Source organism: Myxine glutinosa, chromosome 12 (genome assembly GCF_964187855.1).
Source record: "Myxine glutinosa chromosome 12, kmMyxGlut1.1, whole genome shotgun sequence".
Classification (NCBI taxonomy): Eukaryota; Metazoa; Chordata; class Myxini; order Myxiniformes; family Myxinidae; genus Myxine; species Myxine glutinosa.
The window spans coordinates 79,642,779-79,786,957 of NC_136272.1; the positions used below are offsets into that span (position 1 = coordinate 79,642,779).

At 43.8% G+C, this 144,179-nt stretch overlaps 4 protein-coding genes across 5 annotated transcripts in view; 2 read left to right on the forward strand and 2 right to left on the reverse strand.

Annotated features, from left to right (window-relative positions):
- SHROOM2 (shroom family member 2) overlaps nucleotides 1–29,940 on the reverse strand; it is a 208,088-nt gene extending 178,148 nt beyond the window's left edge. Inside the window, exon 1 of the mRNA XM_068131947.2 lies at nucleotides 29,456–29,940. Within this exon, the coding sequence (XP_067988048.2) occupies nucleotides 29,456–29,545 (90 nt within the window). The 5' untranslated portion in view covers nucleotides 29,546–29,940. The remainder of the gene's footprint in view (nucleotides 1–29,455) is intronic.
- Nucleotides 29,941–43,440: 13,500 nt separating this feature from the next.
- LOC137437542 (E3 ubiquitin-protein ligase TRIM7-like) lies at nucleotides 43,441–60,691 on the reverse strand. 2 transcript variants are annotated; one of them, XM_068131952.2, is made up of 6 exons: nucleotides 59,928–60,691; nucleotides 56,962–57,057; nucleotides 53,553–53,786; nucleotides 51,784–51,806; nucleotides 47,353–47,510; nucleotides 43,441–44,625 (listed from the first exon to the last, which is right to left on the reverse strand). In XM_068131952.2, exons 1-6 carry the CDS (start codon nucleotides 60,360–60,362, stop codon nucleotides 44,093–44,095), a joined length of 1,479 nt encoding a protein of 492 aa, XP_067988053.2. In that variant the 5' UTR covers nucleotides 60,363–60,691; the 3' UTR covers nucleotides 43,441–44,092. The 2 variants fall into 2 exon arrangements, with proteins under 2 accessions (XP_067988053.2, XP_067988054.2); XM_068131953.2 differs by having other exon boundaries at nucleotides 47,353–47,507; nucleotides 59,928–60,690.
- An 18,009-nt stretch (nucleotides 60,692–78,700) lies between these two features.
- On the forward strand, nucleotides 78,701–100,772 carry SEC13 (SEC13 homolog, nuclear pore and COPII component). The gene is made up of 9 exons (XM_068131955.2): nucleotides 78,701–78,920; nucleotides 79,158–79,202; nucleotides 82,047–82,162; nucleotides 82,322–82,473; nucleotides 84,194–84,327; nucleotides 84,910–85,043; nucleotides 97,113–97,233; nucleotides 97,320–97,466; nucleotides 100,376–100,772. The coding sequence occupies exons 1-9, from the start codon at nucleotides 78,918–78,920 to the stop codon at nucleotides 100,481–100,483; spliced, it is 960 nt and encodes a 319-aa protein (XP_067988056.1). The 5' UTR covers nucleotides 78,701–78,917; the 3' UTR covers nucleotides 100,484–100,772.
- Nucleotides 100,773–125,014: 24,242 nt separating this feature from the next.
- LOC137437548 (patatin like domain 8, phospholipase A2) overlaps nucleotides 125,015–144,179 on the forward strand; it is a 90,943-nt gene continuing 71,778 nt past the window's right edge. Inside the window, exon 1 of the mRNA XM_068131965.2 lies at nucleotides 125,015–126,144. Within this exon, the coding sequence (XP_067988066.2) occupies nucleotides 125,701–126,144 (444 nt within the window). The 5' untranslated portion in view covers nucleotides 125,015–125,700. The remainder of the gene's footprint in view (nucleotides 126,145–144,179) is intronic.

Consider the following 144,179-nt stretch of genomic DNA (forward strand, 5'->3'; position numbering starts at 1 on the left):
CAAAAGCAATAGGCTTCAGTGACCCAATATGCAAACACTGCTCAAATTCCAAGTCAATCGAATGAAAATTGGTGACATTATGCAACCATGACCTTTTGACCTCAAAAACAATGGGTTTATTTTTATTATTTTTTGTATACAGGATCGAGGCTCGTGAAAGAGCTAACATTTATCACACAAAAAAAAAAATCAAACAGCTACACAAAGTATATAATAAGGGTAGCGGTAGACAAGATGGGGAGAGAAGGGGAAGCACACAAACACAACATTTGAGAGCAGGGACATCGGGAGATCTGTGGGAGGAAGAGGGCTTGAGGGGGAGGCGTGGGAAGGCGGTAGGGGGTGGGGGGGGAGTATAAAACACAAGGACACTGTAAGGACTTCCAGGAAGGAAGTTGGTATTTCAAAAAAGTGAATCTGGGGTGAAATTAGCAGGGGTAGAAAAGATCAAGGTTTTGGATGGGGGAAGATAAGAGATGGTGGTGAACAGCTGTTTTAAAGATCTGGAGGGAGGAGTAGGATTGAAGAGAGTGAGGGAGTTTGTATCAGAGGCGGGAGAAAAGAGGAATGAAAAAGTGAAGGTGAGCAGAGAGTCTTGATTTTGGCAGTTTAACCATAAGAGGGTTGCAGGCAGATCTTGTGCGACCTGTAGGAATATTTGGGGGACAGAGCCCAGAGAGAGCTGGGGGAGCAAGGCCGGAGAGGAGTCGGTAGAAAACAGAAAGACCACCAACCTGCCTGCGGTGAGTAAGGGAAAGGCCCTCAGGCCTCAGAGTTAGCTTCATCGCGTGAGATTCCAATGATTCTGAAAGCTTTGCTTTCAACAGCGTGAAGCCAAGCTAAGTGTGAAGCAGAAGCACCGGCCCAGAGGGGAGAACAGTATTCTATTGAGCTGCGGATCAAAGCCTTGTATGTGGTGAGGAGCTCAGGTGTGCCAAGGAAGGACTTCGCATGACAGAGGATGCCCAGGCGGTGACTGGCTTTGGAGGCCAGATTTGAAATGTGGTTTTCCCAGGAAAGATCATGGTAGATAGTGAGACCCAAAAGCTTGAGACAGAACTTCTTGGAGAGGATTGTTGAGAAAGTAGATGGGAGGGTTTTCCAGTCGGTCTTTTCGGAGAGACATAGTAAGAGTGTGAGATTTGTCAGGATTGAAAGACATGTTCCACTTGTTTGACCAGTCTGTGATTTTGTCCAGGTCTGCAGAGTGAGGAGGCTGCAGACTGCCGATCTGAGGGATGAGGAATGGAGCAGCAGAGTGGAGTCATTAGCAAAGAGATAGAGAGGATTTTCAAGAGAGTCAGAGAGATCATTGATGAAGACCAGAAAAAGCACAGGGCCCAGAACACTGCCTTGGGGAACTCCAGCCTGAACAGGAACGGGACATGAGAGAAACCCATTCAGGGCCACACGTTGACTACGATAAGAGAGGAAGTCCGCAAGCCATGCGTGGAGATTACCATGGATACCATCGGAGGAGAGTTTGGTGAGCAGAGCGGGGTGCCAGACTGTATCGAAGGCACGTGATATGTCAAGGGAGACAGCTCTAATTTCCTGTTTGGCATTGAGGACCTCCATCCATTGTTGAGACAGCAGAAGCAGCATGTCCAGAGTAGAGTTACCTGGTCTGAAACCAAATTGATGATCAGAGATCAAGCCATTTGAGAAGATGAAAGACTTGATATCCGAAGCAATGATGGATTCCATGACTTTGCTGATAATTAGGAGAAGGCCGATTGGTCTGTAGTTGCAAGGATCTGTTTTTGCACCTTTTTTGTGTAAAGCGGTGATGTTGGCCGATTTCCAAGCAGATGGCAGATGACCTTGAGCAAAAGAGAGGGTGAAGAGAACAGAGAGAGGGAGTGAAAGAGCGGCAGAGCAGGATTTTAGGACCCGTGGGCTGATGCAGTCAGGTCCAGTTGCAGAATCAGAGTCGAGGGTTGACATAAACTTTTCCACCTTGTCAGGAGGAAAGGACACAGGAGCAGCTGGGTACGACTGGGTACGGTGGGTACAGAGGGATGGGTTTGGGACACGAGATTGAGAGGCAAACACAGAATTGAGGCATTCAGCTTTTTCACGTGCGGAGTCAGCTGTGTAGCCGTTTGAGGTAAGGGAGGGGATGGAGGGGGAACAAACACCAGAAACAGATTTGACCAGACGCCACCAGGATTTGTTAGAGGGAGACAGGTTTGAGAGTTCGGTCTTGAGAGTGGAGAGATATTGTTTCCTGGCTCGCCTGAGGGTGGACACACACTTGTTTCGGGCTTTGTGAAAGGAAATGAGATTTCCTTCCGTTGGATTTGCTTTCCAGGAGGCGAAGGCAAGTTGTTTCTGGGCAACTGCCTCACCACAACATTCCATGTACCATGGACGGGAGGAAGGGTATGACAACTGTAGATGGCTTACAACTTTTGACTACCTCTATCAGTTGGTTAGGTTTTCTGAGGATCGGTTGAGAGTTACAACCTACAAGCAATTAACAAACAGACAGATAGCACACATACAGTTATGCCCAAAATTATTCATACCCTATGAAAAATCTGAGATTTTTGCATTTATCTCATACTTACAAGCTAAAGTGGTGGAACTTTCACTTCAGGCAAGGACATTTAGTTGGCATGAATAAATCCACATTATATTTTGGCTCAACATTATTGGCATAACAATTAATGTTGATAGTTTTTGTTTTTATGCCTGTCCAAAATTATTCATACCCCATACCAAGTCTCAGAATTGAGGCCAATGTTTGTGATAATGCACATGCTTTTGACATTCCTCAGATTCTTTATAATGTTATGCAATTATTCCAAGATGTGTGCATAAAATCTGAATACAATACAAATGTGGTCTATTGAATGTACAGCGAGGAATGTTGTAGAACAACACTCTGCTTTTAGACTATAAATTAAGAGGAACTGATGCAATCATTCTGAGTTCATAGTCAGCATGGCGAAGAAGAAAGAACTCAGTGAGGACCTTCGGTTGTGCATTGTGAATGCTCACAAGGATGGAAAAGGCTACAAAGCTATTTCGAAGCAATTCCGAGTGCCAGTTGCCACCATACAAAGCATAATTAGGAAGTACAAGGAGTTCCACACTGTAAAAAACATTGAAGGACGTGGTCGGAACCCAAAGGTGTCACCTCGTCTGGCAAGAAAAATATGGCGAGAGGCCAACAACAATCCACGGATCACCATCAAGGCTCTCCTGAACAACCTTGGCGAGTCTGGGACCAAGATATCAAGGCAGACACTCCAGCGGACGTTGCACAAGGGGGGATTCCATGGACGCCAACCAAGAAAGACTCCACTCCTGAAACAGAGGCATCGAGAAACTCGTCTGGCATTTGCAAGAGCGCACCTGGACAAAGATCCAAGCTTTTGGTCATCAGTTCTGTGGTCGGATGAGACAAAAATGGAGCTTTTCAGGCATTGAGATGTTGCTAAGTTCGTTTGGCGAAAAAAAGGTGAAGCATACAACCTGAAGAACATAGTCCCGACCGTCAAGTATGGAGGCGGGAGCATAATGCTTTGGGGATGTTTCTCAGCCAGTGGGCCCGGCAATCTCGTCAAAGTGGATGGCATCATGAAAAAGGAGCAGTACATCAAGATCCTTGAGTAAAACATCAAACAGTCCGCAGAGAAACTTCACCTCGGGCAGCATTGGACGTATCAGCAGGACAACGATCCAAAACATACCGCCAAGTCAGTCAAGAAATGGTTCCGGGATAATGATGTAGACGTTCTAGAGTGGCCAAGCCAAAGTCCGGACCTCAACCCAATTGAGAATCTGTGGAGGGAGCTCAAGACCCGAGTGATGGCAAGGAAGCCTTCCAACCTCAAAGACCTGGAGACCTTCGCGAAGGAGGAGTGGGCCAAAATCCCTGTAGAGACATGCAAAAACCTTGTGAGCAAGTATAAGAACCGTTTGGAGGCTGTAATCACAAACAGGCTTTTCCGTTGATTACTGAATGTGACTGAACTGATCTAAGCAAGGGTATGAATAATTCTGGACATGACATTTTTGGTAAATCTGTCAATAAAATACCGCCGAAACAATGTATTTCTTGAAATGTCTCTTGCAGTGATTATTTCAGCTGTTTGTCACATTCTTATGTAACGTAAGCCACAAGAAACTCATTACTCAAATAACACGATTCAAAATACTCCGAATTTGGTAAGGGTATGAATAATTTTGGGCTTAACTGTACATACTCAGGAAGTGAATATACTTGTGGAATTTTCGATTTCGCAAGTATATTCACTTCCTGAATTAGAGTACGATTCAGGAAATTCTGCAATTCAGGAGGGTCTGTTAAAATATAAATCCATAATGTAATAATAATATCTTTGGTACGACTCGGAAGGGCTTCAAACCAACAACCTCCCGGATTCAGAGTGGACGCACTAACCATTTACACCACTGATTCTGGATATTAAACTATACCAATTGTGCTGTCTATGCTTTATGCATGAAAGAGTGGAAATTCAATAAAGTGTAAATATATGATCCATAAGAACACCATTAATGACAAAAATAGCCTGTGCGCAAGGCGTCTCATACCAGTTTGTCAGCAACAGTTTTAAAAGGCAAAAAACTGCTTCAATAGCACAGATGACCACCGAGTTAAATGGCATTCAAACTACAAAACATTTGCAATTTCATACCGGGTGGATGGAGGAGGGGGGAGGGGGGTGGTGGGACGGGTTTCATGCAGCTTACTACTTTCACCTCTGTCACGGATTCGTCACTTCCGTCTGTGGTTTTCATCTGCTTCAAGCATTTTTAGTTTCAGGTACTATTATTGTTACGGTTTCGGTGTGAAATGGAGATAACTGTCTTCAAAGGTAAAAATTGTGTTTCAGAAGAAAAACGAAATGGGTGAAGAAGAAACCGGAAGAATAAGAAGAAGAGGCGGGCGATAGGATCGAGAGAGATCGGAGAAGAAAGGCTTATCTGCTTCGTGGTGGCGAGCGTACCTTGTGGACATTGGTCGCGAGCGAATGTTGGTTTCCCCGGGAAAGGGATTCCCATGACAGAGTCGTTATTGCTGTTGCAAAGAAACCTGCGTGATGGGTTTTGGTTCCGAGAGTGAATAATCATTGGAGAGCAAGCTGACGCCTCCATTATCGGCCAGTCCGCCATTTCACCTCGCACCAGTGTGTGTCGTGTTCGCCCGGTTCCACGTGTGTGTCGTGGGTTTTCCCGGAGAGACCTCAGCGTGGGAACCGCTGATTGTTCATGTCGGCTTCATTGTCGGGTGAACGGAAGGTGTGAGTTTCCATTCACCTTTTGGATGAACCATTACCGGACCGACTTCGGCCTGACCTCTCACCAAGCGGCTCTTCTGCAGCTTTGACTGTCGACCGACCTGGGTTCAGGTCTCAGTACGACCTTTTCGTGTGATCGCCAGAGTGGGGATTGACTTTGGCCTTGTGTCGTGACACCATGACTTTGGGGAATGTTACAGTTTGCTCACGTTGGAGTACTGCGAGTTATTGATAAAGGAAATATTGGTGGTACCATCATAGGAATTGTATGGTTTATGATGTGCAAGTGAGAGTTTCCTTGTACTTGCGTTAAGTGTTATTATTGTGCGAGTTTGAATACAATAATTGGTTTTGTATCAATTGCTTGGTGTGGTTCTACCATTGGTCATTGGGACACACATAATAGCACATCTTTCTGCCGTGACCCCTTTCGAGGCTCGGAGGGACACCGTGGCCAGGGTTTTGAGAGGAGCACGTAACACCTCCAAATCCATTTTGACCTCTTTCGGACTCACTCCTCTGGTGATCAGTCTCCCATCGATTACTCTCCTCCTCTCCCCTATAATCTCCAATGTAATCCCAACCTCGGAATTCCTCTCCCTCGGAATCCTCCTTTTACTGTACTAGACCTCTAAATTTAGAGGTCTTCACCAAATCTTCTCAGTTTACTGCACAACAATTCCAACTATTGTCTTTTTAATGTACTTGTCACAGCCAAATAGAATATTTGTCAAAGGATGTTCGACTCATTTTCCTCCCACCCTCGGCTGCTCTGCCCTGCATTTTGTTGAACCCATCTCTCATTGCGGTGATGCGCGATTACTATTCGATTTAAACTATTTCACAACCACAGATATCCTCCCTCCTGAGCTTCCTGACCTCATGCAGTATTTCTGGATCTACAGTCGTGGCCAAAAATATTGGCACCCTTTCACTTTATTTTCCAAATAATGCACCATTTCTTCCAGAAAATAATTGAAATTAAAAAATCTTGGTATCCACACATGTATTTCTTTGGTTTGCAGTGGAACAAACCAAAAAAGCTGAAAAAATTACGAAATCTTAGCTTATTCCACACAGAAATCCTAAAATGTCCCAGACAATAATATTGGCACCTTCTAGAAGTTGTTAGAAATAATTAGATTTCAAGCAAGTGATTCATTCCCCTTTACTTTGGAATTGAACTCACCTGTGGTGAGTTGAGGGTGCCTGCAATATAAAAATCACTCAATCAACCAGTTTGAATAGAGAAAAGGAGTCATTCTGCTGTTTTGTTTCACTGTGTGTACCACAATGAGCATTGAGAAAAGAAAGAAAACCAGAGAATTGTCTGAGGAGGTCAGACACAAGATTGTAGCAAAGCATGGCCAATCTCAAGGCTACAATTCCTGTGTACACTGTACACAATGTCAGGAAGTTTAAGACCCATGGCACTGTTGCCAACCTCCCTGGACGTGGCCACAGGAGAGAACTTGATTGAAGATTGCAGTGAAGGATTGTTCGAATGGTGGAGAAAGCACCTCGATCAACTGCCAAACAGATTCAAGCTGACCTTCAGACACAAGCTACGACAGTTTCAACCCACACCATCCATCCCCAACTCAATGAAAGGAGGTTCTATGGAGGACCCCACTGCTGAGAGAGAGACATAGAAAGAGAAACAAGCCAAAATCCTTCTGGGAGAATGTCCTGTGGACAGATGAGACCAAATTAGAGCTTTTTGGTAAAGCACATCATCTCTATGTTTACAGAAAACAGAATGAAGCCTTCAAAGAAAAGAACACCTTCCCTACAGTCAAACATGGAGGAGGTTCAGTGATGTTTCGGGGTTGCTGGGCTTCCGCTGGCACTGGGTGCCTTGAATATGTGCATGGAATCATGAAATCAGGAGATTACCAAGGCTTTTTGGAGCAGAATGTTCAACCCAGTGTCAGAAAGCTGTGTCTCCGTCGAAGGTCATCGGACTTGCAGCAGGACAATGACCCCAAACACACTTCAAAAAGCACCCAGGAATGGTTCAAGACAAAACACAATGGACTGTTCTGAAGTGGCCAGCAATGAGTCCAGATCTAAATCCCATTGAAAACTTGTGAGGAGATGTGAAAACAGCAGTTGGGAGAAGACACCCGCCAATCTGGGAGAACTGGAGCAGTGTGCACAAGAAGAGTGGGCCAAACTGGCAGTAGAGAGGTGAGGAAGCTCATCCATGGCTGTAGGAAGCGCTTGACTGCAGTTATTTTGTCCAAAGACTGTACTACCAAATATCAAGTCTAGGGTGTCAATAATTTTGTCAATGCCATTTCTTTTTATTTTCTGATTTAAAAGGATATATTAAGTTCTGAATCGAAAATAAAGGTTCTGTAATATTAACAGTGAAATAAAGAATTGTGAAGACCAAATACTTGTCAATTTCAACTTATTTTTGGAGAAAATTGTGAGTTATTTCAAAAAAGTGCAAGGGTGCCAATATTTTTGGCCACGGCTGTATGTCCCTAGACCCAGCAAGAACTGCTTGTTTGTGTGTGGACAAATATCCTCCAAGCAATGATGATTCTGTCGATGAAGCTCCTTCAGTAACATGGACACTTTGCTCTGCTTTTACCAGATCTCTCACGTTTAACTGCGTTTCGAGATAAACCCTATCTGGAGGTAAACCAATTCAGTGGTCAAAGAGTGAAATCATACCATTCCTGAAGAAAGGGGATCTAGGCATTGTAAAGAACTATCGCAGAATCAGCCTAACTTGTACCTCGGTGAAGATCTACAACAAATTGCTCTTATGCAGGATAAGATCACACATCGAGCAAACACTGTGCAACAATCAAAACTGGTTTCACCCAAACTGAACAACAGTACAAATCCTTTCAATCCGAAGAAGACAGTAAAACAGACTTCTTCCAGATACTGGCCGGAATCCTCTAAGGGGGCCGGGGTACTCTCACAACACCTTCCTTTTCATCATCACTCTCGACTTTGCCCTACGATCAGCAATCAACAGGTATGAGCAGGTAGGATTCACCCTAAATGAGAGGCTCAGCAGTCTTTACCCAGCTCCCACCATCACAGACAGACACCAATTTCATAGACGATATCAGCCTTCTCTCCGGCATGCTAATTGAGGCTCAACAACTTCTACAAAGGGTCGAGTGTGCAGCTGTGGAAGTTGGCCTCATCATCAATGAAGAAAATACTGAGTCCATGTCGTCTGGCAATGTTGGTGATATTATCTCTCTCAGTGGTACCAAATTGAAGTGTGTCTGAGATTTCCAATATCTGGGGTCAAACATTGACAACACTGAAGGACATGGAAGTCCAGATTACGAAAACCTGGGTAGAGTCAGCAAGATGAATGTTGTTTGGAAGAGCGACCTATGCAAAGAACTGAAGGAACACTTCTTCCATGCCACAGTTGGGTGTGTTCTGTACGGATCAGAAACTTGGATGACCAACACTCTGCCCAAATGGCTCCACGGTGTAATCACCAGACTCCTGAGGGCATCACTCAACATTTCATGGAGAGCACACTGGACTAACAAAGAGCTGTACAGGGAAAGATCCCTAGAGTATTGGAGTCATGACTCCAGAAACGTCTCAGGTTCAGTGCACACTGCTGGAGAAGCGATCGAGAGAAATGGCCAAGATGGTACTCTTTCTTCTGGGAACCTTCTCATGGTCACCGCTCAAGAGGATGTCTCGATACATCCTACGTCAATACACTGGAATGCGACACCAAAATCAACAGGCATGCCCTCCCTGAAGCAATGGCGAGAAGAGAGCAATGGAAGAATATTGTCTGTTGTGACCGATCAAGATCGACCCAATGATGATGATAATGATGCATTTAGAGAACCACCATTATGCTGCCTTGTTTGGCAGTTCAGGAAGACAGATTTATCTTGACTGAAATCTTCTATCTACCTCACAGACTAGTCCACCATCTTATCTATCTATAATTCCAGTAATCTCTGTACGTTTGTACGTTTGTCTGTGACCGCTGTTTCTCGACAACCACGGGTCCGATATACTTTTAACTTGCCAGGTATATTGCTGGGGACCCGAGGATGTGCCTTTTCAAGGTTTCATATTAATCGGACAATTACTTACCGAGCTATGTCCAAAAAACGATTCAACCAATCAGAGAGCAGCGAACTATCGCGTGTGCCGAACGTGGCGGACACACTCTGCCTCGGATGGCACATTTGAGAGCGTATTCATTTATTTCACGTTTGCAAACTATGTTGGCGTTAAACTATGTTTTAAAACTAATAAAAACGAATTTGCGATTCATTCGCTTTCCTGCGCGTTTGTGCACGCGATGGCGATTTCTTTACCAAACTCCGGAAGCCGTTCGCTTTGGACCAAACCATTGCATGTAAATAGAGGGGGGGGATTGTCACCGGACTCGCAAGCCGTTCGCTTTGGACCAAACCATTTCATGTAAATAGAGGGGGGGGATATAATTTTAGATATAGATATAGTACGGGCAATGCCCTAGTGTCCTCAACTTTAACAATACCTGCAACTCCTTCCTCAACAAACAACTTTCAATCTCACACCTCCAGTTGCCCTGTTCTGCACATCACCAAGAGTATACCGATATGTGTGGCAAGGCAATTGCTAGAAAGCAGCTTTCCTTCTCTACCTTAAAGGCAAAGCTAAGGGAGGGGAACCTACTCACTGCATATGATATAGCCGCACCCAATGCGCATCCGGCCTCAGACTTACCAGAACTCAACATCAGAGTCCCCCGAGGATAAACTTCTTAAGCCGCTCAGCATCCTCCAAGTTAAGTTGGCAACTGCTCAAGTTCATCAATAGACATACTCTTCTGCACCTTCAAGGCTGAAGCACATATAAGGTTTGATTTGATCGAGGAGAAAGTTGAGGAATAACACTGGCTTTCCAAAAATGCCAAGGTCTCAAAATTCCTCCTTCCTGTTCCCCAACCTAACCCTCATCACACATCCACAGAAGGTGCGCTTCTCTTCCACAAAGTAAAATATGTTCGAGATAATTTTGACACATCCTTCAGCAAATGTATCCAATGGTTAAATAAATTCCAATTATATAGTTTTTTTTTTTTTTAATCCAATGGTACAAATATGTACCGCACAATCTTCTTCAAATCCTTATCACATGATAACTTGCTTTTAAAATCATGGCCAGTTGCCAACATTACGGCAATTCAAAAGAAACTTATGACAAGAAGCAAAAACAATATGCAGAGGAGACCATTCTGCTGGAATTCCTATGAGAGAATTTTAAAAGTAAATTTACAAATGGTTGGAATCACAGGGAACAGAAGTGATGCAGGAGGAAATGTTGATTGCATTGCACTGGGATGCTCTTTGTGCGCTTGAATTTTGTCTGAAACACCATAATGCAGAGCCTCATCAAAAACCTTGCGAGTGAATATCATGTGCAAGTCATCTTCAACACTGCAATAATATATCTAGTAGTCATTCTCTTGAAACTTAAAAACAACTTGTTTAATTCTCACCCTTAAAGAAGCCAAGCAAAATCTGGAATCACGACTCCTGCTATGTACAAACCGGAAATTACATTGTGAGGTATACCAGGAATATGAATATGAATGAATGATCGTTTTAAGGCCATTTTTCCCCGTTAGAACGGGGGTGAGCCTTGCGTGCCCCATGACAATCATGGTTCCATGTTTGAGGCAATGTTTTTATGGCCGGATGCCCTTCCTGATGCCAACCCTTGGTTGGTATACCAGGAACCTTCATTATTGGTGAAAAATTGCAACCAGGCCAAGTATGATGTGTGACATATCATGAACAGATGATTTTGTGTCACTATCCAATATCACTGCAGATATGCAAAAAAAATTTTAATATGGCTAGAAATGTTGTGGCACAAATGCAGTACTTATAGAAAGTTACAATTTCAAGTTCAGAAGTCATAACTAGATTCATGTCCATTCGTATTAATCCATTTTGCAGTTGGGAGGTCCTTTTTGTAGCCCATTGATACGTGCTTCAGCAGAGGCATGCCTTTGAATGTGCAGTAGCAAAGAAATAGTCATATTAGTGGGGGGGCCAATGTTTTCCCGTTGAATTCAAATGTTAATTTGTGGACACTGGTTGGGTTGTCTTTAGGGATGATAGAAGTTGTAGAAAAAATATGTCTCCATTTTTTTCAAGTTCTTTATAGCTGCCATTTTGGATTATCAAAATGGCGTTTGTTGAAAACCGAAATTGTCATTATCTTGGCTTCTAAATGACCTAGAGTGTTCATTTTGGTGTCCAAATGTACATATTTGCGGATACTTAATCCAATAAACACACATTTATACACCTACATATGATCAAAAGGGTTCTTATGGCAGCCATCTTGGATTTTCACGCACTTATGCCAACACATATATATTTTTTTTTCCATCATTTTCACTTCTAAATCACATAAAGGCTGGACTTTAGTGTTCAAATGTACACTTATAATGTCTTTGTGCAATATTTTTAGTTGCCAGTGTTCATTGTTACATTGAAGGATCTCCATCCTCCTCATCATCAGTGTTATCGATTCCCATGGGGCGCTCCTGACCCGTGTTACCACACACCTCTTCATCTGCCCCACACATACACATCTCAGAACAGTTGAGATGCTGAGACCTGCATGAGCAGTGAGACATGCATTGGGTCTTCTTGCAGTTACATTTGATTAGATGTGTGATGGCAGCTGGGGCTGGAGGGTCCTTGGTTGTGATGGGCACCAGCTGATCTCCTTCTGCTCTCCATCCATGTTCTGTTGGTTGTGGAAGCTGGGGGTCCGGTACATCAGCCTGATGCCACACCATGGCCTGGAAATGTGCACGAGCAATGGCTTCATGTAAAGCTCCCCGTGTTGGTGGCAGCTTCTGTGCCTCTAGCTGTTTCTTGGTAAACAGTCTCCACCTCAGCTTGCCCACATCCACAACTGTAGTACGAGGCTCATACAGCTGGCATACAAATGCCTCAATGTCACTTTCTGTGTCAGCTCTCAGCTCCTCAGAGGCCCCAAGGTCATGAAACGCAGATACCACCTCAACAGAGCACCTATTGAGGGCTTGCCAACATGTGAGCTTTCCCTTGCCGGCAAACCGACCAGTCTGGTCTGCTCCCGTGAATGCATGGAATCCTGGTAGGGCTGCAGCCTTCCTGACACCAAGTTCATGTACTATTGGTTCCAGTGAGATTTGCCTCTTCTTGTTCCCCACACCCGTGATGAAGTATGTGTCTTTGCATAGTTCATGGTACCGGTGGAGTGCTAGGATGAATACATCAGTATCAGGTGACTGAATGTACAGCTGTGTTGCACCTCTTCGGACGGCATCTAGACTGTGAAGAAAGATCCTCGTATCAGCCTCCTCCTGGGAGCTACGGAGATGCTGTACATCCATGCAGTTGGAGAAGACATCCTGCCTTGAAGTGACGATGAAGACCTTGGTAGTCCCCTCAAAGTGACACAGAGCTTTCTTTGCCAGATAGACAGTTAGCTCATCTTTGGTGTTGGTGTGCGACAGGAACTGTTTTGCTGTCAGTTTCCCAATCGGGGTGCTGTCTTGAACGTGGTAAGCAGTGGGCGGCTTGCCACCTTGGCGCCTCTCCCGTGTGGCCTCTTTCAGTGAATTTGGCAGATCATATCGGTCAAACACGAGGTGGACTTCATCATACCCGTTGGTCTTGCAGTCCAGTGTTGCATTGAAATGGCCAGCCCACTGGGCACATGTTTTGACCCATTGTGGCTTACCCATTGCTTGCACTAATGCCATGCCGTCTATGACAGTCACCTTCTTGGGAGGGGGTGGAGTATGTTCAGGATTGTCGTCGTCTGGCTGCTGACCAGTGCCAGTTGACTTCTTGGGTAGATCTTCTAGGATGCCCATGAGCTTGCTTTTGTCTGTGCATGGTAGTAGTGTCCCAGCCATTGCAAAGAGGGTTCGTGGAAGCGCGGTGAATTCATATTGACCTATGGCATCCTTCAAGTTGATCTCTGGTCGTGAGCGGGCCACGATCAGCATGCGCGCAAACAGTGACCTGTCGTCTTTCAGCTCTACAACCTTGTCTGCCAGTTTGTGCTTCACAGCTTTCCTGGCACTCTTCCACATCTTCAGTTTGACCTTTCCCATTCTGGCCCAAAGGTTGATTTCATTTGTGTTGATGCGCTCTGCAACAAACGTGTTATACGCTTTCTGACCAATCTCATCTTGGTTGCAGACATCCTTCTGTACTTCAGCTGGCATCACCACCTTGGTGATGATAGTCGTCAGGTCTTCACCCTCATGCGTCATGGGATTCATGGACTCTCTGATCACATTCTTCAGTCGACGAATGCTGTCTTCCTGCCGAGCCCAGACTGTGGTTGATAGGTCGTGGTGCTCCTTGCGTGTAGCTGATTGTGAGCCAGCCATCTGACGGGCTTCTTCAGCAAGCCTACTCAGCTCTGGTGCTGTCAGAAAGAACCTTTCGCGGGCACTGGCATTCTGGGTAATGCCCACAATACCCCCTGTCACCTTCATGATCCTGTTGATGTGCTCCAGTGCATGGTCCACACCTACAGCACAGAAGGGTGTAGCTGTGCGTGAAAGTAGCCACACTGTGTCCGTCGCAGAGTACGGCTTGGTGACATCTGGGTTTGACCGTGTCTTGAAGCTATACGTGGTACCTGTGGCAGATTGTTTGTTTGGTGCTTGGCAAGGAACAAAGTCTGGAGCAGTCAGAACCTTGAGTGAGCGGTGTCTGGCCTTTCGGTCATGTAGTGTCAGTGTTCTATGTTCATCTGTGGAGGGTGCATGTTCCCGTCGTTGGTAGAGTGCCCAGGCTGTAGCATGGAGTGTCCGCTTCCCATCAGGTGTGTCTTCATTGAAGTCACTGTTGTCCACTGCAAAGAAGACAAACGTCCCTATGCGCATGGTTCTTGGAAAGTATACACCCTGTTCTGTCGTAGACTCTATGACTGAGTTGGCCAGCTGTGTCTCCAACCGCAAGATCCGACTATAATCAACAGACAGACCGAACCCATGCAGGAAATCCAGAAGCTTCTTGTTTCTGGTGGACTGATGGACTACAATGGCAACGGCAAGCTGCTGTGGCCATTCTAAGCGATGGCGGAATGGTGCATCTGGCTCTTTGGGCTTGTACGTGACTTGGCGTTTTGACTTGTAGCCGTACATGATGTTCTGACTGATGGTTATAACATCTCGATGAATAGTGGCTGAGCGCATAGTCTCTGGCTCAATGCTCGTGGCTGGTCCTTCCAGTAGCCAGCGGAGGAAAGCATAGAGTACTTTGGGTACATGCTTTTCAGCATCATCAGTGTTCATTTCTCCTTCAAATTGCCATGGGTGCTTGTTCTGACAAGCAATGGCACTGCGGAGAACAGAGGCACTCTCAAACAGTTGTTCGATGTTTTTTTCATTTGTCTTCGTCATTGCATCTTCGACAGCTGCATCACGCACGGCAGTGGAGAATACACAGTCTGACTCGTTTCGACGTTTTGGTTTCATGAAGTGAACGTCATCAATGTGAGAGTTGATTTTCTCCTTCATGCCTTGGGTAGTAGGTGATGGGACATTGTGCACACCATTATTGTCAAGAATCCTGGAGTAAACCGACTTCAGGTCAGACATGTTGAGAATTTCACCAGCTTGGAGTAGAGAGCGAACAAGGCTGACAAACTCAATGTCTGCGGCTATTTTGATAACATTAGTTTCTTGCAGTATGTGTTCTTTGTCATCACTTGATGTCCCACTCTTGGGAGCACGTTGGACATTCTGCACCCAGCATGGGAGATGATACTTGACGTCGATCGCATGAGCATCATGTGCACTGATGGCAGCACTCAGCTGAACTTTCCACTTGTGGTTGCTGCCTTCTTCAACAGCTTTCTTCAGCTGTTTACCTGCGTTGAACGTGCATACAACATGTACACTTTCCTTAGTGACCTCTTGACAGAAGAAACAAAGGTCTCTGTTGAATGGAGTTGATGATGAACGTGTGAAGCGAAGAGTCTCGTCTTGCGTAGAACCTGAGGTACTTGCAGCGGCAGGTGCAGAAGAAGGACGTCCACACCTCTTATGAAGATGCTGGGTGTCGCCATGTTCGCAGGCTTTCTGGTGGCGAACTCTAGCACGCTCCAGGTGAGCAGTGTTGCATGTAGATCCATAACATGCCCGGTGCCACTTTGCTTTATTGTTCCTCAAGTCAGTGGCAGTGAAACAGCTTAATCGTTCGCTGATCTGTTTGAAGTCGGCATCACCATATCGTGCCCTCTCCTGGATGAACTGGAGAAACTTTGCATATGAGCCCAGTGCTGGCTCAGTCACTAGTGCACCTTGGGGATCCTGGCACTGAATGCAAAGTGTGAAATCAGTTTCTTTCTTGGTTTTCTTGCTTTTTGGCTCCATCATAGCTCAGGGTCACGAATCTGGAACATACAAATAACAAATAACAATTAAGATAGATGTGCATTAAGTTAGATTTTGGACACTGGTTCGGCTGTGCCATAAAAACCTATTTTTATCCCTTGTAGGTTATTAAAGAAGGTTTCATTCAATTCTCTATCCCCAAAAATGTACAACTGGACACCAGAATCGAAACTCTAGGTCATTTAGAAGCCAAGATAATGGAATTTTACGTTTTCGACATCCGCCATTTTGAAAATCCAAAATGGCCGCCATAAAGAACTTGAAACAATTGGAGACATATTTTTTCTAGAACTTATATCATCCCTAAAGACAGCCCAACCAGTGTCCAAAAATTAACAAGCAATTTCACCGGGCATTTCAATCTGCTACATTGGCCCCCCCACTATATTGGAGGAGGCTTTTTGTTCAGATAAACACTGAAATAAACACTTTCTCACTTTTTTGAGATTATGAAACCCAAGGAATGACTTAGCTCTGCAAATAATTCCAAAGCAATGTCCAACCTTAAAAATATGACAAGGCCAAATCTGGAAATGGGGGGGGGGGGGAAATCTTCTTCTTCTTCTCTTCCCTTTATAATGGGTGGGGTCCAATGGTAGCAAGCCTCTGCCCTGCCTTGACCACAACACTTCTCCACTCCTCCCTGTCTACAGCCAACTCCCAACTCTCCAATCACCCCCACCTTACTGATATCCCTCTTCACACAATCTTCCGATCTCCACTGCAGGCTCCCTCTTTTCCTCCTACATTTTCTCCCTCAACTTATCCGCTCTCTTTGCCATTCTTTCTTCCCCCCATCTGCACCAAGTATTCAGCCCATTTCAACCAGGATTTCACCAACCTCCCCATAAAGCTAATCTGCACACCAACTTACCCCTCAGTTCATCCATTCTCCTTCTATCCACCCTCAATCCCACAATCCTCCTGACCCATTTGTTCTCAAAAACCTGCAGCCTCTGTTGTCGTCTCTCTGTCAGTGCCACAGTCTCCAGACCATAAGGGTAGGCCGGTGTTACACACAACATCGGAACCATCCCTTTCAATCCCCTTGATATCTTTCAGTCTGCCATTTATCCCTACAACCTGCTCCACACATTCATACCCACCTGAATCATCCTCCGCACCTCTGCCTTACCATCCCCGATCGCTGTTCCACTCAAACCTATTTCCTTGTCTGATCTCCTTCCCCTCTACCCCGATATTTATTTCTTTCCTCTGATTCCCGACCCATATCACCTCAGCCTTCTCCAAACTCATCTTCAACCAATGTTTTCCAAATGCCTCCTTCAACTCCCCTGGACTTCCTGCATCTCCCACCCACTCTCCACCACAACAGCCAGGTTGTTAGCAAAAAACATCCTCCCCAGAATACCCCTCATGTTTACTTCGTAAATAGAAACATGTTAGGCCAAAATAATTTAAAGTTTACATCTCTGAGAGATTGACCACAGTTGTGCATTGAAGGGCTTGAAAAGCAAGCAACGTGCATCGACGAGCGTCAAACGAAACGTTCCAGCAATGAATTTCATAATTGAGGTGGTTGACAAATATCTTATCCTCTCACAATCAGCAGCCAAAGAAGTAGATGAAGCATGCCTGAAATTGTGGTTATGATTTTTCTGATTCAGAGTCTAATAATCTAATCTTGGAAGCGATACAGTTTCCAAGGAGTCAGAAAGATCATTGACGTACAAGAGAAGAAGCACAGGATAGTGGGAAATGCCTTTATGGACCGCAACCGAGAAGGAAAAAGCAGAATTCCACCTTGAGGAACTTTATGATGGAGTGCAAGGAAGAAATCCACGAGCCAGTTATGGAGAGAAACATGGATGCGATCATTGGACAGCTTTGTGAACAGAGCCAGATACCAAATAGTGTTAGAAATAGGAAACGTTCTGAGACGTTACACTGACCTCTTGCTTGAAAACTATGGATTCCATCCATTACAAAGTTGTTAGGAAAGAAGCCAACCCAACAGTTCATAACTAACAAGTTTGAAAAATATACAACTTTTATGGTCTGTGCAATGCAATTTATATAAATAGTTTGCCGATTAGCAGAAAGCCCAAGTGGTCTAATCTTCTGAATAAAGGTGTTAGTGCTGCTCTTTTGAATAAGGGTATGCTGAAAGGCTTCAAAAGAGCAAAGGAAGAAAAGTTAGAAAAGATGTATAATGTTGATGGATGAGGGTACTGATGTCATCAGAGCCAGTTGCAGGGCTCTCATGTTTAAAAAGAAAACAAGTTCACCACTGCCATGACAACATGGAAAGACACAAGCTTCTACATATACACCTTAACATGGTGTTTCTCCAAAGTGGAAAAGGCAATAAAACATCGGAATTCCTCTTGATTTTTTGCAGTTGAGTCATAGGCACCATAGGCTAAGGAATTGTGAAAATAAGGGAAGGCCCTTTTATTGCGATACAATTAAGGCCTCTGAAACTTCACTCATAATACCTTCTCTCATCACCACTTGGAGCAGTGTTACAGGGTACACATGCTTTCTTCCTCCCTCCCGGCCCCCCCACTCTGATGTTTCCGAAGGTGGGGTGACACAAGTAGCTACAAACCTTTGCCTTATGACCCTTAGTCCTACTGGCAAGTTCGGTGGAGAGATTGGATAAGTAACAACGGAACGCATCGGCCACAGACAGATAGACAGTCACCAAATTGCGTATTTTAGTACGATTATGATGTCCATGTATGCTCACCCACAAGGGAAGTGTGTAGTCGTGGTGTGGCAGTATGTACATTGATATAAATACACCAGTGTTTTGTTTTTTGACATCTTTATCAATTATTTTTGGCAATGTCATCCATTCTAGTTATAAATGAGGTTGGAACTAGGACATTAAAAAGTAAAATCACCACCAGCCTCTCTGATCTTCCCAAACAACCCTCACCTCATCTACTCATATTCCCATCTCTTCCTAGTGTGTCAAGTATACCAAAATGTATTAATGTACTCAGCAAAAGATTTCCAAGATTACTTCCATTTACACTCATTAATCCATGAAACCTAGAGTCATCCCACATCAATCCAAACAGCCAGGGATGTTGTTTTTTTTAAGCAAATACAGTTCAAAGTTCATCTGAGATCAAGAAAGATGAAAGTATACAGTACACAAGCAGACAAGTTATTTTCCTCAAAACAATGGTATCTGCAAATCTATCGCCAAGCGTTGTATTTATAAATGGAACAGTACAACCCTGGCGCCTCACAGGACGTGTGCAGGAAGCTTGCATCCGCCGAGAAACAATAGCAGCACAGCTCAATCCCATAGATTTGACAAGTGCTAACACCCCTCTGCCAATGCAGAACAAAGATCTCATAAAGCTTTGGTTAATCAACACATTAGGACATGAGAAAAACTCAATTACAACACACTGCATCTACATGAAATGGTGCAATTGTCTCAGATGATATTGCTATGTAAAGGTCACTACTACAAGATGGAAACGAAAGAAACCTTTTCCTTGTTGTGTCACTGTTAATACAACATAGAATGAAAATGTGTTTTGGGAGGCGGAAGACGAGGTTCGGGAGAGGGGGGGGAGAGGGTTTGAGAGATAAATAAATAAAAAGCTGAAAATAAAAAAGGTTGCAGAGAAGTGGTTCGGGACTAGGGGGCTATATTAACTAAGGAGGATATAAAAAGTGAAAATTAATTATTGAAGTAGGTTCAAGAAACAGCAAGGAATGCAAGAAAAGAACTGCAAACCAACAATATAAACCAATGACTACTGAATTAATCAAGAGTAAAACAACAGTAGGGTTTGGGTAAATTGGGTAACTACCAATTGGTAATTTGGGTAACTACCAATTTTGGTAAAGCCAAGGTCCACCAGCCAAAAAAAAAGGCCAGCATATAATGGTCACTGATGTGCAAAGATTACAAACAAGTCTTGGACAATGCTTTGACTCAAAAAGAAAGTTCATACTCCAATCATTGTCTTGGACAGCAACTCGATTGTTCTCGTTTGATAGAGTTCGCAATACTGGCATCTTAATAGATTCAACATTGACTCTCAAGTCACACATGGAAACTGTAAAAGTATCTTCGAACGTTTTTACATGATAATGCAAAAAAAAAAAAAAATCTACTCGTATATTGACCAGAAAATAGCACAAACACTCATTCATGCTCTTGGTACACCTTGTTTGGATTACCGCAACTCCATCCTTCTCGGCTTGCCATAATCCTCGGTCCAATACTTGCAAATAGTACTGAATTCTGTGGTTAGAATGCACACTTGAATCAGAAGGACAACATTGGAACTATGTCAATGAGCATCGCACTGGCTTCCAATTCAGCAACGGATTAATTTAAACTACTGTACGTTTAATACATAAAGCATGAGCCCTTACATACATCATGTATCACTACATACATCATGTATCTTTGTCTATATTCCTCCTCCATGATCATCGAGCTCTCAAACTTGAACCATGTGACCATTCCTCCCAAGAAATTCAAAACTTCCGTTATTTCAAATGAAATGGAATGCAAAGGGATTGTAATTTCACAGCATATGCTTCCAAATTTTGGATCTGAATTATATTTTAATCGGAATCATCCATGTACATCTTTGGTGTTGAGGGGAGGACTACACTTAGTAGTCCTTAATTTATATCTTCTGTTTGTATTTCTTTCCTTGCACCTTCTTCAATAATTCATTTTCACTTTTTTATCGTCCACTTCTAGCAAATATATGCTCCCTAACCACTTCTCTGTAACCATGTTATATTTTTCGATTATTATTTAATTATTCCTCAACTCCTCCCATCAACACACATTTTCATACATCTAATTATGTTTTTAATTTAGGTTGCAAACCGAAACTAAAAACACAATTTCAATTAGTTTCTCTTCTCTTAATATTTTTTACTGATGCCGTACCTTATTATTGTGAGAAAAAAAGAAAAAAAACAACAACACAAGCTATGCAGAATAACTACATATTATTCTCCAGCCACTACCTTCTCCATCGCTGCTCCCACCCTCTGGAACTCACTACCTCACACCATCAGAGACTCCTCCTCACTCACCACATTCAAAACATCACTCAAGACCCACCTGTTCAACACTGCATTCAACATTTAACCCACAGCATTTAACCCCTGACTATCTCTTCTCCTTCTCCTTCCTTTTGCTTTGATTATTTACCGATTGATTTTTGTCTTTTTGCACTTGTTTTTTGTACTCTGTCAAAGCGCCTTTGGGCTTCTTGAAAAGCGCTATATAAAATAAATGTATTATTATTATTATAACCTCTGGACGGAGGTTGTGTTTTCACCTGTCTGTGAGCAGGATATCTCAAGAGGTTATGGATATATTCTGATGAAACTTGGTGGACAGGTTGGGTATGTGACCAGGATGAGGTGATTCGAATTTGGTGAAGATCTTGATTCTATAATTTTTAAGTGATTCTTCACCATTGAGAGACAGGACCAAAAAACGATATACGGTATAGCGTGATATCCCAAAAGGTCATGGACGGATTCGGACGAAACCTGGTGGACAGATTGCGTGTGCAACATGGATGAATGGATTCAGTTTTGGTGAAGATCAGGACCCGGATACAGCATTGAAAACAAATATTGAGAGATAGGGCCAAAAACTATATATAGCGGGAAGTTTCACGGATTCGGACGTACTTGGTGGATGATTTTGGGTAGGTGACAAGAGCAAGCAGATTAGATTTTGGTTAGGGTCCGGATGCAGATCCAGTCCATCAGTGGGATAAAAACGTAAAGTTTCCAGTCAGAATAATTTCTGGCTAAACTGCTCAAGACTTGCAACCTACCAGTGTACATTCCGACCGGTGATCACACAGGTAAGTAAAGAAGTAGAACTCTTCTAAAAGTACATAATACTGTGAAGAAAAAGTTTGAGAGATTCACTGGTCAGGTGAATTTAACGTTAAAAAGCGAGAGAGGGCTGAATATCAGAACTCAGTTGGCAGACATGGCCTTGGTTGTGTTACACAATGAGAGAGGAACAAGGCTAATATGCATGTGGCAAGAACAAGAAGGCCATTACAAACATGCTTTCAGCATCATTCAACACCAGTATACACATGGGAGAGCTGAGGATATGTCAATTTAAATCAAACTTACTACATATTGGCAAGTAAACATTTTGGAAACAGTGAATCAGACCATAATCCCTTAGTCATTGGTATCGAGATCATGAAAGTCAAAGAAAAACCAATAACAGCCCATTGATCTGGCATCATAAATAAACTAGTAAAAAGCCCGTCAAATATGACGGGTTGGAATAGTTTATTCGATGGTGCAGCCTCGTGAGCATGCCAAAGTCTAAAGCCTCGGTCTAGTGTCAGATGTGCTTATATCTTTATTTAGAAGAGACATAATTACTCTTTTACGGAAAATGTTTTTCGAGTTTGTTTTATCCTCAAAAATAGACCACAGTGAACACACATTTGTGTTAAACGATTGGCCTTTAAAACCAGCCCTTCTGAAGGGGAACAGACATCTATACAAACACACAAACTGGCATTGTACTTTACTAGGGCATGCCCGTACTATATCTATATCTAAAATTATATCCCCCCCCTCTATTTACATGAAATGGTTTGGTCCAAAGCGAACGGCTTGCGAGTACGGTGACAATCCCCCCCCTCTATTTACATGAAATGGTTTGGTCCAAAGCGAACGGCTTGCGGAGTTTGGTAAAGAAATCGCCATAGCGTGCACAAACGCGCAGGAAAGCGAAAGAATCGCAAATTAGTTTTAATTAGTTTTAAAACATAGTTTAACGCCAACATAGCGGCAACATAGTTTGCCAACGTGAAATAAATGAATACGCTCTCAAATGTGCCGTCCGAGGCAGAGTCTGTTCGGCACGTTCGGCACACGTGATAGCTCGCTGCTCTCTGATTGGTTGAATCGTTTTTTGGACATAGCTCGGTAACTACTTGTCCGATTAATATGAAACCTTGAAAAGGCACATCCTCGGGTCCCCAGCAATATACCTGGCAAGTTTAAAGTATATCGGACCCGTGGTTGTCGAGAAACAGCGGTCACAGACATACAGACATACATACATACACAGAGATTACTGGAATTATAGATAGATATAGCAGATAATTACTTTGATATTAATAAACCATGCAACCTTGATATCCAGCATAGACATTAGATTGAAGTAAACATTTGTAAGCACTACTAAATGCAACACAAAAACAAAAACAACACATTGATGATACATGGAACCAATTCAGATCTGTAATCAAGTTTAGTGAAAAGGTAATACCAACAAAGGAGAACGGATTGAGGAAATGATGGATGGAAGAGATTCTGGCACTAATGCAAGAAACGAAAAAAGCTTGAAGCTCAAGTTCATAAGAAGGTGCAAGACAGTATCACCACAACACAGCAAAAGAGTGGTGAAAATATATAAACAACAGATAGGCAGTACAAATAAAGACTCGTGCATTTAAAAGTGAAACAATTTGTTGGGGAAAAAAAAACAAACTATCCATCGACTAAAGAATAAAGAGGACCGATGGAATTTCTCCTGTTTATCCCCTCTCCACCCTCAAAAAAGCCCAATGTCACTTTCATCCTGTATTATGCGGATCATCCCCTCTTTTGCATTCTTTGCACACAAAATACATAGGGCCACAAGCCGTTATATATTGGGCACATAGGTTGTAAACATTGATGACTGTAACAAGAATTGTTACTTTGTCATAAAATGAAAATGCAGTTTTCTGAAAGGCTGTGTGAGCCCTATACATCTTGTCACTTGCTCCCCTTGACCACAATGCGAATAGCAGCTTTGTTTCTCAGTCAAACTCCATTTTCCCCTCCAGTGGGACGACATTTCCTATTTCCACAAGTCCATTCATTACCTCCCTGTGAACACCTACACTCCCAAGTTTTTAACTACATTGTGCAAGCTTCTTGTACGTTTTATTTTGCTTCTTGTTTGTTATTATAATGGCCGAATCATTACATCACTTCCTCATCATTTGTATTCTCACTCTTCCACGTGCCTCAATCTTGTTTTTTTGATGGTTTTTTTAAGACAAGCAAAACCAAATGACAGCATTTCTTACATTATTCTCAACCAATGAAAGAAGAAGAAGAAGAAAAGAACCACCTTTAGAGGCCATTTTTCCCCGCAGAGCAGGGGTTGGCCTTTTTCGGGCACCGTGGTCCCATTTTTTGAAGCAATGTTTTATGGCCGGATGCCCTTCCTGCCACCAACCCTGTTAGTCACCTCTTGCGTCACACACAGGGAATTACCAGTGAACTGGTACTCCTCTCGCCGCAATTGCCGTTTTTTCCCGTCTCGCAGTGGGTACTGGCAATTTGCCGACCTCAGAAGGATGACAGGCTGAGTCAACCCCCCCTGGCGTTAATTCAGCGATTGACCGGGATTCAAACCCAGGATCCTAGGATCCCAAGCCGGCACCCTAACCGATAAGCCAACACCAGATCTCAACCAATAGGAGAAAAAGGACGTTATTTTAATATGCTTTAATTGAATCTTTTAATTAAATAAATAAATACCATCGTTGTGGTGAACTAAATATTCATTCATATGCAGCACTTGTTCAAGGTGCCAGTGATAGCTAGCTCACCTACTCTTTAGGAAGGACACAGTGGGATGTTTAACCTCCACCAACGAATGCCAACAGATGGGACATCAGTGTAACATCCATCCAAGGTACAGCACAAACACAGATGAAACAACCTGACTGTGAAACACAAGAATGACAGTCGGGATTCGAACCTAGGCTAGACATGCTAGAGGAGCGTGTGCGTACTTCTCCGCCATCCTCTCAGCCCTGGTGAACTAAATAAATACCGTCGATAAAATGTACAAGTTTTTTCATTATTGGGTAAGGCAATGGCAAATCACCCAGTGCATTCCCTGCCATGAAACTTACTTTGACATCACAATACCTTCTTGGAATATGGTATTTAATGGTGAAGATGACATTACCACATAGTACTTATTGAGATTACATGATTTTGCTTTAAGCTGGCTGACACCTGCTTTATACAAATGTAATGTACAGCTTTAAAGGCGACTTAACTGTTATTTTCATCTTATAACATTTGATCTACATGTTGAATAATCAAGGTTTGGTAATGTGGTGGCCTTCAGCAATAATGGCACTGAAGTGGATTTCCAGAGGTTGTACGTTCAAATCTAAGTCTTGATAGATTTAAAGCCTAAAATCTTAAGCTTCTGGAAACCATACCAATAGCAAGCCGAGTAACTCTGGTATCCAAACTTTTGGGAGAATTTACATTTTGTTATCTGATTTAATTAGATTTATGTCGACAAACTCCTTGGCTCCTCAATAACCTTCACTCAGTGGTAAATCTGCCTGTGTCACCTCTGGTCAGCTCCAGATATGTTGCCAGTCCACATTTTGTGGTTGAATGTTAATGTCGCATGAGAACTTGGGATGCAGCACCAAAATTCTGCCAATCAAAAGGAGCACCCTTTAAAATAGTACTAAAAAAATTAATGAAACAGCAAGCTTTTTTGGTTTTTAAACCACTGAACTACTGTAGTAACGATTAAACCTAACTAGCTTAAGTACAAGCTCACTTTTCTCCAATCACGTGCGAGTTAAGATCCAAGCAGAACTCCACTCTTAGCTTACTGACCTCCACGTCTCTCGTAACAAATGTGTGGCACTCAACGGAATCCTTTCATCTCCTCTCCCTATCAAGGTTGGAGTGCCCCAAGGCAGTGTTCTGGGCCCAGTCATATTCCTGATCTTCATCATTGATCTCTCTGACTCTTTGGAAAATATTCTTCATCTCTTTGTTGACCACTCCAACCTTTGGCGTGGCATCCCTCATGTATACAATGAGAGAGATGTCTGTCTGCCTGTGTCACCATTTTCTCAGAGATGGCTAAACGGATCTTCATCAAACTTTTAGAGGTTAATCAGTGAGTACTGGGAAGTGTTTTAGACAAATGGAAATTTTGAAAAAAACAAAGGTTGGATCTATATATATATATATATATATATATATATATATATATATATATAATCGTTCTATAGTACCCAAGCCTTTGTAGGCATGTGAAAGGTAATATTAAATGATCCCTGATCCCATTCCTTAGTGGGTGTAGGGAAGCATTTAGGCCCACACAGAAAATAGAAAAAAAAAAAAAGATTTCTTCAAAAAGCCAACAGGATCAGAGCAGCACTGGGTACACCTGATAGTCCTTCATATAGGCAGGCACAGCCTTTCCCTCTCTTCAGACCTTGATAGAGTCACAACCTTGGCAAACACTTGGAATTTGTCTTTCAATCCTGACAAATCTCAAAAGACCGTCAGGCAATCACCCCCCACCCACACCCCGCCCCAACTACTTTCTTAACAATCCTCTTAAGTGCATTCATTCAAACTCCATGGTCTCACTATCAGCCATGATCTTTCTTCGGCAAACCACATTTCAAATTTGGCCTCCAAAGCCAGCCTCCGACTGGGAATCCTCCATCGTACAAAGTCCTTCTTTGGCACACCTGAACTCCTATCCACCTACAAGACCTTCATCCACAGCTTACTGGTGTACTGATCTCCCCACCGGGCCAGCGCCCTTCCCTCACACCTTGCTCAGGGTGATGCTGTGGAAACCAAGGCCTTCAAGATTATGGGAATCACTTGCATTGAAGTCGAGTCTTTGGGCCTACCCCTTTTACATCGCAGACAGGTCAGTCTTCTCTCTGTCTACTATCACCTCCCTTCTAGTCTTGCCCCCTCTGCTCGCTCTCTCCCTCTCTCTGTGCACTGTCCCCTCTGCCCTCCACACACCCGCTGCCACATATTTCCGTAGGGCTCACGCAGTCCACTAACAACCACTTTCCCGTGAATCGATGAAAATCCAGCATCAATGCTCGCCTACACTCATTCACACCTACACTCATTCAGGCACACATTCCTCTTCCACACTCCATTCCGCACCTGTGGAATCAACTTCCACATTCTCTTCAATCTCATTCTTCCATCCAGGTCTTAAACACAGCTGTTCAGCAACTGCTCAGATCATCCCCAATCCAAAACCATGATCTCTTCTACATCCGTTAATGCACCCCAAGCCCAACTCTTTCCAAGTTTTTAGTTTTTCCTTCTTGAGGATCTTGTGTATCCACCTTGTCCACCCCGTGTGTCTTCCCGTTGTCCTCATTCTTTCCCACATCCCTCATTTGTGAAAGTCTCCCTCTATTTTGTCCCTCAACCCTGTTGTTGGTGTGTTTCCACCCACTCTCTTTCGACTGTTCCATTGGTTCTGTTACATCCTGATCCATTCTCTGTTCCAGCTCATGCACGAGCCTAGACTTTGTACACAAAAATATATATATACTTCACTGGTGTTGGTCAATCATAGGGGTGCTGGATTACATCACAAGTAGCCAAACCGCTCTGGAATTCTTGCAGTATCATGGTCAATCATTCATTCATTTGTTAGAGAATAAATAAGTGTACAATACATTTCCAGGAGTCATGTGGTGGAAACTCTCCCCTGTGGTTATTATCAAGAAGGAAACGTTTTACGGTTCGGAACGATGTAAGTTGGACAAGCCTCATTCATCAATTATTTTTGTTTAAACCGCAACATTCATCATCACCATAATAAATAATCGCAGCCACAAATTTCCTGAACACCAACAGCTGCACTTCCTTCTACCATCAATAGCAACATCAGATAATTCAGCTTCATGTTTACATGCAGGATATGTGACGGCCAATGTGGAGTGCACGTTTATCAAAACAGGCTCAGAATTTTTTTTAAACATCGTCGGATATAGATCTTCACCAAAATCGAATTGACTTGTCATCACAAACTCAATATGTCCACAAAGTTTCGTCCGAATCTGTCCATAACCTTTTGAGATGTCATGTTATATATCGTTTTAGCCCCGTCACTCACTAATGCCTTAGTCACATATGATGCTGCCGCCGCACGGTTCTGCGGTCTGCGGTTTGTAGATGGGATTTTTACAAATCGTACGGCTTTGCGGGCTGCGGCAGCAGTGTTCACAAATGTTACGGGGTCCGCACGGCAATCTTAAAAGTCATGAAATCAAAATGCGTGAGGAGACCGCAAGGCGAACTGCGAGGCGCCCTCACGGCGACCGCAAGGCAATCGCAAGGCGCCCGCACGGTTGTTGCGGTTGCCGTTAGGCCATCGTACGGCAGCACTAAAGTCACTGCACGGCCGCCGTACGATACTTAGAACATCGTACGGCCATCTCACGGAGGCCGCAAGACCTTGCGATACTACATGCGGTGGGGTTGCGGCCTACGGCCTAGCGATTTCCGAAAAAAAGTTTAATGTCAAATTTTTAAAATCGTAAGCCACTGCGGCGAGCAAAAAACCTTGAGATCGCCTCACGGCTACCGTATCTACCGTGCGGCCACCGCACGGTTATAGCAATTTTGGGGACTTACGGCCGCCGCCAACACGCCGCAGGCCATTTGTGACCGAGGCATAATGAAGAATCACTTTCAAAAGTTAAAATTTTCTAGTGGATCCGCATCTAGATCTTCAGCAAAATCGAACAAATTCGTCCTCGTCAGACACCCAACCTGTCGACCAAGTTTCATCCAAATCCGTAAAAGACTTTGAGATATCCTGCTTAGAGCCAGACGAAGACAAACAGACAGGGATGAAAACACAACCTCCATCCACCTTAGGTGGCAGAGGTAAAAATTAACAATATTCCAAGTACAATGAAAAAAAGGCCACAAACCTATTATTGTCCAACGATGCTCCTGAAGCTAACCCAGTTTTCAATAAGTTCATGGAACACCGGCATGTAGTCCATGCACATATGTTTGTGGAACAAACAGGCTTAATAAAACAGAGGTGTGAACAGCTCTCGTCGAGTTCACATGAAGTTTGCGGAATTTTGGCCGCGCTAGCAATGGGGAAATGAATCAATTGACGATACAACAATACAAGCCTGGTGTTTGCTTAACGGTAAAGGTGGCCGACTTAAGATCCTAGGGTCTCGAGTTCAAGCCCCTAACGTGTCGTTGAATTAGCACCGGGTGGGTAGACTCAGCCCGTCGTCCTTCCGAGGTCGGCAAGACGAGTACCTGCTAGCTGGCAAGGGGGCACTGCATCAGTGGCACAGCCACTGCCACCAGAAAATGATGCAGCCAAGCAACCGCAGGCTGCATACGGACCACTATAAATAAACAACGATGCAGGTATCATACAGGTATCATCAATATGAAATCTATACATTTACAAAGAGCACCACTAGAAAAGCCCCACACACCATTTCATTGGAATTTTTCTTCCACTTTGCTTTTATGGTACTTTCAGCACCCAAACCCCCAGGTGATGTCCCTCAAAAAAGAGGAAGAAGAAGATGGGGGAGATAGGTAAGAGGGCTCATCCCATCCCTCGATCATAATGCGTAACACCACGAAATCACCAAACTCAATCCCTGTTCCTCCAACAAGACTGGAACAAAACAGTGACAAATGTACAACATCCCAGACACGTTATAAAAGTTTCTCCTCCAATGGTTTATACTTTATGCGGATACGAATTTGTTTTTGCCAATTTATTGAATCAATTGATGATGGGATGGAGCTGCCAAAGGACCTCAAGGAATCCTACAACAGTGCAGCTTGAAAGGAAACGAGGAGCGGAGTCAAAGAAGACATGGAAATAGATTAATAAGAGCTTTTGTTACCAACCGACGGTAAACCATTGAGCACAGCAAACTGTTACCTTGCACACGACGAGTGACTGTCCGCGCTCCAGTCCCCCGGACAGAGAGAAGCCCCAGGGCGCGCCCCCGAACAGCAGCACCTCGTCCATAAGGGATGCTCGCACGTCCGCTAGAGCCGCACAACGACGAGGCACAGCCGGCGGGAGGCGTGCGAATCAAACTTCGGAGACGACATCACCTCACGTTTCGTTTGGTGAGAGCGGAATCGTGCATATGCTGCTTCTTTCTTTCAGTTTCACTCACTCACACACTCTCTCTCTCTCTCTCTCGCTCGCTCGCTCACTTTCTCACTCGCTAACCGACTCCGTTCGCTTGTACTCTCCCTTTGGCCGATGGTGACGGCAGTTTTGCATCGGAGAAAGAAATTATCAAATCGAAGAGCATCATGAGAACGAAGGGAAAGTAGGTGGAGTTACGGCGCGATAAGTCTCGTTGCGATGGTCACGTGACGTATGTGTGAACACACCTTGGAGTAACGTGTAGTAGTTGTTGTTGTTGTTGTTTTATAGTCCCGTTCTTTTTGTTTGATGCATGTTTTAAAACACATACTTCCAAGTACAATAATTGGCAGCTGAACGCAAAAAGCAAAGGTTTATTTTACTGAGTAACTTGAAAAACAATCGATTCCACCACACATTAAGTTATTAACTATGAATGAAGAATGTCCTGTCACTCTCCGAACACTTTTACTTCAGTTCAGGCTCAGGTTGTGGCTCCTGATCTTCTCAATGTCCGAACTCTTTCTTTACCTCAGGTTGTGGCTCCTGATCTTCTCAATGTCCGAACTCTTTCTTTACCTCAGGTTGTGGCTCCTGATCTTCTCAATGTCCGAACTCTTTCTTTACCTCAGGTTGTGGCTCCTGATCTTCTCAATGTCCGAACTCTTTCTTTACCTCAGGTTGTTGCTCCTGATCTTCTCAATGTCCGAACTCTTTCTTTACCTCAGGTTGTGGCTCCTGATCTTCTCAATGTCCGAACTCTTTCTTTACCTCAGGTTGTTGCTCCTGATCTTCTCAATGTCCGAACTCTTTCTTTACCTCAGGTTGTGGCTCCTGATCTTCTCAATGTCCGAACTCTTTCTTTACCTCAGGTTGTGGCTCCTGATCTTCTCAATGTCCGAACTCTTTCTTTACCTCAGGTTGTGGCTCCTGATCTTCTCAATGTCCGAACTCTTTCTTGACCTCAGGTTGTGGCTTCTGGTCCTCTCTGTCCTTTCTGCTGGAAAACTCTGTTTGACTGTATTTATTTATTTTGTGCTTTATGTCCTTTGCAAATTTAGAAAGCCGACTATCTAATGGTTGATGGAAATTATATGAATACACTATACAGTACCAATAATCTTTAATGTGACGTGTGGATGTTACTGGCGCTTATGGTCTTCAACACAGCCCCCAACCACATCTTAACATGGGATGTGTACATTTTACATTGAAATAAAAGGAATATGTACGTTAGAATTCAAAGTGTATATAAATAATTCAAGGAGGGAGGTAGGCACAGCAGAATGGTAAAGTGTATATAAATAAATAATTTAAGGAAGGAGGTATGCACAGCAGAATGGTAAAGTGTATATAAATAAATAATTAAAGGAGGGAGGTAGGCACAGCAGAATGGTAAAGTGTATATAAATAAATAATTTAAGGAAGGAGGTATGCACAGCAGAATGGTAAAGTGTATATAAATAAATAATTCAAGGAAGGAGGTAGGCACAGCAGAATGGTAAAGTTATATAAATAAATAATTCAAGGAGGGAGGTAGCCACAGCAGATTGGTAGAGTGCATATAAATGAATAATTCAAGGAAGGGGGTAGGCACAGCAGAATGGTAAAGTTATATAAATAAATAATTCAAGGAGGGAGGTAGGCACAGCAGAATGGTAGAGTGCATATAAATGAATAACTCAAGGAAGGGGGTAGGCACAGCAGAATGGTAAAGTTATATAAATAAATAATTTAAGGAAGGGGGTAGGCACAGCAGAATGGTAAAGTGTATATAAATAAATAATTTAAGGAAGGAGGTATGCACAGCAGAATGGTAAAGTTATATAAATAAATAATTCAAGGAGGGAGGTAGGCACAGCAAAATGGTAAAGTGTATATAAATGAATAATTCAAGGAAGGAGGTATGCACAGCAGAATGGTAAAGTGTATATAAATAAATAATTCAAGGAAGGAGGTATGCACAGCAGAATGGTAAAGTGTATATAAATAAATAATTCAAGGAAGGAGGTATGCACAGCAGAATGGTAAAGTGTATATAAATAAATAATTCAAGGAAGGAGGTATGCACAGCAGAATGGTAAAATGTATAGAAATAAATAATTCAAGGAGGGAGGTAGGCACAGCAGAATGGTAGTGTATATAAATATATAATTCAAGGAGGGAGGTGGGCACAGCAGAATGGTAGTGTATATAAATAAATAATTCAAGGAGGGCGGTAGGCACAGCAAAATGGTAAAGTGTATATAAAAATTTAAGGATGGAGGTAGGCACAGCAGAATGGTAAAGTGTATATAAATAAATAATTCTTGGAGGGAGATAGGTACAGCAGATTGGTAAAGTGCATATAAATGAATAATTCAAGGAAGGGGGTAGGCACAGCAGAATGGTAAAGTTATATAAATAAATAATTCAAGGAGGGAAGTAGGCACAGCAGAATGGGAAAGTTATATAAATAAATAATTCAAGGAGGGAGGTAGGCACAGCAGAATGGTAAAGTTATATAAATAAATAATTCAAGGAAGGAGGTATGCACAGCAGAATGGTAAAGTGTATATAAATAAATAATTCAAGGAGGGAGGTAGGCACAGCAAAATGGTGAAGTGTATATAAATGAATAATTCAAGGAAGGAGGTTGACACAGCAGAATGGTAAAGTGTATATAAATAATTAATTCAAGGAGGGAGGTAGGCACAGCAGAATGTTAAAGTGTATATAAATAAATAATTCAAGGAGGGAGGTAGGCACAGCAAAATGGTGAAGTGTATATAAATGAATAATTCAAGGAGGGCGGTAGGCACAGCAAAATGGTGAAGTGTATATAAATGAATAATTCAAGGAGGGCGGTAGACACAGCAGAATGGTAAAGTTATATAAATAAATAATTCAAGGAGGGCGGTAGGCACAGCAAAATGGTAAAGTGTATATAAATAAATAATTCAAGGAGGGAGGTAGGCACAGCAAAATGGTAAAGTGTATATAAAAATTTAAGGATGGAGGTAGGCACAGCAGAATGGTAAAGTGTATATAAATAAATAATTCTAGGAGGGAGATAGGTACAGCAGATTGGTAAAGTGTATATAAATAAATAATTCAAGGAAGGAGGTAGGCACAGCAGAATGGTAAAGTGTATATAAATAAATAATTCAAGGAGGGAGGTGGGCACAGCAAAATGGTAAAGTGTATATAAATAAATCATTCAAGGAGGGAGGTGGGCACAGCAAAATGGTAAAGTGTATATAAATAAATAATTTAAGGAGGGAGGTAGGCACAGCAAAATGGTAAAGTGTATATAAATAAATAATTTAAGGAGGGAGGTAGGCACAGCAAAATGGTAAAGTGTATATAAATAAATAATTTAAGGAGGGAGGTAGGCACAGCAAAATAGTAAAGTGTATATAAATAAATAATTTAAGGAGGGAGGTAGACACAGCAGAATGGTAAAGTGTATATAAATGAATAATTCAAGGAGGGAGGTAGGCACAGCAGAATGGTAAAGTATATAAATAAATAATACAAGGAGGGAGGTGGGCACAGCAAAATGGTAGCGTGTATATAAATAAATAATTCAAGAAGGGAGGTAGGCACAGCAGAATGGTAAAGTGTATATAAATAAATAATTTAAGGAGGGAGGTAGGCACAGCAGAATGGTAAAGTGTATATAAATGAATAATTTAAGGAGGGAGGTAGGCGCAGCAGAATGGTAACGTGTATATAAATAAATAATTCAAGGAGGGAGTTAGGCACAGCAGAATGGTAAAGTGTATATAAATATATAATTAATGGTAGTGAAGATGAAGTGTGTAAATGAATAATTAATTTAAAGTTTGTTGTGAGAGGAGATGGTAACTCCTATAAATAATTCAAAGTTGTGTTGGTAGTGGTGATGGTAACCATTGGTAAGGTGTATATAAAGAAATTACAGAAGGAACTTCAACTCAGGAGACCATTACATCTCATGTTAAATTGCATCATCTGCCAATCTTTTGCCCAATCTATTAAAGTATATAGACTTTCAGGGTAATTTTCCCAAAGCATTATTATACAATCCTGTACTTTTGTCTTCTGTAAAAAAACATTTTTCAACCAAAATTTCCAAATTGGCTTCAATCTTAAAATCATTTGATGTGCCTCATGTCCTTATGGTGATTCCTCCACCAGGGTCAGTGACAGTAAAGACCTGACCAGCGATGGTGGTTGATTGTATTATTGGAGCAGGTTACAGCGCCCCCTTCTGGGTCTCAGGTATTGATGTACTTTGCCTTGAAAAGTATCGATGCTCTTAGCGTCCACATCCTCAACTGGTAAATTATTCCAGTGATCCACTACTCAATAAAAATACTACAGTATTATGTTTGTGGGGGTAAGGATGAAATACCTTAGGAAAGTTAGAATCGTGTAGGTTTAGCTTGGACAGTGTGTCGTGAAGAAGAATCTCGATGTAATAAGTAGACCGACTGTCCGGAAAAGGTCGTTTCCGTGTCTTCACAAGAGGGGTGAAGCTTGTGCTAGTTAAATAGGGCTTAAGAGTAATAATCCCCAGTTTGTAACGCCTCCTTAATTTTCCCTTTGTTTCTTACAAAACTCGGCCCCATTGCTAGAACCACACCGACAAGCCCGACAGAAACAGCATTTCCCAATCGGGCATGTAAACCCCGCCTCACGACCGCCAACGTCATCCAAACATTCTCGGTGGGAGACTAAAGTCCGCCCCCCACCCCCACGACAACTCGTGACAGGGAGGCCACGCCCCAAGCTTCGTCATTAGGCGTCAAGCAGGCCGTGAGGCCCCGCCCCGAAAGAGGATGATTGGTCGAGAGGATGGAACGATTCAATAAGTGCTCGGGTGATTGGTCGGGAGTGACGTCAGCGAGGGAGAAAGGAGGGTGCGTCCCTTTCTCTCGTGCTCTCTCTGGTGCTGGCTTTGTGGCGGACAGTCGCTCTCTCTCTCTGGTCCTGGGTTGGTCGCGGGCAGTCGCATTCGGTCTCTCTCTGTGCCTTTGATGGAGGCGGCTGCACTTTGTATGGTGCGCGCTTGTGAAACAAGTGTTCGGGCCTGGTGGATCATGACGATCGGAGGAGGAAGGTGTTCCTGAGCGGTGGTGCTCGCCAGATGCGCTGGGGCCGCATGGTGCGATCCAGCCAGGACACCAAAGGAAGGATTTTGGCCGCCGCTCCGCTGGTCAGTGGCTGCTATGGTGTGACTTCGCACCAATGTGTGTTTTCCCGCGCGGTGACTCGAGACCCGTTTGACGACCACCAGGCTTTCGGGGGGCATTTGAGGATGCCAGGCTGAGTACCAGTCAATGCACCACACAAACACATTTTATTTTATTTGCCTTCCCTTGTCGTGTCTCTGTGTCGCTATGGAGAGTCCCTCAATTAGAATTTAGTTTTACCTCACCATTTATTTCATTTTTATTGTCCTGAATTATTTATTTCCCCCATTCGATCAATTTCCCCCCATTAAATCCTTTATTTGTCAAATTTCAATTTATTGTCCTGTTCGTTTATTTGTTGAGGGTACGAGGAATCCATGCAGGAAAGGAACTCGGGACCTCCGTTCCCGCACACGCCATAACGGGGAACCGCCATCTATTTGGTTTGAACACCTCGGGAGTAACAACGTTTCAGTAATCGGTCACCCAGGGGTCTTAACCCCGGGAACGTGACATCTGGTGTCGGGTAGTGCGTCTCGGACCCGGCGGACACTCGGTGTCCGGGGTGTGAGTGCGACACTCGCTGAGTGCAAATTGCGCTCAGCTTTAGGAATACAAATTTGAACGATCGCCTCTCTCTCAGATTGAGGGTCAATTGCAGTACCATGGTGTCCAAATATTTTTTAGTGGATTGGAGTGGAAAACGCAACAGCCATGTTTTCGGAGATTTAAAAGTTTTTTTTTCTGAGGTAAATTAAGTGCGCGCGGGGAGAAAGCCGCTAAACAAACAAAATGGCGGAGTAGCTGGAGAGGACCGAGGTGTAAGGAAGCGGTTCGGGGGGTAAATTAGTTTGAGGGTAGGATTGGAACTTCCTCCGTCCCGTCCCGAGCATTTGAACCCCCTACCCTGTAATGTCGGAGCCTGGGACGCAGGGAACAGGTGCGATGCCCGACCAGGTCTGGATACAAATGTTAATGGAACAATTGAGGGGCCAAATGAATGAACAAAGGAATGCAATGAGGGAAATGAGTGAACGATTATGGGTTAAATTGGATGGCTGTAGTGAACTGACGAAGGGAATGACTGAAGAAACACCAGCCCGAAGAGAACAAACAAATGAAACCCATAAGGGCACAGGAAAGGAAATGTTTCTTTGAAGATGGCCTGAGTGAATAAATTAATGCTCAGAATGAGTGTGTGGAACGATTGGAAAATAAAAAAATTGATCGAATGGGGGGAAAAAAATTAATGAATGATCGTTTTAAGGCCATTTTCCCCGCTAGAGCGGGGGTTAGCCTTGCGGGCCCCATGACAATCATGGTTCCCTGTTTGAGGCAATGTTTTTATGGCCCGATGCCTTTCCTGACGCCAACCCTTGGTCACGCTCTTACGATGCGCAGGGATACAGTGTACCGATTCTAAATCGGGGTACACACCGTGATCATTCATCCCAGCAAGCTGGTACACAATTTGCCGACCTCGGAAGGATGACAGGCTGAGTCAACCCCCCTGGCGTTAATTCAGTGATCGACCGGGATTCGAACCGAGGATCCTAGGATCCCAAGCCGGCACCCTAACCACTTATGCAACCTTCACATACACGGATTATTCTTACGAGTCCTTACGGATCGCCAACTCGTAGTCAATCACAAGCATCCGTAAATAACTCGCTGGTATCCGTAGATAACTCGTCACAACTCGCAACAACTTTTGACATGTCAAAAATCATCTTCCGTTATTTACGGATGCTTGCGATTGACTACGAGTTGGCGATCCGTAAGGACTCGTAAGAATAATCCGTGTATGTGAAGGCACCCTAAGCCAACACCAGGCTGAATGGGGGAAAAGTTGGATGAAAAAATTGGGTCAACAAATAAAACAATTGGCGAAGTAAATGAGGACCTGGATAGCTATCGCACCTGTGTCGATGCCGGAATGCACCAGCAGTGAGAGGAATTGAGACTTTTGCAGCTCCAGGGTGGTGGTTTGGCTGAGGAGGTAAAGGAATTGGAGGCCTGTGTAAGGGGACCAGGCGTTAGTTGATGGAGGCCTGTGAGGGCACAATTGACTGGGGGAAGGATGGATGAAATGCTACAGGAGCGGCCAAACACTGGAAAATACTGTCAAGCGGGAGGTTGCTCGGGTCCAACAGAGTCGGCAAGACGAAGTGAGTCTGACCGTTAAGCATCTCCAGGATGAGATTAAGGTGACCCAGGGGACCCTCAACCAGAGCCACAATTGGGCACAGGAGGTTCCGAAATTAAGTACCTAGCAGGAGGGGTGTTTTGGCCCTGAGCTGGATTCGGACATGGGGAGTCGGGGTAAACAGCCTTGGAAAAAACAATCCCCATAGCAAATTTGGAAGAGCTGCAGGGAGGGGCAGAACAACCCGAAAAAGGGGTTGTAACCTGCAGCTGCGATTGGACACGTGAGGCCAGAATTTTTAAAATGAAATTCTAATTGAAATTTAAATGGGAATTTAATTTGGCACGGCCTTGGAGGGAATTGGTCCCCGGGCTGCGGAATTCCAACCGAGGGGGGGTCCAAGGGGTCGGCCTCGTGGGAAATTGCCCTACTTGGAAATTGGATTGCTGGCGAAATTTGGGCGTGGGCTCTGACCATGGGTGTTGTGGTACGGCCGGTGAGCACCTCAGTTAGCCCCATGGGGAGTCTGGTGGAGTGTGGCATCCCTGGTCCATCGGGGCGCCGCCCGAGCGAGTGTCTCGAGCTGGTGTGGTCGCCGGACCCTGGAGGGGGTTGAGACCTCCGGGGGTCCAAGGTGGTCTCTCACGGGCACCTACCATTGTGCACCATGAGGACCACGAGGGGGAGGTATTGTGGGCCGCTGTTTGGTGGCGGCACCACGGATGACCAATTAGGGCCTGATGTGGTGACCGCCTGGGCATACGGCCTGGCAGCCTCTCCCTGAGACTATGGGACAGCCAGCATGTGGTGACCTGCTATGCTGTGCTGGTCTATGGGAGCGAGTAGTGGGAGAATGGGGGTTCTGGCTCACATAAAATTTAACATTGAAGTCAATGGGAAAAATTAAGGAAACCTATTGACTCCTACCCGCTCTCTTGAAAAATTACACCCTTTTTCACCCTCTTTTAACTTATTAACTCTCCCCTTTTTTTATTATACTCATACAGAGACCCAACGAATATCTGATCATGTTTTATCTCTCTGATAAGATCCGTCCTTTTAGCACAGAAATCACTATCTAAAATATTGATAAATATTACATTATAATTTAACTTTCGGTTTAGGTATCGCTGTTGAGCCAATATGAAATGATAAACTTCCCTTAATTACCTCATTTGACCCCCTCGCGAACCACATATCATTTGGAGATTATAGAAAATTATTTTCCCATTAAGGACTCCAGTCCGCAGACCTTCAGTCTTTATTTCTTGACAACCATCAAAGTTCTCAGTCCATTCAAGGATATTGCCTCCTAGAGCCTCAAACTTACCCGTATTTAAATTTATTCGCTTATTTGTTTTATCTACTCTTACCCCTGTTATTTTTTCAACAAGACTTATTTGATATTTTTCACATTCATGATGTTTTCCATTTAAATACCAAGGTTGTTGTTTTCTCCAATCTTTGGTTTGGTTATTGCTTGGTTCTATCATTTATATATTAGTAAAAAAGGCGGCGGTAGCCCGTTAAAATCCCTAACCCCCCCTTTTCATCTCATCACTTATACTTATCACTTATGTTTATCTTAATTATTCTTAACACTTATGCTTATCACTTATATTTATCTTAACACTTATAACCATAAGGGAGACTATCAATTCCATTTTCTAAAATAAACCTCTTATCATCAAAAGCTCCAAGAGCTTTCTTATTTACCTCTTCTGAATATAATTCATGTTTATAACTTCTTATCGCATTCATTTTTCTAAACTCTTCTTTCTTTAAAGTCAAACAATTATAATAATTTTCAAAGTTTATTGTTTCTTTATTAACAATTTTCTTTATTCCTTTCAACTTTTTATCACTTCTTTCAATATTATTATCAATATATTGTTACGGATCTCCTCGTCGGCCTTTCCCCTTACCAAGGGGGGATTAGTCCCCTTGTCTTTAACTAGCCGACGGGATCGGGGCTATGACGTTCCTTCCGGATGGCGTTAAATAGGGTTGTAGGCCGAATTCCTAGTACCTAAGTACCAACGCCGCCTAGGAAGCAAAGAAATAAGCTCCGCCCGAATCACGGTTATAGGTGGAAACGCCGAGCGATAGCGAACCGTGACCCGAGCCGTTAACAATGGCTAAACCCGATCTGAGCGGTTCCTAATCGTGCCACGCTTACCCAATGGAGGAAATCACTGATACGGTCGAATCAGGAAGAAACAAGGAATAACAATTGGTTTATTACACTATGTACAAGGAGAAGAAGAAGAACACACAGTGCAGCCTTATTACAGTCTTAACTTATCCCAGGACACGGGCCCGTTTCACACTCAGACACACTCACACGGGGTTGTAGATGGTCAGGTTGATGGTCAGGGATGATGGCATCCAGGCAGTTCACTCCGGTCCCCGACTCGCACCATGAAGAAGATGGTCAGGGCGGCAGAATGTCTCCGCGTGTCATTGGCGCGGATTGGACAATTACGGGGCGAACGGTAAGGCTGGCTGGGCGGTTACTTGCGACAATGGTCGCGTACGTAATAGATGAACCGGCGCTATATGCGCTCCCAATACCAGCTCATAGGCGCTCCCAATGCAAGTTCAATAGCAAAGCGCCGCTCACGCAGAAGTCCTGTCGCATAGGTCCTCATACAAAGCGCAATCGTGCAAGTCCCTCTTACAGTGCGCTCTTCCAACAAGTCCTTTATCATGCGCAAATCGTGCAAGTCCTCTGACAGTCCTGTTGCAACGATTCTTCCGCACGAGTCCTCTTACAATGATTCTTTCGCACGAGTCCTCCTACAATGATTCTTTCGCACGAGTCCTCCTCGAGGGCTTTGTGCGTGCGCTTATATAGGCACGCCCATACTACGCCCCTCACGCCATGTCACCCGAGCCCTGATTGGCTGGTGGCCCTTACCGCTGCTGTCTCCCCCGCTTCAACCTCGACGCCGCGCTACTCCCTCTTTCAGGCCTACCTCGTGTCCCTTGACTAGTGAGCATCCTAATGCGAGGTGCAATAGCCAAAATGGGGCGCGGGATGGATTCTGCCCAACGAGGTAGATTTGGAGGGTGGAGGCAAAATGAACGGGGCCTATCTTATTTATTTTACACAATGCAGATGATACTAGGGAAATGGCCTTATCCTCGCACATACTATGACATAACTAATGTTCTAAGGGGCCTACGGTGTTGCTTGTGGACTAACTATGGGGGCAAACCTTTAACCTTTAATGATGCTATATTTACACTCTCAAAACCGCAACAATATTTATAAGCATAAGCCTTAGATCTCAATCCTACAAACTCACTCATTATCTTTCCCCCCAATTCATCCTTACAATTTCCAATAACCTTTTTATTCTTTGAAGAAAATAAACTTATCACCTGACTTATAATTACTTGTATCATATATATCAATATCATCAATCATATCTGAATAAACATCTTCTGTATTAATTTTTAAAATACAACTATCTGTATCCATATAAAGTAGATTAACAGCATCTTGATATTTCTTCCTTAAGTTATTGTAAAAGTAATCATACATTAATGACTTTGATAAATCAAGAATTGATGTTCCTATATAAAACGGTTTATCCATTTCAATACTCTCTTTAACCAAATGGATAGCACAAAAGTTCTCTGAAAACACCTCTGCTCTTTGAAAACTTGGTCTATTAATTAATTTTGATGCTTGTTTCCAAGATGCAGCAAGTCTTATGTTTTGTCTATTTCTAACATTTTCCATCGTCTTTCCAAATACGGCGTTATTCATTAATTTATAAAACTCCTTTTCAAAATCTGTTTTCGCTTCTATCCTCCTTTGTGTGTTAAAATCAATATATATTTTCAACCACTGACTTTGATTAAACTGTAAAACTCTATGAATCTTCTTCATTCTCAGCCCGGCTGATAAACATTGCCTCAAGTTCCTTTGGTGTAAAACATAATTTCCTTTATTATACAATACAAACAACAAAAGGGTTGTGAAGGCGGCAAAAAGGGTTGGCGTCAGGAAGGGCATCCGGCCGTAAAACATTGCTTCAAATAGGGGACCGAAAAACAACAACAACCACGGTTCCCGAAAAAGGCCAACCCCCGCCCTGTGGGGAAAAATGGCCTCTAAAGGTGGTTTTTTTTTTTTATACAATACAAACAACACAACATGCATTTTAAGGCCATTTTCCCTGCTAGAGCGGGGGTTAGCCTTGCGGTCCCCATGACAATCTTCTCCATTTTGCCCTATTTTCTGCATCTCTCCTTGCTAACCCCCTTGCCCATATTTCTTCCACCATCTTCAGCCAAGTCTTTCTCGGTCGTCCCCGTCCTCTACTTCCTTCTACATTCATTTCCATCACTCTTCTCAACCAGTCACTTTCATCCTTCCTCAACACATGACCAAACCATCTCAACCTGTTCCTCTTCACAGCATCAATCACAGGCTCTATTCCCATCATTTTTCACAATTCATCATTTATCTTCCTCTCTCTCAACGATACTCCGCACATCCACTGAACCATTCACATTTCCACCCTTTCCAGCCTTCGTTGCTGCTCCATGTTCATTACCCATGTCTCGCTCCCATAAATCATAACACTTCTCACACATGCAGCATACACCTTTCCCTTCAGCTTCAACGACACTCCCCTCCTCATCAGCACGCCACTCAGTTCCCGAAACTTCTTCCATGCACATCTCACTCTAATCCACCTTCTCCATTCAGCATGTCTCTGAGGTAGCAAAATGTTTTCACACCTTCCAGCTTCACGCCGTCTCCAAGATCCAACTCGACATTTCCTCCATCTGCAGCTCCCTCTGTGCACACCTTACATTTGAATGTAGCTGCCACACTGGTTAATGACCCTCTCAGACCACTACATTTTTAATGAACCCACTGAGCGCACATTGTACATTGAATGGAGTTCACTCCGACACCCTTCCTGCACACAGCACATGGTCACTTCCCAGTTCTTTCCACCTCACCACATGCTTTACCAATTGCCATCACCTTCGTCTTTCCGATATTGACCTTCAGACCTTTTGTCTCCATACATTCCTTCCACTTGTTCATCTTTTCCTTCAGTCCATCCATACTTTCTGTAATCAACACCAGATCATCTGCATACAACAACTCCCATGCTAAACCCTCCTTTACATTGTGAGCCAGCACCTCCATCACAGCTATAAATAGTAGTGGATTTAGTACCGACCCCTGATGCACTCCCACCTTCACCTCAAACTCACCACTGTTCCCGTCCTTCGTCCTTACAGCTGTGCGCGCTCTTTTGTATATTGCCATCACTACTCTGATCAACCATTCCTCCACTCCTAACTTCCTCAATGCCCATGTCAATACTTCGCGTGGAACCCTATCGAATGCTTTCTCCAGATCAACAAACCCAAGAAACAACTTCCTCCTCTTCTCCATGTACTTCTCCTGCAACTGCCTCACAATAAAGAGCACGTCTGTCATTCCTCTTCCTGGCATAAATCCAAACTGCATTTCGTCGATCTTCACCTTCTTCCTTATCCTCCTCTCCAACACCCTTTCCAATACCTTAATTCCATGCTCCAATAACTTTATCGCTCGGTACGAGCCACACTCCAGAGGGTCACCTTTCCCCTTGTATAGAGGGACGAGGCTACTCAGTTCCCAATCCACTGGACTGCGGCCTTCTTTCACCACCAGATTACATATCTCTGTCATTCTCTTCACACCCCAACTTCTTGCTGCCTTCAACATATCTCCCACAACGCCCGTCCTCCCTCCAGACAGATAAACCGAGAGTGAAACGAAAATGGCACTCGGTGGGGTGCATACCTCCACCAGGCTGAACATTTTACGTTTTGTATCCCACTAATAGGCCAGATCTGGATCTGGACCTGAATCAAAATCGAATCGCTCGTTTTTGTGACCTAACCAACTCATCCACCAAGTTTTGTCATAACTCGTTCACAACTTATTCAAATATCATGCTATATATCGTTTTGCCCCTATCACTCAATGAAGAATCACGTGAAAAATTATAGTGTCTGGATCCAGATCTTAACCAAAATCTAATAAATTCATCCTTGTCACCGACCCAGCCTGTCCACCAAATCTTGGCTGGTAACTTATGGCTGCTAACTTGTGGCTGTCTAGGCTTCTTGCTCACCTGGTGAAGGCTCAAACACTCTCGCTTTAACTGCAACTGCCACTCCCCGGTGTCATCCTCAATTTTTTTCTCCATCCCGAGCTCCACCCTTAGCTTTAGTTCAAAATAACCTCTCCAATGAGCAGGCTGGTGCAGTCAATTGACGGTTTGAATCGGCCTTTAGCTGCTGAATGAAAATACAGGTATAAGTGTCAAGCCAGCTTCCAGGGGAAGAGTGAGCAGGGTTAAAAAAGGTAAAATTTATGGCAAGATTATAAGAAAAAAAGCCGCTTGCTGGCTATCTAAACCATCCATACAGCCAATAATGAATAATTTACATCTTTATTTGGAATAATGACAAGATATTAAAGCCAATTAATCAAACTACACACAAAATTCCCATTTTCAGAATAATTGTATGGAAAATTATAGGCAATACAAGAGAACATCTCGTCTGGAATTTACACCGATTAGGAATTGGAGCACCATCTATCATTCCACCTAATTTAGCCTCATTATGAACCATCCCTTGCATAACATCACCAATTGCCAGCCTCTTGGGCAAGGGAGTCTGACAGTTGTCATCATGCCTCTGGAACCTTTATGTACAGTAATTGTTACACAAGAGGTTTAAATTTAGCTTTTACTTAGCATTATTCATAAAAGATATATGATATTGTAACAAAGAACACATTTGATTGAGATCACTTTGAAGTTCAATACAGCATATCACTTTCTTTTTGGAATTGTCCTGTCTCCATTTTTTTCTTCTCTGCATGTCCATGGTGTGAGATTGTACCGTAAAATAGCAAACGCAAATGCAAGCACTATACTGCTCAGCTCACTCTTGTGATTTTATCTTGGTCATTTGAAGCAGTCGTGCATCTGTCATTGAGAAAGTTGATTGTACCTCTAGGATCTTGCCAAAGCCCCAGCTTGAAAACATTAGTCATTACTGAAGAAGGTAAGGCACAGACTACCATTGGTAATTATCTTGAAGTTTTGAGAATCGCAAATAATCATCCACATGATACAAACCAAGAGCAGGGTAAAGTCGGTCATGAAATCTTGCTTTAAATGTGTGCAGAAGTGTCATGGTCTCAGCGATGTAACATTCTAGTCGGCCATCCTCATAATCCAGGTACAGCCCTACCCGCTGACACAATCCAGAAATACTCAACTGGGTAAATTCCTCGCCGTGCAATGCACTATACTGTGCATTTCGTATTTCTACACACCAGGAATCACAATTGTCTCCAATTTTGGATCTCCCATCAACAAATGAGTAGGCCACACCAACACGGCACCAAGATGAGATAATATCCACTTCCCAATAGTGGCGGCCAGAGGAAAAGTTATCTACGGCAAGAACTTGCTCTTGTGACGTGAACCTCCGAGAACTTTCTGGGATGTTTTGTCGTCTTCTGTGATATTGTACTGTTCTTTTGCTGGAGTTGAACACAAAATGTTCATAAGCCGTGTCTTCATCAATAGTAGGTACCCGTCCATCTGTCAACAGAGCACAGATCACTTTAGTTACAAACCAGATCTTTATTTAAAGCATAGAAGCAGCATCTCTTTCACATCGAGTTCAGATTTTAAAAGAAAATGAAAATCTGTGACCCACTGGAAGTTGATAAAGGTATGCGAATCCACTGTATGGAGCAAAATAAAGATGAAGGTTCAGACGTTATAACTTCGTCAGGGCAAGGGAAGATGAAGGTCATTTTTTGACACAAGATGAGGAACCTCGAAAAGACAAGTGACAGGTGGTAAAAATGCGAGTAACTGAGAGTGGGGCAATGGAGATACAATTGGAAACAACAAGCAAGGGCATGAACAAGCACAAAAATAGGAAAGAGAGAGGAGGAAGGAAACAGTAACCTCTAAGTACAAGGTTTAGTTTTGGTATGGTTATTGAGGTAGAACAGATTGTGGGTATGGATCAAGGATGGCATATATGGTAGTCCAACACCTGCTTGAATCCTTGAAGGATTGAGATTGAAAGCTTCAGGAAGGCCAAGTCAGGTATGGGTGCATCGCACTGGAGCAGTGCGCCACCACATCGACGTTCCTCCAGTACTCCATGGACTGCGACCTGGCCATCTCCCAGGCAAATGCCTGGCCCATTCCTATCTCTTTGAGATACTGATCAACCAGCTGCAACCACGAGGCCCGTTAGCCTCCTGTACTCACATGGCTCCCTCACTTAGAGAATTTGGGGGAAAAAGTGAAGGTGAGCAGTGATTCTTGATTTTGACAGTTTCACCTGAAGGGGGGTTGCTGGCAGACCTTGTGCATCCTGCAGAAATATTTGGAGGACAAAGCACAGACAGAAGGGGGTTTGCAATGCCAGAGAGGATTCGGTAGAGATATAAAGACCATTACCCTGCTTGCGATGAGAGAGTGAAAGACCCTCAGAATCAGCTTCCTCACAGTACCAATTATTTACCAATGATTCTAAAAGCCTTGGTTTCCACAGCGTGAAGCCAAGCGAGGTGTGAGGCAGGAGCACCAGCCCAGAGGGGAGAGCAGTACTCCATCAATCTGCGGATGAAAGTTTTGTATGTGGTGGTGAGCTCAGAAGTGCCAAGAAAAAGGACTTTACACAGCGCAGGATGCCCAGTCGGCGACTGGCTTTGGAGGCCAGCTTGGAAATGTGGTTTTCCCAGGAAAGATCATGGCAGATAGTGAAACCCAAAAGCTTGAGTGGAAGAACTTCTTTGAAAGGATTGTTGAGAATGTAGATGGGAGGATTTTCCAGATGGTCCTTTCAGAGAGACATAGTGAGAGTGTGAGATTTGTCAGGATTTAAAGACATGTGCCACTTTTTTGACCAGTTTGTGATTTTGTCCAGGTCTGCAGAGAGTGAAGAGGCTGCTGCCCACTGATCTGCGGGTTGAGATATGGAGCGGCAGAGAATCAACCACAGAGGCTGCACACAGACCACCCACCACCATACCGAGAAAGAAAGAGGGGACGTGGGTGTCCCTTGCACATTCCTGGATCAATGCCATATTTAAAACCACATAAAAATAGAAATAGCTTAAAACAGTCATTTTGAAAGATGGTCTGAAGGAGACAAAACAAAGGTGAATTTGGAGACAAAAGGTCTGAAGGTGAATATTGGAAAAACGAAGGTGATGGCAAGTGGTAAAGCATGTGGTGAGGTGGAAAGATCTGGGAAGTGGCCGTGTGCTGTGTGCAGGAAGGGTGTCGGAGTGAACTCCATTCAATGTACAATGTGCGCTGAGTGGGTTCATCAAAAATGTAGTGGTGTGAGAGGGTCATTAACCAGTGTGGCAGCTACATTCAAGTGTAAGGTGTGCACAGAGGGAGCTGCAGATGGAGGAAATGTTGAGTTGGATCGTGGAGACAGCGTGAAGCTGGAAGGTGTGAAAACATTTTGCTACCTAGGAGACATGCTGAATGGAGAAGGTGAATCAGAATCGGCAACGGTTGCTCGAGTGAGATGTGCATGGAAGAAGTTTCTGGAACTGAGTGGCATGCTGATGAGGAGGGGAGTGTCTTTGAAGCTGAAGGGAAAGGTGTATGCTGCTTGTGTGAGAAGTGTTATGATTTATGGGAGCGAGACATGGGTAATGAACGAAGAGCAGCAACGAAGGCTGGAAAGGGTGGAAATGCGAATGGTTCGGTGGATGTGCGGAGTAGCGTTGAGAGAGAGGAAGACAAATGATGAATTGCGAAAGATGATGGGAATAGAGCCTGTGATGGATGCTGTGAAGAGAAACAGGTTGAGATGGTTTGGTCATGTGTTGAGGAAGGATGAAAGTGACTGGTTGAGAAGAGTGATGGAAATGAATGCAGAAGGAAGTAGAGGACGGGGAAGACCGAGAAAGACTTGGCTAAAGGTGGTGGAAGAAGAAATGCGGGCAAAGTGGTTAACAAGGGGAGATGCAGAAAATAGGGCAAAATGGAGAAGATTGTCATGGGGCCCACAAGGCAAACCCCTGCTCTGGCAGGGAAAATGGCCTTAAAATGACTGTTGTTGTTGTCGTCATTTTGAAAGAAACAAGAAATATACCTTATTCCACCAATATTACATTACAGATTTGCAAACTGTCAAGCAATACGTATGTTAAACATTTTTCTCCATTAGGTTGGATGTTGTAAAACGTTTTCTCGACTGGAAGAGAAAAAATATATATTTTTGTAAAATTAATTTGCATAAGAATGTGCTGCCCTTTTGCCAAGTAACAAGGAGGTTTAACTCACATTGACTTAACCAGAATGTCTGTTTGACCTTGTCTCCCCAATAATTCTCGATCACGTTGTCAAAAAGATCCATGAGGTCTTTTCTACAAACTTCATTCTTCACCTCTGCAGGCAGTTTCACTTGTCGATCTTGTGCCTGCATTGCTGCTTCCAGCCTGCTGGAAGAATAGTTGTCTCAGACTCTCAGCAAGCAGTATCTGAGATCATCACTCTATTCCTTAATTCCTGGATTTTACCGAAATAAATCAGAAAAAAACCATCAAATTTTTTTTTTTTTTAATGTGGAGTGATGGAACTACCAAAAAACAACTAAACAAAGTAGAAAGGAATGACAACAAAGGAAAGACAAGGTATGATTGACACTATAATTCATTTATGGATTGACATTATTCCAAAACATGACGTTTTATTATGGCGTAGCCCGTAGGGCAAAGCCGTCTAGAACAGTGTTTGTCTGTCTGTATGTATGTATGTCCCCTTAAACATATACCAATCAGAGCTGAGGATCTGGTCACATGACAGGGTGATGTGATTACGTCTGATGTCATTACGGGAGTACGGCGGCTGACTCCACGCACCGCCATTTTGATTTATATGCTGTTCATGCTGAACATATTGTGGAACCTGTCATATATCACATTCGCCATGCTCTACCTTTACGTTTTTCATTCAGTGTGAAACAAACAAACCGATTGTTAAAATGGCCATCAAATATCGAAAGCATAGATGTTACGGCTCTTCCAACAATACTGTACGTATAGGCCTTGGGCTTCATGCCTCACCTTCGGACTGCTTCGGACAAATTAAGCCCAGGTTTCTTAATACAGTTGTGTATCGTTTCAGTAGTATCGTTTTCGTAAGAATAATATAGTAAATATAACCATAATACTTCAATCCCAATGTTGTGAAAGGAAAGTTAATGGATTTAAATTGTGTATGGTTCATGAATCGATGATGTAAGCGGTGTTCGGCACGATTATTAATAACCGCCGAAGTAAGGAATTCACCTCGGTTTTTTGATAGTAATATCATTTTCGACATAATGATAACGTAACACTAATATTCTAGTAAATTTAATCATAACACTAATCCCTTCGTAGTGACTGCAAATGTACTGTAAGTTAAAATACATCATCTTCTACATATTAAAGTAGCGGCACTTTTGTGCCCATTACGTCATTACGTCTATGATGTCATTACGACGGCTGACTCCACCGACCGACATTTTAATTTACGAGTACACCCGCTCACGACGGGAGCTGCAGGAAGGGTCATTCCTCTTTGGGGTATTTAGATTACAGTCGATCTGTGGTCGGGTCTCAAGAACATTGGTTGTGTTCATTTACCAAGTTTCTTGTGGAGAGATCGCCGTTTGGTTTAAGCATTCGAGCAAGCACTCCGTTCAAAACCCTTAAGGAACTGCTGGCTTGGCAAGCGCTAGCTAGCTGCTTGGTAAATAAGCACACCCCCAACCCTTGTGGGGTATATAGATTACAGTAGATCGTCGCCCAGTTCTGCAAGTAAAACTTACCTCATGGATGTCGTGATGACTCCAAATTTATTTGCTAATGTTACAAGCAGCATCAGCGACTGTTTGAAAAGCTAATCATATGTGTTTGTGGTTTATAATATTTTACAAGCCCAGCTACGCCGCTGTTAGACTTTTGGTCTTGTTTGATCCACACAGTTTGGTGGAAGGGTCCACACGCAGCCGACTTCCCAGCACAAGCACACTCCAATCTTTTTATTAGTTCCAGATATTTGTATTCATATTTTCTTGCTGCTTCAAAATATTTTTCTCACTCCTTCATCAACTCATTAACTGTTTTTGGTTGCATTGGTTTTACTTGCGCCTAACATTGGTTTGTATTTGGTTGCATTGGTTCCCCCCCCTCCCCCCCCCCCTTTCCCACGCCTCCTGCCCCCAAGCCCTCTCCCTCCCACACTTCTCCCTGCTCTCAAATGTTGTGGTTGTGTGCTTCCCCTTCTCTCCCCATCTTGTCTTCCACTCCCTCTTTTTGTATATTTTGTTTGTCTGGTTGATTTGTTTGTGAAATAAATGTTAGCTCTTTCACGAGCCTCGATTCAGTATACAAAAAAAAAAAAAAAAAAAAAAAAACACCATTTCACCAATAGAATGAAACCAGGAGTAAAAGAGAATATAAAATGATATCCTCTTCAACTAAAGTATCAAACAAGCGTTACGCCTATGTCCCCTGTCGGTGAAGTGATGCGAGTTGACAAAGTGGAAGATGCAAGGCGGCCATCTTGGATTTTGACGTGGCGACCCAATTTTCAATAGCGTTGTTCCTTATGCCTAGATACACCCACACACCAGATTAGAAGTTGGTACTTCGCTTATTTTTCAAGATATTCATCTCACAAGGTTCAGACATACATGGCGGTGGCCATCTTGGATTTTGACGTGGCGACCCAATTTCCAATAGCGTTCTTCCTTGTGCCTAGATACACCCAAACGCCAGATTAGAAGTTGGTACTTTGCTTATTTTTCAAGATATTCAGCTCACAAGGTTCAGACATACATGGCATCAGACATACATGGCATCAGACATACATGGCGGCGGCCATCTTGGATTTTGACGTGGGTTGCACCCACACACCAAATTCGAATGCGGTCCTTCGCTTACGCACACATGCCCGCACGCCCGCACGCACGCACGCACGGACACACGGACGGAGGGGAAAACCATAATCCCCCTTTCGCTCCGCGGTGCGACCGGGGACAACAAGCCCGGCTATGCTGTTGTTAGACTATCAGTCTTGTTTTTCTTACATTCACCTACACTATAAATCCTATATGTGTGACTGGCGATGAAAACTGACTGACAAACTGTTCTTCAGTTTGAGGCATTCATAGTGGAGGATCATGGCCTCACTTATCCACATAACATAAAATTCATCTTGGAACAATTTTTTCCATCATCCACAAACACTTTGTCATATCCAAATTCTCAGAAAGATGAGTCCTCTGCAACCTCAGCACACACAATTGACAACAACGGCTGGCTTAATCTCATCAGATACTCAAACTGTTCAACGTATATGCAGCTCAAATCACTCGGTTCTGGTGGAGGAGACGTGTTCGTCGTGGGACTACCAGTGGATGGGGAACACCTGATGAGGAAGAGCCATACACTGCAAACTTCCAACTTCACTAGTCTACTGACGATGGCCCCATCAGCTGGTTGAGAATGGCTACTCATCTGTTAACTGTTGATGAAACCTGGCTTCACTACTGGGATTATGAAACCCAATTGGAACCGATTCAACAAAAGAGCAAGGGATGTCTGCCACCCAGTAAATTTTATTTCCTGGGATTCCCAATAACCTTTGCCTCTTCTTAACAAAGGTTTTCGAGGAAGCTACACCTCAGTTGAGACCATGTTGTGCTCAAGTGTATCTTACTGAACTTGAAACATAAACACCCGCACTTTCAACAAAGTATCATTTTGTCGAAATATCACCACTGAAGGTGGCGGGAGAGCCGATGTCAGTTGAACGAATGCACATTGTAAAGTAAGATGGAATGCATGTGTCTTGTTCTGTTTGGTATTGCCATCTATACCAAAGGCTCATGATGCTTCATTGGTCTCAACTGAAAATGCCATTTAATAATGTGTTTATTTGTATGAATGCCCTTGATATTCATTCAAATGTATACAGCCTGGTGTTGGCTTAGCGGTTAGGGTACCGGCTTGGGATCCTAGGATCCTGGGTTCAAATCCTGGTCGATCGCTGAATTAACACCAGGGGGGGTTGACTCAGCCGGTCATCCTTCCGAGGTCGGCAAATTGAGTACCAGTTCACTGGTAATTCCCTGTGTGTTGCAAGAGGCGACTAACATGGCTGGCGGCAGAAAGGGCATCCGGCCATAAAACATTGCTTCAAAAAGGGGACCAAGGTGCCCAAAAAAAGGCCAACCCCCTGCTCTGTGGGGAAAAATGGCCTCTAAAGGTGGTTCTTATTCATTCGAATGTATACTGATGTCTCATTATTCCTTATTCTGCATTTGATTTGTATACAAGCTTCACCACAAGACATAAATAGTTCTAAAATAAATTGAAAGAAAAGGTAAATAATGAGGATCTATCGAGATAATAAAAGGAAACGGCAAATACTGGTTTGTCATAAGTTGATGTTCTATATCAAGGGTTTCCAAACCCAGAGTCATGACCCAAACTTGAAAACTCTCCCCAAAATCTCTGTTTTTGAGAAGGGTTTTTCACGTCGAAAAAGTTTTTCCTGACAAATTTTGTCATAAGTACCAATATCAAGTAGGTACCGGTACCATTTGGGTCGTGATGCGAATGTGATTTTAAATTTTTGGTCGTGAACAAAAAAGTTTGAGAACCACTTGTTTATGCTTGAAGGCATGACATTGATGATTTGTGAATTTTATTGCAATCCTACCTTGAGTGATGTTTCTTGTACTCCTGTAAATACAAATTTCATTATAATGGTGAAAAAGAATTTTCATTTTATGAAACAAGCTTACAGCATGCTCTGTCGAGGTTTCATGTTATTAAGTACATTTTATAAATAGATAAGCATAGTTTGAACGATGTGAATTCAGACCACAACATTAAGCATCAAGTTTGTTCATAAGATACAGTAACTCCATCAAGAAAGCAGTTCAACTGCTGAATCACGAATGAGTTGCCAGGGTGACATAATGCCAAATCATTTAATTGTGACGATTAAGTTGGATAAAATATATATATATATATATATATATATATATATATATATATATATATATATATATATATATATATATATTTATTTATTTATTTATATTTGTATATCTTTTAGGGGGGCTTTGCCAGGCCTCTCTCTTTTAGGCATTGGGAGAGGGGAAGGAGGACAAACAAATTTACCCATGCAAGGAGTGCTTTAACCTCAGCATTGCACAGGTAAAAAAGGAATTGTAATACCCTCTGCCCCCACCACTAGGTGGCACTACACTGCACACATTTACATAGTGAATTTATTGTCCCACCACACCCCTGCGCGAGGCTGCGGCCACATAGCCTATGTTACCCCACCGACAAAGTTGTATTTGTATCCTGGGTTTGGAGTTTGTAACTTAAAGGATGTGGTCATGCATGAGGAACAAAATCGCAGAGAGAACGAAAGCCACAGCCAGAGACAATGGTGTATATATGTATAGTACTCCTGGTGTTGGGCTAGTGGCTAGGGTGCCGGCTTAGGATCCTAGGATCCTGGGTTCGAATCCCGGTCGATCGCTGAATTAACGCCAGGGGGGTTGACTCAGCCTGTCATCCTTCCGAGGTCGGCAAATTGAGTACCAGTTCACTGGTAATTCCCTGCTTGTCGTAAAAGGCGACAAAAAGGGTTGGCGGCAGGAAGGGCATCCAGCCGTAAAACATTGCTTCAAAAAGGGGACCAAAAAACAACAACAACCACGGTCCCCGAAAAAGGCCAACCCCCGCTTTGCGGGGAAAAATGGCCTCTAAAGGTGGTTTTTATTTATTTATATACTCCTGTAAATATATATGTAAATGTATAGTACTCCAGCCGTGTCCTCATCCAATAATGCAACTCATAGCCATCTGCTGCAGGAGGTGCCGGAGGCATTATGTTTTCGGGTTGTCCGTCCATCCTTCCTTCCACGACGAGTTTTCATGACCGCGATAACTTAAGGGCGGCTGAAGGGAACCAAGTCAAACTTGGAACAGATATGTATAATGATGTAAAAATAAACAGATTTGATTATGGGGTCAAGAGGTCAAAGGTTAGAGGTCCTGTTAGGTTAAAAAAAAATATGTTACTGTACTAATTTTTGAACCAGAGTGATGTGATTTTGATCAAACTTGGTACAAGTATATATTATGATGCAAAGATGAACTGATTCGATTTTGACGTCGAAGGTCAGAGGTCATGTGATACTTGAGAACAGCTGAAGGGATTTAAATCAAATTTGTTAAAAGTATGTATAATGATGTAATAATGTGGGCAGAGGCCTATCGGGCGACATTGAAGAGTGCCGTTCTAGTTAGTTTGTGACATTTTATTTGCATCCCTTTAAAAGCTGCATTCTTTTTTCAGGCCATGACATCAAGTGCAGATATTCCAGCATTTCACACCAATGTCAGAAGCACTTCATTCGTGACATAACATGTGAGCACTATGATGAGATGTGAAAAAGTCTCTCTTACCTGTAGAAATGTCACTACATTTTGTTTATGTAGTGCCTTCTGCAAATCGGTCTCAATTTGAACAAAGTTTTGCTGCTGATCTTGCAGATCCTGTTTCTGTTTGTCCAGAATAACGTCCGATTCACTTTTCTGCCGCAATATATTCTCCAGAGATTGATTCACGAATTGTAAAATCACATTGTTCAACTTGTTTTGTTTGACCTTTATCTCTTCTATGAAATTTTCTGTCGCTTCCTGAAAAAAAAAAAAAACATTCTTAAAAATGCTAAGCAATTATTATTTAGTTATTATTATATAGCAATTATTATATAGTCTATGTAAATAGCTGGGAAGGACTTAAGAGGGAGAAAGGCTTGGGAATGTGAGGGGAGGAAGAAAGACATGAAGGGAAGGGTAATGAGGTGGTGGTGTTGGGGAGAGTGGAGGATGAGGAGAGTAGGAAGTGGTGGTGGGTTGATGAGGGATCTAACGGAATTACAATGGAACACCATCAAAAAGTGTCACAGAGCAATGATCACATGGATTCATAAGGAAATTACCTACACGACAATCCTATACAAGCACGGTTTATGTCCCAATGGCTTCCGGGTGATAGAAATACACAAATCTACATTGGCAAAGATAAATAAGCAAATATGGAAATGAAAAAGGTATCATGAGAAAGAAGAAGGAAAAAAGGAAAGAATAAAAAGAACGAAGCAGAAAGAAGAAAGATGGGTTGAGAAGTTGGTAGTGCAACATGGTGCGTCTGCTGCTGCTGCAATGCCTCTCTATACCAGTTATACCAGTACCAGTTATACCAGTTATACCAGTACCAGTTATCTGGTACTCATTTTGCCTACCTCAGAAGGATGACAGGCTGAGTCAACCCACCTGGTGTTGATTCAATGGAAAGAGACAGTGGCTTGAACTCAGGACACTAACATCTCATCATGCAGTAACTACGTAATAATTAACCCATACGGCATTTCTGTAAAACTATTTCCCTTTCTTGGAACTTCAACACAGGATGAGGCTACCGTACACTTGGGCCCATACAAGTTTGCTCTGAGGTTGCCAACATATGGTTGTTTTTTTCCATCCTTTTTTAAATGCTGACCCTCAAGCACCAAAGCAGCATGCACAATTTTAAAAGTCTCTGGTATTAAAGTTTCTGGCCTTCCGGACTCAGAATTGACGCTCTCTAACCATTACACCTCCGGGTCAGCTTCATATTTGACAAGGATGTTTTTTTGGTTTTGTTTTTTTAACAAAACTGCACTTACCCTGGGAATAGCAACCCTGCCAGAGATCAAACAACATTTGACACCCGAGAGGAGCATGCACTGTGTTCATTACTCCAAAACATAAAAATAACTGACAATAAAAGCAAAAACAAGTAGCAAGCCTTCGAGCTGGCAAAAGAGGTAAATATTCAAGGGAAACTGCTTGGTTTGCTTGACTATGATAGTACAGCAAAAAAAATGAAGTATTCCAAGTATTTTTTAGGTGTGACGTAATGCAAATGAAATAATGTGCCCTTCCCTCATTTCCCTGTGTCCACGTCATATATGGATCGATGATTTCCTTCCGAGAAACTCTGAAATAACATCTTCGTTATTGTAATTTTTTCATCTTTAACGTTCACCAACGACTACTAACAGGCGAGAACACCGAGTTTAATGCCCATCCGATGGAAGAGACCCACATTGATGTCTCACATTGCCTGCGAAACAGCAGAATAGCACTTTATAGCTGGGTCGAGATTCGATACCAGGTGAGACAGGTAGGGGTGTCGGAGAGGAGAGTGTACTGTGTATACCTACAGGCTATCCTGCCATTCCACATATTTTGCTGAGTAAGATTAATGATAGATGAAGAACCACCTTTAGAGGCCATTTTCCCCCACAGAGCAGGGCACCTTGGTCCCATTTTTTTGAACCAATGTTTTATGGCCGGATGCCCTTCCTGCCGCCAACCCTGTTGGTCACCTCTTGCGACACACAAGGAATTACCAGTTAACTGGTACTCAATTTGCCGACCTCGGAAGGATGACAGGTCTGAGTCAACCCCCCTGGTGTTAATTCAGCGATCGACCGGGATTCGAACCCAGGATCCTAGGATCCCAAACCGGCACCCGAACCACTTAGCCAACACCAGGCTTAAGATTAATGACAGATGAACGAGATTAAATTACAACATTATGCCAAACATTCCAATTTGCATTGTCTTGCATAACATTCCTCTTTTCCCCTAAAAATGTTAGGTATTTTGCATTGCATAATATTACAATCTCACATCTTGATAATTAATTGCTCGACATTCCTTTCAAGGTCTAGAGTCTTACGCATTTCGCTTAAGGTTGGTAATTAAAATACTAAACAGGATTTCTTTTTTCTTCTCTCCAAATGATTTTGCGATTTGTAATATACCTCTTTTAATAACAAAATTTATACTTTTATTATTCATTATCTCCTTTATTTGTTTATTTTTTCTTTCTTTCTTTTCAGTTTTATGGGTTTGATGCACAACTGTTTTCTTAAGTTTTAAGAAACTTTGTCTTCCTTTCTTTCAGCCAATACAGCAAAATAACTTGCGAGAACCTAATTGGATTTGCCAGTGACAGCTGCAATGTCATAGTGGGAGCAAACAATTCTGTTGTTTCCTACTGAAAGGAGAAAAGGCACATGGTGTTCAGCACTGGGTTCTCAGTCATCTTGCAAACATTTATGTGAAATCTGCCATGATGAAAATCTCAGTTCTTGTAGATGATTTGTTTGTGGATATTTTTATGGACAACATCACAAAGTTCACTCTAGTTTTTCTTTTCTTGCAGCACATGCTGCCTGTGTTGAACACTTTCAAAGTATTCTGATGGAACATTTAGCACTTTCAATCTGATGGTGTTGGGCTAGCGGCTAGGGTGCCGGCTTAGGATAGCGGCTAGGGTGCCGGCTTAGGATAGCGGCTAGGGTGCCGGCTTAGGATCCTAGGATCCTGGGTTCAAATCCCGGTCGATCGCTGAATTAACGCCAGGGGGGTTGACTCAGCCTGTCATCTTTCCGAGGTCGGCTAATTGAGTACCAGTTCACTGGTAATTCCCTGTTTGTCGTTAAAGGCGGCAAAAAAAAAAAGGGTTGGCGTCAGGAAGGGCATCCGGCCGTAAAACATTGCTTCAAAAAGGGGACCGAAAAACAACAACAACCACGGTTCCCGAAAAAGGCCAACCCCCGCTTGCGGGGAAAAATGGCCTCTAAAGGTGGTTTTTGCATAACATTCCTATCATGCCTGTATTCCTAAAAATAATTTTGTGAAGGCAAAACTAAACATACCACATTGACGTACTTGTTGCCATTTGATGAAAAATCCATATGTCCTCAGACTTGTCGAACAAGATATTCTGTTCCAAGCATGCGGCGATGGCTCTTACCTGCTGCTTTATGCTGGTATCTTCTATCTGTTGCAGACAAGAAACGATTTGCTTCGTCTTCGTCACCACATTCTGAACTTTGGAACCAAGAGAAGCCTGATAAAACCAGACAGAATTAGGGTACAACCAAGCTATGCTAATACATATATACAACAACAACAACAACAGGCATTTTAAGGCCATTTTCCCTGCTAGAGCGGGGGTTAGCCTTGCGGTCCCCATGACAATCTTCTCCATTTTGCCCTATTTTCTGCATCTCTCCTTGTTAACCCCCTTGCCCGTATTTCTTCCACCATCTTCAGCCAAGTCTTTCTCGGTCTTCCCCGTCCTCTACTTCCTTCCACATTCATTTCCATCACTCTTCTCAACCAGTCACTTTTATCCTTCCTCAACACATGACCAAACCATCTCAACCTGTTCCTCTTCACAGCATCAATCACAGGCTCTATTCCCATCATCTTTTGCAATTCATCATTTGTCTTCCTCTCTCTCAACGATACTCCGCACATCCACCGAACCATTCGCATTTCCACCCTTTCCAGCCTTCGTTGCTGCTCTACGTTCATTACCCATGTCTCGCTCCCATAAATCATAACACTTCTCACACATGCAGCATACACCTTTCATGGAAGCCTCTCCAGATGGAAGCCTCTCCTCAGTGAAAGACACATGAAAGCCCGCTTGGAGTTTGCCATAAAGCACCGAAAGAACTCTCAGACTGTGAGAAACAAGATTCTGTGGTCCGATGAAACCAAAATTGAACTGTTTGGCTTCTGTCTGGCCACTCTGCCATAAAGCCCAGATCGGTGGAGTGTTGCAGTGATGGATGTCCATCTGGAAGTTTCTCCCATCTCCACACAGGATCTCTGGAGCTCAGCCAGAGTGACCATCGGGTTCTTGGTCACCTCTATTATCAAGGCCCTTCTCCCCCGATTGCTCAGTTTGGCCGGGCGGCCAGCTCTAGGAAGAGTCCTGGTTGTTCCAAACTTCTTCCATTTAAGAATTATGGAGGCCACTGTGCTCTTGGGAACCTTCAATGGAGCAGAAATTTTTTTGTAGGCTTCCCCAGATCTGTGCCTCGACACAATCCTGTCTCTGAGCTCTGCAGGCAGTTCCTTCGACCTCATGGCTTGGTTTTTGCTCTGATATGCATTGTCAGCTGTGAGACCTTATATAGACAGGTGTGTGCCTTTCCAAATCATGTCCAATCAATTGAATTTACCACAGGTTGACTCCAATCAAGGTGTAGAAACATCTCTAAGATGATCAAGAGAAATGGGAGGCACCTGAGCTAAATTTCAAGTGTCATAGCAAAGGGTATGAATACACTATGTCAATGTGATATTTCAGTTTTTTATTTTTAATAAATTTTCAAAACTTTCTAAAATTCTGTTTTCTCATTGTCATTATGGGGTATTGAGTGTAGATTGATGAGGGAAAAAATGAATTTAAACGATTTCAGCATAACGCTGTAACATAACAAAATGTGAAAAAGTGGAAGGGGTCTGAATACTTTCTGAATGCACTTTGTGTGTGTGTGTGTGTGTGTGTGTGTGTGTGTGTGTGTGTGTGTGTGTGTGTGTGTGTGTGTGTGTGTATATAACCAATGAATGGCTCTTCCAACCTAATAATAGCAATGGCTTCGAGCCAAATATCAGCGTTCGAGCCAACCGAGAAGGTACGAAGCATTTACGTGAGTGAATGAGTCAGTGCTTCGAAAGAGTTTTATATATTTTACATGCATTGCACAACATTCCATGGCCATGGTCATTTATATACATATACATACAGTATATACATATACACACATATATACATATACATTGGAATATACTATCATTGGAATCTCCCGCGATGAAGCTAACTCTAAGGGCCTTTCACTCACTCACAGCAGGCAGGTTGGTGGTCTTTCTGTCTTCTACCGACTCCTCTCCGGCCTTGCCCCCCCAGCTCTCTCTGTGCTCTGTCCCCCAAATATTCCTACAGGTCGCACAAGATCTGCCAACAACCCTCTTAAGGTTAAACTGCCAAAATCAAGACTCTCTATTCACCTTCACTCCTTCATTCCTCTTTTCTCCTGTCTCTGGAACAAACTCCCACACTCTCTTCAATCCCACTCCTCCCTCCAGGTCTTTAAAACAGCTGTTCACCACCATCTCTTATCTTCCCCCATCTAAAACCTTGATCTTTTCTACCGCCGCTAATTCACCCCAGATCCACTTTTTTCAAATATCGACTTCTTTCCTGGAAGTCCTAGCAGTGTCCATGTGTCTTATACCTCTCCCACCCCCATTCCCTAGCCTCCTCCCCCCAAGCCCTCTCCCTCCCACAGTTCTCCCGATGTCCCTGCTCTCAAATGTTGTACTTGTATGTTTCCCTCTCTCTCCCCATCTTGTCTCCCGCTCCCTTTATTATATGTGTTATGTGTCCGTTTTTTTTTTTTTGTGATTAATGTTAGCTCTTAGATGAGCCTCGACCTTGTATACAAAAAAAAGAAAATACAAACACATATATACAGAAAACACACACACACACACATACAGTATATACATAAACACACACACACACACACACACATATATATATATATATATATATATATATATATATATATATATATATATATATATATATATATATATATCAGGGTGACAGAGATAACTCGCCTACAGTTCACGAAAGATAATGTTGAATCTTTTGTGTCCACCATCAACCAGTGCTGGCAGACAGGTCATCCAGCCTTACATCCTGCCCATGGACGGCGCACATTTTGATGCCTTGTCATTCATGCGAAATAGGAGTTTCTAGCTCGGTCAAGATTCGAACCCAGGGTTGTCTTCTCAGAGCCTATAGCGTGCAAATCGATCGTGCTGCCAGGCCATATTAATCTGCCAGGCTCTTAATACGTAGTGTCACAGTCCGCAAAAGGTCTTGCACCGATTATTGAGATCAAACTGTTAAAATACCTTGAGTTGAGCTTGAACTTCCTCCAGCGGCTGGACGTTGTGAGAGGCGTGAAATGCCAGTTTATTGCACACCATGCACATCATGCTCTCATCTTCCATGCAGTACAGCTCGATGGGCTTTCCATGCAAAAGGCAGCAATCGACTGTAGCTTCTGTGAGCAGGTGCCCCATCCCACTGTGCACCTTCAAATGTAACTCACAGTACAGGTTGTGGCAGGGCACGCAGCGCTTGGTCGCGGCACTCCTGCAAACTCCGCAACGATCGTGGTCTCCTTCGCCGAGCTGCAGACGACTCATCAACGCCATGACATGGAATTCTTCACCCTGCTGCTCAATTACGGTCGAATTCGCGTGACGAGGCGGGCACGTGCCATTTTTGCTGCATTTCACGTCACAGGTAGCCCTGCTACAACAGGTATGCGCGGGTGCCAACATCACGCGTGTTCTCACTTTGTCACTAATACCTTTTTATTGGCCTGATATTTATATTAACTGAACCTTTCTCTTAAAAACGGAGACGTGAAGCAAACAGGATAACGGCAGTCAATGGTGTATCTGGACTTTCTCGCTGCAAGTGGCTAAATCGGTGTTGGTAGTGACGGAACACAGTACCTGGCCAATTACAGAATAAAGCAGACACAAACGTGACGACACAGAGCACCTTTCCGAGAACTTGTTTTAGCAGTTCCTTGAGCATGTGGCTAAATCGGTGTTGGTAGTGACGGAACACAGTACCTGGCCAATTACAGAATAGAGCAGACACAAACGTGACGACACAGAGCACCTTTCCGAGAACTTGTTTTAGCAGTTCCTTGTGTGGAACGAAACCGGGTGGCACCCATCTCAAATGCCACACGTCACTGAAGAATTTCGCATAAATTACAGTGATGGTATATTCAGGATCTTCTGAGTCTCCTGCCGGCTACCACCTCTCACCTCACCTCACCACAACCCAAATGAACAAGCGTTACGCCTCGGTCCCCCGTCATTGAAGTGATGTGAGTTGACAAAGTGGAAGACGCAAGGCGGCCATCTTGGATTTTGACGTGGCGACACAATTTTCAATAGCGTTCTTCCTTATGCGTGGATACACCCACACGCCAGATTAGAAATTAGTAGTTCGTTTAATTTGCAAGATATTTCGCTCACAAGGTTCAGACAAATATATGGTGGCGGCCATCTTGGATTTTGACGTGGCGACCCAATTTACAATAGCGGTCTTCCTTATGCCTGGATACACCCACACACCACATTAGAAGTTGGTACTTCGCTTATTTTTCAAGATATTCCGCTCACAATGTTCAGACATACATGGCGGCGGCCATCTTGAATTTTGGCGTGGCGACCCAATTTTCAATAGCGTTCTTCCTTATGCGTGGATACACCCACACACCAGATTAGAAGTCAGTAGTTCGTTTATTTTTCAAGATATTTTGCTCACAAGGTTCAGACATGTATATGGTGGCGGCCATCTTGGATTTTGACGTGGCGAGCCAATTTTCAATACCGTTCTTCCTTATGCCTAGATACACCCACACACCAGATTAGAAGTTGGTACTTCGCTTATTTTTCAAGATATTCCGCTCACAAGGTTCAGACATACATGGCGTCAGACATACATGGCGGCGGCCATCTTGGATTTTGACGTGGGTTGCACCCACACACCAAATTAGAATTCGGTCCTTCGCTTACGCATGCATGCACGGACGCATGCGCGCACGTTCACACGCACGCACGGATGCACGCACGGACGCACGCACACACGGACGGAGGGGAAAACCATAGTCCCCCTTTCGCTCCGCGGTGCGACGGGGGACAATAAAACCAGCATTTCTTTGTAGTCCTGACCCAACGTCTGCTCGACTAGGGACTTATATTTTGGTTACTGTAATTCTGTCCTGTCCATCCTTGCGTATGTATGTCCAGAGGCTCTACTCGAATATGACAGTACACATTTCTTTCATATACCCAGCACACACACACACACACACACACACACACACACACACACACACACACACACACACACACACATTGTTGCGGTTTTAGAACCCTCACTTGTAAATAATTCTTGTAAATATTCTATTTGTTAAAAGGTCAAAGGTCGCACCCATAGTTAGGCCATATGCAACACGTAGGTCATCATAGGACTTTAGTTATCTCCATAGTATGTGTTTAAATAAGGCCATGTTCCCAATAGTCGAATCTGCGGTGCATTAATCAAATAAGGTAGGCCCCATTCATCACATTCGAACCTCTCTCTCTCTCTCCAAGCTACTCCATCATGCCCACCTACAGTCGGGGCTTGTCCCTCCCAATTCTATAACGCGCCTTCGCTTGCCAGCAGCGTTCGCTGCATTGAGCCGTCATCGCTGCCTTAAGCGCTCGCGCGGCCATTACGCACGTGGTCAAGCTGGAGAAGAAGGGGGCGGAGCGCCAAGAACGAGGCGTGGCCCTGTCAATGTTCCGTCAAGGGCGGAGCCGGTGAGCCCTCGCTACCCAATCAGGGCTGAGGTGAGCTCACTGATAGGCGTGGCTCGATGAAGCGCGCATTGATTTCTAAGCGCGTTATATAAGCGCAAGCGCGAGGACTGCTTAAAAAGGACTGCGCAGGGGACCGTTGCTGTTGAGAGAACACCAAGAAGAGAGGAGGGAGAGAAGCTGAGTAAGGAGTTCACGAGCAGTGTGAGTGGGAGAGCCACGCTAACAGAGAGGGCACGGACAGAGCTGCGTTGGAACGAGCTGCGCTGGGAACTCCTAATTCATATGAATTCATAGGAACTGCGCATACGGACTTGCGAAGGCCTTCCCCCCCGCCATATGTAAGGTCCGCTCGTGCGCCACCGATACACGCTAGCTGCCTGCCCGGGTTTTCGCCACGGTACGAGTCGACACCTGGAGCCGGACCTCAACGCTTGAACCATCTGCTTGGACCTTCTCCTCCTACCACTACCATCCCGTGTGAGTCTGTTTGTTTGTCCGGGGTTTGTTAAGCTAAGACTGTGTAGTTAAGCCTGCCCTGTGTCCTGCTTCTTCTTCTTCTCCCTGTACATTCTTCCTTTCGTTTCCTCTTCTTTTGGTTTTTGTACATAATTAATAAACCCACTCTTTGTTCTTCCCTTACTCTGGTTTCCTCTTATTCGATCGCCTCCGTCTTTTCTCAATTGAGTACCTGTGGCACGATCAGAATCGCTATAATCGGGTTAGTCCTTGTTAATAGCTCGAATCGCAGGTTGCTAAACCGCTCGGCAATTTCCATCTTATCCGTGGTTCGAGCGGGAGTTATTTCCCTGCTCGCGGTCGGGGTTAGTACGTAGGTATTTGGGACATCATTGACCAATCACCCTAGCTGATTCCGACCGGGAGGAGCGTCATAATTTCCAGGATTGGGGACAGCCAGCTTAAAAGACAAGGGGATTAACCCCCCCTTGATAAGGGGAGCGCCGACCCCTGAATCCGCAACAATATATTGTACCCTATGTGGTGAACACCGCAGGGTGACACAGATGACCAAACGAGCTTAACACCCCGAGGCGTTCAGTCAAAATATAGCGGAGAATACGCGTGGGGGGAAGAGACCGAAGAGAGCTTACCTTCACGGATCCCACCGGCAGTCCTCAAACCTGCCATAATTAATCGAACCGACATAGGTTTAAAATGTACAAGGAAATGTCGGCTACATTAAGAAATTTCCGGTCACAAAGAAAATGCACGATCAATAAACTATATTCATAAATGGAGCGCTCCCAAACAGAACCGAAGACAGACAAAGGGAAATATAACTGAAAAATAAATAGGTGTGATTTAGTGGGAACTTAGCTCAAATCGGCTGGTGTATCTCGTCAAGAATTGTCAAAGATCGTCTGAGGCCTTGGCGACTTCGCGCGTGAAACACCCTCCCTGGCACGAAGTAGGCCTCCAGCGCGAAGCGAACGAGCAGGCGTGCAGCTCGCTCGTGTAGCTGTGCTCGTCCTCACGATCTCTGCACTGAAACCGCAGCTCTCCGTCCGCAGTTCCCCTCCTCACGACCACCAGCAAGATGTCGGAACACGACCGCTCGTGATGAAGCCTCCCCGTGCAAGAGCAATAGCGACCGTTCACCGACAAAGTCTGGACCCAAGAGATAAGAGAAAAATGTCGGCACACGACCATTCACAAACGGCTCCAAAACGAGAAGGGCGAGAGGACGTCGATGCTGATTTTAGCCAAAATGCAACCGTTTGCTAACAAAGTTCAGAATGAGAAGAAAATTGTCCGCCATTCCAAGTGTTTTGTACGCGCAGCTCTGACGTCATCCGTGCCTGCTTCACCAATCCCATAGTCTCATATTACCAGTTTCTGTGCCCATCAAATCCCTGACCAATCACCGCTCTTCTAGGCGTGGCCTCACAAACTTGCCTGTCCTCTGCGCTCACCAAGTCGGTGTTATCCACGGTAGTGATTCATGCCTGGTTTCCGGTTGGTTTTTAAGTCGTGTGTTTAATGGCCGATTTCTTACTAGGTGTCTAGTGCGGTGTCATAAGGAACATAGGAAAAGCTCACAGAGGCAATTACATGCAGGGGATTAATTACCCATAATCCCTCGCTAATTAACAAGGACGAAGATACACCCCTCTGATGTGGATGAAGATACAAGCTTACCCGACATTCGGTCCACACAAATTCCGCACTTACAGTCACATGAAAAAGTAAGTACACCCTATGTAAAGTTTTGACTTTTTCAACATATTTCTACATACAGCTATTTGATCTTCCTTTCAACAATATTGATAGATAAAGGTGATATAATATAACAAATATCATGAAACATTTACATTTTGTAGTCCATTGTATAATTTAAATAAACATCAATGCAAATTTCGCATGTGGAAAAAGTAAGTACATCCCTACATTTATCACTACTTCAAACACCTAAAATTAGAATCAGGTGCACCAGCTCAGGTGCAAATGATTACAAGATCATTGGAGAGGATCTTGGAGGAACCTGTCTTATTTAAACCTCAGACATTTAGTTTGGTTTGCTCTTTGTTGTTGAAGTGTGCGGCGTCACCATGCCCAGATCAAAAGAGCTCTCTGAGGCCTTCAGAAAGAAGGTTATATATGCATACGAGTCTGGGAAGGGATTTAAAAAGATGTCCAAACAATTTGAAATCAATCATTCGACTGTCCGGAAGATCATCTACAAGTGGAGAAGATTCCAAACAACTGCCAACTTGTTCAGGCCAGGCCGCCCCAGCAAGTTCAGCCTTAGAGCAGACCGCAAGATGCTGAAATAAGTCTCTAAGAACCCCAGAATGTCATCACGGGACCTACAGGTAGCTCTTACCACTGTTGATGTCAAAAAGCACGAGTCTACCATTAGAAAGAGGCTACACAAATTTGATCTACATGGGAGGTTTGCCAGGAGGAAACCTTTGCTGTCCAGAAAGAACATCAGGGCAAGACTAAAGTTTGCCAATGAACACCTAGGCAAAGACCTGCACTTCTGGAACAATGTGCTCTGGACAGATGAGTCAAAGGTAGAGCTATTTGGCCACAGTACCAGAAGACATGTTTGGCGAAAACCAAAGACAGCAATTGACCACAAGAACCTGATACCAACTGTAAAGCATGGTGGTGGAAATATTATGGTTTGGGGCAGCTTTGCTGCATCAGGGCCTGAGCAGCTCACCATCATATAATCCACTATGAATTCTTCATTGTACCAGAGGGTGCTTGAGGATAATGTGAGGCCATCTGTCAGAAAGTTGAAGCTCAACCGAAGGTGGACCTTGCAACATGACAATGACCCTAAACATACCAGTAAATTACCAGTAAACATACAGTAAATTACTAATTACCAACTTATTTCCTGGAAGTCCTTGGTGTCCTTGTGTTTATACTTCTCCCACACCACCCCCCCCCTTCCCACGCTGCCTCCCCCCAAGCCCTCTCCCTCCCACACATTCCCGATGTCCCTCACAAATGTTGTGTTTATGTGCTTCCCCTTCTCTCCCCATCTTGTCTACCGCTCCCCTTTTTATATACTTTGGTTCTTTGTCTGTTTGATTTGTTTGTGTGATAAATGTTAGCTCTTTCACGAGCCTCGATTATGGATACAAAAAAAAAAAAATCCACCAAGGAATGGCTGAAAAGAAAGAAATTGAGGGTTCTGGAATGGCCAAGTCAAAGCCCGGATCTAAATCCCATCGAGATGTTGTGGGGGGATTTGAAATGAGCTGTGCATGCAAGAAACCCCTCAAACATCGCACAGCTGAAAGAATTCTGCATGGAGGAGTGGGCAAAAATTTCTCCCAGTCGATGTCAGAGACTGGTAGACAGTTATAAGAAACGTCGACTTGAGGTTGTTTCTGCCAAAGGGGGCAATACCACCTATTAGAGCCAAGGGTGTACTTACTTTTTCCACATGCGAAATTTGCATTTATGTTTATTTAAATTATACAATGGACGACAAAATGTAAATGTTTCATGATATTTGTTATACTAGGGCATTGCCCGTACTATATCTATATCTAAAATTATATCCCCCCCCCCTCTATTTACATGAAATGGTTTGGTCCAAAGCGAACGGCTTCCGGAGTTTGGTAAAGAAATCGCCATCGCGTGCACAAACGCGCAGGAAAGCGAATGAATCGCAAATTCGTTTTTATTAGTTTTAAAACATCGTTTAACGCCAACATAGCGCCAACATAGTTTGCAAACGTGAAATAAATGAATACGCTCTCAAATGTGCCATCCGAGGCAGAGTGTGTCCGCCACGTTCGGCACACGCGATAGTTCGCTGCTCTCTGATTGGTTGAATCGTTTTTTGGACATAGCTCGGTAAGTAATTGTCCGATTAATATGAAACCTTGAAAAGGCACATCCTCGGGTCCCCAGCAATATACCTGGCAAGTTAAAAGTATATCGGACCCGTGGTTGTCGAGAAACAGCGGTCACAGACAAACGTACAAACAGAGATTACTGGAATTATAGATAGATTATATCACCTTTATCAATCAATATTGTTGAAATGAAGATCAAATAGCTGTATGTTGAAATATGTTGAAAAAGTCAAAACTTTACATGGGGTGTACTTACTTTTTCACATGACTGTATGATACATCGAGGTTTCTTCTTCTTCACGACAGTCGGAGCACACCAATCTATACACTCTACCTGGACTGAGGTATACCTACCCCCACAAACGTAACAATATACACTCACAGGGCATTTCAAAAAAGTGGACAATTTGAGCAGCCTCATATTATTTCGAGTCACAAAGACATTCTCGAAATGTCTTTAGTCACTACCAAGACACAATTTTCAATTACTTATTTATTTATATACCCTTCACCACTTCCACTATCGATATGCCACCTTAAATTTCTTATTTCTTGACATGCACTTCACCGTAGTCACTACATACATATTTATTACTTGCAAAATCGAAGATTTTTCAAGTATATTGGTCGGTTGTGTTTGTGGTTCTGTCTGTCTGTCTGTCTGTCTGTTTGTCTGTTTGTCACCGGCCGCCAGGTCACAATTTTCAACCGATCTTCATGAAACTTCACCAAATGGTAGAGTTGGTCAAAAGCAAGAAGCCTATTGTTTTTGGGGTCAATAGGTCAAAAGGTCAACATATGCCAAAGGTCACCAACCTTGCTAAATTTCTAAAATCCTCAATTTTAATTTGATTGACTTGAAATTTGAAGAGGACTTGCATATCTGGTCACTAAATTCAACCACCAAGTATTTTTGAGGTCAACATCGGCCAAATGGTCAACATAGGCCAAATTTCTAAAATCCTCAATTTTCATCCAATTGACTTGAAATTTGAAGAGGACTTGCATTTCTGGTCACTGAATTCAACCACCAAGTATTTTTGAGGTCAACATCGGCCAAATGGTCAACATAGGCAAAAAATTTCTAATATCCTCAATTTTCATCCAATTGACTTGAAATTTGAAGAGGACTTGCATATCTGGTCACTGAATTCAACCACCAAGTAATCTTGAGGTCAACATAGGCCAAAAGGCCAACACAGGCCAAAAGGCCAACACAGGCCAAATTTCTAAAATCCTCAATTTTCATCCAATTGACTTGAAATTTGAAGAGGCCTTGCATATCTGGTCACTGAATTCAACCACCAAGTATCTTTGAGGTCAACATGGGACAAAAGGTCAACATAGGCCACATTTCTAAAATCCTAAATTTTCATCTAATTGATTTGAAATTTGAAGAGGACTTGCATATCTGGTCACTGAATTCAACCACCATGTACATTTGAGGTCAACATAGGCCAAAAGGTCAACATGGGCCACATTTCTAAAATCCTCAATTTTCATCTGATTGACTTGAAATTTGAAGAGGACTTGCATATCTGGTCACTGAATTCAACCACCAAGTATACTTGAGGTCAACATAGGCCAAAAGGTCAACATAGGCCAAATTTCTAAAATCCTCAATTTTCATCCAATTGATTGAAATTTGAAGAGGACTTGCATATCTGGTCACTGAAATCAACCACCTATTATATTTTAGGTAAACACAGGCCAAAAGGTCAACATTGGCCAAATTTCTAAAATCACCAATTTTTATTTGATTGACTTGAACTTCTAAGAGGATTTATATATATGGTCACTGAATTCAACCACCATCTATTTTTGAGGTCAACATAGGCCAAATTTTTAATATCCTCAATTTTCATCCAATTGACTTGAAAATTGAACAGCATTTGCACATTGAGTCACGAAATAGGGAAACTAACTATTTTTGAGGTCAAAAGGTCAAAGGTCAACTCAAGGTCAACCTTCCAAAATCATCATTTTTCATCTGAAAAATCGTCACTTTTCATCCTGTTGACCCGAGCTTTGATGAAGATTGTAAATTTTAATCTTCGTGAAATGGACAATTTGCTGTATCAATGGAAAACTTTGGGGGGGGGGGGGCGGATTTTGCATGACGTCTTCTTGTTTATTTATTTCTCAGTTAAATGTAAAATCTGCACGTTCCATTTGAAAGGTGTGATTGGGTCTTGGGGTAGACATTCGAAAAACAACTTTTTAAGTCACAGATACATTATGCCATTGTGTTTTGCAAATAAAGTAGATTTTAATATCTTTAAAGATGTGAACAGGTTCAAAGTTTCGTTTGCTCACTGCCTTGTTTCACTACAGCTACAGAGTAATAAACAATGACTCAGTCTCTTCTGCCTTTCTCTTTTTGTCCCCCGTCACACCGCGGAGCGAAAGGGGGAGTATGGTTTTCCCATCCGTGCGTGCGTGCATGCGTGCATAAGTGAAGGACCGAATTCTAATTTGGTGTGTGGGTGCAACCCACGTCAAAATCCAAGATGGCCGCCGCCATGTATGTCTGACGCCATGTATGTCTGAACCTTGTGAGCGGAATATCTTGAAAAATAAGCGAAGTACCAACTTCTAATCTGGTGTGTGGGTGTATCTAGGCATAAGGAAGAACGCTATTGAAAATTGGGTCGCCACGTCAAAATCCAAGATGGCCGCCTTGCGTCTTCCACTTTGTCAACTCACATCACTTCACCGACGGGGGACCTCGGCGTAACGCTTGTTCTCTCTTTGTCTCTTTTCATGGTCTTCTTCCGAGACATGCTGTGAACCATCTTGCAATGTCAATTTGTTTATAGATGATCGTGTCGGAGCTGCAAGGTGCCCAGGCAATGACACTGAGACAGCAGGCAGTGTATGACAAGGAATACCCAAAAAGACCAGAAAGTTTGCTACCTGCAGATTACGCTTTAATTTGATCAAGGTGTCAGGAGATAATTCGTTTGCACTTCCAGAAAGATAACGTGGGATCTTTAATGTTCACTAACAACTAGTGCTGGCATCTTGTCTTTGTGATCCATATTGCAACACATTGTTGCCTTGCCCTGGTAAAGGTCGGTCAAGATTCGAACCCAGGTTAGACAGCATCCCAAAATGCAAAAGCCCGTCCGCATCCACTTTGGACTCAAACTAAATTTAATAAAAACAACAGCCAAACTAGAACGGCACTCAGCAGAGAGTACCAGGTGAACCATCCACCAGGTGAACAGTTTACGTTTTGTATCCTAGAGCAGACCAGAAAATTACAATACAGAATCACATTTAATCAAAATCATCGGTCCACAACTTTTTGACATATCCAGCTTTGTGTCGTTTTTGGCCCTATCTCCCAATGGTGAAGAATCACTTAAAGGTCCACAGAAATGCAGAACATTTTTGACTTATTTTCTATGAGTATCAGTTTTTTAAAAATAGAAATCAATTTCTTGTAATAAGTAAGAGCTAAAAAAAAATTATATAATTTTTTTTCCTTTCCTTTTTAACGCTCTTGCACCCTGCTAAGCCCCGCCCTAAAAAAAACCCCGAATTTCACTGCTACCAGATCACATGACGTATGACGTCACCTCCAGAACGAAGTCCATGCCATCTCGATTCGCTATGCTTCGGCCCGCGATCCGTTCCGTGTAATTTGTACGTACTCTACTTTTGATTTGCTTGATCTTGATCTGAGGTATGCTGAGACACATGTGTGTCGCGCCTCGCCTCGTTGATAAGCCCGCAAGGTCGCTCCGTGGAGCGGCCTGCACGTATTCAACTATGTGTGAATTATATAAACTAGGGCGTGCCCGCACGTACGTGCTTGCCCGTACGTGCGTGCAAAAAAACATGCGTGCAAACAACAACAACAAAAAAAAACTTTGAAACCACGTGGCAGTAACGACCACAGAACCCCCCCCCCCTCTATTTACATGAAATGGTTTGGTCCATTCGCAAACCCCCCCCTCTATTTACATGAAATGGTTTGGTTCATTCGCAAAGCCAAAGTGAACGGCTTGCGAGTACGGTGACCATACCTTGGGAACCACTTGTCCGATTAATTTCAAACCTTGAAAAGGCACATCCTCGGGTCCCCAGCAATATACCTGGCAAGTTTCAAGTATATCGGACCGGTAGTTGTCGAGAAACAGCGGTCGCATACAGACACACACACACACACACACACACACAGAGATTGCTGGAATTATAGATAGACTAGGGCGTGCCCGTACTATATATATATCTAAAATTATATCCCCCCCCCCCTCTATTTACATGAAATGGTTTGGTCCATTCGCAAAGCCAAAGCGAACGGCTTGCGAGTACGGTAGAACCCCCCCCCTCTATTTACATGAAATGGTTTGGTCCATTCGCAAAGCCAAAGCGAACGGCTTGCGAGTACGGTGACCATACCTTGGGAACCACTTGTCCGATTAATTTCAAACCTTGAAAAGGCACATCCTCGGGTCCCCAGCAATATACCTGGCAAGTTTCAATTAGATCGGACCCGTGGTTGTCGAGAAACAGCGGTCACAGACAAACACACACACACACACACACACACACACAGACACACACACATACACACAGAGATTACTGGAATTATAGATAGACTAGGGCGTGCCCGCACGTACGTGCTTGCCCGTACGTGCGTGCAAAAAAACATGCGTGCAAACAACAACAACAAAAAAAAACTTTGAAACCACGTGGCAGTAACGACCACAGAACCCCCCCTCTATTTACATGAAATGGTTTGGTCCATTCGCAAAGCCAAAGCGAACGGCTTGCACGTGGCAGTAACGACCACAGAACCCCCCCCCTCTATTTACATGAAATGGTTTGGTCCATTCGCAAAGCCAAAGCGAACGGCTTGCGAGTACGGTGACCATACCTTGGGAACCACTTGTCCGATTAATTTCAAACCTTGAAAAGGCACATCCTCGGGTCCCCAGCAATATACCTGGCAAGTTTCAAGTATATCGGACCGGTAGTTGTCGAGAAACAGCGGTCGCAGACAAACACACACACACACACACACACACACAGACACACACACATACACACAGAGATTAGTGGAATTATAGATAGATAAACAACTCACGGTCTGAGGTAACTCGGCTAAAAATTATCCGATTTGCACCAAATAAAGTTTATGAATGGTTGCACAGACCCCTACCTCTCACTAAAAGTGGAAACAGAATGTAAATTGGAGTTAAAACAAGTGTTTGATTTGTATCAAGCAAATGCACGTGGAGCGTGCTTGCGAGCGAGCTGCGTTCTGGAGGTGACGTCACATGGATTACGTCATCGGCTTTGGGGTATGGGGCAGAATTTTTATGGGCTTTCCCAAGTGGTTCGGTTTTCTTTCATTTTTAATGTTTCAGAGTGAATATAATTAAAAATCAATGCCATATTTGAATTCACCATAAAAAGACATTTGGATGACATCAAATGCATTTTGAGTGAGATTCCGTGGCTGTGGACCTTTAAAAATCCTACTAGCCGGATCCGGATCTGAATCTTCACCAAAATTGAATCGATTCTTCCTTCTCACACACACAACCTGTCCACCAAGTTTCGTCCAAATCCGTCCATAACTTTTTGAGATATCCTGCTATATGTTGGTTTTAGTCCTGTCACTCAGTGACCCACCTGACATGTATGTAACAAGCTTATTATCCTCTTTCTGGAACTGAGTATTAGAAATCAACAAATCAGCTCCATCAGCAAACTCCAAAATCCTTTCACCTTCTCCATTTCTCACACCATATCCGTAACCCCCATGAACTCCCTCAAAACCATCCATACTCCTTCCCACATGTCCATTCAGGTCTCCTCCCACCACAACAACTTCCTCATCTTTCACGTTTTCCATCAGCTTCTCTATCGCACACCAGAACTTGTCCTTCTCTTCATCGCTCCGACCAACCTGCGGAGCTTATCCCGAGATGACGTTCACCAAAAGCTTTTCAATCATTATTTTCACCATCATCAACCTATCACTCACTCTAGTCACACTCACCACACTGTCTACAAACTCCTCAGAAAACAGGACACCAACACCATTCACGCCCTCCAGGCACCCTTGCCACATAAACCTGTATTTCTGTCCCTGCCTACCCTTCACCATTCTCACACCACTTCCCTTCCATCTCGTCTCCTGCACACAACATATGTCCACTCTTCTTCTGACCAATACTTCCACCACTTCTCCTGATCTCCATGTCATTGTCCCTACATTCCATGTCCCAAACCTCAGAAACCGATCTCCACTTCGGGCTGTACCCTGCCCATTGGTAGTTGTAATTGTCATGGTTCTCTTTTTGAGGCAATGTTTTTTTTTTATGGCCGGATGCCCTTCCTGACGCCAACCCTCTTAGTCGCCTCTTACGACACGCAGGGATACGGTGTACCTATTCTGACCAGGGTACACATGAGGAAACGTTTAAAACATGGAAACATGAATCGTTCTTGTCAGACACCCAACCTCTCCACGAAGTTTCGTCCAAATCCGTCCACAACTTTTTGAGATATCCTGCTATGTATCGTTTTTGGCTCTATCTCCCAATGGTGAAGATTCACTTTAAAAATTCTAGTAACCGGATCCGAATCCGGATCTTCACCAAAATCTAATAATTTAGTCCTTGTCACATATGCTACATCTCTGCCAAATTTCATCTGAATCCGTCCACAACCTTTTGAGATATCTTGTTCAAAAACAAACAGACAGAGATGAAAACATAACCTCCATCCACCTTTGGTGGCGGAGGTAAAAACTAAAGTGCCACTTGGTAGAGTGCATACCTCCGCCAAGCTGAACAGTTTACGTTTTGTAAACTGATAGATTGGAACTGGATCCAGACATGAACCAAAATCGAATCGGCTTGTTCTTATCACGTACCCAACTCATCCACCAAGTTTTGTAATAACCGTCCACATCTTTTTGAAATATCGTGCTATATATCGTTTTTGGCCCGATATCTCAATTGTGAAGAATCACTTTGAAGATTTTAATATACAAATCTCGATCCAGATCCTCACCCAAATCTCATAAATTTGTCCTTGTCACACACCCAACCAGTCCACTAAGTTTTGTCCAAACCCATCTACATCTTGAGATATCTTTCTCACAAACAAACAGACAAACAAACAAGAAAGGATGCCAGGAGGTAGCCTGACAGGTCTGATGAACATCGAGAAAACCAATAACTGATTGATTGAGTAATTAAAATAAATAAATAATAATCGTAAAATAATTAATTTCTTAATCAATTGGCTAATAGCATAGCTAAACCACCACTGTTTCATCCGAATCTGCAACTTTTAGAAAATTAAGTAATTAATTCAAAGAAATAATCGATTAATTGATTAATCAATAAATCAGAAGTACCCTTAACAGTCAAATCACTTGGTCACTGCCATGTCCAAATATCAGCTAACTCACTCAAAAGGTGCCTGAGATATTGACCAGATGAGAGAGAAAATGAACAAGTACTTAATAAATCGATAATAATTAAGAAATTAATCATTTAATTGATTAATCAAAAATATTGAATACACTTTTTGCCAAGGCACTTGTTCATGATTGTGCACAAATATCAGCTTCCTAGTTCAAAGGATGGCTGATATTGCCCAGACAAACAAGTAAGAAAACAAGAAAGAAAACAAACAAACAAAGAAGAAAGATGTCGTGCAAAGCATGATACTTGCAAAATCAACCCCCCAAAAAGGTTGCCATGGATACATCAAATTGTCCATTTAATTATGATAAAAATTGACGATCTTGATCAAAGCTCGGGTCAATCGGATTAAAATTAATGATTTTTCTGATGAAAATTGATCTTGGAAGTTTGACCTTGAGTTGACCTTTGACCATTTGACCTCTAAAATTGTTGCTTTGGCAATTCAGTGAAGGATTATGCAATTGCTCTTTCATATCCAGGTTAATCGGATGGACATTGACGATTTTTCAGATGAAAATTGATGATTTTAGAAGTTTGACCTTGATTTGACCTTTGACCCAAAAATGGTTGCTTTCCCAATTCAGTAACGCAATATGCAATTATTATTTAATTTGAAGTCATTCGGATGGAAAATGATGAGTTTTCAGACGAAAATTGATGATTTTATAATCTTGACCTTGAATTTACCTTTGACCTCAATAATAGTGTTCCCAATTTAAGTGAAGCACTATGCAATTGCTGTTTAATTTTCAAGTAAATCGGATGATAATAATGGATGATTTTTCAAATGAAAAATGATGATTTTTGAATTTTGACCTTGAGTTGATTTTTGACCTCAAATGGTTGGTTTCCCAATTCAATAACCCAATTTGTACACTCTGTTCAACTTTCAAGTAAATCTGAAGAAAAATGGCAATTTTTGAAATTTGACCTCAATATGACCTTTGACAATTGGCTTCAAAATCAATAGGCTTCTCAGTTGTGACTACGTGTACAACTTGATAAAGGTAAATGACGATTAGTTTGGAATTGTGACTTGTAGGTGAGTGACAGATGGAGAATCAAATAGACAGAATAACAAGAATACATCATGCAGAGCATGATACTTGCAAATTCTTCCCCTTTCCCAAAATAAAAGGTTGCCATGGATACATCAAATTTTCCATTTAATTTAGATTATAATTGACGAGCTTAATCAAAGCAAGGGTCAATCAGATTAAAATTGATGACTTTTCAGATGAAAATTGATATTAGTAGTTTGACCTTGACTTGGCCTTTGACCTCAACAATAGTTGGTTTCCCAATTCAGTGATGCACTATGTAATTGCTGTTTAACTTTCAAGTCAATCGGATGAAAATTGCTGATTTTTCAGATGAAAATGGATTATTTTGAAAGTTTGACCTTGAGTTGACCTTTGACATTTTGACCTCAAAAACAGTTGGTGTCCCAATTTAGTGACTCAGTATGCAAATGTTCAATTTTCAAGTCAATCGGATGAAACATTGCAATTTTAGAAATTTGACCTCAACATGACCTTTGACCTCAAAATCAATCGGCTTCTTTCTTACGACCAAATCTACCATCTGGTGAAGTTAAAAAAGATCGGTTTATAATTGCGACCTGTCGGTGATTAACAGACAGAACTAGGACGCCACTCAGTAGAGCGCATACTCCCGCCGTGGGTCAACTTGGAATAATACGTTTTGTTTAACATCCCCTCTCCCCAAAATAATAAATGAAAAAGAAAGTAGGCCCTGTCAGAGAATTTATTTTGATATATCTCGGAATTAGAGGAGAAAAACATCATTTTTTAAGAATAAGAATAAAAGCTTTAATGCAGTAAAACAGAAAAAAAATCCCGAAAAAATTCCTGGATCCGGAATAATATCCTGAGCTTCACCAAAAACTAATCAATTCTTCCTTATCGCAAGGGCAATTATCCCACCAACTTTCATCCAAATCCGTTCAAAAATTTTCAAGATATCTTGTTCACAAACACACAAACACACGAACACACACACAGACGGACATGATCGAATGCATTACTCCCTGGCGGGAGTAATAACGCACATGACCAACCAATATACTTAAACAATCTTCGATTTTTCAAGTAACAAACAAGAAAGAGCAATCAGAGATTGCAAACCCTCGCCAGGATGTATTTTCAGTTTTTTGTTTTTTTTTGTATGCAAGTTCACGTCTTGTGTCAGCGCTAACATCAATCACAAAAAAAAGAAAAACGGACACACAAAACATACAAAAAAGGGAGCGGGAGACAAGATGGGGTGAGAGAGGGAAGTACACAAGTACAACAGCAGAGAACAGGGACATCGGAAGATCTGTGGGAGGGAGAGGGCGTGGGGGAGGAGGCATGGGAAGGCGGTAGGGGGTGGGGGGAAAGTATAAAACATATGGACACTGCTGGAACTTCGAGGAAAGAAAAAAGTCGGTATTTTAAAAAAAAGTGGATTTGGGGTGAATTAACGGGGGTAGAAAAGATCAAGGTTTTGGATGAGGGGAAGACAAGAGATGGTGGTGAACAGCTGTTTTAAAGACCTGGAGGAAGGATTGGGATTAAAGAGAGTGAGGGAGTTTGTTCCAGAGGTGGGAGTAAAGAGGAATGAAGGTGGGCAGAGAGTCTTGATTTTGGCAGTTTCACCAGAAGAGGGTTGCTGGCAGATCTTGTGCGACCTGTTGGATTATTTGGGGGACAGAGCACAGATAAAGCTGAGGGAATTGGGCCGGAGAGGAGTCAGTAGAAGACAAACACCACCAACCTGCCTGCAGTGAGAGAGAGAAAGGCCCTCAGAATCAGCTTAATCGCGGGAGATTCCAATGATTCTGAACGCTTTGGTTTCAAAAGCGTGAAGCCGAGCTAGGTGTGAGGCAGGAGCACCGGCCCAGAGGGGAGAGCAGTATTCCATTGAGCTGCGGATGAAAGCTTTGTATGTGGTGAGGAGCTCAGGTGTGCCAAGGAAGGACTTCGCACGACGGAGGATGCCCAGTCGGCGACTGGCTTTGGAGGCCAGCTTGGAAATGTGGTTTTCCCAGGAAAGATCATGGCAGATAGTGAGACCCAAAAGCTTGAGGGACAGAACTTCTTGGAGAGGATTGTTCAGAAAGTAGATGGGAGGGTTGTCCAGTCGGTCTTTTCGGAGAGACACATTTGTTTTTAAAGTGGTTTTAAAGTTTTTTGTGTTAAAACAAATATGGCGGCCGAAACACGTGACCGATGACGTCATCACTATTTTTTTCCACTCATTTATTCCTAGATTATGCTCAAGAAATTTCACCTTGATCGAATGACGTTTTGTACTTGTCAAATTATGACTTCATAATGGAGGCACCTGTGACATCATCATTAACATATTTTATTCCCCATGGAGAGTTCTTTACAATGAGCCATGTCTCAATTTTTTCCATTCAGCACTTTCCGAGATCTAGAGGTGCAAAGTTTTTTGTTTTTTCCAAGATGGCGGCGGAACCACGTGACATATGACATCATAATTATCATTAAAAATTATACAGGTGGAGTTTAACCTATGGTGAAAATTTCCTGTCAATCGGACCAACGGTTGCAGCGAAAATCATATTTATTCTGTGCGGACAAACAGACAAACGGACTCAAATGCAATACCCTCTCTTCAGGCGAGGGTAACAAGTGGGTGGGTGGTTCATGTGCAGCCACCTGGCTGCTGGTTGCATCATTTTTCTGTGGCCGCGTCTGCTGCTGATGCAACGCTTTCTATAACCAGTTATCTGATCCTCATTTTTCCGACCAAGGAAGAATGAGCAGGCTGAGTCAACCCCACCTGGCGTTCGTTCAACGGGATGCGAACTCCAAAATCCAAAAGCCCGCTAAAGTTCGATCCAAAGCCCGCCGCCCTAACCATTAGGCCAACACCAGGTGACGACGATCAGGTGAATGACGGCGATGACGTTGTGCTGGGGAGGGAATCGGAAGGGGCGGAGTATGGTAAATTAAATGCATATATATACGTTGTGAGTGTGTATAAAGTCGGGGAGACATTCCGATGCGTACCTTGTATGGAGGATGGAGGATGGAGGATGGAGGATGGAGGATGGAGGATGGAGGATGGAGGATGGAGGATGGAGGATGGAGGATGGAGGATGGAGGATGGAGGATGGAGGATGGAGGATGGAGGGTGGTTCGAATTCGAACCAGTGCGCAGTACATGGTACCGAGTACGGACATGTATTATGCAAACAGGGACAATATTTCCGTACGTAATATATAGATGGCCTTAATGCATACACAACGACCTTTTTGTTGTCGGCTAAAGGAAGTCGCGAAATAATATTTTCTCCTTGAAACTTGTAGGCGGTGTATTAACAAAGCAAATTCATCGTCTTTTGTTTTTAACTTTCCGACAAATGTGCGAGATTGTTCTGTCAGTTATTTTTAAACCAATACAAAAATCGGGTTTAAATAAGTTTAATTTGGCGATTTTTTTTTTTAACTGTCCAACAATCGGGATGACGATAAAGAAAAATATCATGTGGAGAAGAGGAAGAAGATCATTCGTAATTCATTGGGATCGGTATCCACTTCCGGGCTAAAGTGTAGTTTTGCCACGTCTAGTCTCCAGCCAAGACCAGTTGTATTTGTGGCCCGGTGCTGTGTGTTGGAGTCCAGTGGGCCTTTACCGTGACGACCATTGTGTGCGGGACCCAAGTCATCAGCATGGTACGAAGAGATCGCAGGCTTATGAGCCCGTCGGCCCATTTGAATGGCGTTGCCACGTTCATGGCGCCTTTGCTTTGCCAAGTTTAAAGATCCCGAGTTTTATTTATTTATTTAAAGTTTAACCTTTTTTACCTTTTTAACATTTCCCTCTTTTTCGATCAAATTGCAGTTCTGACACCGTGCGATGAAATAAAGGGCTATGATTGGTCCAGTCTGAATGGTTTGTGTTCCCTTTAGGTTTCTGTTGTGAACACGGTTGACACTTCCCATGAAGACATGATTGTGAGTATAAGTTAATAAAGTTGGAACGAGTTTTGGAGGTGAACAGGTGCACAAGGAAGGCCACACTTAAATGTTAAGAGAATAGATTTAAATTTGCCCCAATGGATGTTTGAAATAATTGTTTGCAAAACTCTGCCTCTGATACACTGGTTCACTCAGTGACTGAAAAGGTCTTTCAATGGATGTAAATAAATAAATAAATAAATCAAGAATTGTCCATTGGGACCGTCGTGCATGAGCTGCATCACCGTCCAATTAATTAATTAATTAATACCTACGCCACCGAAGATCTGTCTGTCTGTGAGCAGGATATCTCAAAAGGTTGTGGGCGGATTCGGGCGAAAGTTAGTGGACACGTTGGTTGTGTGACGAGGAAGAATCGATGAGATTTTGGTGAAGATCCGGATCCGAGAATTTGTTAAGTCATTCTTCGCCATTGAGAGATGGGGCCAAAAACGATTATGTATAGACAGTGTTTTACACTTTATATACATATGTCCAGTATTTGGGTATATTCACTGTATATACATACCAAAAACTACATACAGTGTTTCAAAAAGTTGTGGATGAGTTAATTATGCGACAAGAATAAGCATATTCGATGTTTATTCAGGTCCGAATTCAAATCCTACCTACCAGTGGGATACAAAACCCAAACTGTTCAGCCTGGTGGAAGTTTGCCCTCTACTGAGTGCCGTCCTAGTTATCTCACCTGGAACGAAATTCAGGGGAGCTTATGCGATGGTGCGTCGTCCGTCAGACAGTCAGTCAGTCAGTCCGTCCATGAACACTTGAAACTTCTTCTCCGAAACCGCGGATGGGATTGCGGCCAAATTTGGCACAAATTATGTTTGTTGTGTTGTGACTAAAGTTTGTTCACGGCATTCAAAAAATCTGCCCCTTTGGTTGATCTAAGGGGGGCTTGCCCCCCAAAATAGGTATTTGCTTTTTTCTCAGAACTTACACACTATTTTAATGAAATGTCAGGGTGGGAGGAGGGTTTGGCGGGGAGGGTTGGGGGGGAGGAAGTGGTTAGGGGGGGGGGGGGGGGGAGGGGGTGGTGTTCCCAAAATAGGTATTTTTTTGTTTGTTTGTTTAAAGTCTTATGATTATGTTTATATGATTCTAAATGCTGCCCTGTCTTCTAGCAACCATTGAAATTGGTTTAAAATACCTTTAGTTTGTGTAGTATACTGTTTATTCTACTAGGTGAGCGCCATGGGGTATTGCCCCTATGTTTTATATATGTAAAGCAGTTGATGACATCACAAAAGATCGGATGATATGTTTTCAAAGTTCAGTTGTTTTAAAGCTAGTCTTATTCTTCTTCATATGTAGCACAAGGCTGCTGTGCTACATCGTTGGCTGGGGGTGCAGCTTTGTCGCTGATGTAGCGCCCCCTGTAGGTTAGAGCATGAAATTGTAACTTGTTAAGGGAACTCGCCCTACTCTTCGCGAAGAACACCATGGGATCTTTAACATCCACTAATTAATATCGGCATATGGAACACCCAGTTTAATGTCCATCCGAGGGACGGCACACACATTGATGAATCACCCTGCCTGTGAAACACTGGGATGACATCAGAGCTAGTACCCCTCTGCTTCCTTGATAAATAAAATAATAAAATAATAAATAAAATAATAAATGAATAAATAAAATAATAAAATAAGGGGAATATTCCCATCCATAATTCTGGGGGAATAATCCCGTCCGTAATTCTGGGGGAAAAATCCCGTCCGTAATTCTGGAGGGGATCATCCCGTCTGTAAAGATGGACCAGGTTCTTCTCTAGTTGTACTAACATGACAATTTACCCTTGTAGATATGATGAGCGATTTATTCGCACTTTTCTGTAATGGACCCTTATACACGTTTCTTGCAAGATTGTCTTAATTGACATCTTTGTGGTTGACCGACATACTTTTGTAGGCTTTTTGGAGCAGGCCTGAGACTATCTTGAATGGCTCAGAAAAAAATTGTGTAACTTCTGATTATTAATTCGGCTCGGATTGAACATTCGGTACAACATTTGAGAAAGATTGACAACCAAATGGATCCGAGTACGTAGTATAGAGAAGGTTGTAATCGCTGGACTTTGTTATTTTCTTGTTGATTGCTAAAATGTTACAATCACTCTGCTGCTGAGGGTAAATTGACCCTTGGTGTTTTCATGATGGTTCATTGAAAATTGATGATGATTTTTATGAACCAATCATACTCTTTACAGAGCATCGGTGCTGCCCAAGCAGTTCCTGCGTAAAGGTCATGCTGGGTGGTTTGCCATTGCCTTCCCAGCAGGCAGTCAGGGCAGGATTTAAAAAAAAATTGTTCAGAGTGCCCGGTGGTGACTTTCCTACTCTTCGTGCAAGATGCCGAGGTATCTAACATCCACCACTGGTAGATCTGTTCACCGCTGGTAGATCTCCGACCCAACGCCCCCTCGATGTACGGCGCACATATCGACGCATTGCCCTGCGTGTGAAACGCTAGGGTGACACTTTGTAACTGGGTCGAGAATCAAGCTCGGATTAAACAGCTCAGTTGTGAGTGTGTGTACACCTCTTGGTGTGTGTACCTCCTGGCTATCCTGCCACCCCATGTGGGAACACCAAGCAGGAACACCAAAATCAAATAGATGTTTTTGACATGCAATTAGAGGCAAAGCGTTCATTTTCTTTGATAATGTCTAATCAATAAGCAGTGCTAAGAAATTTGTTGCAGCAAGGAGTTTATTTGGCTCACTGAAAGTCTATTTTACTCGACCAATTTAACTCAAGCCGATTTTGGTTCAACTGAAGTCAATTTTTACTGATGATGACATTTTCCACCTTTGCATGTAGCATGACGCGCAGATGGATTATTACGGTACACGCCTCGCCACGTGCTCCTCCGATCGCTCGGTCAAAATCTTTGACATAAAAAACGGCAGCCAGATCCTTGCTGCAGATCTGCGAGGGTGGGTACATGAATCTTAATCATCTAACTTGTAAGTTAGTGTTTCTACCTGTATGCATTACTGCAATTCTTAATCAACTTCCGTTTTTATAATTCTTTTGGCGTGGAGGTGTATTGAAGTTATTTTAACTTTGGTATCACCTGCATTCCATCCATGAAGGCACGAAGGGCCGGTGTGGCAGGTGGCTTGGGCACACCCTATGTTTGGAAATGTTCTGGCATCGTGTTCATACGACCGTAAAGTGATCATCTGGAAAGAAGAAGGAGGCACATGGGACCGACTGTATGAATACGATGGCCATGACTCCTCAGGTGTGTGTACGTGTGTGTATGTGTGTTTCAGGTCCACCTTCCATGAGTAACAGTGATGTCTTGAATATGTGTCCACTGCTGTTTTTTATGGCTAGTGACGAGACAATTTTATTGTGGCTGACCACCACCTTGACTTGCCTTTGCTCCTGAGTTCATCCCACCATGTTGTTGCCATTCCTCTTTCTTTCTCCTCACCACTTTTACCACCTCTTGTTTCCCTTTCCCCTCTCTCTACCTTCACTATTTTATCATTCCTGCTTCTCACCTGTCTCCTCGCCCTTGTGCTTCCATTCCCCCAGTAGCTATTTATCCTGCACCTTTACAAATGTGTGCTTCCAACATCAGATTGCTCTCGTGTGACGTTACAGATAATGTCTCCTTATAGGTTTCTGTTAATGTTCCAGATTTGTCAACTTTATGGAGACGTTCCATTAGCAGTACATTCACGATTATTATGTATCGACGCCTGACTAGGCCCTCCTCTTGCATGGTGGTGGCATTGCTGTTTTTGTCAGAAAATGGATTAACCGCAGGCAGCACTCTCCTAACCCCTCCTCGCCATCTTGAGTAATATGTTTCTATACCTGCTTACATTACCACTTGCTGTTCCTCTGTGTCGTGTACCACTCTCCTTATGATGATGACAATATAATACTCCTCGCTTTTATCAAACATTGACCCATTGGTAAATGCCCACAACAATGATTTTTTTCATATGTGGTAACTTCAATTGCCACCGCATTGGAAATGCTACATCATCTCATGGCACAGCTGCCAAGGCCTTCTGTGAAGCATCAGACCTGACTAAAGTAAATTTTCCAACTTGGATCTTCACTGACGTGTGTGACGGATCCCCAGCGCTTTGCTCCTCTTCAGCCCCACTTGGCTTCTCTGATCATGTCTTCATTATGTCCGTCACCGAAGGTGGGCGGAGGTTATGTTTTCACCCCTTTCTGTTTGTCTGTCTGTGTAAGAGCAGGATATCTCAAAAAGTTATGGACGGATTCAGACGAAACTTGGTGGTTGAGTTGGTTAGGTGGCAAGAACAAGCCGATTAGATTTTGGTTAAGGACCTAATCCAGATCCCGAGATCCGGCCTATTGGTGGGATACAAAAAGTAAACTGTTCAGCCTGTCAGAGGTATATGCTCTGCTGAGTTCCGTTGTAGCTCAGCTTGCAAGGTCAGTGGCTGTATTTACAGCTGCCCAAGTACTGTAGAGCTTTGCAAGACCACACATGCTCATTGCATGGTCTTCAATCTGCTGTGGTGTTCAAGGGTTGGTGTCTCATTTTCTCCCCATCTGATATTGATTCCTTCCAGGAACGCTTTTGTAAATGTTGTGATGCGTAGGTTCGCGGGTCCAGTTATGCCACCCTCCCCCGTTTCTACTGCATCAATTTCTTAGCAAACCACCACCACACGTCACCTCGTTTTGATGACTTTTGTTTGGTTTTTTTTTCTTTCATTTCCACCTCCGCCTCACTCTATGCTTTTCTTGCATCTCACTTTTATACGTACATTGAATGCCTCCATAGTCCGCTCTGTCATTTTTTTGGTGGTCACCCCTCCCCCATTCCATTTATGGTCTGTGATGTGGACTTTATCTCACCTGTTAAATGATTGCGCAGTGGTGGAAAATTGAGACACCTGAAAACGTCCTCGGCAAGTTTTGCTGAAATGTAATCTTGACGGTGCGTTGCGTGTGCTGGTACTTCTCAGTTAATTCTGTCTCCTGGGCTTCTCATGAGTTTGGACTACTCCTGGCCTGTGGCAGCTCGGATGGTTCAATTTCAGTGCTCTCTTGCCTTGGTGATGGAACCTGGGAGCCAAACAAAATCAGCAATGCCCACACTGTGAGTCATATTCTTGAAACCCACGAATCCTTCTTTCCTTCCCAGCCATTGCTTTCACCAACAGCTTATTGACTCAGGGTTAAACCATGTCAGGTGTTTTAAGGACTGCTCAAGGTGGTGTTAAAGTATGCTTTGAAATTCTAATTGTAATTATTATTAACTCAACTGGACTACCGTCCAGTTGAGTTCATCGCATACTGAACCCTCCGTCGTCCGTCGTCTGTCGTTACCACACAAGGTAGGTTGCTATTGCATTCCAACCCGATCCGTCACAAAATGGCCGCCATAGGCCGCCATATTGTTTTCAGCTCCGAAACGACGTTAAGACTTTAACGTCCACAAATATTTATGGATTTTGATCAAACTTGGTGTGTGAGACTCTTACCACACAAGGTAGGTTGCTATCGCATGTCAACCCGATCTGTCACAAAATGGCCGCCATAGGCCGGCATATTTTTTTCAGCTCTTAAGAAAAGCACAAGAATTTAGGACTTTAAAGTTGTTCAGTTGAGTTCTGCTTCCCTGGAAGCTCTAGTTTTTTAAAGCTCTGCTTTGGTGTGTGTGTGTGCTTTTGTTTGGCAGATTGGCTGCAATGCTGTGAGCTGGGCTCCCGCTGTGATCCCTGGAACACTTTTGGATGCCCCATCAGGACCAAAATCAACACCAGTAAAACGCTTTGTGTCGGGTGGCTGTGACAACCTTATTAAGATTTGGCGGTGAGATTGACTTTTATTTTATTCTTTTTTTTCTCTGCATTTGTCTCTAAGGCAGGTCTCTGTGCATGTTAATTTGCGCGTGACTGTGCCTTTAAAAACCAAGCGACAATGAGAACCCTGCCTGTCATAAATGGCCGAGCAAACCATTTCAGGCGAACCATTCGTTGGTGATGGCACCTTGATTGCTCTAATCCAATCCACCCGCCTATGGCTTACTCACTCACCGCAGGCAGGTAGGTGGTCTTTCTGTCTTCTACCGACTCCTCTCCGGCCTTGCTCCCCCAGCTCTCTCTGTGCTCTGTCCCCCAAATATTCCTACAGGTCGCACAAGATCTGCCAGCAACCCTCTGATGGTTAAACTGCCGAAATCTCGGCTCTCTGCTCACCTTCACTCTTTCATTCCTCTTTTCTCCCGCCTCTGGAACAAACTCCCACACTCCCTTCAATCCCTCTCCTCCCTCCAGGTCTTTAAAACAGCTGTTCACCACCATCTCTTATCTTCCCCCATCCAAAACCTTGATCTTTTCTACCCCCACTAATTCACCCCAGATCCACCCTGTTTGAAATTCCAACTTCTTTCCTGGAAATCCTGGCAGTGTCCATATGTTTATACCTCTTCCACCCCCCCCCCCCCCCCCTTCACATGCCTCCCTCCCACAGATCTCTCGATGTCTCCATGTCTCTCGGTCCCTGCTCTCAAATGTTGTGTTTGTGTCCTTCCCCCTCTCTCCCCATCTTGTCTACCGCTCCCGATGTTATTTGTTTTATGTGTCTGTTTGTCTTTCTGTGTGATTAATGTTCGCTCTTTCACGAGCCTCGATCTTGTATACAAAAAAAAAAAAAAAAAAAAGGCTCATGAAAGTGCTTGTATCCACAATGATATGCGGAGACATAAGTGCACTTTGCATTGATTACAAGGACATCACAAGACTATGGGCAAATTAACACAGAACCTGGGATCCCACATCACGAGCTGTGCATAGATTTCTTGTTCTCCTCCTCTTCCCTTTATGAGGGGTGAGGTCTGATGGCACCAAGCTCTTGCGTTGCCTTGACGACGATACTCCTCCACTCCCCTCTTTTCTCAGCCAACTCTCTCCACTCTCAAACCACCCCCACCTTACTGAAATCTCTCTTCACACAATCCTCCCATCTCAACCGCGGTCTACATCTTTTCCTCTTACCTTGTTCCCTTAACCTATCCGCTCTCTTTGCAATTTTTTTCTTCCCCCATCTGCACCAAATGTCCAGCCCATCTCAACCGGCATTTCACCAATCTCCCCGTCAAGCTCATCTGCACACAAATCTCCCCATCAAGCTCATCTGCACACCAATCTCCTCCCTCAGTTCATCCATTCTTCTATCCACCCTCTTCACTCCCGCAATCCTCCTGACCCATTTCTCGCAAACCTACAGCCTCTGTTGTTGTTTCTCTTTCAGTGCCACCGTCTCCAGACGGTAAAGGTAGGCCGGCGTTACACACGACATCAGAACCTTTCCTTTCAATCTTCTTGAAATCTTTCTGTCTTCCATTACACCCTCCACTCTCCTCCATGCATTCGCACCCACCTGAATCCGCCTCCGCACCTACGCCTCTGATAGACGGGTCAATATACAACCAGAACAGCCGTACCCCAAAAAAATTGCAAATTTTAGTTTTATTGCATTTCCTTATATTTTAAGACTTACTTAGGAACATATCAAAAGTTGGACATAAATGGACCATGGGAAAGTAAAAATTTTTGACATGATAAAAATGTCACAAAACCATGCACGATTCACTACGTCGAAAACGTCTTTGGTTTTTTATTTTTGTTTCTTTTTGTTTATATAAATTAATTTGTTCCACTGAGACCAGCTGCAAAGGCAACATTTTATAACACTTGTTTCGTGTCTTTAACAATGTTTACATCTGCTACCTGACACATGTCTTTAACAATATGACCTCCCAGCATGTAGGCTAATGACCTAATTCCTCACTGGTAGTTGTGCAGCTTGACTGAGTAACAACTCCACATGAATGAGTTAATTACACCTAATTAGGACTCAATTGGACAACGTTGTATGGTAAACATTGGAGATACAATACAATACAACCAAGGAGATACAGTACAATACAACCAAGGCCAAGGCAGTAGCAAAAAGACAGGTAGGCCTATGCATACAATTGCCCCATATATTCTACATGTATTTTGTACTCCTACAACTGTAGTGTATGATGGTATTTATTTTCCAGGTTCTAGAGTTGTGGGGATGCATATTTATTTAATAGGAATGGGACCAGTTGATTGGGGGAAGGGGGGGGGGTTCTATCAGTATGTTTTTCTTCTGGACTATACATATCTTTTCCTGGTGCACCTTGTGACTAAGCAACAGAGCCCTTGTATATAATTCATTTCAGATGCAGAAAGCAATGGGATGACCACTATGCAGATTATTCCATAGTATGTTTCCTCCTAATATATATCTTACATAAATATCTCAGTTTCAGGGGCGGAGAATGCTCTGATGGCATTCAATGTATATGGCCAATGTAAATTGACTGCATGCTTCTAAAAGATCTCATTTTTGTATTTTCAGAGATAGAAAATGAACTCTTTATATGGTAAAGAGACCTGCCCTTTATGCCAAAGGGGATTGGACTGTGAGGAAACAGTATCAGTTCGTGAGAAAGGAGCAGAAGGCATCAACCGTGCAAGTGCCGAAAGGGGTGTTGACATCAGAATTCTAGCTGGTACCAGTGTTCACAAATCATGCCGAGTGAATCACATAAACAAAAAGGACATTGCTTTAACCAAGAAGGATCATGCGGAATCAGGTCCATCAGTCAAGAGGAGTGCTCGCATTTCCCTGGGACCATATGACAGTAAAACACATTGCCTTTTCTGCGGCACTGAAGTTAAGGAAGAGGGCCCAAAGCGAGGCCATGCAGAAACAGCCAGTTTTGGCTACGTGAAGACTGACGCATTTGTTAAAACTATATCAGTTCATTGCAAAACAAGGAGCGATGAATGGGCCCTTGCTGTTCAAGGCCGCATTGAATATTTTGAGGGTGATCTCCATGCAGCTGACTGTGTGTACCACAAGTCCTGCAACATTAATTTCCGCACAATGCGAGACATTCCACAACGGTTCAAGCCGACTGAGTCAAACAAGAGACGAAAAATGGGAAGGCCTAAGGACAGTGACCAGAATGAGGCTTTCGATAAGGTGTGCTCTTTTCTTGAAGACAATGATGAGGAACAGTTAACAATTACAGACCTCGTGGCTAGAATGGAACAATACCTGGGCGATAGTGAATCCAATGCATATGGGAACCAATACATGAAGGAACAGCTTAAAAAACGATATGGTGAATCTATATTCATGGCAGAGGGTAGAGGCTTAAAAGACATTGTGACATTCAGAGAAAAAATGTCCCAGATCCTCCGTGACCACTACAATGCACCACGAGAAGATGATGAAGAAGCACAAAAACGTGCAATTCTTCAGACTGCTGCAAAACTAATAAAAAGTGACATAAAAACAACAGTTGCACCACATGGGGATACATACCCAACTACTGCAGACCTAAGCCTTACTGCTGCATTGGGGTATGTCCCAACTAGCCTGCGATTCTTGCTGCAGCATCTTTTGGTCGGGAAAGATACATCTAGGGAGGTTGCTGGTATTGGACAAGCAGTCATCCAAGCAGTGCGTCCAAGGGCTGTAATTGCACCATTGCAGCTTGGTCTTGCAGTGCAAATGCATCACTTGTATAGGTCTCGTTTCTTGATAGATAGTCTATCAACCTTTGGCTTTTCCTCATCTTACTCCGAAGTGCAACGGTTTGAAGTAAATGCAGCCTCTTCTCTTGCTCCGGATGTGTTTGGAGGTGACACCGACATTCTTGATACATCCTTGTTATTTGCTGGAGACAATGTGGACCACAACATCATAACGTTGGATGGAAAGGGTACCTTTCATGGGATGGGCATGATAGCAGCTATTACACCAGGGCGTCAATCTAGCCACATCATATCTAGAAAGAAAATGTCTGACAGGAAGCTCGTCGAACTGACGAAGATCAATATAATAGATTACCGCTATGCAGAGCACGTCAACCGCAACCTCAAATTTCAGCCCCTCCCTTTGTTATCAATTTGTGATCGCCCAATTGACATATTATGGGAGATGTCATTTTGCTTCGAAAAGAGTGCACCAAATTGGCAAGGCATGATGCACTTTCTGCATGAGGAGTGTGATCACCCAGGGAAAGCCTCAATACAGTTTCTCCCAATGATTGATATGAACCCAGGTGACAAAACCTGCATCTTGTCAACTCTTGATTACCTGAGCAAACTTGCATCAAAACACAACATGCCAGCAATCATCACATTTGACCAACCGCTGTTTTGGAAGGCCTCTGAGATAGTGAATGCTCTTCCTGCTGATAACCCAATCCATAATGCAGTGCTACTGCTTGGGAGCTTCCACACATTAATGAATTTGTTGGGTGCCATTGGAAGTTTGATGGATGGAAGTGGACTGAAAGAGATCCTGGAAACAGTGTATGGTCAAAATGCTGTTGTGCACATGCTGAGTGGGAAGGCGGTGCAACGTGCTTTTCGTGGCCATTTGCTTGTGGATCAGTGTCTTACACGTCAGGTTGTTGGCAAGATTGTGGAAGTTGACCCTGGGTTTCAAGAACAAGTGGCAGAACTGGAGCGACTGTACATTTCCCTGGAGACTGTCGAAAGTGACACTATAGAGTCTGTGTTGCAATCAGAGTGCATTCATTTCATTGACAATAGATTGAATCAGGAAAGGAATAAACTTGCAAAGGACTCGAAAACCAGTGCACTTTGGATCAACTACCAGCGTATGTTGGGAATTGCAAGGGCACTTGTGGCAGCTGATCGGACGGGGTCCTGGGAGATGCATCTCCAAGCCATATCAGCTTGCTTGCCGATATTTGCAGCTGCTGGCCATCCCAATTACCTGAAGTCAGCTCGACTCTATCTCGAGAAGATGCTTGCGTTAGAGGATGACAACCCTGAGGTTCATCAGAAGTTCCAATCTGGTTATCATGTAATCCGGCGCAGTGACCAATACTGGGCTGGCCTAGGCTCTGATCTTGTGATAGAACAGACATTAATGCGCTCACTGAAAAGCCAAGGGGGGCTGACTCGAGGAAGTGGGATGTCAGAGCACCAGAGAGCAGTTTGGACTCTGTCTTCAACCATATCGTCCTCCTACAACCTTGCTATGCAAGAACTGACCTCGAGTAGCTACTCAACAAGTGAACAACATAAGGAGTTGACAACATCCAGGGTGAGTCGAGATGAAGCTGATCGTGGCAAAGTTGCCGAAAAACTGGACAGCTTCACACCATTTTCTGATGACAAGTCATTGCGCAATATCATCACAGGGGTTACTGCAAATGAGGATGTCAATGTTCATGACCTATTCAAAGTAGGTAGTGACATTGTCAAGAAGATGGATGATCACCCAGCTTACTCCTATTCACACAAAAGGAGTTCTAAAGCCAAGACACTTGCATTCAGCAGGGCAGTCAAAGTTGCTGAGGACCGCACAATAGATCCAGCGTTACTATTCCAGAGGTTCTTAGTGGTGTCACAGACGGGAGATCTCCAGATAGGTGAAGTGATGAAATATGAACTCTGCCCATACCCAATGTCTCTTTTTGAGGCAAAAAACATCCTGCGCCAGCCAGATAAACCACAGTTGGCGGAGGCAATAAGGAATTATGCTACAACCAAATCTGACAATGCTGTCAACCAGACAGTTCCAGGAACAGATCACTATGTTCTTGACGGGGGATCACTTATTCACCGCTTAAAGTGGACAGAGGGATTCACCTACAGTTCCATTGCAGATGAATATGCCTCATTTACAGTACGACACTATGGCAAAGCTACTGTTGTGTTTGATGGTTATGAGGCTGGGCCAAGCACAAAGGACTGTTCTCATCAACGTCGGAATAGAAACAAGAATGCCACCAAGGTTAACATTACGGAGTCAACAAAATTTGTTGGGAAAAAGGAGGACTTTCTGTCGAATGAGTCAAACAAGCAGGCAATGATACTGTTGATTATAGAGGTGTTGCACAAGGAAGGCTGTGAGGTGATCCAAGCAGAGGGAGATGCTGATGTTGAGATTGCAAAAGCGGCCGTCGCAAATGCGGCTTCCAGATCTACAACCCTCATTGGAGAAGATACAGATCTCCTTCTCCTCCTGCTCTTCTATATGGTGGAGACAAACTGCATTGAACTCTATTTCCGTTCTGACAAGGCAAAATCAAATGTCTACAATATCAAAGTCCTTCAGCAGATACTTGGAAATGCAGCCTGCAGAGATATATTGTTCCTTCATGCATTAACTGGCTGTGACGCAACGTCTCGTGTCTTTGGGATTGGAAAGAAGTCAGGGTTTCAAAGAATCATCAAGAAAGAAAAGGAACTGATAGACAGCTCAAAGGTGTTCTGTAAACCACAGCAGAGTCAGGATGTTATTGAAACTGCAGGCTGCAGAGCAATGGTGGCATTGTTTGAAGCAAATCAGAACGACTCATTGGCATCGATCAGATACAACATTCTCTGCAAAAAGGTTGCAAGGGCTAAGGCATTTGTCACTCCTGAAAGACTGCCACCCACATCCGCTGCCTGCAAGTTTCATTCTCTGCGGACCTATTACCAGGTAATGGAATGGATGGGCCTTTGTTGTGGAATGGAGCCAACGGAGTGGGGATGGAAGGTAGAAGGAGGAAAACTTGTTCCAGTGATGACAGACAAAAGCCCTGCTCCAGACATACTACTTCAGATGATTCACTGCAACTGTTCAGGGGGGTACAAAACACTAAGGTGTTCATGTAGGAAGCATGGATTAGAGTGCACCAGTGCATGTGGACATTGCCAGGACAGCAACTGTGACAATATGAGTGTTGAACCAGACATAGAGGAGGAGGAGGAGGACGATGAAACTGGAATCTAAGACTAGAAGGCATATGGTACTTCCACATGTGTCAAAATTGTCCAATTTTTTATATGTTGCTTTCCATGTCATAGACTGGCAGAAACAATCAAAGAACATATATTTGTGCAAATATTTACTTTAAATTGCGAATGGTCTCTGATGATTATCAGTCAATTTTTTTACGTTTTATCTGCCGGCAGCCATCTTGTTTTCTGACGTCACTGAGGGACTTTCCCATGCGTCAAAATTGTCCAACTTTTAATATGTTGTCTTCCACTTCATAAACTACTAGAAATAAGCATAAAACAAAAATTTGCAATTTTTTTGGGGTCAGGCAGTATATTGACCCGTCTATGACTTACCCCGTTGCTGTTCCACCCAGACACTCAAACTTATTTCCTTGTCTGATCTCTTTCCTCTCTAACCTGATATTAATTTATTTTATCTGCTGCACAACCCACATCACCTCTGTCTTGTCTTCTCCATGCACTTTTTCAGCCCATGTTTCTCAAATGCCTCCTTCCACTCCCCCAGTACTTCCTGCATCTCCCACTTACTTATCACCACAACAGCCAGATCATCCGCATACAATATCCTCCCCAGAATATCTTTTATGTTTACCTTCCTGCTTACCAGCTCCATCATCATAATAAACAGGAGTGGGCTGAGAGCGCTTCCCTGCCTCAACCCGATGTTCACATTGAACTCCTTTGACATCCCAGGATCAGCCAAAACTTTTCCCTTTGTTCCCTTGTGCATCCCTTCCACCAACCTCACTTCTGCTTCCAGTGCTCCCATCCATCTTAGTATTGCCATCACCATCTCTCTCGGGACGGTGTCGTAGGCTTTCGCCAGATCCACAAATCCCAATGCCATTTCACCTTGCACCTCTACCATCTTCTCCACCAGCTGTCTACCATCTTCTACAATCTTCATCAGTGCGAACATCCCATCTGTCATTCCCCTACCCTTTCTAAACTTCTGCTGCTCTTCTCAGATCTCCAGCACCATCCCCAGATCTTGAACATCCGCCTTCCATATTGGCACAATTAACCCTGTCCTCCAACCTCTTTGTCCACCTGATTTCTCCCACTGCAATTATCTCTCTACACACCTCATCAATGCCTGGCACTCTTCCCTTTTTTATCCTCTTCAATGCTATCCACACTTCCTCTTCTGTGATCTCCACCATCTCTACTTTCCCCTCCACATATCTCAGTAGCTCCAGCTCGCCTTTGCTTCCTTCTCCCTTCAACAGCTCTTTGAAATATCCTTCCCACACCTTAAATTCTGTGCCCCTCTCTGTCACTGGCCTCCTGCCTCCATCCTTCATCACCACCTCCCATTCATGTCCTTGCTATCCTCATCCCTGTCATGAGCCAATTTATAGATCATCTTCCTCCTAGCAGCCTTTTCCAACTTATTGTACACCTTCTCTTCCATATCATTCATCGCCTTATCCAGACCTCTCCTTGCTGCTTTCTTTTACTTCCCATACAGGTGCAGCAACCCTGCATCCAGTTGCCTCCCTCTTTCCTTGATCTTCTGTATCCTCTTCCTAACTTCCTTTTCACCAACTGCGTTCGCTACTTCCTCCGTCCACCATACCTGGTTTCTATCCCTCGACGCTGCACCCTTTCCTAACGCCCTTCCACACAACACTTCTGCAATTCCCCTAAATGCCTCTCCGTGCTTCTTCCAATCCTTCTCCAAACCGTCTGCTACTTCGCTAAGTTCATACCCAGCCCTCACCCTCTCCTTGTACTCTATGGTGACATTTCCTCTACATTTCCCCCACCTAATAACCTTCCCACCCTTGCTCTTAACCTCCCTCCATTTTTTTCATCCTCAACACAAACACCACACACACCTCACTTCCCGGCTCTGTTTGAATTATCTCTCGTGGCCCTGTCTCTCCCATTACCTGTAATGGCACTGTTCTCGTTTTGCCCTCTACATTACCCATGGCCTCATCGGCCGCCATCACGCACTGCTCGCCACGCACGCTTGCCACATCTTCCGTTGTACTTGAGTCATTGCCAAGGTCTGCCAGTCTAGCCTCTGCCTCCAGAGTCCTCGCTTCAGCCTCCATCTTCCACTCTCCCTCCAATAGAACCGCCTTTAGAGGCCATTTGCCCCGCAGAGCGGGGGCTGGCATTTTTTGGGCACCGTCGTCCCCTTTTTGAAGCAATGTTTTACAGCCGTATGCCCTTCCTGCCACCAACCCTGTTAGTCGCCTCTTGCGACACACAGGGAATTACCAGTGAACTGGTACTCAATTTGCCGACCTTGGAAGGATGACAGGCTGAGTCAACCCCTCTGGCGTTAATTCAGCGATCAACCGGGATTCGAACTCGGGATCCTAGGATCCCAAGCGGGCACCCTAACTGCTAAGCCAACACCAGGCTTCCTCCCTCCAATAGTCATGCAAGAATTGCTGCTAATTGCTCCATGACTGGTTGCACCGACTCGCTGCCTCACGCGTTAGTACAATGGGTGCCACATTTTCTGGGGGCTGAGGGTGGGGTTTGTGGTGGGGGTTATCCTCCACCTCTGTGGGCACATCCTCTACTAGCTCCTTGTTCTGGATCATAAATTCTTCCTCTGTATTTACATCTGGAATGCCCAACGGGATCTGCCCGTGTTGTTCCGCCATCATCCTCACAAATACCTAAATGCAATTTTGACGAACGGCTCTTAATTTTTGAGGCGCGTTAAGCGTACCCTGGGTCCAATCCCACTTGTGACGTCAAATGTTACAGCTGTGGGTTTTGGGTCTACCATGAGGGAGGAGGGAGTTTGCTCGATTCCTCTCGAACTACCGGACCTGAGGCCACCAGGTACGGAGTTACTGCGCAACTTGGACGGGTTGCTAGGCAACTGCAAATGCCAATTAGTCAACTTCATGGTCCATTGGTCCAGGGTCCTTCGTTTAATTACTGTTTACCTTACATGGTCTCCCAACTGGGAGACACACTCTCGGTTGTGCACTAATCTTATCTTGACTAGATCTTATTTCAATGTGGCGTGGAAACTGGTTAGTGCACACAGGACTTGGACGAGAGCCAATTAATTAGGAAATGATAATCTCCCAGACTAACACTAGGTGTGGACGGTGCTGGACTAATGGCGGAAAGGACGGGCGCACTGACAGATCGGAAAGAGTTTAACAAGAGGGGAATTTATTATGTACAATGAACATGAATGTAAAATCCAGGGTCATGCGGTGATATTCAAGCCCTTTAATGTACAAAGCAAGCAGACAATCCAAATGCACAGGTGATCAAAAGGGGAAGGAAAACAAAATGTTCAAAAGGGGAATAGTTGCAAGCAATTGATAGTGCAAGCATTGTACAGGAAAGAACATGGACGAAGAAGGTGGCAAAGAGGTCTGGAGGTTGAAAAGAGGTATGGAGGTTTAAATGAGGTCTGGAGGTTGAAAAGAGGTATGGAGGTTTAAATGAGGTCTGGAGGTTGGAAAGAGGTCTGGAGGTTGAAAAGAGGTCTGGAGGTTGAAAAGAGGTCTGGAGGTTGAAAAGAGGTCTGGAGGTTTAAATGAGGTCTGGAGGTTGAAAAGAGGTCTGGAGGTTGAAAAGAGGTCTGGAGGTTGAAAAGAGGTCTGGAGGTTGAAAAGAGGTCTGGAGGTTGAAAAGAGTTCTGGAGGTTGAAAAGAGGTCTGGAGGTTGAAAAGAGTTCTGGAGGTTGAAAAGAGTTCTGGAGGTTGAAAAGAGTTCTGGAGGTTGAAAAGAGTTCTGGAGGTTGAAAAGAGTTCTGGAGGTTGAAAAGAGTTCTGGAGGTTGAAAAGAGTTCTGGAGGTTGAAAAGAGTTCTGGAGGTTGAAAAGAGTTCTGGAGGTTGAAAAGAGTTCTGGAGGTTGAAAAGAGTTCTGGAGGTTGAAAAGAGTTCTGGAGGTTGAAAAGAGGTCTGGAGGTTGAAAAGAGGTCTGGAGGTTGAAAAGAGGTCTGGAGGTTGAAAAGAGGTCTGGAGGTTGAAAAGAGGTCTGGAGGTTGAAAAGAGGTCTGGAGGTTGAAAAGAGGTCTGGAGGTTGAAAAGAGGTCTGGAGGTTGAAAAGAGGTCTGGAGGTTGAAAAGAGGTCTGGAGGTTGAAAAGAGGTCTGGAGGTTGAAAGGAGGTCTGGAGGTTGAAAGGAGGTCTGGAGGTTGAAAAGAGGTCTGGAGGTTGAAAGGAGGTCTGGAGGTTGAAAAGAGGTCTGGAGGTTGAAAAGAGGTCTGGAGGTTGAAAAGAGGTCTGGAGGTTGAAAAGAGGTCTGGAGGTTGAAAAGAGGTCTGGAGGTTGAAAAGAGGTCTGGAGGTTGAAAAGAGGTCTGGAGGTTGAAAAGAGGTCTGGAGGTTGAAAAGAGGTTTGGAGGTTGAAAATAGGTCTGGAGGTTGTAAAGAGGTATGGAGGTTGTGAAGAGGTTGAGTTGAATGGTCCTGACGGAACCAAACCGATCATCTGTGGGCCGGTTTCTTTGTAATTGATGCATGATGGCACTCTGTTGAGACTTCCATTACTTCACTCATGATTGGAAGTTGGCAAATACGGTGGTAATTGGCCATGTTGCATGTATCCGGCTTTTTTATTGTCTGACAGATGCTAGTATAGTATCGTACAATTTTTCCTTATTATAGCTGAGATTTTGTCCAGGATTCCAGGCCTGTACCTTTTGCTGTGTCCCGTGTACTCATCCATTTCTTGCTACCACGTACTGTATACCAACTTGGCCAGAGCTTGGTATCATTGATGATGATGATGATGATGACGCCGAGAATGATCATCTCCTCGCCACTTCTGGCAGAAGACAGCAGCAAATGCTTCAGTCTTTTATTTTGCACTCAAGTTTTGCACTTTGCCATTGTTGAGGGTGGGCATGGGACATTCTTGATTCATGATTAAGGTTGTAAAAAGCAACTTGACACTGTGGGGGTGACAATTGCTGGTTTTGCTTAACGCAATGAGGAACGGAATGTCTTGCCTAATCGTAGGATTGCAAAGGTGCCTGGTAAACGCCAGCATGGTGTTTAATCACCCACAGAAGCATCATGAAGACAAAGTGCCAAAGTGTATGTGATCGATATTGTTTATGATGCTTGCAGTGAGGAGGACGGGCAGTGGGCGGAGGAGAAGAAGATGGAAGCGCACAGTGACTGGGTCAGAGACGTGGCTTGGGCACCGTCCATTGGTCTTCCCAGTGGTACCATAGCCAGCTGCTCACAGGTGTGGTCTTTCTAACGTCCCAAAATATGCATTATTTTTGTTTAAGCCGATGGTATATGTATGCTGATGTATGGTTGGTGCTGCAGGATGGGCGTGTGTTTATCTGGACCTGTGATGACCCTGCAGGGGGGTCTTGGACCCCTAAACTACTGCACAAGTTTGGCGACGTTGTGTGGCACGTGAGCTGGTCCATTACTGGAAATATCCTGGCAGTGTCTGGTGGAGACAACAAGGTGATCATGGTTCACTTACTTCACAGTTACCCCTCATGTTACCCAACTATCTCGATGTATAATACACAAACACACCGTACTGTGCAAACTTAATTGTACATTGTTATTGTCGGATTGGCATATTTTAATAAATAAAAAGTGTTATAATGATCATGTTTTGTTGAAGAAACAAAAATGAATCTTATTTTAAATTAATCCATGAAATTTCATTGTTTGGTATTTATTTAGTTTTTTTTTTTTCTGGGATTTTGCCCGCCACAAAGCCAACAAGGCCACTCGAAGTGGGGGCTACACAAAGGAAAGAAAAGTATAGATATTAGACAGAAAGGAGGAATCTATTGACAGACCTTTTTCATGCAAGACAGGACATTACGTGCGATCGGGCCGAATAGATCAGATATATGGAGCGTGACGAGCACTACTCCTGATCTCCACACACGTACTTGCTGGTTTCTGTGGTTTGAATTGGCGGGAACAAATATGTGCGTGGCAGGCATGTGTTTGTTTCTTGCGAATTTGGGGCAATTGTTGAATAAAACATAATTTGTGGCTGATGTGGCCCTTGAGGCTAGGATGTATAATTTCCATTTAAGCACCGATGTGGGGGTCATTGGTTCGATTTTAGAACTGTGTGCCATCCTCATGAGTGCAAATAGACACAAAATCCGGATAGGCGGCTCTGTTTTCATATTTAACCAATGACCACCATATACATCTCCATATTATAGAGTGGCCTGGCTGAAGCCTCCAGGTTGGAGGGGATGCTATGGTGTGAGCTGTGCAGATGCTATTGTCTGCGCATGCATGGAGATCGGGAGGAGCGCTTGTCACACTCCATATATCATATATTCAGCCTGATTACACGTACTTGCTGGTTTCTGTGGTTTGCATTGGCGGGAACAAATATGTACATGGCAGGCACTGTTTGTTTCTTGCAAATTTGGGGCGATTTGCGAATAAAACATAATTAACTGATGGCTGATGTGTTATCCTTTGAGGTCAGGAAGTACCATTTCCATACGTAATGGATCAATCCCAAACACAACACTCACGTGTGTACAACAACCAATGGGAACTCCAACAACCTCACAACCCACACCCTTTCACATCCAACCCGAACGGGAAACCACCTTTGGTTGTGCCCTGGAAACCCAACAAAAAACAACAACAACAGACACACACACATTTTCAAGCACACTCATACAACACCAGATCACGTGTGAGTAAAAAAGAAAAAAGAGCAGAGCAACCCATCAATGATGTGCCTTGACGTTTATTTTGTGTCTTATTTTGCATTTATTTTTTGAGGTGTGCAAAAATTAAATAAAAAAACTCCTCCATCTGACCTTTAACACCGTCACATGACCGGAAGCGGCCACATGGTGAATAAAAACCAGTACGTGCCGGTGCTCGTGGTCTATTGGCCTGAAGAAGCCTGCTGTGAAGTGGGGGAAATATCGCCTGAGAAACGGGTCTGCTTTTTTTTTCTTTTTTGTATACAAGATCGAGGCTCGTGAAAGAGCGAACATTAATCACACAGAAAGACAAACCGACACATAAAACATATAACATCGGGAGCGGTAGACAAGATGGGGAGAGAGGAGGAAGGACACAAACACAACATTATTTTGAGAGCAGGGACCGAGAGACATGGAGACATCGAGAGATCTGTGAGAGGAAGAGGGCATTGGGGGGGGGGGCTGGCATGGGAAGGGGGAGGGGTGGGAGAGGTATAAAACGTATGGACACTGCCAGGACTTCCAGGAAAGAAGTTGGAATTTCAAACAAGGTGGATCATGGGTGAATTAGTGGGGGTAGAAAAGATCAAGGTTTTGGATGGGGGAAGATAGGAGATGGTGGTGAACAGCTGTTTTAAAGACCTGGAGGGACGAGTGGGATTGAAGGGAGTGAGGGAGTTTGTTCCAGAGGCGGGAGAAAAGAGGAATGAAAGAGTGAAGGTGAGCAGAGAGCCGAGATTTCGGCAGTTTAACCATCAGAGGGTTGCTGGCAGATCTTGTGCGACCTGTAGGAATATTTGGGGGACAGAGCACAGAGAGAGCTGGGGGTGCAAGGCCGGAGAGGAGTCGGTAGAAGACAGAAAGACCACCTACCTGCCTGCGGTGAGTGAGTGAAAGGCCCTCAGAGATAGCTTCATCGCGGGAGATTCCAATAATTCTGAAAGCTTTGGTTTCGACAGCGTGAAGCCGAGCTAGGTGTGAGGCAGGAGCACCGGCGCATAGGGGAGAACAGTAAAACTGCTCTTGCTTATTTGCTCAAATTTGCGGAGTATATCTAGTTTTTCATTTTTTTTTTTTTTTACTTTCTGGTTGGAAGCACCTTCTTTCTTAAAAAGAAAAAAAAAGAAGGAATATATATATCTATATATACATATAAAAAATATAAATTGCAGTGTATGATTGTAGATGAGTTAATCTCCAATGCACTTCTACATATACTTGCATACACGTACATACACACATATACTTACACTGACATCTGGGGTCTGCCTAGCAGGCACGTAAGACGTCGGCCATAATAAAGCTCGCAGTGTTAAGTGTGGCAATTTTCTGAGGATATCCTCAATAGCTCAGTGGGCTGTCACCGCGTAAGTGATGAGGTCCGTGGTTCGAGTCCCGGGTTGTCAGAATTTGTTCACACTCGCCCCACGCAGGAATTTACTTCCTGTTTATTAAAAAAACAACATTATATATATATATATATATATACACACACACACACTTGGTTGAACCAAGTTATATCACTGGATATTAAACATATTTACCTGTCTCATCAGCTGTGACAAACAGGTGTTGTCGATGGAACTGTGACATTATTTTTGGGTTCTCATTTCCTGCTCGAAGGTTATGTTAAAGCATGAATTGTCCCTTCCCCAACTTTCTCCCATTCAGGTTAGCCTATGGAAGGAGAGCACAGATGGACAGTGGAAGTGTGTCAGTGATGTAAACAAAGGCCAAGGAGTCGCATCAGGACCTGACGAGACCCGTCCTGAGCAATGACCTAACGAATGTATTGGTCTGCTGCGACTGATCGGAGCGTTTTGGTTGAGGTTATACAAAGTACTGAATCGTTTTTACATCTTTCCGATATATGGATGGTTTTTGATGCAAAGGGCTCATTCATGGGATCTTTTTCCATGGCGCTGTGTTGTCGAAGTGCCACTTTGTCCTCGTCCTCCAACCTTTTAATGTCCAAACCGATTGCTTCATAATTTAGTTTTGATATAGCATCCTGGCATTGTTTGACGAATAATCAATGTACGTATTTAATAAAGCCACGACAATGAAATGTTCGTGTTTTTATGCCTCCACCAACGAATTCGCCAGAGTCATTATCTTTTCAGGTTGTCCGTCCGTCCATGCGTCTGTCCCTCCGTGATGGGTTTTCATTACCGTGATAACTTGAGAACGTCTGAAGATATCTAACCTGAAGGTATCTGAAGGTGTGACCATTCCTCCAGAATGGTTTTGCATTTTGACTTTCTCCCACCCCACCACCTCACAACTCCACCCCTTCCAAACCTCACCCCCAAAATCAGGTTCACCCGGGCGACCAGGGATCTTCCCCACTGCACTTTCTATCCCCACGGCCCCTCCTCCTCCCCTCACCAACCCCCTTCAGATTCCTTCGATTCTATCCACTCCCTCACACCCCCTCCCCACCCAAATACTTAAAATTCCCCGGGTGTAGAACAGGTGGATAAACCACACAGGAAACGCGCCATCTTGTCTGCAAATCCGTGCATATCATCACTTGTTACTTTTTCCTGCAGAACGCACAGAACAATATGATCTCATTTTTAGCTCACCTGGAACGAAGTTCAGGGGAGCGAGCTTATGCGATGACGCGTTCTCCTTGTCCGTCAGTCCATCCATCACTCAGTAAACACGTGAAACTTCTCCGAAACCGCTGATGGGATTGTGACCAAATTTGGCACAAATGATATTTGTTGTGTTGACTAAAGTTTGCTTATGGCATTAAAAAAAACCGGGGTCTATGGGGGTTTACCGTGGTCAAAGTGGATCCAGGTTTGACCCCCAAAATAGGAATTTGCTTTTTCTCCTGAAACTACACACTATTTTGATGAAACTTGACCACAACCTTCATCCCACATGATCTACCGAAGTTTGTTCACGGCACTAAAAATCAAAGTCTAAGGGGGTTTACGGGGGGGGTGGGGGGGGGGTCAAAGTGGGTCCAGGTTTGACCCCCCCCCCCCCCCAAAATAGATATTTGCTTTCTTCTCAGAAACAACACACACAATTTCAATGAAACTTCACCATCCATGATCTACCAATGTTTGTTCAAGGCATTAAAAAAATTGGGGTCTTAGGAGGTATAAGGGGTTGGGGGAGGGTGGGCGTGTCCCCGAAAATAGGTATTTTTTGTTTGTTTGTTTAAAGTCTTATGATTATGTTAGTTTGATTCTACATGCTGCCATGTCTTCTAGCAAGCATTGAAATTGGTTTAAAATACCTTTAGTTGGTGCAGTATACTGTTTGTCCTACCAGGTGAGCGCCGGGGGTATTGCCCCTATGTTTAAACATCCGTTTTTCACCAGATTTGTTTTCTTTTCGTGTGGAGCACCTCGGGGTACCGCTAAAGGTAGATGGAGGTGATGTTTTCACCCCTGTCTGTTTGTCTGATTGTTTATGAACAGTTTATCTCAAAAAGTTTTGGACGACTTATGACAAAACGTGGTGGACAAATGGGGTGAGTGACAAGAACAAGCCGATTAGACTTTCGTTCAGGTCCGGATACAAAACGGGATACAAATACAAGTGGGATACAAAACATGGTGTACGGCGTTTTGCATTGTGTGTGTTTTGTTGGTTGTTGTCCCCCGGAAAACCATAGGGGGACTATGGTTTTCCCCTCCGTCCGTGTGTCCGTCCATCTGTCCATCCGTGCGTACGTGTGTGCATGCGTAAGTGAAGGACCAAATTCTAATTTGGTGTGTGGGTGCAACCCACGTCAAAATCCAAGATGGCCGCCGCCATGTATGTCTGAACCTTGTGAGCGGAATATCTTGAAAAATAAGCGAAGTACCAACTTCTAATCTGGTGTGTGGGTGTATCTAAGCATAAGGGAGAACGCTATTGAAAATTGGGTCGCCACGTCAAAATCCAAGATGGCCGCCTTGCGTCTTCCACTTTGTCAACTCACATCACTTCACCGACGGGGGACCGAGGCGTAACGCTTGTTATATTTGGTCTTTGTTCACCATGTTTCATGTCAATGGGTGCAAACCAATACACCCCTCAAACCTGACACGTACTTTAGGGTGAAAACAATGAAACGGTATGTATAAATAAACACCTGTGTGTGTTCTACAGAATAATTAATCCAGCCTTATTTTATTCGAGGATAAGCACAGTGTTGTATAGTCCATCGATACCTCAGTGATAAGTTTGGGATAATTTCGAAAAGGGTAGGCCATTATGTTGCTTGAAAAAAAGGAGTGCATATGGTTATGGATGGACATGCACGAACATGATGGGCCAAAGGTCTTTAGATGGGGCTTGTCTTGCCTTGGTCGAGTCCGCATTGCAGACCTAGTGTGTGCTAGATGTCCCCGGTGTGTACCCCGGATTAGAATAGGTACACCGTGTCCCTGCATGTCGTAAGAGGCGACTAAAAGGGTTGGCGTCAGCAAGGGCATCTGGCCATAAAAACATTGCCTCAAAAAGAGAACCATGGCAATTACAACTACATATGGGCAGGGTACAGCCCGAAGTACCCCGTGGGGGACCCCACTCCCTCTCGTCAAAAATCAAGGTGGGGAACCCGATCGAAGCAAGGGTGGAAATCACTCCATTTATGACGACGAAACATCTGATGCCCGAAGTGGAGATTGGTTTCTGAGGTTTGGGACATGGAATGTAGGGACAATGACAGGGAGATCAGGAGAAGTGGTGGAAGTATTGGTCAGAAGAAGACTGGACATATGTTGTGTGCAGGAGACGAGATGGAAGGGAAGTGGTGTGAGAATGGTGAAGGGTAGGCAGGGACAGAAATACAAGTTTGTGTGGCAAGGGTGCCCAGAGGGCATGAATGGTGTTGGTGTCCTGTTTTCTGAGGAGTTTGGAGACACTGTGGTGAGTGTGACTAGAGTGATTGATAGGTTGATGATGGTGAAAATGATGATTGGAAAGCTCTTGGTGAACGTCATCTCGGGATATGCTCCGCAGGTTGGTCGGAGCGATGAAGAGAAGGACAAGTTCTGGTGTGCGATAGAGAAGCTGATGGAAAACGTGAAAGATGAGGAAGTTGTTGTGGTAGGAGGAGACCTAAATGGACATGTGGGAAGAAGTATAAACGGTTTTGAGGGAGTTCATGGGGGTGACGGATATGGTGGGAGAAATGGAGAAGGTGAAAGGATTTTGGAGTTTGCTGATTTGTTGATTTGTAATACTCAGTTCCAGAAAGAGGATAATAAGCTTGTTACATAAACGTCAGGTGGGTCGATGACAACCGTTGACTACCTGATGGTGCGTAGGCGAGATAGGGGGCACCTCCGGGACACAAAGGTGATCCCGGGGGAGGAGGCTGTTTCACAGCACCACTTGTTTGTCTGCGACATAAGGGTGAAAGGTGCGAGGAGAGCTCGGCGGGTGAAGTACCAACCGAGAATGAAGGTGTGGAGGTTGAAAGAGGTGACAGTAAGGGAGGCATTAAAAGAGAGGCTGAGTAGGGTCGAGGATGATGTTGTTGAGCTCGAAAGTGGTTGGATGTCAATGAAAGATAGTCTGTTGGGAGCCGTTGGTGAGGTATGTCGATTGACAAAAGGACCACCGAGGCACTCGGAAACATGGTGGTGGGATGATGAAGTTGGAAAGAGGATTGATGAGGAGAGGAAGAAGTTCAAGGAGTGTCAGAAGGCGAAGGGCACGGGAGCAGAAAAAGCAGAGCATGAAAGTTATAAGGCAGCCAAGAAGGCTGCAAAGAAAGAGGTAGCAAAGGCGCAGGAGGCATGTAGGAAAATGTTCGGAGAACGCTTGGATTCGGAAGAGGGTCAGAGAGCGGTATTCAGGATTGCAAAGCAGATAGCGAAAGAGAGGTGTGATGTGATGGGGGTGAGTTGCATGAAGGATGAAGTGGGACAAATCGTTGTGGACCCAGATGGAATTAAAGGAAGATGGAAAAGATATATGGAAATGCTGTTGAATGCAGAGAATGAATGGGATGGCAACATAGAGAGTAACCCAGTTTTAGGACCGGCAGAGAAGATAACTGAGAAGGAAGTTGAGGAAGCGATAAAAGCAATGAAGAGTAGAAAAGCGGTCGGGCCGACGGGAGTTGTGGGAGATATGTTGAAGGCAGCAGGAAGTTGGGGTGTGAAGAGAATGACAGAGATCTGTAATCTGGTGGTGAAAGAAGGCCGCATTCCAGTGGATTGGGAACTGACTACCCTCGTCCCTCGAAACAAGGGGAAAGGTGACCCTCTGGAGTGTGGCTCGTACCGAGCGATAAAGTTATTGGAGCATGGAATGAAGGTATTGGAAAGGGTGTTGGAGAGGAGGATAAGGATGAAAGGTGAAGATCAACGAAATGCAGTTTAGATTTATGCCAGGAAGAGGAACGACAGACGGGCTCTTTATTGTGAGGCAGTTGCAGGAGAAGTACATGGAGAAGAGGAAGAAGTTGTTTCTTGGGTTTGTTGATCTGGAGAAAGCATTCGATAGGGTTCCATGCGAAGTATTGACATGTGCATTGAGGAAGTTAGGAGTGGAGGAATAGTTGATCAGAGTAGTGATGGCAATGTACAAAAGAGCGTGCACAGCTGTAAGGACGAAGGACGGGAACGGTGGTGAGTTTGAGGTGAAGGTGGGAGTGCATGAGGGGTCGGTACTAAATCCACTACTATTTGTAGCTGTGATGGAGGTGCTGGCTCAGAACGTAAAGGAGGGTTTACCGTGGGAGTTGTTGTATGCAGATGATCTGGTGTTGATTGCGGAAAGTATGGATGGACTGAAGGAAAGGATGAACAAGTGCAAGGAATGTATGGAGACAAAAGGTCTGAAGGTGAATATCGGAAAAACGAAGGTGATGGCAAGTGGTGAAGCATGTGGTGAGGTGGAAAGAACTGGGAAGTGGCCATGTGCTGTGTGCAGGAAGTGTGTCGAAGTGAACTCCATTCAATGTACAATGTGTGCTGAGTGTGTTCATCAAAAATGTCGTGGTCTGAGAGGGACATTAACCAGTGTGGCAGCTACATTAAAATGTAAGGTGTGCACAGAGGGAGCTGCAGATGGAGGAAATGTTGAGTTGGATCGTGGAGACGGCGTGAAGCTGGAAGGTGTGAAAACATTTTGCTACCTCGGAGACATGCTGAATGGAGAAGGTGGATCAGACTCGGCAACGGTTGCTGGAGTGAGATGTGCATGGAAGAAGTTTCGGGAACTGAGTGGCATGCTGATGAGGAGTGGAGTGTCGTTGAAGCTGAAGGGAAAGGTGTTACATATTTATGTGAATGTATGTGAATTACCATTCAGGTCTTTGCTTATCCATGTGTAATAGATTAAGGGTTGTTGTGGTTGGAGGGTCAGGAGCCCTTCTGAAAAGCATCCGGAAACGGAAGTGACCGGAAACGGAAGAGGAAAAGACACGAGGAAGAAAGCGACGAGTAGTATTCTTCCTCGCCCCGCTCCGACGAAAGGTGGGATCGACCTTGCGCTGCGTGGAAAAGCGGCGTTCCGAAGCCCGTCTGGCGAGAGGAGTTACCGGGATGTGTACCTGCCCGGTGGAGACGTCAAGTTGACGTGGGGCCGTGCATCGACCCCGCGTCTGGCACCGTTCGCGGCACCGTCTAAACAGACGCGTGCGGGTCGCACGTTGGGGCCTAACGCGCCTTGCAAGCGGCGTGGGGCTTTTGGCTTGCTCTACCGTACCCGCTTCGCGTGGCCACGAGGGGCTACAGCCACGGTGCCTGGTACGATACCTGCCCGGTGGAAAAACGTCCACCCGGGGTTCGTTCAACCGCCCGAGTGCGGCGACGCCGACCAGTATCTTGGTCAGGAGGGGCCCAGAGACATTGTGAGGGGCAGAGACCAAAAGGGGGTCGTGAGTACCGAAGTGAACACACATATATAAGATGGCCATCTTAATCATATAGGGGATTGATTGTGGATTGGGAATTGTTGATGGTTGTTTGCTATTGATTGCTCGGGGAAAATCTCCGTGGTTGTATCATTGAAATTGTATGGTGTCATTACCATTGAAATATATCCTTGAACATCAGTTTTCTCTTGGGTGGAATTCATATGGATTGCGTGGCGAAAGCGCATATATAATACAACTTTCTGGCGAAGTTCCTCTCACGGTCCGGGGGTCACCGAGACCAGGTATTCACCGAGGGGACCACGTAACAGAATTGGGGGCTCGTCCAAATTACGATTTGCGTATTCGCAATTGGGTCTACGTCCGGGATCTAAAAGTGTATTTGTATAAAATAATAAAATAATATTTTTATTAATTAAAATTTATTAATTGGAAAATTTTTGGGGAAATTGGGGTAAAGTCTTGGGTGAAGGTTAACAGGTGTTAACGATAGTCACCATGGCGTTTGTGGCACAGAACTTTGCGGTAACACCGAGTGAGGCACAGTTCCGAGCGTTACTAAAGTCGGACCTCTTGAAATTGGCCAAACATTTTAACTTGGAGGTCCGAACTAATTTGAGAAAGGCAGAGTTGCAGGCCACGGTGATACAATCTATGGTGGGATTAGGAACATGGGACGAGTTAGCCTGGGAGTGGCTACCCGAAGAACCAGAAGACGTTGAGCTCCGGAAACTGGAGTTGCAATTACGGAGCCAGGAACGGATCAAAGAAGAAGAAAGGAAAGCAGAAAAGGAAAGAGCAGAAGAGGAAAGGAAAGCAGAAAAGGAAAGAGCAGAAGAAGAAAGGAAAGCAGAAGAGAGGAGAGAAGAGAAACAAGCAGAGGAAAGGAGAGTGGAACGAGAACTCCAGGAAAGGTTAAAAGAAGAAGAAAGGAAAGCAGAAGAGAGGAGAGAAGAGAAACAAGCAGAGGAGAGGAGAGCTGCAAGGGAACTCGAAGCAGAGGAGAGAAAAGCAGAAAGGGAATTAAAGGAACGTGACATGGAGCTTCAGCAAGAAATTAAATTCAAGGAGCTGGAGTTAATGAGAGAACGGGGAGAGGCACCACCCTTGCTGACGGGGTCGACACCTAACCAGAAAACCTGGGATGTGGGCAGACATGTGAGGCTGGTTCCACCGTTCAGTGAAAAGGAAGTCGCGAAATTTTTTCCACACTTTGAGAAAGTGGCTCGACAATTAAACTGGCCGGAGGAGGCCTGGACCATACTAGTGCAAAGTGTGCTGGTGGGGAAAGCTCAAGAGATTTATTCGGCGCTACCAATGGACCAATGTGCAGATTATGAGGTACTGAAGAAGCACATCCTCAAGGCCTATGAGTTGGTTCCGGAAGCTTACAGGCAAAAATTCAGGAATGCCAGGAAGAGGGAGAGTGAGACCCATGTGGAGTTTGCCAGAGTGAAAGAAAACATGTTTGATCGGTGGTGTGAGTCAAAAGGAGTCGGGAAAGACTTCGAAACATTGCGTGACTTGATCCTGGTGGAGGAATTCCAGCAGTGTGTCCACGAGGACATCAAAGTGTACCTGCAGGAAAAGAAAGTACCAAAGTTGTGGGACGCAGCCACCATGGCGGATGATTATGCCTTAACCCACCGAATAGGGGTCCACAAACCTAACTCCTCGCCTAGACTTCAGCAGGGGAGTTATGGAACACCCGGTGCGGAGAACGACCTTACATGGCGGCGGCCTCGAGATGATTATGGGGACAACTATGATACCCCACCTGTTCGAAATCAGAGGGATGCGGGCCCAAGACAAACTTATAGTTCGGGGGGCCCGAGGCAGACCACGAGTTTTTCCTCCGGGCCTACTTGCGCTTTTTGCAAGACACCTGGACACTTGATGTCCAGTTGTTACTGCATGAACAAGGAAGACCCAGAGCGGAGTCCGACTATTACGACTCCAAATGCAATGGCCATTGTGAGAAATCGCCATCAAAAGGGTTACCAACCATTTATTTCAGAGGGGTTTGTGTCACGGGATGGAGCCTCGACTAACCGGAGACCGGTTAGGATATTGAGGGACACAGGGGCACATCAATCTTTAATGCTTGAAGGCATTTTGCCATGGTCCGAGGAGACGGCAACGGGGAATAGTGTTCGTTTACAGGGGATCGGGGGCGGTGTTAGTGCTCCACTTCATGTCATCCATTTGGAGTCCGATTTGGTGTCAGGACCGGTCACCGTCGGTTTACAAGCCACGCTTCCTGTAGAGGGTGTCTCTGTGGTTATCGGGAATGATTTGGCCGGGGGTCAAGTTTATGGTAACCTGAGGGTTGGTAAAGAGCCCAGCAGGGAAAATAACACCACACCAGCTCGGGATGGCGACAAAAGTGCCAAGTTATTTGTAGGGGGACTGAACTTCAAAACAGAGGAAGAAGTTCTGACCTCTGTCTTCAACAGATATGGGCCGCTGGTGGAAGTGCGGTTGGTAAGAGACTGGGAAACGCAACAGTCAAGAGGGTTCGGCTTTGTCACGTTTGCCAGCACAATAGACGCCAGAGAGGCAGAGAAGAATTGGAATGGCAAGGATTTGGAGGGTCGGACCATAACAGTAGGGAAGGCATTTCGTAGGCGTCGAGAGGTCTACAGGAGAGGACAACTGGGCGGTAGTTTTGGTGGTGGCCGCAATCAATATTATTATGGAGGCTCCCTGAGTTACGGCCGCTCCCGAAGGAAGGATTGGCAAAGTAGTGGCCGAGAAGGAGACCGCTATTCATGGGACTACAGGGACAAGTGGTCCCACCCTAATTATTAGGGAAGTTCTGAGAAGTTGAAGCAATGAATGCGGCGGAGCCGCCGAGCCAAGATTCCTACACGAATTAACCGTGAACGCCGTTCCTAAAGGCGTCCATGTAGTGAACTTTCATGCACGGACTAACCGTGAACTCCACGTTCCTCAAGGCGCCCATGTAGAGAACTTTCCTGCACGGACTAACCGTGAACTCCGCGTTCCTAAAGGCATCCATGTAGGGAATACTCGGCTTGGCCTCCCGGAAAAAGTGCTATCGAGTTGCTTAACTTTGGATCTTTGATCAACCCCTTAACCTTCATTCACAAGAAACTGACGGTCAAAGTCAGAGGGTCATGAGATGGAGTTTGATTTGGCAGGGACAATGTCGTTGCTGGTGCTTAGTCCAGAGGGAGTAATCTGGAGGGGGTGTGGTGAAATGTTGGTTGCTTTATTTTTAAGTGATAACTGTGCCCGGGGGGAACTGATAATGTGGGGGGGTTGAGTTATCTGGTTTGTTTCTCCAAATTGGCCGGCAAAGAAAATTTTCGCTGGGTTCAAACTTTCTTTCTTGAAGGGGGGGAGTGTTACATATTTATGTGAATGTATGTGAACTACCATTCAGGTCTTTGCTTATCCATGTGTAATAGATTAAGGGTTGTTGTGGTTGGAGGGTCAGGAGCCCTTCTGAAAAGCGTCCGGAAACGGAGGTGACCGGAAACGGAAGAGGAAAAGACACGAGGAAGAAAGCGACGAGTAGTATTCTTCCTCGCCCCGCTCCGACGAAAGGTGGGATCGACCTTGCGCTGCGTGGCAAAGCGGCGTTCCGAAGCCCGTCTGGCGAGAGGAGTTACCGGGACGTGTACCTGCCCGGTGGAGACGTCAAGTTGACGTGGGGCCGTGCATCGACCCCGCGTCTGGCACTGTTTGCGGCACCGTCTAAACAGACGCGTGCGGGTCGCACGTTGGGGCCTAACGCGCCTTGCAAGCGGCGTGGGGCTTTTGGCTTGCTCTACCGTACCCGCTTCGCGTGGCCACGAGGGGCTACAGCCACGGTGCCTGGTACGATACCTGCCCGGTGGAAAAACGTCCACCCGGGGTTCGTTCAACCGCCCGAGTGCGGCGACGCCGACCAGTATCTTGGTCAGGAGGGGCCCAGAGACATTGTGAGGGGCAGAGACCAAAAGGGGGTCGTGAGTACCGAAGTGAACACACATATATAAGATGGCCATCTTAATCATATAGATTATAGGGGATTGATTGTGGATTGGGAATTGTTGATGGTTGTTTGCTATTGATTGCTCGGGGAAAATCTCCGTGGTTGTATCATTGAAATTGTATGGTGTCATTACCATTGAAATATATCCTTGAACATCAGTTTTCTCTTGGGTGGAATTCATATGGATTGCGTGGCGAAAGCGCATATATAACACAACTTTCTGGCGAAGTTCCTCTCACGGTCCGGGGGTCACCGAGACCAGGTATTCACCGAGGGGACCACGTAACAAAGGTGTATGCTGCATGTGTGAGAAGTGTTATGATTTATGGGAGCGAGACATGGGTAATGAACGTCGAGCAGCAACGAAGGCTGGAAAGGGTGGAAATGCGAATGGTTCGGTGGATGTGTGGAGTATCGTTGAGAGAGAGGAAGACAAATGATGAATTGCGAAAGATGATGGGAATAGAGCCTGTGATTGATGCTGTGAAGAGGAACAGGTTGAGATGGTTTGGTCATGTGTTGAGGAAGGATGAAAGTGACTGGTTGAGAAGAGTGATGGAAATGAATGCAGAAGGAAGTAGAGGACGGGGAAGACCAAGAAAGACTTGGCTAAAGGTGGTGGAAGAAGAAATGCGGGCAAGGGGGGTTAACAAGGGGAGATGCAGAAAATAGGGCAAAATGGAGAAGATTGTCATGGGGACCGCAAGGCTAACCCCCGCTCTAGTAGGGAAAATGGCCTTAAAATGCATGTTGTTGTTGTATTTCTCGTCGAAAATTAAACGAGTGCTGCACTACATGTGGTAGTCGGTGATGATAGATACATGAATAAACGGCAACCAACATTCTCTTGATGTTGAACTCTACTCAATATGTCTGAGTGCTATAATAGCAGTAGCTGCTGATTGATAGATACATCTATGAGTGCTATAATAGCAGTAGCTGCTGATAGATAGATACATCTATGAGTGCTATAATAGCAGTAGCTGCTGATTGATAGATACATCTATGAGTGCTATAATAGCAGTAGCTGCTGATATATAGATACATCTATGAGTGCTATCATAGCAGTAGCTGCTGATAGATAGATACATCTGAGTGCTATAATAGCAGTAGCTGCTGATATATAGATACATCTATGAGTGCTATAATAGCAGTAGCTGCTGATAGATAGATACATCTATGAGTGCTATCATAGCAGTAGCTGCTGATAGATAGATACATCTGAGTGCTATAATAGCAGTAGCTGCTGATATATAGATACATCTATGAGTGCTATAATAGCAGTAGCTGCTGATATATAGATACATCTATGAGTGCTATAATAGCAGTAGCTGCTGATAGATAGATACATCTGAGTGCTATAATAGCAGTTGCTGCTGATATATAGATACATCTATGAGTGCTATAATAGCAGTAGCTGCTGATATATAGATACATCTGAGTGCTATAATAGCAGTAGCTGCTGATAGATAGATACATCTATGAGTGCTATCATAGCAGTAGCTGCTGATAGATAGATACATCTATGAGTGCTATAATAGCAGTAGCTGCTGATAGATAGATACATCTATGAGTGCTATAATAGCAGTAGCTGCTGATACATCGATACATCTATGAGTGCTATAATAGCAGTAGCTGCTGATAGATAGATACATCTATGAGTGCTATAATAGCAGTAGCTGCTGATACATCGATACATCTATGAGTGCTATAATAGCAGTAGCTGCTGATAGATAGATACATCTATGAGTGCTATAATAGCAGTAGCTGCTGATAGATAGATACATCTATGAGTGCTATAATAGCAGTAGCTGCTGATAGATAGATACATCTATGAGTGTTATAATAGCAGTAGCTGCTGACAGTTAGATACATCTATGAGTGCTGTAATAGCAGTACCTGCTGATATATAGATACATCTATGAGTGCTGTAATAGCAGTAGCTGCTGATATATAGATACATCTATGAGTGCTGTAATAGCAGTAGCTGCTGATATATAGATACATCTATGAGTGCTGTAATAGCAGTACCTGCTGATATATAGATACATCTATGAGTGCTATAATAGCAGTACCTGCTGATATATAGATACATCTATGAGTGCTATAATAGCAGAAGCTGCTGATAGATAGATACATCTACGAGTGCTATAATAGCAGTAGCTGCTGATATATAGATACATCTACGAGTGCTGTAATAGCAGTACCTGCTGATATATAGATACATCTATGAGTGCTGTAATAGCAGTACCTGCTGATATATAGATACATCTATGAGTGCTATAATAGCAGTACCTGCTGATAGTTAGATACATCTATGAGTGCTATAATAGCAGTAGCTGCTGATAGTTAGATACATCTATGAGTGCTATAATAGCAGTAGCTGCTGATAGATAGATACATCTATGAGTGCTATAATAGCAGTACCTGCTGATATATAGATACATCTATGAGTGCTATAATAGCAGTAGCTGCTGATAGTTAGATACATCTATGAGTGCTATAATAGCAGTAGCTGCTGATAGATAGATACATCTATGAGTGCTGTAATAGCAGTAGCTGCTGATAGTTAGATACATCTATGAGTGCTATAATAGCAGTAGCTGCTGATAGTTAGATACATCTATGAGTGCTATAATAGCAGTAGCTGCTGATAGATAGATACATCTATGAGTGCTATAATAGCAGTAGCTGCTGATAGATAGATACATCTATGAGTGCTATAATAGCAGTAGCTGCTGATAGATAGATACATCTATGAGTGCTGTAATAGCAGTAGCTGCTGATAGATAGATACATCTACGAGTGCTGTAATAGCAGTAGCTGCTGATAGATAGATACATCTATGAGTGCTATAATAGCAGTAGCTGCTGATAGATAGATACATCTATGAGTGCTGTAATAGCAGTAGCTGCTGATAGATAGATACATCTATGAGTGCTATAATAGCAGTAGCTGCTGATAGATAGATACATCTATGAGTGCTGTAATAGCAGTAGCTGCTGATAGATAGATACATCTACGAGTGCTATAATAGCAGTAGCTGCTGATAGATAGATACATCTATGAGTGCTGTAATAGCAGTAGCTGCTGATAGATAGATACATCTACGAGTGCTATAATAGCAGTAGCTGCTGATAGATAGATACATCTATGAGTGCTATAATAGCAGTAGCTGCTGATAGATAGATACATCTATGAGTGCTATAATAGCAGTAGCTGCTGATAGATAGATACATCTATGAGTGCTGTAATAGCAGTAGCTGCTGATAGATAGATACATCTATGAGTGCTATAATAGCAGTAGCTGCTGATAGATAGATACATCTATGAGTGCTATAATAGCAGTAGCTGCTGATAGATAGATACATCTATGAGTGCTATAATAGCAGTAGCTGCTGATAGATAGATACATCTATGAGTGCTATAATAGCAGCAGCTGCTGATAGATAGATACATCTACGAGTGCTATAATAGCAGTAGCTGCTGATAGATAGATACATCTATGAGTGCTATAATAGCAGTAGCTGCTGATAGATAGATACATCTACGAGTGCTATAATAGCAGCAGCTGCTGATAGATAGATACATCTACGAGTGCTATAATAGCAGTAGCTGCTGATAGATAGATACATCTACGAGTGCTATAATAGCAGTAGCTGCTGATAGATAGATACATCTATGAGTGCTATAATAGCAGCAGCTGCTGATAGATAGATACATCTATGAGTGCTATAATAGCAGTAGCTGCTGATAGATAGATACATCTATGAGTGCTATAATAGCAGTAGCTGCTGATAGATAGATACATCTACGAGTGCTATAATAGCAGCAGCTGCTGATAGATAGATACATCTACGAGTGCTATAATAGCAGTAGCTGCTGATAGATAGATACATCTACGAGTGCTATAATAGCAGTAGCTGCTGATAGATAGATACATCTATGAGTGCTATAATAGCAGCAGCTGCTGATAGATAGATACATCTATGAGTGCTGTAATAGCAGTAGCTGCTGATAGATAGATACATCTATGAGTGCTATAATAGCAGCAGCTGCTGATAGATAGATACATCTATGAGTGCTATAATAGCAGCAGCTGCTGAAAGATAGATACATCTATGAGTGTGTAATAGCAGTAGCTGCTGATAGATAGATACATCTACGAGTGCTATAATAGCAGTAGCTGCTGATAGATAGATACATCTATGAGTGCTGTTATAGCAGTAGCTGCTGATAGATAGATACATCTACGAGTGCTATAATAGCAGTAGCTGCTGATAGATAGATACATCTATGAGTGCTATAATAGCAGTAGCTGCTGATAGATAGATACATCTATGAGTGCTATAATAGCAGTAGCTGCTGATAGATAGATACATCTATGAGTGCTATAATAGCAGTAGCTGCTGATAGATAGATACATCTATGAGTGCTGTAATAGCAGTAGCTGCTGATAGATAGATACATCTATGAGTGCTATAATAGCAGTAGCTGCTGATAGATAGATACATCTATGAGTGCTGTAATAGCAGTAGCTGCTAATAGATAGATACATCTATGAGTGCTGTAATAGCAGTAGCTGCTGATAGATAGATACATCTATGAGTGCTATAATAGCAGTAGCTGCTGATAGATAGATACATCTATGAGTGCTGTAATAGCAGTAGCTGCTGATAGATAGATACATCTATGAGTGCTGTAATAGCAGTAGCTGCTGATAGATAGATACATCTATGAGTGCTATAATAGCAGTAGCTGCTGATAGATAGATACATCTATGAGTGCTGTAATAGCAGTAGCTGCTGATAGATAGATACATCTATGAGTGCTATAATAGCAGTAGGTGCTGATAGATAGATACATCTATGAGTGCTATAATAGCAGTAGCTGCTGATAGATAGATACATCTATGAGTGCTATAATAGCAGTAGCTGCTGATAGATAGATACATCTATGAGTGCTATAATAGCAGTAGCTGCTGATAGATAGATACATCTACGAGTGCTATAATAGCAGTAGCTGCTGATAGATAGATACATCTATGAGTGCTATAATAGCAGTAGCTGCTGATAGATAGATACATCTATGAGTGCTGTAATAGCAGTAGCTGCTGATAGATAGATACATCTATGAGTGCTATAATAGCAGTAGCTGCTGATAGATAGATACATCTATGAGTGCTGTAATAGCAGTAGCTGCTGATAGATAGATACATCTATGAGTGCTATAATAGCAGTAGCTGCTGATAGATAGATACATCTATGAGTGCTGTAATAGCAGTAGCTGCTGATAGATAGATACATCTATGAGTGCTATAATAGCAGTAGCTGCTGATAGATAGATACATCTATGAGTGCTGTAATAGCAGTAGTTGCTGATAGATAGATACATCTATGAGTGCTATAATAGCAGTAGCTGCTGATAGATAGATACAAATATGAGTGCTATAATAGCAGTAGCTGCTGATATATAGATACATCTATGAGTGTGTAGCGGTTACCGCTGGATGCATACAATCGCCTTGCACCGGCCAGACTCGCCTCTCCCGGGCATGCCCGGACTCACTGTTCCCGGGCACGCCCGAACCTCCCGGGCATGCCCGCTCTTGCCTTTCCAGGGCTTGCCCAGAGCGTCCGGGCATGCCCGCTATCGCCTTTCCAGGGCTCGCCCAGAGTGTCCGGGCATGCCCGCTATCGCCTTTCCAGGGCTCGCCCAGAGCGTCCGGGCATGCCCGCTATCGCCTTTCCAGGGCTCGCCCAGAGCGTCCGGGCATGCCCGCTATCGCCTTTCCAGGGCTCGCCCAGAGCGCCCGGGCATGCCCGCTCTCGCCTTTCCAGGGCTCGCCCAGAGCGTCCGGGCATGCCCGCTCTCGCCTTTCCAGGGCTCGCCCAGAGCGTCCGGGCATGCCCGCTATCGCCTTTCCAGGGCTCGCCCAGAGCGTCCGGGCATGCCCGCTATCGCCTTTCCAGGGCTCGCCCAGAGCGCCCGGGCATGCCCGCTATCGCCTTTCCAGGGTTCGCCCAGAGCGTCCGGGCATGCCCGCTCTCGCCTTTCCAGTGCTCGTCCAGAGCGCCCGGGCACGCCCAGCCTCGACTTGCCAGGCCGCAGCCAAACACGCCCGGGCAGGTCCAGACTCGCCTTTCCAAGGCTCGCCCTTGACACCCTGGCATGCCCGGTCTCGGTTTTCCCGGGCAAACTTCCCGACATAAATGTGTATATATATTGCTGCCCGATAAACTGGCTTTTGTCAGAATGCCTGAGCTGTTTTGTTTCAATAAAGCAACTCGGACGAATTCCATCTTTGGTCGCGTCAATTCTTTCGACTCGCGTTGGAGCGCAGCTCCTTCACTGGTGACCTACCGACATGGACACGGCAGTGACTCTTAAACTGCCTACCTTCTGGGAGGCTCACGCGGCTGTTTGGTTCGCCCAGGCGGACTCCCAGTTCGCCCTGCGAGGCATCACTGCGGACGACACCCGCTTCCACCACGTCGTGGCAGCGCTCGGTTCCGCCACCGCGGCCCGCACCCTGAGCCTCGTCGAGCACCCGCCGGCTGCCGACAAGTATGACGCGCTGAAGACGCTCCTCCTCGACGCTTTCGCCCTCTCACCGGCGGCACGCGCACGGCGCCTGCTCGACCTGCCCGAGCTCGGCGACACGCGCCCGTCCGAGCGCATGGACTATATGCTCTCGTTGCTCGGTGAGCACTCTCCGGATTTTCTGTTCCGCGAGTTGTTCCTTCGCCAGCTGCCTCACCCGGTACGCCTCGCCCTGGCTGGCACGTAGATCACCGATCCCCGCGCCCTCGCCAGGGAAGCCGATAAGATCTCCTCGGCGGGCCAACACATCGGCGCGGCTACCTGGAGCCTGCCGCCGTCCGAGGCGATGCCGAGTGCCCTGCGCGGTTTGAGGCCGAACTGCCGTTGAAACTGGTGGCCGCCACGCCGCACCGACCGCTTCCGACACGACGGCCGGGGCCTCCACCTGACCAGGCGTGGTGTTATTACCACGCCAGGTTCGGACACAAGGCTCGGACGTGCCGACCCCCGTGCACTTTCGGCAAGTCGGGAAACGGCCGGCCCGGCGTTCATTCCCAGCCATGAGCGCCGGCCACTCGGGCAACTTGCTTTTTATTCGGGACAAAGCGTCCGGGCGGCGTTTCCTTTGTGACACCGGCGCCCAACTGAGCGTCATACCCGCCTCCGAGCAGTAGAGGCGGGACGCCGTTTGCGGCCCCTCTTTGGTCGCTGCTAATGGCTCGGCCATACGCACTTTCAGCCCGCGCAACGTCACCCTCTGCTTCAGCAGCCAGCGCTTTCAGTGGACCTTTGTGACCGCCTGCGTCCCCATGGCTTTGCTGGGTGCCGACTTCCTCTGCGCGCACGGGCTGCTGGTCGACGTCAAACGTCGTCGCCTTGTCAACGCCGAGACCTTCAGCTCCCTGGCGTGCACGATGAGCAGCTCCGCGCCGACCGAACTGGCGTGCGCCCTCCCGACGGCGAACGAGTTCGCTCGCCTGCTCGCGGAATTTCCGGCCCTCACACGGCTGACGTTTTCGGCCGTCGCAGTGCGGCATGGGATCAACAACAACAACATGCATTTTAAGGCCATTTTGCCTGCGAGAGCGGGGGTTAGCCTTGCGGTCCCCATGACAATCTTCTCCATTTTGCCCTATTTTCTGCATCTCTCCTTGTTAACCCCCTTACCCGCATTTCTTCTTCCACCATCTTTAGCCAAGTCTTTCTCGGTCTTCCCCGTCCTCTACTTCCTTCTACATCAATTTCCATCAGTCTTCTCAACCAGTCACTTTCATCCTTCCTCAACACATGACCAAACCATCTCAGCCTGTTCCTCTTCACAGCATCAATCACAGGCAATATTCCCATCATCTTTCGCAATTCATCATTTGTCTTCCTCTCTCTCAACGATACTCCGCACATCCATCGAACCATTCGCATTTCCACCCTTTCCAGCCTTTGTTGCTGCTCTACGTTCATTACCCATGTCTCGCTCCCATAAATCATAACACTTCTCACACATGCAGCATACACCTTTCCCTTCAGCTTCAGCGACACTCTCCTCCTCATCAGCACGCCACTCAGTTCCCGAAACTTCTTCCATGCACATCTCACTCGAGCAACCGTTGCCGAGTCTGATCCACCTTCTCCATTCAGCATGTCTCCGAGGTAGCAAAATGTTTTCACCCCTTCCAGCTTCACGCCGTCTCCAAGATCCAACTCAACATTTCCTCCATCTGCAGCTCCCTCTGTGCACACCTTACATTTGAATGTAGCTGCCACACTGGTAAATGACCCTCTCAGACCACTACATTTTTGATGAACCCACTCAGCGCACATTGTACATTGAATGGAGTTCACTCCGACACCCTTCCTGCACACAGCACACGGCCACTTCCCAGTTCTTTCCACCTCACCACATGCTTTACCACTTGCCATCACCTTCGTCTTTCCGATATCCACCTTCAGACCTTTTGTCTCCATACATTCCTTCCACTTGTTCATCTTTTCCTTCAGTCCATCCATACTTTCCGCAATCAACACCAGATCATCTGCATACAACAACTCCCACGGTAAACCCTCCTTTACGTTCTGAGCCAGCACCTCCATCACAGCTACAAATAGTAGTGGACTTAGTACTGACCCCTGATGCACTCCCACCTTCACCTCAAACTCACCACTGTTCCCGTCCTTCGTCCTTACAGCTGTGCGCGCTCTTTTGTACATTGCCATCACTACTCTGATCAACCATTCCTCCACTCCTAACTTCCTCAATGCCCATGTCAATACTTTGCGTGGAACCCTATCGAATGCTTTCTCCAGATCAACAAACCCAAAAAACAATTTCTTCCTCTTCTCCATGTACTTCTCCTGCAACTGCCTCACAATGAAAAGCGCATCTGTCGTTCCTCTCCCTGGCATAAATCCAAACTGCATTTCGTCGATCTTCACTTTCTTCCTTATCCTCCTCTCCAACACCCTTTCCAATACCTTCATTCCATGCTCCAATAACTTTATCGCTCGGTACGAGCCACACTCCAGAGGGTCACCTTTCCCCTTGTATAGAGGGACGAGGGTACTCAGTTCCCAATCCACTGGAATGCGGCCTTCTTTCACCACCAGATTACAGATCTCTGTCATTCTCTTCACACCCCAACTTCCTGCTGCCTTCAACATATCTCCCACAACTCCCGTCGGCCCTCCCGCTTTTCCACTCTTCATTGCTGTTATCGCTTGCTCAACTTCCTTCTCAGTTATCTTCTCTGCCGGTCCTAAAACTGGGTTACTCTCTATGTTGCCATCCCATTCATTCTCTGTATTCAACAGCATTTCCATATATCTTTTCCATCTTCCTTTAATTCCATCCGGGTCGACAACGATTTGTCCCACTTCATCCTTCAAGCAACTCACCCCCATCACGTCACACCTCTCTTTCGCTATGTGCTTTGTAATCCTGAATACTGCTTTCTGACCCTCTTCTGAATCCAAGCATTCTCCGAACATTTTCCTACATGCCTCCTGCGCCTTTGCTACCTCTTTCTTTGCAGCCTTCCTGGCTGCCTTATAACTTTCATGCTCTGCTGTTTCTGCTCCCGTACCCTTCGCCTACTGCCACTCCTTGAACTTCTTCCTCTTCTCGTCAATCCTCTTTCCAACTTCATCATCCCACCACCATGTTTCCGAGTGCCTCGGTGGTCCTTTTGTCCATCCACATACCTCACAAATGGCTCCCAACAGACCAGCTTTCATTGACATCCAACCACTTTCAAGCTCAACCACATCATCCTCTACCCTACTCAGCCTCTCTTTTAATGCCTCCCTTACTGTCACCTCTTTCAACCTCCACACCTTCATTCTTGGTTGGTACTTCACCCGCCGAGCTCTCCTCGCACCTTTCATTTTTATGTCGCAGACAACCAAGTGGTGCTGTGAAACAGCCTCCTTCCCCGGGATCACCTTTGTGTCCCGGAGGTGCCCCCTATCTCGTCTCCGCACCATCAGGTAGTCAACGGTTGTCGTCGACCCACCTGACGTGTATGTAACAAGCTTATTATCCTCTTTCTGGAACTGAGTATTACAAATCAACAAATCAGCTCCATCAGCAAACTCCAAAATCCTTTCACCTTCTCCATTTCTCACACCATATCCGTAACCCCCATGAACTCCCTCAAAACCATCCATACTCCTTCCCACATGTCCATTCAGGTCTCCTCCCACCACAACAACCTCTTCATCTTTCACGTTTTCCATCAGCTTCTCTATCGCACACCAGAACTTGTCCTTCTCTTCATTGCTTCGACCAACCTGCGGAGCATATCCCGAGATGACGTTCACCAAGAGCTTTCCAATCATCATTTTCACCATCATCAACCTATCACTCACTCTAGTCACACTCACCACACTGTCTACAAACTCCTCAGAAAACAGGACACCAACACCATTCACGCCCTCCGGGCACACCCGCCACACAAACTTGCATTTCTGTCCCTGCCCACCCCCACCACCCCCACACCACCTCCCTTCCATCCTGCCCCCCGCACACAACACATGTCCACCCTTCCCCTGACCAACACCTCCACCACCCCTCCCGATCTCCCCGTCATCGTCCCTACACTCCACGTCCCAAACCTCAGAAACCGATCTCCACCCCGGGCCGCACCCTGCCAATATGTAGTTGCAATTGTCATGGTTCTCTTTTTGAGGCAATGTTTCCTATGCCGCGGCATGGGATCGAACACCACATACCCACTACGGGCCCGCCGGTCTTCGCCAGGGCCCGCCGCCTCGACCCGGCCAAGCTCGCCGTGGCAAAGGCCGAGTTCGACGCGTTGGAGCACCTCGGCATCGTGCGGCGCTCCAATAGCGCGTGGGCCTCACCACTGCACATCGTGCCAAAGCCGGGGGGCGGATGGCGCCCGTGTGGCGACTACCGCCGCCTCAACGACGCTACCACCCCCGACAGGTACCCGATCCTGCACATCCAGGACTTTTCCGCCCGTTTGGCGGGACGGGTCATATTTTCTAAAATTGACCTGATACGGGGATACCACCAGGTACCTGTCCGGGCGGCCGACGTCCCGAAGACGGCCGTCATCATGCCGTTCGGCCTGTTTGAATTTTTGAGGATGCCGTTTGGCCTCAAGAACGCGGCCCAGGCGTTCCAGCGCTTAATGGACGGCGTGCTGCGCAACCTGCCATTTCTTTTTTTTTATCTGGACGACATCCTCGTCGCCAGCACGTCCCGCGCCGAGCACCTCCTCCACCTCCGAACACTGTTCGGTCGCCTCAGCGAGCACGGCTTAATTGTCAACCCGGCCAAATGCCACTTCGGCACGACGACCGTTGACTTTTTGGGCCACCGCATCACCAAGACCGGGGCCGTGCCGCTGCCGACCAAGGTCAAGGCCATCACCACGTTCCCGCGTCCCCGTTCCATCAAGGCCCTACAAGAGTTCCTCGGCATGGTGAATTTTTATCACCGATTCGTGCCCCGCGCTGCTCAGCTCATGCGGCCCCTTTACGAGGCCCTCCGGGGCAAGCCGGCCAAGCATGACATCGTTTGGTCCGCGGCCATGGACGCGGCCTTCGCGAGCGCAAAACAGGCCCTCGCCGACGCAACGCTGCTGGCTCACCCGGTGCTCAACGCGCCCATCGCCCTCATTACGGACGCCTCCAACTACGCGGTGGGCGCCATCCATGAACAATGGGTGGACGGGGTTTGGCAACCACTCGCTTTTTTCAGCCGGCAGCTCCGGCCGAACGAGTTAAAATACAGCACGTTCGACCGCGAGCTGCTCAGTCTATTCCTGGCCATTCGCCATTTCCGACACCTCCTGGAGGGCCGCCCGTTCACGGCTTTCGTCGACCACAAGCCGTTGGTCTACGCAATGGCCAAAGTCACGGAGCCGTGGTCGGCCCGCCAGCAGCGCCACCTCTCCGCCGTGTCAGAATTCACCACGGACATCCGGCACGTCGCCGGCAAAGACAACGCTGTGGCCGACTGTCTTTCTCGGGCCAGCGCGAACGCGGTCCACCTCGGCGTGGACTTCGCGCTCATGGCGGCCGACCAGACCACCGACACCTCGGTGCAGGCCCTCCGGGCGGCGGACACGGGCCTCCGCCTGGCCGACATCCCCTTCGCGGGCACCGTCCTGCTCTGCGACGTCTCCCAGGGCCAGCCTCGCCCCATCGTGCCCGTTTCCTGGCAGCGCCGCATCTTCGCCTCCATCCACGGCCTTTCTCACCCGGGCTGGAAAGCTTCTCAGAAGCTGGTGTCGGCGCGTTTCGTCTGGCACGGCCTTCGACGGAACGTCCACGACTGGGCCAACGCCTGCACGGCCTGCCAGCGGGCCAAGGTCCACCGCCACACCCAGGCCCCGCTGGCACCTTTCACTGTGCCTGCACGGCGTTTCTACCACGTCCACGTGGACCTGGTGGGTCCCCTGCCCCCATCGCGGGGGTTCACCCACCTGCTCACCATGGTGGACAGGACCACCAGGTGGCCGGAGGCCGTGCCCCTCACCTCCACTACCACCGCCGACGTGGCGCAGGCGTTCATCGCCACCTGGGTCGCGCGCTTCGGCGCACCGGCGGACATCTCGTCCGACCGCGGCCCACAGTTCACGTCCGAACTTTGGGGCGCGGTCGCCCGCTCGTTGGGGGTCACGCTGCACCGCACCACGGCCTACCACCCCCAAGCCAACGGGTTGTGCGAGCGGTTTCACCGCTCCATGAAGGCCGCACTCATGGCCGGCCTTCAGGACGACGGTTGGACCGACCGGCTGCCGTGGGTCCTTTTGGGCCTCCGCACGGCCCCCAAGGAGGACCTCCGGGCGTCCGCCGCCGAGCTCGTCTACGGCCAGCCGCTCCGCGTCCCGGGCGAGTTCGTGCCCGACGCTACTAGTCCCTGGTCCGCCGCACACCAGCGCTCGGACCTCCAGGAGGCCGCCCGCCGATTTGCCCCCGTGCCATCGTCCCGCCACGGTGGCCCCCAGTCCTACGTCCCCCCGGCGCTTCGCACAGCGGAGTACGTCTTTGTGCGTCATGACGCGCACCGGGGGCCACTCCGGCCGCCGTACGACGGGCCCTTCCGGGTCCTGCGACGGGGCGACAAGTCCTTTGTCGTCGACGTTGGCGGCCGGTCGGACCGGATCTCTGTGGACCGACTCAAACCGGCGCACATGGACGTCGACCGACCACCACGGTTGGCCCTTCCTCCGCGGCGAGGCCGCCCCCCGTCCACAGTTCCCCCCGCTCGACCACCCACCACCACATCGGACCCCTCCCAACGACCCTCCAGGGGTCGCTTCGGCCGGGTCATCCGGACCCCCCTTAAATTGACCCTGCCGGTGCAGGTCGATTCTGGAGGGGCGTGTGTAGCGGTTACCGCTGGATGCACACAATCGCCTTGCACCGGCCAGAACACGGCCAGACGCGCCTCTCCAGGGCATGCCCGGACTCACTGTTCCCGGGCACGCCCGAACCTCCCGGGCACGCCCGGTCTCGTCTTTCCCGGGCATGCCCGCTCTCGCCTTTCCAGGGCTCGCCCAGAGCGTCCGGGCATGCCCGCTATCGCCTTTCCAGGGCTCGCGCAGAGCGTCCGGGCATGCCCGCTATCGCCTTTGCAGGGCACGCCCAGAGCGTCCGGGCATGCCCGCTATCGCCTTTCCAGGGCTCGCCCAGAGCGCCCGGGCACGCCCAGCCTCGACTTGCCAGGCCGCAGCCAAACACGCCCGGGCAGGTCCAGACTCGCCTTTCCAAGGCTCGCCCTTGATACCCGGGCATGCCCGGTATAGCTTTTGCCGGGCAAACTTCCCGACATAAATGTGTATATATATTGCTGCCCGATAAACGGGCTTTTGGTCAGAATACCTGAGCTGTTTTGTTTCAATAAAGCAACTCGGACGAATTCCGTCTTTGGTCGCGTCAATTCTTTCGACTCGCGTAGTCGCGTTGGAGCGCAGCTCCTTCAATAGTATACTATTAGTTAACACTGATACTATTAGTATCAGTGCGTACATACGAAGGTTTACTAGTGTAGAAATCGTAACATGATTCAACACACACACACACACACACACACACACACACACACACACACACACACACACACACACACACACACACACACACACACACACACACACACACACACACACACACACACACACACACACACACACACACACACACACACACACACACACACACACACACACACACACACACACACACACACACACACACACACCCTGCAAAGCACCAGGATAGAAGTTTATAGCTGCACCACGTCATTTCCTGTTCACTTTCTCAACTTGACGAACCAGTTTAGTATTTCTCCCTGAAATTATTGCGAATCCTCTGGGTGAGTGCAAGTAAAGATTAATTAATCGATTGTCAGTAAAAGGGGAATATTTTTTATTTTCACTCCTGGACGTCGAGGACCGCTCGTTTCCGGTCTAACGTCTTGTCGTCCATACTGGTGTAAATAAACAACATGGACGTCGTGCGTGTGTCCTGCCGGTGTTTGTTGCAGGTTCTATGTTGTGGAAACTCTGGGAGGTGTTAGCTGGTGTGTGTCGACGGTTAGTGGCGGGGTCGGGGGTCGAAGATGGGCCGCGCTTGTGACGAGCAGCACGACTGGGTCCGGCCTGGAAGTCCCGGAGACGATGGTTGAAACGCAACGTGTCGCGGTCAGGTGTGGTGAAGCTCACACGTTATGCTAACTGTGCTCCTCCCTTGACAGAGGCTCCAGGTTCGCTCTCTCGCGGAGTTCGTCCCCGTGTTTAACATCCCGAATGTCGCGCTTCCTAATCGCTTTCGAATCTTTGTCTAAAGCGGTTGCAAGCGGGGCAGGTGTTTTTTGGGAGAAATTCCCACCAGAGGTCGCCCGCATCCCCGGCCTGGTGTCTTCCGCGAAAAGCCCGAGTTCCTTGGCGAAGGCTCTGAGTTTCATGGAAAGCAATGTTGTCAAGAGGGAAGTGAAGGAGAGCGAAGAGCTGCTTGAGCGACACCTGGGTAATGATGTCCGGACCACCAAAGAGGCACCTGCTGCACCTGCTGCACCTGCCACCAATGGGAGGACCAATGATGTAAGTACTCACAAGGAGGATTTCGGCATCCCTTACTTTGATGAGGATATTGACACCACTTGTAATGACGGTGGACAAACCATTGCACCTCCATGTCACACCAAGCAAGCAACCCACGTCGAAAGGACAGAATCCTCCGACGGACATGACACGTAAGGATGCCATTGTCGTCGAGAAAACCGACGCCGGCCCATCTCTGAACTCCCAGCGCTCTACGTCATCACGCCTCCGTCCGAAGCCCGTCACGACCACTCGCGACAGGAAAGGTCGGATCGAGGCAGATCCTGGACACGTGCAGCGAGGGATCACGGATCGCCTGCTCTTGCCGGTCACATCGGTACAATCCATGGTGAGTGGCTGGGCCAGCAAGCTGAAGGAACAGAGCGAAGAGAGGTCGGTCCGTGGCATCGCTTTCCAGGTGAAGAAGAAAGGTGACGCCGACTTGGATGAAAAGACACGCCGGCTCAGGTTACAAAGAGAAAAGGTGAGAATTGGCGTCGTGAATATTTCGGTGTTGGAGGATAGGTTTTTATACCTGTCTGTGAACAGGATTCTTGGGAAGAAATACCAGGGGCATAGAAAAGGCCCCTTTATATGAGGGTATGTGCCATATGACAAAGTATAGAAAAGAAGGGACATTCAAAAAAAATATATTGTGTGCATGCTGGACTACCCTTGTGTTCTTAGGAAGAACCAAGTAATGCTCTAGAAAAGTTCATATAAAGGGGTGCCCTGCATCTGGAAAATAAAATACATTTACTTCATGCAGGTGTATGAATCAAATTGGTGTGGAAGTAATCCAGTCCAGTGATCCAAATCCTGTAAGACAACCTTAGACCTTGATTTTTTTTGTTCCGTGAACAAGCATTGGTACATCACGGGTCATGAATGTTGTGGGCAAGTTTCATCAAAATCGTGTGTGTAGTTTTGGAGAAGGGAGCAAGTACCGATTTTGGGGGTCAAAACCCTCCCCCCCCCCCCCCCCCCATAGACACACTCAATGAGCGCAGATTTTGCATTTGTTTTGAAAGCCATTAAATGGACGTATTGGCCGATGTATATTCCAAGTCTCAGATAGTTTCAATGTATAACCTTTGAGATATGAGCGCCAACTCATTTTGGGTGGACAGATGGACAGACAGACAGACAGACGGACTGGACGGACTGGATGGATGAACGGACGGACGGACAGATACCAACGTGAATTCGATTGTTTTCTAAATAAAACTCAAGAATGCATAAACGGACGTTGCTGAAATTTGGAACACATTACCTTGATGTACAAAGCATTTACTTCTGAAATTTGGAACATATTACCTCGATGTACAAAGCATTTACTTCTGAAATTTGGAACATATTACCTCGATGTACAAAGCATTTACTTCTGAAATTTGGAACATATTACCTCGATGTACAAAGCATTTACTTCTGAAATTTGGAACATATTACGTCGATGTACAAAGCATTTACTTCTGAAATTTGGAACATATTACGTCGATGTACAAAGCATTTACTTCTGAAATTTGGAACACATTACCTCGATGTACAAAGCATTTACTTCTGAAATTTGGAACATATTATCTCGATGTACAAAGCATTTACTTCTGAAATTTGGAACATATTACGTCGATGTACAAAGCATTTACTTCTGAAATTTGGAACATATTACCTCGATGTACAAAGCATTTACTTCTGAGATTTGGAATATATTACCTCGATGTACAAAGCATTTACTTCTGAAATTTGGAACATATTACCTCGATGCACAAAGCATTTACTTCTGAAATTTGGAACATAATACCTCGATGTACAAAGCATTTACTTCTGAAATTTGGAACATATTACCTCGATGTACAAAGCATTTACTTCTGAAATTTGGAACATATTACCTCGATGTACAAAGCATTTACTTCTGAAATTTGGAACATATTACCTCGATGTACAAAGCATTTACTTCTGAAATTTGGAACATATTACGTCGATGTACAAAGCATTTACTTCTGAAATTTGGAACATATTACGTCGATGTACAAAGCATTTACTTCTGAAATTTGGAACATACTAGGGCATGCCCGTACTATATCTATATCTAAAATTATATCCCCCCCCTCTATTTACATGAAATGGTTTGGTCCAAAGCGAACAGCTTGCGAGTACGGTGACAATCCCCCCCCCTCTATTTACATGAAATGGTTTGGTCCAAAGCGAACGGCTTGCGGAGTTTGGTAAAGAAATCGCCATAGCGTGCACAAACGCGCAGGAAAGCGAAAGAATCGCAAATTAGTTTTAATTAGTTTTAAAACATAGTTTAACGCCAACATAGCGGCAACATAGTTTGCCAACGTGAAATAAATGAATACGCTCTCAAATGTGCCGTCCGAGGCAGAGTCTGTTCGCCACGTTCGGCACACGTGATAACTCGCTGCTCTCTGATTGGTTGAATCGTTTTTTGGACATAGCTCGGTAACTACTTGTCCGATTAATATGAAACCTTGAAAAGGCACATCCTCGGGTCCCCAGCAATATACCTGGCAAGTTTCAAGTATATCGGACCCGTGGTTGTCGAGAAACAGCGGTCACAGACAAACACACAGACATACACACACACACACACACACAGAGATTACTGGAATTATAGATAGATTACGTCGATGTACAAAGCATTTACTTCTGAAATTTGGAACACATTACCTCGATGTACAAAGCATTTACTTCTGAAATTTGGAACATATTACCTCGATGTACAAAGCATTTACTTCTGAAATTTGGAACATATTACGTCGATGTACAAAGCATTTACTTCTGAAATTTGGAACATATTACCTCGATGTACAAAGCATTTACTTCTGAGATTTGGAATATATTACCTCGATGTACAAAGCATTTACTTCTGAAATTTGGAACATATTACCTCGATGCACAAAGCATTTACTTCTGAAATTTGGAACATAATACCTCGATGTACAAAGCATTTACTTCTGAAATTTGGAACATATTACCTCGATGTACAAAGCATTTACTTCTGAAATTTGGAACATATTACCTCGATGCACAAATCATTTACTTCTGAAATTTGGAACATAATACCTCGATGTACAAAGCATTTACTTCTGAAATTTGGAACATATTACCTCGATGTACAAAGCATTTACTTCTGAAATTTGGAACATATTACCTCGATGTACAAAGCATTTACTTCTGAAATTTGGAACATATTACCTCGATGTACAAAGCATTTACTTCTGAGATTTGGAATATATTACCTCGATGTACAAAGCATTTACTTCTGAAATTTGGAACATATTACCTCGATGTACAAAGCATTTACTTCTGAAATTTGGAACATATTACGTCGATGCACAAAGCATTTACTTCTGAAATTTGGAACATAATACCTCGATGTACAAAGCATTTACTTCTGAAATTTGGAACATATTACGTCGATGCACAAAGCATTTACTTCTGAAATTTGGAACATATTACCTCGATGTACAAAGCATTTACTTCTGAAATTTGGAACATATTACGTCGATGCACAAAGCATTTACTTCTGAAATTTGGAACACTAGCCCTAGCCCTAGGGCATGCCCGTACTATATATATATCTAAAATTATATCCCCCCCCTCTATTTACATGAAATGGTTTGGTTCATTCGCAAAGCCAAAGCGAACGGCTTGCGAGTACGGTGACAATCCCCCCCCTCTATTTACATGAAATGGTTTGGTCCAAAGCGAACGGCTTGCGAGTACGGTGACAATCCCCCCCCCTCTATTTACATGAAATGGTTTGGTCCAAAGCGAACGGCTTGCGAGTACGGTGACAATCCCCCCCCTCTATTTACATGAAATGGTTTGGTCCAAAGCGAACGGCTTGCGGAGTTTGGTAAAGAAATCGCCATAGCGTGCACAAACGCGCAGGAAAGCGAAAGAATCGCAAATTAGTTTTAATTAGTTTTAAAACATAGTTTAACGCCAACATAGTTTGCCAACGTGAAATAAATGAATACGCTCTCAAATGTGCCGTCCGAGGCAGAGTCTGTTCGGCACGTTCGGCACACGTGATAGCTCGCTGCTCTCTGATTGGTTGAATCGTTTTTTGGACATAGCTCGGTAACTACTTCTCCGATTAATATGAAACCTTGAAAAGGCACATCCTCAGGTCCCCAGCAATATACCTGGCAAGTTTAAAGTATATCGGACCCGTGGTTGTCGAGAAACAGCGGCCACAGACACACAGACATATACACACACACATACACACACACACACAGAGATTACTGGAATTATAGATAGATAATACCTCGATGTACAAAGCATTTACTTCTGAAATTTGGAACATATTACCTCGATGTACAAAGCATTTACTTCTGAAATTTGGAACATATTACCTCGATGTACAAAGCATTTACTTCTGAAATTTGGAACATATTACGTCGATGCACAAAGCATTTACTTCTGAAATTTGGAACATAATACCTCGATGTACAAAGCATTTACTTCTGAAATTTGGAACATATTACCTCGATGTACAAAGCATTTACTTCTGAAATTTGGAACATATTACCTCGATGTACAAAGGATTTACTTCTGAAATTTGGAACATATTACCTCGATCTACAAAGCATTTACTTCTGAAATTTGGAACATATTACCTCGATGTACAAAGCATTTACTTCTGAAATTTGGAACATATTACCTCGATGTACAAAGCATTTACTTCTGAAATTTGGAACATATTACCTCGATGTACAAAGCATTTACTTCTGAGATTTGGAACATATTACATTCATGTACAAAGCATTTACTTCTGAAATTGGGAACATATTACCTCGATGTACAAAGCATTTACTTCTGAAATTTGGAACATATTACCTCGATGTACAAAGCATTTACTTCTGAGATTTGGAATATATTACCTCGATGTACAAAGCATTTACTTCTGAAATTTGGAACATATTACCTCGATGTACAAAGCATTTACTTCTGAAATTTGGAACATATTACGTCGATGCACAAAGCATTTACTTCTGAAATTTGGAACATAATACCTCGATGTACAAAGCATTTACTTCTGAAATTTGGAACATATTACCTCGATGTACAAAGCATTTACTTCTGAAATTTGGAACATATTACCTCGATGTACAAAGCATTTACTTCTGAAATTTGGAACATATTACGTCGATGCACAAAGCATTTACTTCTGAAATTTGGAACATAATACCTCGATGTACAAAGCATTTACTTCTGAAATTTGGAACATATTACGTTGATGTACAAAGCATTTACTTCTGAAATTTGGAACATAATACGTCGATGTACAAAGCATTTACTTCTGAAATTTGGAACATATTACGTCGATGTACAAAGCATTTACTTCTGAAATTTGGAACATATTACCTCGATGTACAAAGCATTTACTTCTGAGATTTGGAATATATTACCTCGATGTACAAAGCATTTACTTCTGAAATTTGGAACATATTACCTCGATGTACATAGCATTTACTTCTGAAATTTGGAACATATTACCTCGATGTACATAGCATTTACTTCTGAAATTTGGAACATATTACCTCGATGTTCAAAGCATTTACTTCTGAAATTTGGAACATATTACCTCGATGTACAAAGCATTTACTTCTGAAATTTGGAACATAATACCTCGATGTACAAAGCATTTACTTCTGAAATTTGGAACATATTACCTCGATGTACATAGCATTTACTTCTGAAATTTGGAACATATTACCTCGATGTACAAAGCATTTACTTCTGAAATTTGGAACATATTACCTCGATGTTCAAAGCATTTACTTCTGAAATTTGGAACATATTACCTCGATGTACAAAGCATTTACTTCTGAAATTTAGAACATATTACCTCGATGTACAAAGCATTTACTTCTGAAATTTGGAACATATTACCTCGATGTACAAAGCATTTACTTCTGAAATTTGGAATATATTACCTCGATGTACAAAGCATTTACTTCTGAAATTTGGAACATATTACCTCGATGTACAAAGCATTTACTTCTGAAATTTGGAACATATTACGTCGATGCACAAAGCATTTACTTCTGAAATTTGGAACACTAGCCCTAGCCCTAGATCATGCCCGTACTATATATATATCTAAAATTATATCCCCCCCCCTCTATTTACATGAAATGGTTTGGTCCATTCGCAAAGCCAAAGCGAACGGCTTGCGAGTACGGTGACAATCCCCCCCCTCTATTTACATGAAATGGTTTGGTCCAAAGCGAACGGCTTGCGAGTACGGTGACAATCCCCCCCCTCTATTTACATGAAATGGTTTGGTCCAAAGCGAACGGCTTGCGAGTACGGTGACAATCCCCCCCCTCTATTTACATGAAATGGTTTGGTCCAAAGCGAACGGCTTGCGGAGTTTGGTAAAGAAATCGCCATAGCGTGCACAAACGCGCAGGAAAGCGAAAGAATCGCAAATTCGTTTTAATTAGTTTTAAAACATAGTTTAACGCCAACATAGTTTGCCAATGTGAAATAAATGAATACGCTCTCAAATGTGCCGTCCGAGGCAGAGTCTGTTCGGCACGTTCGGCACACGTGATAGCTCGCTGCTCTCTGATTGGTTGAATCGTTTTTTGGACATAGCTCGGTAACTACTTCTCCGATTAATATGAAACCTTGAAAAGGCACATCCTCAGGTCCCCAGCAATATACCTGGCAAGTTTAAAGTATATCGGACCCGTGGTTGTCGAGAAACAGCGGCCACAGACACACAGACATATACACACACACATACACACACACACACACACAGAGATTACTGGAATTATAGATAGATAATACCTCGATGTACAAAGCATTTACTTCTGAAATTTGGAACATATTACCTCGATGTACAAAGCATTTACTTCTGAAATTTGGAACATAATACCTCGATGTACAAAGCATTTACTTCTGAAATTTGGAACATATTACCTCGATGTACAAAGCATTTACTTCTGAAATTTGGAACATATGACCTCGATGTACAAAGCATTTACTTCTGAAATTTGGAACATATTACGTCGATGCACAAAGCATTTACTTCTGAAATTTGGAACATAATACCTCGATGTACAAAGCATTTACTTCTGAAATTTGGAACATATTACGTCGATGTACAAAGCATTTACTTCTGAAATTTGGAACATATTACCTCGATGTACAAAGCATTTACTTCTGAAATTTGGAACATATTACCTCGATGTTCAAAGCATTTACTTCTGAAATTTGGAACATATTACCTCGATGTACAAAGCATTTACTTCTGAAATTTGGAACATATTACCTCGATGTACAAAGCATTTACTTCTGAAATTTGGAACATATTACCTCGATGTACAAAGCATTTACTTCTGAAATTTGGAATATATTACCTCGATGTACAAAGCATTTACTTCTGAAATTTGGAACATATTACCTCGATGTACAAAGCATTTACTTCTGAAATTTGGAACATATTACCTCGATGTACAAAGCATTTACTTCTGAAATTTGGAACATATTACCTCGATGTACAAAGCATTTACTTCTGAAATTTGGAACATATTACCTCGATGTACAAAGCATTTACTTCTGAAATTTGGAACATATTACCTCGATGTACAAAGCATTTACTTCTGAGATTTGGAAGATATTACATTCATGTACAAAGCATTTACTTCTGAAATTTGGAACATATTACGTCGATGCACAAAGCATTTACTTCTGAAATTTGGAACATAATACCTCGATGTACAAAGCATTTACTTCTGAAATTTGGAACATATTACCTCGATGTACAATGCATTTACTTCTGAAATTTGGAACATATGACCTCGATGTACAAAGCATTTACTTCTGAAATTTGGAACATATTACGTCGATGTACAAAGCATTTACTTCTGAAATTTGGAACATATTACCTCGATGTACAAAGCATTTACTTCTGAGATTTGGAATATATTACCTCGATGTACAAAGCATTTACTTCTGAAATTTGGAACATATTACCTCGATGTACATAGCATTTACTTCTGAAATTTGGAACATATTACCTCGATGTACATAGCATTTACTTCTGAAATTTGGAACATATTACCTCGATGTTCAAAGCATTTACTTCTGAAATTTGGAACATATTACCTCGATGTACAAAGCATTTACTTCTGAAATTTGGAACATAATACCTCGATGTACAAAGCATTTACTTCTGAAATTTGGAACATATTACCTCGATGTACAAAGCATTTACTTCTGAAATTTGGAACATATTACCTCGATGTACAAAGCATTTACTTCTGAAATTTGGAATATATTACCTCGATGTACAAAGCATTTACTTCTGAAATTTGGAACATATTACCTCGATGTACAAAGCATTTACTTCTGAAATTTGGAACATATTACCTCGATGTCCAAAGCATTTACTTCTGAAATTTGGAACATATTACCTCGATGTACAAAGCATTTACTTCTGAAATTTGGAACATATTACCTCGATGTACAAAGCATTTACTTCTGAAATTTGGAACATATTACCTCGATGTACAAAGCATTTACTTCTGAGATTTGGAACATATTACATTCATGTACAAAGCATTTACTTCTGAAATTTGGAACATATTACCTCGATGTACAAAGCATTTACTTCTGAAATTTGGAACATATTACCTCGATGTACAAAGCATTTACTTCTGAAATTTGGAACATATTACCTCGATGTACAAAGCATTTACTTCTGAAATTTGGAACATATTACCTCGATGTACAAAGCATTTACTTCTGAAATTTGGAACATATTACCTCGATGTACAAGCATTTACTTCTGAAATTTGGAACATATTACCTCGATGTACAAAGCATTTACTTCTGAAATTTGGAACATATTACCTCGATGTACAAAGCATTTACTTCTGAAATTTGGAACATATTACCTCGATGTACAAAGCATTTACTTCTGAAATTTGGAACATATTACCTTGATGTACAAAGCATTTACTTCTGAAATTTGGAACATATTACCTTGATGTACAAAGCATTTACTTCTGAAATTTGGAACATATTACGTCGATGTACAAAGCATTTACTTCTGAAATTTGGAACATATTACCTCGATGTACAAAGAAAGCATTTACTTCTGAAATTTGGAACATATTACCTCGATGTACAAAGCATTTACTTCTGAAATTTGGAACATATTACGTCGATGTACAAAGCATTTACTTCTGAAATTTGGAACATAATACGTCGATGTACAAAGCATTTACTTCTGAAATTTGGAACATATTACGTCGATGTACAAAGCATTTACTTCTGAAATTTGGAACATATTACCTCGATGTACAAAGCATTTACTTCTGAAATTTGGAACATATTACCTCGATGTACAAAGCATTTACTTCTGAAATTTGGAATATATTACCTCGATGTACAAAGCATTTACTTCTGAAATTTGGAACATATTACTTCGATGTACAAAGCATTTACTTCTGAAATTTGGAACATATTACCTCTATGTACAAAGCATTTACTTCTGAAATTTGGAACATATTACCTCGATGTACAAAGCATTTACTTCTGAAATTTGGAACATATTACCTCGATGTACAAAGCATTTACTTCTGAAATTTGGAACATATTACCTCGATGTACAAAGCATTTACTTCTGAGATTTGGAACATATTACATTCATGTACAAAGCATTTACTTCTGAAATTTGGAACATATTACCTCGATGTACAAAGCATTTACTTCTGAAATTTGGAACATATTACCTCGATGTACAAAGCATTTACTTCTGAAATTTGGAACATATTACCTCGATGTACAAAGCATTTACTTCTGAAATTTGGAACATATTACCTCGATGTACAAAGCATTTACTTCTGAAATTTGGAACATATTACCTCGATGTACAAGCATTTACTTCTGAAATTTGGAACATATTACCTCGATGTACAAAGCATTTACTTCTGAAATTTGGAACATATTACCTCGATGTACAAAGCATTTACTTCTGAAATTTGGAACATATTACCTCGATGTACAAAGCATTTACTTCTGAAATTTGGAACATATTACCTCGATGTACAAAGCATTTACTTCTGAAATTTGGAACATATTACCTCGATGTACAAAGCATTTACTTCTGAAATTTGGAACATATTACCTCGATGTACAAAGCATTTACTTCTGAAATTTGGAACATAATACCTCGATGTTCAAAGCATTTACTTCTGAAATTTGGAACATATTACCACGATGTACATAGCATTTACTTCTGAAATTTGGAACATATTACCTCGATGTACAAAGCATTTACTTCTGAAATTTGGAACATATTACCTCGATGTTCAAAGCATTTACTTCTGAAATTTGGAACATATTACCTCGATGTACAAAGCATTTACTTCTGAAATTTGGAACATATTACCTCGATGTACAAAGCATTTACTTCTGAAATTTGGAACATATTACCTCGATGTACAAAGCATTTACTTCTGAAATTTGGAATATATTACCTCGATGTACAAAGCATTTACTTCTGAAATTTGGAACATATTACCTCGATGTACAAAGCATTTACTTCTGAAATTTGGAACATATTACCTCGATGTACAAAGCATTTACTTCTGAGATTTGGAACATATTACCTCGATGTACAAAGCATTTACTTCTGAAATTTGGAACATATTACCTCGATGTACAAAGCATTTACTTCTGAAATTTGGAACATATTACCTCGATGTACAAAGCATTTACTTCTGAAATTTGGAACATATTACCTCGATGTACAAAGCATTTACTTCTGAAATTTGGAACATATTACCTCGATGTACAAAGCATTTACTTCTGAAATTTGGAACATATTACCTCGATGTACAAAGCATTTACTTCTGAAATTTGGAACATATTACCTCGATGTACAAGCATTTACTTCTGAAATTTGGAACATATTACCTCGATGTACAAAGCATTTACTTCTGAAATTTGGAACATATTACCTCGATGTACAAAGCATTTACTTCTGAAATTTGGAACATATTACCTCGATGTACAAAGCATTTACTTCTGAGATTTGGAAGATATTACATTCATGTACAAAGCATTTACTTCTGAAATTTGGAACATATTACGTCGATGCACAAAGCATTTACTTCTGAAATTTGGAACATAATACCTCGATGTACAAAGCATTTACTTCTGAAATTTGGAACATATTACCTCGATGTACAAAGCATTTACTTCTGAAATTTGGAACATATTACCTCGATGTACAAAGCATTTACTTCTGAAATTTGGAACATATTACGTCGATGCACAAAGCATTTACTTCTGAAATTTGGAACATAATACCTCGATGTACAAAGCATTTACTTCTGAAATTTGGAACATATTACCTCGATGTACAAAGCATTTACTTCTGAAATTTGGAACATATTACCTCGATGTACAAAGCATTTACTTCTGAAATTTGGAACATATTACCTCGATGTACAAAGCATTTACTTCTGAAATTTGGAACATATGACCTCGATGTACAAAGCATTTACTTCTGAAATTTGGAACATATTACGTCGATGCACAAAGCATTTACTTCTGAAATTTGGAACATAATACCTCGATGTACAAAGCATTTACTTCTGAAATTTGGAACATAATACCTCGATGTACAAAGCATTTACTTCTGAAATTTGGAACATATTACGTCGATGCACAAAGCATTTACTTCTGAAATTTGGAACATATTACCTCGATGTACAAAGCATTTACTTCTGAAATTTGGAACATATTACCTCGATGTACAATGCATTTACTTCTGAAATTTGGAACATATTACCTCGATGTACAAAGCATTTACTTCTGAAATTTGGAACATATTACCTCGATGTACAAAGCATTTACTTCTGAAATTTGGAACATATGACCTCGATGTACAAAGCATTTACTTCTGAAATTTGGAACATATTACCTCGATGTACAAAGCATTTACTTCTGAAATTTGGAACATATTACCTCGATGTACAAAGCATTTACTTCTGAAATTTGGAACATATTACCTCGATGTACAAAGCATTTACTTCTGAAATTTGGAACATATTACCTCGATGTACAAAGCATTTACTTCTGAAATTTGGAACATATTACCTTGATGTACAAAGCATTTACTTCTGAAATTTGGAACATATTACCTTGATGTACAAAGCATTTACTTCTGAAATTTGGAACATATTACGTCGATGTACAAAGCATTTACTTCTGAAATTTGGAACATATTACCTCGATGTACAAAGAAAGCATTTACTTCTGAAATTTGGAACATATTACCTCGATGTACAAAGCATTTACTTCTGAAATTTGGAACATATTACGTCGATGTACAAAGCATTTACTTCTGAAATTTGGAACATAATACGTCGATGTACAAAGCATTTACTTCTGAAATTTGGAACATATTACGTCGATGTACAAAGCATTTACTTCTGAAATTTGGAACATATTACCTCGATGTACAAAGCATTTACTTCTGAGATTTGGAATATATTACCTCGATGTACAAAGCATTTACTTCTGAAATTTGGAACATATTACCTCGATGTACATAGCATTTACTTCTGAAATTTGGAACATATTACCTCGATGTACATAGCATTTACTTCTGAAATTTGGAACATATTACCTCGATGTTCAAAGCATTTACTTCTGAAATTTGGAACATATTACCTCGATGTACAAAGCATTTACTTCTGAAATTTGGAACATAATACCTCGATGTACAAAGCATTTACTTCTGAAATTTGGAACATATTACCTCGATGTACAAAGCATTTACTTCTGAAATTTGGAACATATTACCTCGATGTTCAAAGCATTTACTTCTGAAATTTGGAATATATTACCTCGATGTACAAAGCATTTACTTCTGAAATTTGGAACATATTACCTCGATGTACAAAGCATTTACTTCTGAAATTTGGAACATATTACCTCGATGTACAAAGCATTTACTTCTGAAATTTGGAACATATTACCTCGATGTACAAAGCATTTACTTTTTTTTTTTTTTTTTTTTTTTTTTTTTTTGTATACAAGATCGAGGCTCGTGAAAGAGCGAACACTAATCACACAGAAAGACAAACCGACACATAAAACATATAACATAGGGAGCGGTGGACAAGATGGGGAGAGAGGGGGAAGGACACAAACACAACATTTGAGAGCAGGGACCGAGAGACATGGAGACATCGAGAGATCTGAGAGAGGGTGAGGGCTTTGGGGGGGGGGGGGCGTGGGAAGGGGGCAGTGGGAGAGGTATAAAACATATGGACACTGCCAGGACTTCCAGGAAAGAAGTTGGAATTTCAAACAAGGTGGATCTGGGGTGAATTAGCGGGGGTAGAAAAGATCAAGGTTTTGGATGGGGGAAGATAAGAGATGGTGGTGAACAGCTGTACTTCTGAAATTTGGAACATATTACCTCGATGTACAAAGCATTTACTTCTGAGATTTGGAACATATTACATTCATGTACAAAGCATTTACTTCTGAAATTTGGAACATATTACCTCGATGTACAAAGCATTTACTTCTGAAATTTGGAACATATTACCTCGATGTACAAAGCATTTACTTCTGAAATTTGGAACATATTACCTCGATGTACAAAGCATTTACTTCTGAAATTTGGAACATATTACCTCGATGTACAAAGCATTTACTTCTGAAATTTGGAACATATTACCTCGATGTACAAGCATTTACTTCTGAAATTTGGAACATATTACCTCGATGTACAAAGCATTTACTTCTGAAATTTGGAACATATTACCTCGATGTACAAAGCATTTACTTCTGAAATTTGGAACATATTACCTCGATGTACAAAGCATTTACTTCTGAAATTTGGAACATATTACCTTGATGTACAAAGCATTTACTTCTGAAATTTGGAACATATTACCTTGATGTACAAAGCATTTACTTCTGAAATTTGGAACATATTACGTCGATGTACAAAGCATTTACTTCTGAAATTTGGAACATATTACCTCGATGTACAAAGAAAGCATTTACTTCTGAAATTTGGAACATATTACCTCGATGTACAAAGCATTTACTTCTGAAATTTGGAACATATTATGTCGATGTACAAAGCATTTACTTCTGAAATTTGGAACATAATACGTCGATGTACAAAGCATTTACTTCTGAAATTTGGAACATATTACGTCGATGTACAAAGCATTTACTTCTGAAATTTGGAACATATTACCTCGATGTACAAAGCATTTACTTCTGAAATTTGGAACATATTACCTCGATGTACAAAGCATTTACTTCTGAAATTTGGAATATATTACCTCGATGTACAAAGCATTTACTTCTGAAATTTGGAACATATTACCTCGATGTACAAAGCATTTACTTCTGAAATTTGGAACATATTACCTCGATGTACAAAGCATTTACTTCTGAAATTTGGAACATATTACCTCGATGTACAAAGCATTTACTTCTGAAATTTGGAACATATTACCTCGATGTACAAAGCATTTACTTCTGAAATTTGGAACATATTACCTCGATGTACAAAGCATTTACTTCTGAGATTTGGAACATATTACATTCATGTACAAAGCATTTACTTCTGAAATTTGGAACATATTACCTCGATGTACAAAGCATTTACTTCTGAAATTTGGAACATATTACCTCGATGTACAAAGCATTTACTTCTGAAATTTGGAACATATTACCTCGATGTACAAAGCATTTACTTCTGAAATTTGGAACATATTACCTCGATGTACAAAGCATTTACTTCTGAAATTTGGAACATATTACCTCGATGTACAAAGCATTTACTTCTGAAATTTGGAACATAATACCTCGATGTACAAAGCATTTACTTCTGAAATTTGGAACATATTACCGCGATGTACATAGCATTTACTTCTGAAATTTGGAACATATTACCTCGATGTACAAAGCACTTACTTCTGAAATTTGGAACATATTACCTCGATGTTCAAAGCATTTACTTCTGAAATTTGGAACATATTACCTCGATGTACAAAGCATTTACTTCTGAAATTTGGAACATATTACCTCGATGTACAAAGCATTTACTTCTGAAATTTGGAACATATTACCTCGATGTACAAAGCATTTACTTCTGAAATTTGGAATATATTACCTCGATGTACAAAGCATTTACTTCTGAAATTTGGAACATATTACCTCGATGTACAAAGCATTTACTTCTGAAATTTGGAACATATTACCTCGATGTACAAAGCATTTACTTCTGAAATTTGGAACATATTACCTCGATGTACAAAGCATTTACTTGTGAGATTTGGAACATATTACCTCGATGTACAAAGCATTTACTTCTGAAATTTGGAACATATTACCTCGATGTACAAAGCATTTACTTCTGAAATTTGGAACATATTACCTCGATGTACAAAGCATTTACTTCTGAAATTTGGAACATATTACCTCGATGTACAAAGCATTTACTTCTGAAATTTGGAACATATTACCTCGATGTACAAAGCATTTACTTCTGAAATTTGGAACATATTACCTCGATGTACAAAGCATTTACTTCTGAAATTTGGAACATATTACCTCGATGTACAAGCATTTACTTCTGAAATTTGGAACATATTACCTCGATGTACAAAGCATTTACTTCTGAAATTTGGAACATATTACCTCGATGTACAAAGCATTTACTTCTGAAATTTGGAACACTAGGGCATTGCCCGTACGTGGGTGCCCGTTCCTTGCCAAAAAAAAAAAAAAACGCTACCCGTACGCTCTACCCCGCCCGTACGCCCGTAAACAAAAAAAACAACGCTCTTCGCTTCCGCCCTTCGCTCTGACTGAATTGGGAGAAATAATGCGCATAAGAAATCGAATTACGTACCGTAATGGCGGTCAGCTCGTAACGCGCTCAGCTCCGCTCGTCTCACATCGGCCACGCCTACGCAACAAAGCGTTCTGTGATTGGCTGCCGGAAGTGAAGTCGTCACTGTCCGGAAGTTCGCAAATCGCAGTTACGATGAATCGTTTTAATTTAATCGCAGTTTGAATTCGTTTTAAAACATAGTTTAACGGCAACATAGTTTTCCAACGTGAAATAAATGAATACGCTGTCAAATGTGCCGTCCGAGGCAGAGTCTGATCGCCACGTTCGGCACACGTGATAGCTCGCTGCTCTCTGATTGGTTGAAGCGTTTTTTGGACATAGCTCGGTAAGTACTTGTCCGATTAATTTAAAACCTTGAAAAGGCACATCCTCGGGTCCCCAGCAATATACCTGGCAAGTTTCAAGTATATTGGACCCGTGGTTGTCGAGAAACAGCGGTCACAGACACACAGACACACAGACACACAGACACACAGAGATTGCTGGAATTATAGATAGATATTACCTCGATGTACAAAGCATTTACTTCTGAAATTTGGAACATATTACCTCGATGTACAAAGCATTTACTTCTGAAATTTGGAACATATTACCTTGATGTACAAAGCATTTACTTCTGAGATTTGGAACATATTACCTCGATGTACAAAGCATTTACTTCTGAAATTTGGAACATATTACCTCGATGTAGAAAGCATTTACTTCTGAGATTTGCAGCCGATTTCGTCCAGTAGAAGCCGAGAAATGCATTTTCACTGCCCATGTTAAAGCTGCATACAGAGAAACGATCCCATATAAATGGAGGGGCCATTTGCACCTCCCTTGATATCTCAAAAAGTTGTGGACAGATTTGGGAAAAAAATTGGGGAATAGTTTGGGTGTGTGAGAAGGACGAAATTATTAGATTTCAGTGAAGATTCGTATCTGGATTCTAGAATTGTTAAGTGATTCTTCACCATTGAGAGATTTTTAAAATATTATTATTTTTCATCATTATTTGATTCACTTGGCCCATCCAGATTGTAGAAGTAACTCGAAGATAAGACCCGTCGCTTCACTGATGGGAATACCAATGTTATAGATAGAGATAGATTTACGTATGGTTTAAAAGGCGGTGTATTATCAGAAATGCTGTTTGATTAAAAAAAAAACATTAAAAAAAACACCTCTCGAGGCCATTTTTCCCCGCAAAGCGGGGGTTGGCCTTTTTCGGGCACCGTGGTTGTTGTTGTTTTTGTTGGTCCCCTTTTTGAAGCAATGTTTTGTGGCCGGATGCCCTTCCTGCCGCCAACCCTTTTTGTCGCCTTTTATGACAGGGAATTACCAGTGAACTGGTACTCAATTAGCCGACCTCGGAAGGATGACAGGCTGAGTCAACCCCCCTGGCGTTAATTCAGCGATCGACCGGGATTCAAACCCAGGATCCTAGGATCCTAAGCTGGCACCCTAGCCTCTAGCCCAACACCAGGCTATATTTTGATATATATGTTTGTTGACCAGGCTATATATGTTTGATAGGACGATTATATTACTGTTATATGAATAAAATGGAAATGTTGAAAGAAAAAGTATTGAATATCGCAAGCGTTTTCTGAATCTATTTGATGTGACAAACGGGATTGAATGAGGCTCAACATTGTTATAAGTGAAGAAGATGAAAGAGGAAGAGTTTTTGTTTTAATGTAAATCGAAACAGGCCAATCCTCACCTTACTCAGCTATACCATACTGTTTGCAGAGTGCCTACCATCTGATTGATAATGATTATGCAGGGAGTACTGTTTATTGTTTGATTTGTCACAATTGTCGACGGACGGACGGACGGACGGACGGACGGACGCACGCACGCGCAGACCAGACACACCCTGACCAAAGCTCCTTTTATATGCAGTATTCGATTGTGCATTCTCCGAGGAACTTTTCTTCTTAATGGCCACCAATATTTCCACGTTCTCGTGGAGTTGGCCTGGAGAATCCTAGCCCATGACTTTCACCAGCTGGCTGGCCAGCCTTGGCATTTGATTAAGGTTAAGGCAGGAATTTGGAATTTGTTCGGGGTGCCAGCGATAGCTCACCTACACTTTGCGAAGGATACTGTGGGATCTTTAACGTCCACCAAAGAATGCCGGCAGATCGGGCCTCCGTTTATCATCCATCTGAGGTACATCACCTACATTGATGAGTCACCCTGCCTGTGAAACACCGGGATGGCAGTTTATAGCCGTGTCGGGATTCAGACCTAGGCTAGGCAACTTAGAGCAAGTGCGCGTACCTCTAGGGCCGAGGCCATCCTGCCAGCCAATTATCCTAGGAACTGAATTGTGATGTAAAATGTTCTCTCATTGAAACAAATACTGTCGTCTTTGATTATATGAATTCTGTCGATTGCAAAAAAAAATAATTGTTAATGATTCATTCATGGAAGGGCAAGATTTCTCAAGGTAAAAAGGCAACGACTTGTTGACAGCGTGAAGCCATGATTGGACAAAACAAGAAATTGAAAGAATGACCAAGAAAAGAGGAGACAGAGGGAGAGGAGGGGGCACAGTAAACTGCATGGAAAAG

Excerpts from the sequence above, each read along its gene's own strand:
- LOC137437542 (XM_068131952.2), bottom strand. The coding sequence starts at position 60,362 with ATGTTGGCACCCGCGCATACCTGTTGTAGCAGGGCTACCTGTGACGTG. Across the intron at positions 57,058-59,927 it reads AAGTTCAAGCTCAACTCAAG|GCTTCTCTTGGTTCCAAAGT; the intron begins GTATTTTAACAG and ends TGGTTTTATCAG. Across the intron at positions 53,787-56,961 it reads ATACCAGCATAAAGCAGCAG|GAAGCGACAGAAAATTTCAT; the intron begins GTAAGAGCCATC and ends TTTTTTTTTCAG.
- SEC13 (XM_068131955.2), top strand. Across the intron at positions 79,203-82,046 it reads CTTCCCATGAAGACATGATT|CATGACGCGCAGATGGATTA; the intron begins GTGAGTATAAGT and ends CTTTGCATGTAG. Across the intron at positions 85,044-97,112 it reads AACCTTATTAAGATTTGGCG|TGAGGAGGACGGGCAGTGGG; the intron begins GTGAGATTGACT and ends TGATGCTTGCAG.